We start from the raw sequence: 119,745 nt of genomic DNA on the forward strand, positions 1-119,745 counted from the left end.
GATATAACGGATGAAAGAACATGAGCTACAGCTCATCCTAGCAAAGACAGAGCTTTTCGTCTTCCCTGCCACTTACAATTTCACCCTCCAGCTAGGTTCATCAACAATAAGAAATCTTGGGGTAATCATTTATGTCATATGTAATGCCCAGCTGACCTTCAAAGACTACATTGCAACGACAGCACAACATCAGGAAGATCAGGCCCTTCCTAACTGAGCATGCTGCACAACTTCATGTCTTGGCCCCTTATCATTTCTAGGCTAGACTATTGCAATGCTCTTCTGGACTTCATGTGCAATCCAACCTCTAAAAATGATCCAGAAAGCAGCGGCACGACTAGTCTTCAATGAGCCCAAGAGAGCCCACGTCACACCTCTCTCTGCATCAAGGCTTGCATCAAGTTCAAGACATTGATGGGTCAGCCACAGGCTCTGCACCCTCCTACCTCTGCCCACGGGGTCTACATCCCCTCCAAAAGCCTGAGGTCGGTAGTGAGCGATGCCTCATGGTGCCTTCACTGAGAAGCACAAAATTACTTTCCCGAATGTTTTCGTTCACTTTTCCTGGCTGGTGGAATCATCTTCCAAACCCTCTTCGTAACGCAGAATCCCTGACAATATTCAAGAAACAGCTGAAAACTAATTTCTTCCATCAGCACTTAATGACATCCTGCTTCAAAAAAAGAAACACGTAATGCTTTCACTTTTCCTTAATCTCTCCCTGTAATAGCTTGTACTATTCTAAACGATGTCTGAAACTTTTTATGACCTGCATTTCTCATGTTAATTGCATCTTTATGATGAATCACTTGCTGTTTTCCTCAGTTGTAAGTCACTTTGGATAAAAGCATCTGCTGAATGAATATGAATATAAATAAATGTAATGTAAAATAAAACTTTTAATCTGACATCATGACAGTGCACTTTTTAAAAGTATACTTAAGTGTGTTAAGAAAGAAGTCTTGAAAGTTCAAAGTTGAGTGGTTTTTCAAGAACAGGTTTTCAAACATATTTTTAGTTAAATATTCTGTTTTGCATAGTAGAAGTAAAATGGTTGGTGAATGACGCTTCATGACAATATAAAGCATGCTTTCGATGCGTCACAGTTCTCTCCTCGCAGGCATTGTGCATATCTGTGCAGAAAAAGGCCTCAGGCAGGTATTGTTGCTTTAATGCTTTTTAAATGCGGTTTCACACACAATAGCCTTTTCATGCCCTGCATGAAGATAAAAATACTGTGAGGATGTTTAAAATACCACTTATTTTTTTCTGCTCACATTCCACTCAGCTAATTACATTGACGCTCATTCAAACTCTCTTTAAAAATAGCCCATTGACGTTCAATTGTCGTAACAGACAACTTTCATTCTCTCTGCCCAGCTGTCATTAATACCAGGGCTTTGGATGATAAAAGAGGACACTTGTAAAGGGAAGTTTTTTTTTTAATGCTTAAGGCTACAGCATGCCATCTTAAAGGCTATATACGTTACATAAATACAATGTTGTTAGCACAGATACATTCTCTTAAGTGCATATAAAGATCAAGACATTGTTTTGGAGCAGCCTTTCTAAAAGTAATGTCCCTTTTTCCCAGGCTTTTAACAATGAGGCTGCCTGTGGTGCAAAGCACGATAAAACCCTTCTCGATGTTGTTGAAACTTAATCTGCTCTCCAAGCCAAGTTGAATCAGAAACACGCTCAGACATTGCAACCGCAGAGTGACCCCCTCCTGTGTGCAACCGTCTCACATGACAGAAGGAAAAAGAGGTTTGACCATGTTCACAAGCATGTTGAACAAAGTATTTGTGTAGCAGCATGCTGTTCAGACACAGCTGATATGGCCAGCCAGGCCTCTGTCGGAAAATTTCAGACCTTTTGAAGAATGTGTGACTGTCTTTTATGAAGTGCCACAGTCAGCATGAATCTCTGGCTTTGACGAGCCAAGGTAAATTTAGACATTTATAGATAACCCAGCTTTCAGATTTGAGAAGTGAGCCCTACCCAAGCCTGTTGTCATGTTATTGCTAATTAAAAGTCAACTTGGTTTACTAGAAACCCAATTAACGTCTTCAGTTTAAAAAAACAAAACAAAACTGAAGGATAAAAAAAGTCACTGTGTCATTTAATTCCTTAAAGCTCACACACAAGACCAGTAATATGGTTTAGGAAAGTCAATAGGAACTTTTTCGATTCAATGTTGTTGTTTTGTTTTTTGCCATTCCAAACCTGTATGCATTTCTTTCATTTGTGGAACACACACACACACACACACACACACACACACACACACACACACACACACACACACACACACACACACACACACACATGTTTGTTTTTGTGAAATGTGAGGACATTCCATAGGCGTAATGGTTTTTATACCGTACAAACCGTATTTTCTATCCCCTTACACTGCCCCTGCCCCTAAACCTAGCCCTCACAGAAGACTGTGCAGTTCACTTTCTGTGAAAAAAACCTCATTCTGTGTGATTTATAAGCATTTTGAAAAGTGAGGACATGGGTAACGTCCTCATATTTCACCCTCTTTTTGTAATACCTATGTCATACCCATGTCATTATACACATTTGTGTCCTGATATTTCACGAAAACATGCCCACAGACTGACACACTCATGCATACTTACACTAACACACACACACACACACACACACACACACACACACACACACACACACACACACACACACACACACAGACACACACTCACACACACTCAAACACAAACACTCAAACACACACTCACTTAAACACACACAGACACAGACACAAACACACATACATACACACACACACACACACACACACAAACACACACTCACACACACACACACACACACACACACACACACACACACACACACACACACACTCACACTAACACACACTCAAACACTTATACACACAGACACACACTCACACACACACACACAAACACACACACAGACTGACACACTCATGCATACTTACACTAACACACACACACACACACACACACACACACACACAGACACACACTCACACACACTCAAACACAGACACTCAAACACACACACACACACACACACACACACACAGACACACACTCACACACACTCAAACACTCAAACACACAGACACAAACTCACACACACTCAAACACAAACACTCAAACACACAGACACACACACACACACACACTCACACACACTCAAACACAAACACTCAAACACACACACAGACACACACTCACACACACACACACACTCAAACACAAACACTCACACACACACACACACACACACACACACGTTGGTGCAACTACATTATGAGGACTTTTCATAAGCGTAATGGTTTTTATACCGTACAAACTGTACATTCTATCCCCCTACCCCTACCCCTTTTAATAAAACATTGTTCAGTATGTTTTTAAAGCTATTTTAATTATGAGGACATATGAAATGTGTTCTCGTTGTACGTTTACGTTGTAACACCAGTGTAATACCCATGTCATTATACAAATTTGTGTCCTCATAAATCACATAAACAAGCACACACACACACACACACACATGTCTGGTTCACTATCTTTGTGGGGATTTTCCATAGACGTAATGGTTTTTATACCGTACATACTGTACAATCTATCCCCCTACACTGCCCCTGCCCCTAAACCTACCCATCACAGGAGACATTCTGCATTTTTACATTTTCAAAAAACATAATTTAGTCTGATTTATAAGATGTTTTCTTCATGGGGACCAGCCAAATGTCCCCACAATGTAGGTGATCTCAGGTTTTACTATCCTTGTGGGGACATTTGGTCCCCACAATGTAATATAAACAAACACACACACACACTTTGAAAAATGCTGATAGCCAAACAGTTTTAGTTCCCATTGACTTTCATTGTATTATTTGTCCATACAATGGAAGCCAATGGGACCCAAAACTGTTACCAACATTCTTCAAAATATATTTTTTGTGTGTGTGTGCTCCACAGAAGAAAGACAGTCAAACAGATTTGTAGTTTGGTGGGCTATCTCTTTAATATCAGTTTTACCCACTTCATCAGTTTAATACTACACAGCTGTTTTAAACAAGACTGTCACACAATATGCATATCTATTCTCTAATACGTACATTTATATATTTTCTCTCAAAGTTATCTCTGTTACACCTCTCACCAGAAAGTTGTCCAGTTGATGGATGGATGAAATCCTGTCCTATATCCACAGGTCCCCCTTCCTGAATCCTGCAAACACTATCACATTTCACAAGCACAATTTTAGGATCTCAGCTCAATAAGATGACACTTCAGATTACTGTCAAAAATGGAATGGAAAATTACAGGCATCTACAAGCCGCTATATGCATCTGTGATACAAATTATGATTCTTTGTTTACACATTTAGGGAAGGCCTCAAACACCAACAACTGTATTATATGTACAGATGCAAAGTTCAGAAAATCCTGTTACCCTATGCGTTTTCAGGCATTACCTTTCCTGCACTCACAGTCATGTGAGATTCTTCTCAGCACATTCCTTGAGCTATTAACTATACAGACTGTAAAGTCACATGAACTCTCTTATCCTAATACTCACAGGAAGGGCCTTACGTAATCATGCAGAATAGTACAAAACTCTTGAGTGTACTTCAGAATGGAGTTTTTTTTTTGAGTCTACAGACACAGTCATGTGCCACAGGAATGTTTGATAGGTAAACCCTGTAATAAAGGAACAAATCTCATTAGTTGAATGGTAATCTCTTCTGCAGGCCCTTAAAAATGCACCTATAGACTCATCCTTGTGAGAAACATTGTCTTTTACTATGGCAGTAGTGATCACCAGTAGCCAAACACATTCAGTAATGGGGTCCCATAAACGGCACATTGCACGTGATATGACCCAATGCTCTATATTAAGTCAGATGGAGAAGATGTATTTATCTACTAAGGATATATTGCTTACTTCTTTCATGTGTTTATTTGCATAGTTTGTTCAGTTAATGGATCATTTAGTGTAAAAAAAGAAAGCAGAAAACCATGACTTCTTTTATCTAGTGTCTTTTTATATAGGTTTTTGTGAGTTCAAAAGTCTAAGACATCTCAAAGTATGTATTTTGTGTGTTTGTGTGTGTATAATAAGGGTTAATATTAGCCTAAGTTAAAAAATTGTTTTTATTTTTTGCATTAAATATTAATGCTGATTATTTCGCATGATCATTTATTCATTAATTAAATATATATATATAAATAAATAATGCATTTAATATCCCCCTTTTCACTCGAGTTGCATGAACAAAGCCTGATGATCATGTTGATGCATAGAGAATGAAGCATATATTGTGCCTCAATGGAAGGAAGAACATCTGACCGTCTGCACAAAGGAGTTCACATGCTTTCTTATTTGATTAGTTACTTAAAAACAGCGAAACATTAATGGCCAGTTTCTGCATCAAGACCACTCAACGAACTGCATGCAATAGATTACAGTTTTCAATCTCTAAATGGCTTGTTTTGTGAGTGTTTGATGAACCTTTAATACGCAGTAGCGTTTACCAACATGTAGCGTGCGGGTTTATATTACAGAGGGCTGTGCTTTGGCATTTGCTGTGTCAGTCAGTGGTGTCTGTGTGATATTTAAACCAGGTAAGCGTGCATGTGATGTAGATGTAGCTGGCAGTTGGCCGTGACTGCATTCCTCTACAGCAGCAGGAGATTTTCCACCGGACTTCGGAGCACTCTCACACACACCCACACATTTTGGTCAGATGCTTCAGAATACACACACACAGCATAGAAATACAGTCTGGTTTAAAGAATAATTAACACTGAACAGTGGCTCCAAAATGTATTTTGGACCTAAGCCACCCTTAAAGAGGACCTATATTATGTGTATTAAATTGCCTTTTTTTCTTTTTTTTTAACCCTTTCTGTAGTGTGTAATGTTGCTGTTTGAGCAAGTTACAAAACACAAAGTCCATTCCAAAGGGAGTTATTCTCTGTACCAGTAAGCACTGTTTCTGAACTCCCTGAAACACCTTGATTGTAGTCTTGAGTTTTCTTCTGCTAACATACACGTCAATACTCCACACTTAAATGAATCCCACCCACGACATACAGTCAAACCAAAATGTATTCAGACATTTTCTCACATTATCACAGTTTATTCGCTATAGTTTAGAAAATGGAAATAAAATATGACAAGAACTCAGAGTTAAACTGTGTCAGAACAAATTCATCTTGATAATATCAGATAACTTTGATAGAAAGGCATGTATATTACAGTGGCGTTGTCACAATCCACGCTTGTCCCAGACTCCATTTCCCATGATCCTCCCTGTCTCACACCTGAACTCACTTCCTCATCATCTCTCCTCGGATTCCCTAAACCTGGTCCTCGTCATCTAGCACTCCTTTATATTGAACTCACTCCCTGCACTCCTTTTTCCGTTGTTATATGTTATACTCCATGTATGCGTGTTATGTATGTAGTTGTTGTAATAAACCCGTCCTTGTGGAAGCCCTGGATCTCCTCGTCTCTGCAGCACCACCGTAATAAAACAACAGACCAAACTGGGTCCGTCAAGGCTACCCGAGACTCCTGATCCGGCATGGCCGCCAACGGCTCCTGACCCGCCATGGCCGTCCAAGGCTCCTGACCAGCCATGGCCGTCCAAGGCTCCTGACCCGCCATGGCCACCTGACGTCCTAGTCCCAGTTTGGCAAAAGCCAGATTCAAACCTCAGGTCGAATTGCGTCAAAACTTAGTGTCACGCACCTTACCCCTACACTATCACAACCGAAACACACTGATGGCGTGTTCCCGGGTTTACAGAATGAACCTGCACTTGGATTTGAAAAGTCTTACTGTTACTTGCAGCCTGATGGATGTTAATGCAAGTTTTTAAAAGTCCTTTTTATGGACTTTTGCATAGCTGCTGTTTATAGGTAAATACACTTCATGAACTCACAGGCGCAAGCCGTGCAACATGCATGAGAATGCATGAGACCTGACACCTAATTGCCTAACACAGCTGTCAATCAAACTCATCAAGCATTATGCAAAAACCATAGACTGTAAAAAATATTTTTTTATTTATTTCAGTATTTGAGATGTTATAATAATTTTGTAATTACGTTAAAATAATTTAAACAACTGTTATTTAAGAAATATTATATTTGTATGATAAACTGGGGGGGCCTTGTCATCATAGTGGGCAGGCCTGTGCCCGTCAGGCCCGCCCTCTGGCTACACCCCTGGTATATTACATTATGATTATATTACAATCAACCAATAAGCAGTTCAATTTAAGTACACAATTAGATAATACCAATTTAGGTCAACCAATTACCAAGCTATACTTAATTTTGTTCAGTCTGTGGTGTAAAAGGTTGCATTAGCAATTAAAGACACTTAAGCAAAACATGGTCAAAATAACTTTTTTTCACTGTATGAAGAATTTTTGGGTATAATGTCACAGTTTATTTTATTTTGCTATCCTCACTTACATAAAATTAACTATATGTCATGGAATATAAAGAATGGATCCAAGAGCAGAGGTTGACAGGATAACAACAGTCTTTAATGAGAATATAAACAAGGCAGTCTGTCGTTAAGGCACACAGAACTGGTGAAGCAAACTCAGAAGGCAGCTGAGATGATCCTGTCTTGAAGAGGTGAGAGATCGGGACACCAGTAGAGGTGAAGGCAGTTCTTGAGAATTAATCACAGTCAGGTACAGAGGACCGTGAAGGTACTCTAGCAGCAAATGCAGAACTCAGACAAAAATTAGGCGCAAGGCTGTATCAGACAAACAAGACAAGGTGAGCACTACCAAAGCTAGACCGGTAGAAGTCATCAATCAACGAGCGATCCAGGACGTCCCGGGCTGGAATCCACCGCCTCTCCTCAGGACCGTACCCCTCCCAATCCACCAAAAACTGGTGGCCACACCCCCGGGGACGGATGTCGAGGAGCTTGCGAACTCTATAGATAGAGGCCCCCTCGTCGATAGGAGGAAGGGAGGGACGGGTGGTTGCGCGAATGACGGGTTTAATGCAAGACACATGAAAAACCGGATGAACGCGACGCATCTGACGGGACAGCCTGAGTTTAACAGCGACTGGACTGATAACCTTTACCACGGGAAAGGGCCTAATAAACCGAGGCATGAGCTTACGAGACGACTCTTGAATGGGCAAATTGCGAGTGGAAAGCCACACTTTCTGACCGCAGACATATCCTGGAGATCTAACACGGTGCCGATTGGCGGCTCGACGAGTACGTGCCCTGGAATGACATAATGCAGATTTCACTATCCTCCAGGTTCGCTTACATCTCTGAATGAAAGCTTCGATGGACGGAACCGAGGCCAGAGCCTCTTGCGCCGAAAAAACGGGGGGGTTGATAACCGAGACAACTCTCAAATGGAGACAACCCAGTAGCGGACGACGGAAGGGAATTGTAAGCATATTCGGCCCACGGCAGCTGGTCGCACCAAGAAGCAGGATTCTGTGATGTAAGACTACGCAACATGCGACCAAGAATCTGATTGGTCCTCTCGGCCTGCCCATTAGTCTGCGGATGGAATCCTGACGACAGACTGGGGGAAGCCCCTATCTGACGACAGAATTCCCTCCAGAACTGAGAGGTAAATTGGGGTCCCCTGTCAGACACTACGTCCGAAGGAAGACCATGGATCTTGAACACGTGATTAACCATAATCTGGGCAGTTTCTAGAGCAGATGGTAATTTAGGGAGCGATATAAAATGCGCAGCCTAAGAAAAACGATCCACGACGGTGAGAATGACCGTATTACCAGCGGAAGAAGGCAACCCGGTAACAAAATCCAACGCGATGTGAGACCAGGGACGCGAAGGAATGGGAAGAGGTCTAATAAGACCCGCCGGAGGATGATTGCTATACTTAGTCTGGGCGCAGATAGAACAAGCTGCAACAAAATGCCGGATATCGCGCTCACAAGTAGGCCACCAAAATCTCTGACAAATGGCCCCTAGCGTTCCTCTAACCCCGGGATGCGCAACCAATTTAGACGAATGGCCCCAGCGAAGAACCGTAGGACGAGCGACTTCGGGCACGAATAATGTTCCTTCCGGAGCGCGGGGTGGACTAGGAACGTGCGAGAGAGAACGCTTAACCATCTGTTCCACTCCCCAGACAGCTGCCCCGACCACACATCGCTGAGGCAAAATCCCCTCAATGGTCGTGGCAACCTCTGACGAGTCGAACTGCCGAGAAAGAGTGTCAGGCTTGAGGTTCTTAGAACCAGGTCTAAACGAAATAGAAAAATCAAAGCGGTCAAAAAACAATGCCCAGCGGGCTTGACGGGCGTTAAGGCGTATCGCAGAGCGGATATACTCTAGATTCCGATGATCTGTCCAGACTATGAATGGTACACTGGCTCCTTCAAGCCGGTGTCGCCTCTCACCCAGCGCCAGACGGATCGCCAAGAGTTCTCGGTTGCCAACGTCATAGTTCCGCTCCGCGGGTGAGAGGCGATGAGAGTTGAACACGCACGGATGTACCTTGTCATCCTGGGAAGAGCGTTGTGACAAGATAGCTCCCACCCCAATGTCGGAGGCATCGACCTCGACGATGAACTGACGCCTAGGGTCGGGAGTGATCAAAATGGGCGCAGAGGTAAAAAGGTTCTTAAGTCGGTTAAACGCACCCTCTGCAGCCTCCGACCAAGCGAACCTGGCCTTGGAGGAGGTGAGGGTGGTAAGAGGAGCGGCAACCTGGCTAAAGCCTCGAATAAAGCGCCTATAAAAATGGGCAAATCCCAGAAACCGTTGAAGGGCGACACGGGAATCTGGAACAGGCCAATCGAGCACTGCACGGACCTTGTTAGGGTCCATGCTGATCCCCTCCGTAGAGATCACTGAACCGAGAAACGTAACCGATTGGGCGTGAAAGACGCATTTCTCTGCCTTAACGAATAGGCGGTTCTCTAATAAACGCTGCAGGACACGACGAACGTGTTGAACGTGAACCTGGAGGGATGGCGAGAAAATCAGAATGTCATCCAAGTAAACGAATACAAAAACGTTTAGCATGTCTCGCAAGACATCCAGGTTGCCTCTCCTCTTACCGCCCTCACCTCCTCCATGGCCAGGTTCGCTTGGTCGGAGGCTGCAGAGGGTGCGTTTAACCGACTTAAGAACCTTTTTACCTCCGCGGTCAATAACCAAGGCTTGAAAAACTGCGGGAGCGTTGACCAGCCCGAAAGGAAGGACGCGATATTCAAAGTGCCCAACAGGAGTGTTAAATGCGGTCTTTCACTCGTCCCCCTCCTTGATACGCACCAAATGGTAGGTGTTACGCAAGTCTAATTTGGTGAATATCTTTGCGCCCTGTAGGATCTCAAAGGCTGACGACATAAGAGGCAAGGGATATCGGTTCTTGACTCTTATGTCGTTCAGCCCTTGATAGTCGATACAGGGACGCAAAGAACCATCCTTCTTCTTTACAAAGAAAAACCCCGCACCGGCGGGCGACGAAGAAGGAACAATAATCCCAGTGTCGAGGGACTCTGAGAGATACTTCTCCAGAGCCTCTCGCTCAGGCGCAGAAAGGGAGTACAATCTACCACGAGGAGGCGCAGTGCCGGGGAGAAGCTCGATCCCACAGTCATAAGGGCGGTGAGGCGGCAAGGAAACCGCCTGGGAACGACTGAAAACTGCCCGCAGATCATGGTACTCCTCAGGAACTCCAGACAAATCATCAGGCTCCTCCTGGAAGACAGAAACGGAAGACACGGCAGAAACAGCAGAGACCAGACAATTCACATGACAGGACAAATTCCAACTATGAATAGACCCCTTAACCCAGTCAATCTGAGGATTATGCTGGATAAGCCAGGGATGCCCTAAAACAATGGGGGTATAGGGAGACTGAAAAACATAAAAAGAAATAGTCTCTTGGTGGTTGCCGGAGATGATGAGACTCACCGGAACGGTGATGCAGCGAACCGAAGAGAGCTCTCTGCCGTCCAGGGCAAATACAGTAGTGGAATCAGTTAAGTTGACCAAGGGAATCTTGTGCTCACAAGCCCTCGGCCCCCGAGTCGATAAGGGCAGGACCTGTGGCTGAAGAACCCGCCCAACGGAGAACAGCAGAGATCGTAGTGCGAGATCTGGATGACGAGGAAATGGCAGAAGCGCTCACCAGTACTCCTCTAGGTTGTCGTTCCTCTGAGGAGATGCGCATGCCCCCGACCTGCATGGGCTCAGCCTCAGACTGGTTATGAACGGGAACAGAAGCGGGGGAAGAAACATCGCATGGCTTTGAATAAGAAGAAGGCTCGTTCCACTCACTAGTAGTCGCCAGTGTCCTGAACTCTATAGCGAAATCGGCCACAGACCTTCTGCCCTGACGTAGAACAGCAAGAAGACGTGAAGCCTCACAGCCGAAGACAGATCTATCAAAAACCTTTATCATCTCGTCCTTAAAGAGCCCGTACCGGCTACAGCACGCTGATTTAGCCTCCCAAACAGACATTCCCCACTCGCGTGCATGCCCCATGAGAAGCGAGAGAGCAAATGCAATGCGAGCCTGATCCTCCGCATACGTCTGGGGCTGCAGAGAAAAGACAACCACACATTGTATGAGAAAGGCTCTGCACTCAGTGGGCTCACCGGCATAACAGGGCGGATTGTTGACTCGCGGTTTTGAAGGCAGCTGTCGGTTGAGCGTCACCGCTGGTTCCTGGTGAAAGTGGAGAAAACGGGCTGACATATCTGAAACTTGAGCAGACAGACTCCTAACTGCTTGATGGGCGGCAGCCAACTCCTCCTCATGTCTGCCGAGCATCGCCCCTTGGAACTTGATAGCCGATGGGACGAGCTCCTCCTCTGCTGGATCCATGGTTGGTTGGATCATTCTGTCATGGAATATAAAGAATGGATCCAAGAGCAGAGGTTGACAGGATAACAAAAGTCTTTAATGAGAATATAAACAAGGCAGTCTGTCGTTAAGGCACACAGAACTGGTGAAGCAAACTCAGAAGGCAGCTGAGATGATCCTGTCTTGAAGAGGTGAGAGATCGGGACACCCGTAGAGGTGAAGGCAGTTCTTGAGAATTAATCACAGTCAGGTACAGAGGACCGTGAAGGTACTCTAGCAGCAAATGCAGAACTCAGACAAAACTTAGGCATGAACAAACACTAGATAAAGGGTAAGCACTCAAACAAAAGTGGGAACAGGTGTCATCGCAAGGCAGCGAGGCGCTGATTGCGATGACTAACAGGTGCAGGTAGACAGAGAGAAGATGAGCGTAACGAGCGAGTGAGTAAGTGTGTGTGTGTGTGTGTGTGTGTGTGTGTGTGTGTGTGTGTGTGTGTGTGTGTGTGTGTGTGTGTGTGTGTGTGTGTGTGTGCGCGTGTGTGTGTGTCTGAAACAATCAGGAAGAAGAGTGAGTGAAGAAAAGGATAATGAGAAGCAAAGAGAAAGAACCTGACACATGACACTAGAGTGTCCTGTACCCAATAGTAAAAGATTATATCTGGTCTCTGAATTTTTTTTGGTTTGACTGTATGCAAAAAAAACTTGCTGGTTGAAACTCTTGGTTATGATATGAAGCGTGAAATTTTCGAAACACGCTGAAAGAAAACCTATTAACAAAAATATTACATTATAATAAAATGTTATTACTGAAGATATTCATTTTTAAGTGTCCAAATGTATTTTGGGTTGCTGTACATTCACATTTATACACACAAATCCTCTACACTCATATATAGGCTCTATATCCTTTTAGACCTCCATCTGGACAGTAAAACGGATGGATGAAGTGGCTGCGGAATTACAAATTCTCCGTAAATGGGATTAAACAAGCTTACTACCTCTTCGCTGAGAACCCATTAGATTAATCGTGACACGAAATCTTCATTCAGAAAAACAGAAATTACAATACAAAAGCACCAAAACAATCTATTATACCTTTAGTGTTAAGCGGGCATTATCACAATGTGAATACACTTTCGCACATGTCTTAAAGCTCCTTCCAAAGAATGAATGAAGTGACAAAATGGTATGAATGAACGACAGACAGGAGATCACATGATAGATGTTTTTCCTGAATGAACAAACTGCAGTCAGGGAGATTCAATGGATATAGATAGGAATGTGTCCCATAAGACAGATCGACCACCTAACACATGCAACAAACATCTGGACACCACATGATGACACGTAAAGAAGATTAAATCTCTGACACATTCTAGGAAACGTTATCAGTATTGTACATAAATCCGTTTTGTTCATCTTATTTTGATCAGTTTACAACCTTTTAAAGATTCTTACTTTGTCCTATTATTATTATCCTTATTATGTTTATAACATATTATTATATTTATATTCTTTATAACACTTTTAACAGCTATACATTTTTATCCTTATGGTGAAAACTTTGCATGGATGAAGGATAGGTTTACTAACTGCACTTTACATATTGTTAGGATGGTTGAAATATATGGTTGCCTAGCAACTAGAGGTTAAATTTGCAATATTCAAAACATCAGCTCTGCCACCCCTTTTGAGAAAAACACTTACATTTCTCATGAGAGTGACTGTCCTCACGGAGAACACATTTTAAGGCCTTGAGGACTTCTGTTTATAGTTTACAGAATTTAAATACATTTTTGTATTTTTCAAGTCCATATCATCCTTTTTTATGATACCTTCCAAAACTCACTGTATTCTTCTAATTGCTGTTAGCTATATTTCATTAGATGTAGTAACTATATATTTCATTATGTTTAGTGCAAAAAGGCAAAAAACTAAAATATAATGTCAATTAGCAAAAACAAATAATACTTCATTGCTATTATGACACTCAGTGTTTGTATTTACTCTGCTAAAATAGATGTCTCACTGGGGGAGCAATATGCGGACGTGCATTAGGAGAACCGGCCTGTTGATCCTTTTTCATTTTCTTCTGTTTTTAATACTAATAATAGTTTTGTCACCCGTGGAGTGGTCTTTAGACAGCTGCTGTTGTGAATGCTCCTCACTGCTTGTTTTTAATGGCATGTGCTGTTTCCAAAGTTCATTCTTGACACAACAGGTCAGTCTTTTCCCTTGGTGGTTCAAAGCTGTTTCTGTGTGAACCTGTCAGTTGGAGAGCCCTTGATCAATCCTGTTGAAACCTGAAATCAGTGGTTATGAGGTGGAAGAATGAGATGTTCACAGATGTACATAGTCTGCTTGTACACATTCTCGTGTCATCTCTATGATAACTGCTATCTTAAGTTCATTCATTGATCTTGGTTCATTCAGTGAGATCAGATTTTATAGAGCCAATAAGGTTGTCTGTTGTAGCTTAACACTTTCCCCGCCAGTGTTTTTGAAAAAAGTTGCCAGTCACCGCCAGCATTTCTGATAATTTTCACAAAAGTTTCATGGCCCCCAGAATATTTTGTTGAATGAATATCTGAATATGCAATATATTCTAGCTTCACGCATTCCTTTTTTTTTTTAAATCAACAATAATTTAATAAAAAAGCAACATTTTGAGCAAAAAGCTGAGAAATTCGAGTTTTTGTCAAAGACTACATCTGGATTGGATTCAGAACGATGATCAAAACATAAATGGAGTAGATCGAGTCCATTAACACCCCCAAAGCTTCCCAGTCCTACCACTTCCTGGGTCGACATTTCATTCGGTAACAGTAGGCAGTTTTGATTTATATGCTGCTTAATGTTGATGATCAAGTTATTTAATATGCATCTGTTTACATATGTGGCCTTTTTCTGGCAAAATGAGTTACAATAAGCAATTTTTCATTTATTATTTGTTATTATCACATTCTCTTTTTTAAAAAAAAAAAACCTTCAAAATGATATGATTTGTTGGAACCTGTTTGAAGTCGATAGAGTCCGTAAAGTCAATTTTGAGAAAAATGTTAAAGGTTCCCTTTCGTAAGGGAACTCGTGCTGCGTCAGCTGACGCTACGGGGAACGCCTCCAGCGTGACAGGTGTCTGAACTACTATCGAATCACGGCAATCCTATTGACCGGCGACAGCCTGTGATGTCATCAAGGTGCGACCAGGAAGCATATAAGGGCGCCTTGCCAACATGACACCGCTTTTTCGTCTTCAGGGACTGTTTTGTCTGAATGCTTCGAGTTAAGGTAATCCAAATTAGTGTATTTCTGCCGGGGATCAAGAGCATGCTCATTCAGCTCTTATGGAGCTGTTTGTTTGTTTGTGTATGTGAGCGTTTGTCAATCCGAGATCGCTCCGTTCTCGTCTGGTTCTCTTCCTGAGGGATTTCTTGGATAAAGCTCGCTGAGGCGGTTGACGATACTTATCTGCAAGTCCTATAGAGATGGTGGTGAGATTAATCTTCTCGGTCATCCCGACTGTGTATGCTGAGCCGTTGAATGTTATAAAACGCACTGCAGGTGGGCTGAGGCTGCCATGTTGGTGCGTTGGAGGAGAGATCGCTCGTGTTAGAGTAAACGATTGGTATCTCCCCGTCCATAATAATCGGCTCAGTTGGGCTTTTCATTCCTTCCTGATCTTCCTGTTTAGATCGAGAGGGCATGGAACCCATATTCGGCTTATTCAATGACATCAGCAGTAGGTCGCTGAGTTTGGGAGGATAAGAGAATATGTTTATGTGTCGTCGCCACCGACTGACGGGTGCAATCTCGTATCTGGGTGGGCGAGGACACTGAGAGCTCCAACCCTGCCATCTAATTCTTCAAAATGATGTTTCGAAGCAAACCTATTGGCAGGGCATACACAGCAGCAGGTCAGCCCAGTGCTACTTGTCTCAACATGGCGGTGTTGCAAAGATGCGCACCAGGCAGATCTGCTGAGGATCTCAATCAGGGGATGTTTTTCTGATGCAGTGGTGGTGCACCAGCCGGAGACTGGGTCTGAGGGCCAGCATTGCTGAGGTGCATTCGGCAGTGTCTGAGGACCTGCATACCACTGAGATCCGGGTCCCTGGCAGGCGGGAGGCATCGCCTCGAGGGTGGGGCGCACAGAGGCGGACTCCAGGGGGAAGTAGGAGTTCTATATCACAATCGCAGTAAAAAAAAAAAAAAGAAAGCGTTGATGAAGGGTCTCCTTCTTGAAGTAAGAATTGCATTGACCCTCACTCCTCTACTTCATCTCCTCCCCAGGCGCTTCTTACGTCCGGCCTGGGGTGGGCCCGTGATGATGATATTCTAGGCCCGCCTGGCTGGTCTGTGAGAGCACCCCCTTAGGATGGTGGTCGTATACTAGCTTGATGGCTGGTTTTTTCAAGGTTTGAAGCACCGAAGGAGTGAGTGGTGAGTCCCCCTCGAGAAGGGTGAAACATTACTTACTATGTTTTTCAGGACCCTCTTTCGCTCTCCTGAGAGGGTTTGGGGGATTATGGAACATCACTGGACATCGCAGGGCGGTTTTGGTCGGATGCTCCCCTGCAGCCCGAGCATTGCCAATAGCTGACGCCCTTGCATGATCGGCAAGCCGCTGTATGAAAAAGTAAGACGGCCGCCCCGAAGCAGGTGACGTAAGTTGTTCTCCCCTCGCTTTAGAGGATTTTTAAGCAGTTTGTTCGCTGAGTGCACTGCTATTGGAAATGTGTTTAGGTTCATGTCGGTAGGCAACTGCCCGTGTGACTGCACCGTCACGGAGGCCCTCTAGCTCCTGGGATGGAGCAAGCCCCAGGTGCGGGCGTATGAAGGCCAGCTGGTTGTGAGTAGCCAGCTTGGGCAGTCTGGGCAGCAGACACCAGGACAGGTGGTAGGCATCATCAGGCCTCCTTGCAAGAGAGTCTCGACGTCGCGGCCCGTGTGGGCCTGGGAGGATTTTCTCAGTCGATGTCGACTTCAGCAAAGCTCGTCAAATAGTAGGCCCTCTTTGGCCTCCCTGGGGATGAGTCCCCTCCTATTTGGAGGTAGGCCCTGCCAGGCCTCCCTGAGGGGTAGGCTCCCGTTTTTGGGTCACCTGGCTCAGGTAGTAGGCCACGCCAGGCCTCCCTGAAGAGCTTGCTGTGAGTAGCAGGCCTTGCCCGGTCTCCCCCGAGGGGGTATTCCAGGGCATTAGTCCCTCGACGGCTGGCACGAGCTGCTAGTAGGTGGTAGGCGCTACCAGGCCTCCCTAAGGGCCTGCTGTGGGGTAAGCTAGCTCACTTGACCTCCCCTGAGGCTCCAGTCACTGGATGGCTAGCACGAGTTGCTAGTAGGGAGTAGGCCTCACCTGGCCTCCCCTGAGGGCATGTTCCTGATCACAGTCTGGACAGGTCCAGTCACAGTGTAGAGCTATAGCTAAGCGCACCTATTGTCAGATGGCAGGCCTAATTAAGCCTCCCTGGAGGAACGCCCAAGTACTAGCAGGCGGTAGGCCTCACTGGGCCTCCCTGAGGGCGAGCTCCCAGTTCCCACTCTCTGTGATGGTGAGCATTGAGTGCTAGCAGGTGGTAGGCCTCACTAGGCCTCCCTGGAGGCTAGGACATTCTGCTATCAGGTTGTAGGCTCCGAGCCTCCCTGAGATCATTCCCCGGTCCCCAGTTTCGGTAACGGTGGTAGCATGGGTTTCTAACAGGTGCTGCACGGGCTTCCCTATGGGATTCGCCATTGGGTAGCAGGCTTCAACTTGGCCTCCCCTGAGGGCACGTTCCTGGTCTTCAGTCACTGGACACCTAGCAGTGGATTGCTGTCAGGTAGTACCGGGACCTCAGTCATCTCTGACGGTTCGCACGAATGGCTAGAACAGGTGGTGGGCCTCGCCAGGCCTCCCTGAGGGTGAGCCCCAAACTTGGACGCTCGGTTAGCCGGCTAACGTGCTATCAAGTTGTAGGCCCCCACTAGGCCTCCCTGAGGGGGTTCCAGTTCCAGTCACTGTGACAAACTACCATGGACCGTTAATAGGTCTTACTATCAGGTGGTAGGCCTCGCCAGGCCTCCCTGGAGGCGAGCCCCGGAGTCGGGACGCTCGGACAGCTAGCATGGTCTGCTATCAGGTGGCAGGCTTCCCCAAGCCTCCCTGAAGGAACGAGTCCCGATGGCTATCAGGTGGTAGGCCTCACTAGGCCTCCATGTCAGAGCGAGTCCCAGCTACCTCGAGGGCCAGCGCGAGTGATATCAGGTAGTAGGCACTGTTAGGCCTCCTTGAGGGTAAGCTCCGCTTTGTTTCGGACGCTCGAGCAGTCAGCACAGGTTATCAAGTGGAGGCCCCTTCTGGCCTCCCTGGGGAATGAGTTCCCATGCGGGAACGCATAACTGGCTTTACGCTGACAGCTGGTGGTCACCTGCTATCAGGCTCCGGTTTCTAGCCGGTAGTACCTGAAGGCGGTGTTCATACCCTAGCATGACGAGACGACGCTGCTGCTATGCAGTCCCTACAGGACCAGGGACTTTCATATGTTGCCTACAGCATGGTTACCTACCAGGCAGGCTTATGAGCTCCTCTCAAGTGAGAGTCTTCTGTGAGCTTACGGCCGTTTGGCACTGATCCGTCGGTTGTAGGCCCTCAAGGCCTCCCAGCTAGGATCAGTCCGTAGGCCTGTTCGGCCTCCTGAGCACGTTTTAAAATAAGTGCTTGGTAGATCCTTGGATCGAGCAGCTAAACTCCCCTCGCTGGCAAGGGTTAGAAAGCACTTCGCTGAGCGCTGCTCTCCAGGATAACCCGTCTCTGAGATCCGGCTGGTGGAGGACACTGCCATTTTTTGCAGTACCACAGCAGGATGTCTCTTCGGAGGCGAGTACCAGAGGCTCTGTACTTGACAGACAGGGTTGACCGAACCTATGTGTCCCACATTGAGGTCGCTAGGTCAGGCTTCCCTGGTGGCATTCGGTGGAATTCTTCCCGAATAGCGACTGGCGCAGGTTCCCGCGGGTCCCCTAGCCACGTTCCCTTAAAGGAACCCCTTCTGTCGAATGGGCTGGTTCCAGGCCTTTGAGCGGCCAGGGTAGGACTTCATATGATATGCAAAGGTTCCTTCTCAGGTTTATAGCTCGGGCTTTGACCGTAGGGAGCGCTGTCACTGACAGCCTAATGTGACCAGAGGGGGAGTGGTTCAGGCATTTCAGTTGAATTTGCTTGTCCTGACAGTTGTCACTGCCAGTGGGCATGCACTCCCTTCGGCATGGCGGCGTGGGTATATAGTTCCCCATAGCATCAGCTGACGCAGCGCGAGTTCCCTTTCGAAAGGGAACGTCTACGGTTACGTATATGTAACCTAGGTTCCCTGAGAACAGGGAACGAGACGCTGCGTCGATTTGCCATGCCTCAGGGCTTGCCTGCCAAACAGTCCCTTCAGACAAAAAGCGGTGTCATGTTGGTAAGGCGCCCTTATATACTTCCTGGTCGCACCTTGATTACATCATAGGCTGTCGCCAGTCAATAGGATTGCCGTGATTCGATAGTAGTTCAGACACCTGTCACGCTGGAGGCGTTCCCCGTAGCGTCAGCTGACGCAGCATCTTGTACCCTGTTCTCAAGGAACCTAGGTTACATACGTAACCGGAGACGTTTTTGAAGGTTCCAAAACAAAATTACCTAGAAACCATACCTTAAAATCCCATCGAGTCAAAACCAAATATCTACAATTTCAAGAACAATTTCTGTCAATGGCTAATTCCGTAATTTGACTAAGAACAGCCCAGAGAGGAAGAAAGTGGAAGACTCTCAGCCTCAAACGTCAAACTAATGGGCCTCCCACAGTCCGTTCACTGATTGTATGATGAATATTGCACAACAGAAAATCAGAACAAACTTTCGCAAACTGAAAATTGAAGACTAGAATCACACTGCTTGACAGTTATACAACTTTCAATAGTTACAACGGTTTTTATCAACCCAGGTGCTTCGGAAAAGCATGCTTGTGGTCGAAATTTCTGCAAAATGATATTATGCTGCTTTTAAACTTTTAAAGTGAAACGTGGTGCTAAAAGTGCGTTCAGTTTTATTCGAAACGGTTTTATTACATTGGTTTTTAGTTGTCATTCGTTTCGTGTAGGCCTATCGCAGCAGTTCTGAAATTGAATGTCTGATGGGTGGTAGCTGCTCAATCAAAAATAACGACACATACACTAAACCTAAACGATAGTGTTAACAAAAGCAAACCATGCCATTTTAGCTTCTCCACAGGACTCGTACTTGAGCAATATTGTGCAAGGTGAGCTACTGAGCAAGTTTACTACGTCAGAAAAGCAATACATATGGAGCTGGTTATGTGATTCAAATATCTAAATTTATTATTTTCCAAACATGCACTATGGTAAAAGTGTTTTGAGGTCTTAAAATTGTGCAAGGAATAATACAAAAGATTTATTCACTTAATGTGACATGCTTACTGATTACCAATTATTTGCCTTTGTGATGAATCTCTGCCTTTGAAATTCTGACAGTATCATAAATCGGGGTCACAGTCCTGCAGCGTGACTGCTCTTATGACAACTAACTAATCGAGAAACAACAAGAGCACAGAAATTGATGGTGTGTGTGAGACAGAGATAGACTATCAGATGATACTATATATTAGATGCAATATAAATTATTTATTATAAATGCCTTTTTTCAAGCCACAACTCACTACAGAAACTCTAATGCTCTTTTTATCCAGGCAAATATTACTAAAAATGCCTTTTACTTTCAAGCAGGTCCTGATTATGTGTCCCCCTCTACTGACAAGCTTTGTTTTGTCCAAAAATGTCCATCTGTACTGCAGGTTGGTTAGTAGTTATAATCCGTCTGTTCCAGACAACGACCCCTGCTGTACTTGCTGTAGATGTGTCTGTGTATGAAGGGATTGGCAACCGGAACTAGCAGGCAAATGGAAAGTCCCCTATTCTGGTTACCATGGTTACCGATGGCTCACCTTCTGTCTGATGTGGAAGGTTCCAACAAATGGATTTAGCAGCTGTGACTCGATCCCCACTTAACCTGAATCTCATTTGTGCTCTTGTGCAGAAGGTCGAAAGTCAATTGTGTCTCTGGACTCATTCCTACTGACAACTTAGAAACCATTCACACAGCATGTATTCTTTCATTTAAAAAAAGTGAGTCTTGAGATGCATTTTTAAAAGGTCTTTAAAGGGGCTATTTCTAACATAATCTGGCATCTTAAAAATCAGCACTCTGTCAGATGTAAAAAACACAAAGACATATGACCAAATTTGTTATAATGAAATGTCCCTTTTCTTAAAAATTGCTATTTACTGTACATGATGTTATAAAGAATGAGTGGCACTGAACTTCCACCACCAGGGTGCTGAGAAAACAAGAATATTCTTAATTAACATAAACACAGGTGACGTGGCTGAACTTAGAAACTGAGTAGGATCCAACTGCAGATGATAAGTAAAGAGACAATATAAAACAACACCAGGTAACTCGGAAGCAAAGGACATAAGGAACAAAACTAAGCACACCAACAATGTCCAAAAATGGTCAAGACCTGCCAAAAAATACAAAAAAATACCCACAGGGCTATAGACTAACAAAAACAGGTGAAAACATAGAGCATCTCGCCAAAATCTCTGCATAGATGTATAGCTTTCTCCTTGCGTAACAAAGATTAAAGTTGTATTTCTTGATGCAATTGCAGACTGTGTTAAGTGACAACGGCTTTCCAAAGTACTCCTAAGCCCATATGGCTATATTTACCACAGTAGCATGATGGTTTCTCATGCAATGCCATCTGAGGGCTCGAAGGTCACACACATTCAACAGAGGTTTCCTGACTTGCCCTACACAGACTGAGATTTCTCTGGATTCCCTGAATCTTTTCACAATATTATGTACATGGCGGATGGTAAAAGATATAAATTATATAAAATCTTGCATTGGAAAATGTGATTTAACTGTTTGACAATTCTCTCATGAAATATGGGTGGTGAGCCATGACCCATCTTTTCTTTGAAGAAAGTCAGAACCAAAATACAGGAGACAAGCGAGCACACTCAGAAATGCAGTGTGACACATACAAGACTTCACAATGAGTGGCTGAATAAACAAGGGTAATGACACAGCGATCAAACAATAATGAGTCCAGGCCATGGGTTATGGGAAGTGTAGTTCATGTGTAGTTCAACACGTCACCAGAGAAGAGAAGAGATGGTGCTGCAAGGAGGTACATTTATTTTGATTAAAGATTACAGGGACACATAAGTTAAATATACTGTATATAATGTGCATGGATAAATCATTTATAATAAATAAGGCAATATTCCATAAAAAATAAGAATTGTCATTTTGGAACTCATTTTGGTGACTTTAAAATACTAGTTATGCATTTGAATCAGAAAACAAGCAACAGGTAATGTGTAGCTAGTGTTAAAAAGTCATACACTGAAATGTATCCAGTCAGCTCTTTGAAGTAAGGAGGTTTGCAGCAGGGTGTCTGCAAAATTGTGGGAAAAAAGACCCCCTTCTGGAATCACAATTACGACATGGTCACGCGATGGACTCCTGGTGTTTGTCTGCGCACAGGCTGCCGGACAGAAAGCAATAGCAGCTAGGGCCGTGCTTCGATTGCTATGCTTAATTATAACTTCTTCCACCGTGCATTAATTGTGATGCAGATGTGAGGAGACAGACCGGCAGGGGACTTCACAGAGGCCTGATACAGGTTGTACCGAACAGATACCACCAGACAGCCAAAAGAAGAGGAAGTCTGCATGCTTAAAATGACCATCCGACTTGAAATAAAAGCTGCATTATGACAGGGCTCCAAATAGACGGAAATTGTGAAATAGAATAAACTGTATGCAGAAAATCATAAACAAACTAAATAAGCAAGCCACATATATTATATCATCTAAATCTTTTATAGACATATGCACTATAAACCCAAATAAGTTGGCAAAAATAAAAAAAAATGAGGCAATGGGTCACATCAAAATGTTTAAGTTAGAAAGTTTAAGCAACTAGCAGATTTTTTTTGTACTTGTGTTTTTAAAATGCTCTTAACTTGAAATATTTAAGTAAGCTGACAACTCATATTTTTACATATGGAACTGGTTATGTGATTCAAATATCTAAATATATTATTTTCCAAACATGCGCTATGGTATATTTTGAGATCTTAACATTGTAAAGGAATCGATCATTTACCGGTCGATCTACGTTTCTACTCTCACCTACTCTCACCTATGGTCATGAGCTGTGGGTCATGACCGAAAGGACAAGATCCCACATACAAGCAGCGAAATTAGCTTTCTCCGCAGGGTGGCTGGGCGCTCCCTGAGATAGGGTGAGAAGCTCAGTTACTCGGGAGGAGCTCAGAGTAGAGCCGTTGCTCTGCCACATCAAGAGGAGCCAGCTGAGGTGGCTCTGGCATCTATTTCGGATGCCTCCTGGACGCATAAGTTGGCAAAAATCTAAAAAATTGAGGCAATGGGTCACATCAAAATTTTTAAGTTAGAAATTCAAAGTTTAAGCAACTAGCAGATTTTTGTTTGTACTTTTTTAAAAATATATATTTAAGTAAGCTGAAAACTCATACACTTCACTTAAAATTATAATTTAAAATGAACTTAAATATGTTTAGTAGCCAGTTCCGTGGCCAGAGATCGGGTCGTCGGGGGCCTCGCCTTTCGACTGCCGCCCGATCCTCTATGGACCGGCCCCTTATGATCCCTCCTGCGGGTGGTGAGCCGACAGGAGGGTGGCCCCACGTCGCTCAATCGGGCTGAGCCCGGCCGGGCCCCATGGGCATACGAGCCCCAACCCCGGGCCTGGCTCCAGGGTGGGGCCTCGGCTGCGCCATGCCGGGCGATGTCTCGGTCCTTGGGTTGTTTGCCCACTTCAGGTTGGTGGAGAGTTCCTGCCTCAAATGGAGGAGTTCAAGTATCTTGGGGTCTTGTTCACGAGTGAGAGAAGGATGGAACGGGAGATTGACAGACGGATCGGTGCAGCTTCTGCAGTAATGTGGTCGATGTACCGGTCTGTCGTGGTGAAGGAGCTGAGCTGTAAGGCGAAGCTCTCGATTTACCGGTCGATCTACGCTCCTACTCTAACCTGTGGTCATGAGCTCTGGGTCATGACCGAAAGGACAAGATCCCGGATACAGGCGGCTGAAATTAGCTTTCTACGCAGGATGGCTGGGCGCTCCCTGAGCTCAGAGTAGAGCCATTGCTCCTCCACAGCGAGAGGAGCCAGCTGAGGTGGCTCAGGCATCTATTTCGGATGCCTCCTAGACGCCTTCCCAGGGAGGTGTTCGGGGCACATCCCACCGGGTGGAAACCCAGAGGAAGACCTAGGACACGCTGGAGGGATTATGTGTCCTGTCTGGCCTGGGAACGCCTCGGGGTCCCCCCAGAAGAGCTGGAGGAAGTGGCTAGGGAGAGGGAAGTCTGGGCGTCTCTGCTTAGACTGTTGCCCCCGCCACCTGGCCCCGGATAAGCGGAAGATGTTGATTATGATGATGATGATGATGTTTAGAAGTGGAAACTTGGATAGCTTTAACTAGCTAATTCAATAAATGCTTTACTAATGGCAACAATGCTTTGATAGTATTAGCAGAGCATTGCAATTGTTGAATGAGTACTGCATTCATTGTACTGCAGAACATTCAACATACCTGTTCTCAAATTAAGCTCATGCTTCACTTGTTACCATGATGGTAAACCCCCCAAAACAGAAATAGAAAACCCAGCCCAGTTTCAGTTATATTTAAGTTTGTCTAAATTAAAAGAAATAAGTTCATAAAACTCAAAACAATGAAACAATTCAGATTACGTAAAGTGTGTCAGTTTTGTGAACTCAAAAGAAAAAGAAAGTTCTATATACTCATAAAACTTAAGTTAATTGAACTAATATATTTAATTTAAGTTTACCCTACTCAAACCAATTAATTATTTTGAGCATTAGGGTTTAAGTAGGGATGAAAAAATATAAAACATAAAGAGATTTTGTACAATGAATCATAAGAAGCGGATATTATGAGGTGAATATTAAGAGCAGAGTAATTATAACTGCAGAGGACTCCTGTTCTGAGCTATAATGTTCATCAATTTATTTTGAGCATTAGGGTTTAAGTAGGGATTAAAAAAATATAAAATATAAAGAGATTTTGTATTATACAATGAATCTTAAGAAGCGGATATTATGAGGTGAATATTAAGAGCAAAGTAATTATAACTGCAGAGGACTCCTGTTCTGAGCTATGTTCATCAATGATATGATGACAGCAAATAGAGTCATACTTCATTAACTCTCACAACATTCTGTCCTGAGGAGAAATACTGCAAGAATGTTTGGCAGTCAGTGGGGATTTCCTTTTTTAAGCACCAACGGACAGAACATTCTGATCTGTCTAGCCCAGACACATCCACGTGGAAAAGAAGTGTGCGTAATTGTATTGAATGTGCACTTGTAGTGCACTTCAATTCTTAAAAGTAGATTTTAAAAATATTATTAATTATAATAAAATTAATTAAATAAAAATCCACTTGTACTTTAAGAGAGTACATCTTGTTTGTTAATAATATTTAAATATGTGACATGCATGTTTCAATAGAAATAACATTAAAGTATATTTAAGTTGTTCACAACTATGATTATGAAGTTACATATAAAGTATTTAAGTTCTAATTAAGTGGGTCAAAAAAGCAATCGAAGTTCATCTTATTTAATTTAATATTGGCCTACATTTAAACTACATTTTCAATTGCTAGTAACATACAATTAAGTATCCAAAACATTACATTCAGTTTGCAAGTATATAAATAATTTTTCAAGGTATAGCCTATTATTTCCATAATAAATACTCTTTTAAAAAGACTGCAAAAGTCTTCTTTTTTACAAGGGGTGATGATGACAGTCATGCGGAAAAATCTACTTTTCGCCTGTTGGAACAATGAGTTGGCCTATAGTGTTATTCTGCTGTTGAAACATTAGAATTCCAGTTAAATGTGCAGAGAAAGACACAACTATAGGTTTAATTAGGCTATTTAAAGGTTGATTCCTTTCAAAAAGTGTAAATCTGACCAACCTGATAGAGACATTGCCTAAACCAATGGCATGAGTTTGGGGTGGCACATTCTTTTTTTACTGACCAATGGAAGATGGCGAAATGTTTCAGAAGTTACATAAAGGTCCTTTAAAATGTATTTAAATGACCTCTGTTGATAAAAATCTGCCTCATAATATGCAGAACTAATATGGTACTATAAGGATATGTTCTTGAATAATCAAAGAATGACCTAGCACTGTCCACTTAACTTCCATGTCATGTCTGAGAACCCCAGACGGTCAGTTCACCCTGGAAGTGCACACATGCTGTGTCATGGCACTGTGTCATGTGATAATTCCATTATATGAGGATCGGGCCACCACAAATAACCTGGATTTATCCAGTCAGCTGACCTACAGATGGGGAGGAGGCTGGAGGGAAGACTATGAGCCTTAAAAAGATACGAATGGATCGATGGAGCAATGACGCTAAGGAGTGGAAATATGCTGGCTTTAAAAAGATGGAAGGAAGGAAGGATAAGGCCACTGATACTGTCACTCTTCAGCTGAACATCCAGCAGCCGTGGCGGTACATAAGACCTGAGTCATCAGGCCACTAGCAGAAGGACTGGAGTGGGCATTACTGTGTGACTAACAAGCCGGAGAGATGACACTGCAAATACAACTCCTCCATGACGCCATTTATTCCATCCAGTGATCACCTTTAGTATAAAATATTAACACAGGCAAGAGTACTTCAAATCTTAAAACGATTAATTCACTTTAAAATGAAAATTACCTCATGATTTACTCACCCTCAAGCCATGTATATTACTTTCTTCTTTCTGATGAACACAATCAGAGTTACATTAAGACTCTTCCATGCTTTATAATGGCAGTGAACGGGGCCCATGAGTTTGAAGCTCAAAAAAGCGCATCCATCCGTAATAAACATACTCCACATGGCTTAATAAAGGCCTTCTGAAGCAGATCGATACTCAACTTACGAAAAAAGCTTAACTGGCGCGATGTATGATGTCAGATGTAGTGTAATCGCTTTGAACTGAGAGAGGCATTACACTTTCATTGTGAATACTCAAGTTGAATACGGAAGTATGTCTGGTGGAAGCTAGATATTTTATAAAGTTTTAAATATGGATATTTTTCCTACACAAACCCATCAGGGCCATGTAGAGTACATTTATGACGGATGGATGTGCTTTTTTGAGCTTCAAACTCGTGAGCCCCTTTCACTGCCATTATAAAGCTTGGAAGCGTCAGGATATTTATTAATATAACTCCGATTGTGTTCATCAGAAAGAAGAAAGTCATATACACCTATGTCTTGAGGGTGAGTAAATCATGGGGTAATTTTAATTTTAAAGGGGTGATGAATTGAGAAATCAACTTTCCCTTGAGCCTTTGATATATAAAAGTTCATCGTGATATAAGAATATCATGTATGTTTCGAGAGCTGAAAACTTCCTTGTTAGTCAAAGAAAAGTTTTTATTGACACCAGGCCCAGAAAACACTCAATCTCAGAATATGTCGACCCTTGACGTCATCGTATGCTGAAACACCGCCTCAACAGATAAATACGTACACCTGATTCTGTAGCCCCGCCCACTGACTGGTGGAGCTAAACGGATCGCGCAACCGAGCAATAAACATAGCGAAGACAGCAAGATATTGCGCTGTGTCTGGTTGTGGAAGATCACAGTCGCGGCATAAGCTTCCTTCAGATTTTAATATTGGAAATGTGTGGTTGAACTTTATTTTTAATGAATATCCAGCTCATGTGGGGAAGACATTGCACTTATGTTCATTTAACCACAGATTCGTTTGTAAACAAGAGACTGGATTTGCAGACAGGATGAGATTACATGAATGAATGAAGCAACACACTAATGTGAGTAAAAAATTTTTTTATATGTTACAGATCAAATACAATGTTACATTGTGTACATGTCTAACTAAGCATAACTTACCACTGTCACAGGCCTCACAAAGCCCAACGTCCCGGGGCTATGTGTTTTCCAGACAGACTACCAATACATATAATCTTAAATGGTGAAATAACATTCCTTTCATGATGTGTGTTGTTCACTCTCTTGACTTGATATTTGACGGAAAAATACAATCGCGAAAGTTTTGATCATGCAGTCTGCAACGTTGGCGCGATCACCGATATACACCGATCGGGCGGGCCAAGTAATATAAAATAACATTCATATTTCCATTTTTTTTTTTTTTTCAGAAACGCTTTACTCTGACTGCAGTGTAAACTGACTACAAGTGTCATAGCAGCTGCCAAGTGAACACACAGAGTACCGTCATAACCTAATTTTCAACACACTCAAATGTATCTAATATGATAAACAGAACTGCATAACCTCATACTCATGACCAAAAAAGCGGAAGTGGTGCCGGCAACTGTGGCATAATAAAAGTCCCCCTGCTGGCAAGGCGTGTGTTGCGTTCATCTTATTAACAATCACTCCAGCTACCTTGCTCAGTTCCCACAACACTCGGTCCTGCTCTGCTTCATACTACAGTAACATTGATAATCACATCCAAAGCCAGCAGCCATATCACCCTGTAGCCAGAGACTGGTTTCCCACTGAAGCTAAGCAGGGCTGAGCCTGGTTAGTACCTGGATGGGAGACCAAATTGGGAAAACTAGGTAGCTGCTGGTAGAGGTGTTAGTGAGGCCAACAGGGGGCGCTCACCCTGTGGTCTGTGTGGGTCCTAACGCCCCAGTATAGTGATGGGGACACTATACTGTAACAAGCACCGTCCTTCGGATGAGGCGTTAAACCGAGGTCCTGACTCTCTGCGGTCATTAAAAATCCCAGGATGTCCTTTGATAAAGAGTAGGGGTGTAACCCCGGCATCCTGGCCAAAAAAATGTGCCCATTGGCCCCTGTCCATCATGGCCTCCTAATCATCCCCATATATATATATGATTGGTATCATCCCTCAGTCTCCTCTCCACCAATCAGCTGGTGTGTGGTGGGCATACTGGCGCAATATGGCTGCCGTCGCATCATCCAGGTGGATGCTGCACATTGGTGGTGGTTGAGGAGATTCCCCCCTTCTATGTAAAAGCGCTTTGAGTGAGTGCCTAGAAAAGCGCTATATAAATGTAATTAATTATTATTATTATTATTATTATCCATGAACATGATTTCTGCCCGAGTCCTATCCGATTCTTTTCCACTAGCTGTGAGGTGAAGATTGGCGTCATCAAACTACACCTTTGTTTTGAATAGCCGACCTCTAGCAGACAGAAAAGCTACATAGGCACCTTTAATATAAATCTAAACTATATGATATTTTTATTTAATTGCAGTGAACATGCAATGAAGTGTCTATTAAATTACATTCAGTTCAAACAAAAGAATACTATTCTTAAGTATATTATTTCTGCAATAAGTACTTTTTTAAACACATGCTAAAGTGAACCATTTTCCTACAGGTGTAGTTCACCTAAAAAGAAAAATTCTGAATTCAGAAATTCTGTCATAATTTCATAATTTCTTCTGTGGATTATAAAAGAAGATATTTTCAAATGTCTGTGATTTTAGTTTAAACAAGGAAAGCCTGTAATGGTTTTGTCCATTGTATTGACAACACCAGTATAAGTATTTTAAAAAAAAAAAAATGTTTCTCTTGTTTTCTAAGCCCACAGAACCACAAAAAAACAAAAACCTACAGCTGTGAAAGACTGTGTAAAACAAACCACACCATACTATGAGACCTGTGTTGTTGTTTTGGTATCATTTAATCTAATATACTGATAAGGTCAGCTGACTGGAATTTTATGAACCCTGATTATACATCAATAAGACCTTAAACCGTTGATCTGTGTGTTTCAAAATCTTCCCAATGTTCTCCTGTTACACAGGCAGCTGTGTACACGACTATCACTTGATCATCCCTCCCTGTGCTGGAGTCTGCGGTCTCTCGGGGTATTCAGTGGAAAATTTACATTCAGGTCAATGTGTCCCAGGTGTTATATTGAAGCAAATGGAAAGCTTGAAAGCTTATTCAAACAAAGTTGTGTGCACGTTGGGCCACAAATGTTCAACCGAAGATGTATCAATGTATTAAATGCTATTTCCCTGAATGTTCTGTACTGTCTTGTTTCATTTTCACTGAGTGATGTAGCAGTATGTTTTATACACAATACATTGTAATTCAGTGAAAGTCCTTCTATGAATCACCTTTCCCTAAATCAGTGTGTATATTTGCCCTCTTGCCCTTCATGCTGCTTAACACAGTCTTCCTCCCGCATCTTCCGCTGATGAGAGGTTGCAACACTCACACAAAGGCATCATTCACTGCCCTGCTTACGTAAATCCACGCTAAAGCAACTGCATTTATTCTCAGGGGTAAACACGACATTCTCTGAGGCTATGAATCTCAGTGTAAACATCTCATTCTCAACCAGAGTACCGGTTGTACATCATATAACCTGCAGAATTAAACCATTTGGTTCTAAGAAACTGACGTCTGACCCTCAGGGCAAGAGCTGCTGTCAGCGTTCTGTTTGTGATGTGCGTCACTGTGCTGCATTATGGCATTGTTAAACAGTGCACTTTACCCAGAATTCCTTTAGAGAGATTACTCTTAATGGCTGGCAGAGGGAGACAGCTGTCATCTGGCCAGACAGGTCTTATCCAAGAACTATTTGAATGCTTCTTTCTTTTTCTTTTTGTCTATAACTGGCTCATAAAGACATTTGTAGAAGTGCTTAGAGCATCTTCTAAGCAGACGTACACACTTGCTACTTGACGTACGTTTACAAGGCAGAGATCTGAAACCATTCAGCTGCGCATAATTTTATCATTTGCGATTTATAAATTCCACATCTGGAAGAGAGATGTACGTTCGTTCTCTGAATCACACGTACGCACATCGATCGTAAGATCAAATGACAGTTTCTAAGTAACATTTTATAAATGAAGTCCCAGGTCTGTTTTGATAAGGTCAAGTGAGGTCAAGGATAGCAGAGGGACACACAAGGCTAAATGCAAATAAAAAAGTTAAATTAATTACCATGTAACTTTTTTTAATACTATTTTAAGTTGGCATCAGAGTGCTGGCAGAACATACTGACTAACTTAACTCACTGACGAAATTGTTGTGATGGGGTTTTTTGTGCATTACAGAAAATATATATTTTAAAAATGCATCACAATAAACATTAATGTCCTTTGAAGTTGCCTTTATTTATAGAAAGCAAACTAAATATTAGTTTACTAAACATTGACTAACAAAAAAAAAAAAATTTTATCTTAAGGGAAAATTCTACTTTCATATCATAGTTAATTTAGTTTGTTTATGGTGAAAATAAGTTGTAAAAAGCCAAAACAATTATTATATTGACCTACATTAAGTAATATGTTGGCTTAGTATGTCTAAAGAAAATATATTTAAATATATGGTCATCTTTTTATTTTATATGAACTTTATATGTTTTATGTGTTTTTCTGTTTCTTATTCATATTAAATAAAAATGTATGGTTTGAACTATAAATATAATTTGAGAAAAATTTAAAATTGTCCATATGATTATATTTTTAAAGGTTTTAATATATATGTAAATGTATGTATGTATGTATGTATGTATGTATGTCAAGAGTCATGTGTCAGGTTCTTGCTTGCCAATAGGCTGGTATACACCTTTGATGTTATGCATTTAAGATGGTCTGTTTTCATATTGTATATGTTTGCATGTACAGTCTGCACATTGTTAGTCCTATACAAAAATAAATCAGCTTTGATATTAAAGATATTAAAATCAGTTTATTTTGTTTGGGTTGCCAATCAATGGCCAATGTAAAATCTGCGGAAGCAAAACCAGTTGAAAACTAATGTAATGACTTCAAATATCATAGACCATCACAACAACTTTGGACCACAATGTTGTGACAAAAACAGCTGGCACATTCATTTTTTTGCCAAAAAACTAATTTGCCCAAACATTAATTTAGAATGAGATTTTGCTCAAGCAGACATGGCACCAAAGCGATTAAATGAGGACAGAAAAGTGAAAGTCTGTAAGCAGCACAGAGGAGTTAGCTGGTCCATCTGCACAAGAGCCTCATTTAATGACACAACACTGATGTCTGTTTCTTGGCTCAGTGTGCCATCCCATTTTAGCTGTGTTGGCACAGAGCTGTGTGGCTCTCTGTGTTGTCTGATTAAAGCCCCATGTGTCAAACTGAAACTCTTCCTCATGTTTCAGATTCAAAATCACTGGTTCATTGTGCCGCTGTCATTAACACAACAAATGAAGGGTAGCCTACATTTGAATGCTTTTGTAGAATGACTGGACAAACAGCACAGTCAGAAGGCACATATTTCTCCTCTAGTATGGGCAATGCTGCTTGACCAGCAGGAATATTGACCCAACAGCTTTGGTTTCATGTTATATTATTACTTTGTATGACCCCAATGAACTTTGTATGTCCCCAATAAAGCTAATAGAACTAGATGTTTCAATCCCTTTAGTAGGAAACTCTTGACAGTAGCAGACAGTGTGGAGCGGTGAAAAGAAGGGTAAGGTATGTCATTGGGGTCATCATGTGGGCACCCTGCTTCATCAACTTTTCGTTGATTGAAGCCCACAACTTAAGATTTAAAACGTCTCCAGTTTTCCTGTCAAATCAGCATACATTAAAAGTAAACACACTTGCTCAATTGTACAGCATATGAAAATGAAAGCATCATGAACTAAGTCAAACTTACTGTGCAAATTAAGTCATGTTAACAGTGGTAAATGGAAAGTGTATGCCACATTATTAAATGATCTCAGAGTAAAATGTTTATATAACAGAATTTAAATAATATTCTGTCCTCTCCTCTGTGCTTTTCGGTGTTGATGGCAGTAACGCACCAAAAACTTAGGCCACCATTGTATTAATTGTCTCGAATATAATGCACAGTGCATAAAATCTTAAAATAAGTTATGATGGTCTTTTATTCTTTTAAAAATTCTATTATTATGACGTACATCCAAGTGAAACTGCTTCTCGAACAAGAACAAATTTAGAGCTTCGCCTGAATGTGTCCATCGGCAACAATTAGAAAAGGAGGCCTATCTTTTTTCTATGCAAAGTATAATTTACACACATATATATTTATATATGTGAAATGTGACTCTGACATTTTAGCTAACTTTGTGAGACTGTAGAGTTATTGAGATCAGGCTCTTGATCGTGACACTTAACCCTAAGCATTTCCCACAGGGCCAACGGCATTGTCATTCCAGTTAGTGTATAATAATAAGCTTTTTTATAAAATATATTTAAAAAAAAAATGTAAATGCTATTACAAATAACGACCATGCAGCCAGCGACAGAAACTCCGGTCTTATACTATTGGTTTACTGTCCTGTGAGACGTCAGCATGATTAATATCATTATGCCGCCCTCTAGTGTTAGAGATGGAAACAGCAGGATTTTCCATTACACTATTTTCAAATTTGTTTATGTTTGTAATGTTGTCTCTTGGTACAGTTCTGGCAAAGGATCAAAACATGTTATCGTTTTAATCGACACCACTGGAAACTGCATCAAATGAGAGCACTGTGTGAATATTACCTAATGTAGTCTTAAGAAATCTTAGCCTAAGCTACTCTGCTTCTTTTTTTCTTTTTTTTTCAAAAGAAATGGTCTATAAGATATTAATGCTACTCAACTGTAACTTGAAATCATTCAAAAGCTGACCAAGGAATAAACTAAAGCTGACAATATGATTAACTGAATTGTCATCGACATGACATGAACAGAGAGCAGCTGATAGCCTATACCATTATGTCTGGACAATGCAGCCAGATTATAAAATACCTATGTGTAAGCAAAAATTACTATAATTTGGTAGGTTAATGTGTTAATTATTAGTAATTGAAACTAATATGAGCTAGTTTAATAAATTATTTATGAAACCTTTGCAAACTTTCTTGAAATCTCTGAATAAAAATAATTTTATTTGTATTATTAACCAGTTAACCACCAGATCCTCCTGTCAACTCTCATGAAGATGGGCATCTCAGGAACTGCTCTCCAGTGGTTCAAGTCTTACCTCTCGGGTAGGTCCTTCAGGGTGTCATGGAGAGGTGAAGTGTCTAAGTCACATCATCTAGCTACTGGAGTTCCCCAGGGCTCAGTGCTTGGACCACTTCTCTTCTCCATGTACATGTCATCACTGGGATCTGTCATTCAAAAACATGGCTTTTATCACTGCTATGCCGACGACACTCAACTCTACTTCTCATTTCAACCAGATGATCCCACGGTTGGTGTTCGTATCGCTGCCTGTCTAACAGACATTTCTGCCTGGATGAAGGAACATCACCTGCAACTCAACCTTGCAAAGACAGAACTGCTTGTGGTCTCAGCCAACCCAGCACTTCACCACAATCTCTCCATTCAGCTAGGATCATCAACCATAACTCCGTACAGGACAGCCAGGAACCTTCGAGTTGTGATTGATGATCAGCTAAAATTCACTAACCACATCACTGCAACCCGGTCCTGCAGATTTGCGTTATACAACATTAGGAAGATTAGACCCTTCCTATCAGAGCAGGCCACACAACTCCTGGTCCAAGCTCTTGTTCTCTCCAGACTGGACTACTGTAATGCTCTTCTAGCTGGCCTTCCAGCATGCACTATCAAACCCTTGCAACTGATCCAGAACGCAGCGACGAGGGTGGTCTTTAACAAGCCGAAGAGAGCACACGTCACGCCTCTCTTCATCAGTCTATAGTCTGCACTGGCTACCAATAGCCGCTCGCATCAAATTCAAGGCACTGGTGCTCGCCTTCAAAGCAAACACTGGCTCTGCACCAATATACCTAAACTCGCTCGTTCAGACTTACACATCCTCCAGGAGCTTACGTTCTGCCAGTGAACGACGCCTTGTGGTGCCAAACCAAAGAGGCATGAAATCGCTCTCACGGACCTTTTCCTGGACTGCCCCCACCTGGTGGAATGACCTGCCTATCTCAATTCGTGCGGCCGAGTCTGTAGCCATTTTCAAAATACATCTAAAGACACATCTCTTCCAGCAGCACCTGACCAATCAAGAACAGCACTTATCATTCTATTCATTTTCTGTCTAATTTATTTATTTTTTTGAATAAAAAAAAACTTCTGTCCTGTGTGTTCTGTGCTAGATTAACTCAGACTTGTTACAGCACTTGCATACTGTTGCCCTTGACTGTTCTAGTTGCTTCTATTGCTCTCATTTGTAAGTCGCTTTGGATAAAAGCGTCTGCTAAATGACTAAATGTAAATGTATTATATACGTGCGTCGTTCATGTTATACAGTGACTTTTCTATCTATATGATTTACTTACTCATATTTTCTATAAAATGAGTCACATATTTATAAGAAATGTCTTAAATTATAAATTTAGGTCTTCTTTATCACTTAAACAGATATAATAGACATTAAAATACTATTTTGTATTTTACACACCTTTTTATTGATATATGCATTGAATTTTATCATATCCTCAGTGCAAATAAATTTAAATAAACTTCCACAAGAACTATAAACCATGAAATTATAAAAAATCTTTATCAGATTTTTTTTTAATCATTTTTAATCTTTAAAAAACCTAACAGGGTGGAAATTCTAATAGAATAAATTGTATTTAGTGTATATTGCAAATTCTATATACACATATATGCATATTTACATTATATATATATATATATATATATATATATATATATATATATATATATATATATATATATATATATATATATATATATATATATATATATATATATATATATATATATATATATATATATATATATATATAACAAAGTTATACAGGTGCACATTACTGATGGCGAACCATGCAGGACAATGACGGAAAACTCATCCACTGTTGTCCACCCTGTTATGCTCCGTTCCACCTTGTTAGGCGAGTCATTTTTAAATAATAATTTGACAGCAACGTTAAATGTTTTGCATACTTATGTTTTATTTTGGGAGGTGAGGCTCATTAACAGCATATACAATATATGTTTTTGAACACTTTTTTTTATTATTTACGATCCTGTTGGCAAAAAAGTACCTGTTCTTAATAATCAAGACATTCTATTCATCAATAATAGTTGTGTTATTGTTTCAAGAATAAAACAAAAAATACCATGATGGCATAAGGGACATATACTATCCAAGAAAAGCTTGATATTGTTTAACATTTACATTATTAACATTTTGTGATAACTATGTATATGCCTCTAACAGGGTTGAACACCTTCACGGCCAGTGTCTGAACAATGAATCTACTTATAATTATTTTATTTTTTTTAGACACTGAGCTTGGCCAATTTGTATTCCTAATAATTAAACATGTGAACATTTTGGTAGAATGCTAAAAACATGAAAATCATGTACTTTTTTCCCCAAAATTTATGAAGCCAAAATGTTACCGCATACCAGGAATTACCTTTAACCCTTGTGTGGTGTTCATATTTTGTTATTCAGCCAGTGTTCGTGGGTCTGGTGGACCCGCTGCATTTTTGGTTTTTAATTCAACACAATCAAAAATGTTATGTTAACATACTCTACAGATGTTTACTTCATCCCAATTACAAGAAATATAAACAGCATATATGGTTAATATTTTCTCTTTACCTTTGTTAGATCACATTTAAGAATTGCAACCTTGTGTGGGAACGGCAGGGGTAGAAACAAAACTCACTCTTGCACTCTCTCACACTTACACACACACACACACACACACACACACACACACTCATGCACCCACACACACAAACACACCCATAACACACACACACACACACACACACACACACACACACACACACACACACACACACACACACACACACACACACACACACACACACACACACACACACACACACACACACACACACACACACACAAACACACACACAAACACACACACACACACACACACACACACACACACACACACACACTCTCACTCACTCACTCACTTGGATATGTGGTGTATGGTTACTCTCCATAGGCATAATGGTTTTTCTAATGTACAAACTGTATAATCTATACCCCTACACTAACCCTACCCCTAAACCTACCAATCACAGAAAACTTTTTGGCATTTTTTGAATTTCAAAAACCCCATTTAGTATGTTTTAGTAAGAGGACACAGATGTCGTCATAAACCATGTTTATGTTGTAATACCCATGTCATTATACACATTTGTGTCCTCATAAACCATATACATGAACATACACACACTAACAGCAAACCTGGCAGGAGGAGGACAGAGTAAAGGTACACAGGACCTACAATTTCCACACTTTTATTAGCCCCGGGTCCAGTGGACCCGAACATCCTGTGTGTAATATAAATGTGTAGGGGGGGTATACAGTGTGTGGTCATTGAAAATGTGTTCTGATACATTCCTCACAGAAAATGAGCCAAGGCCAATGAGTCTCAATTTGAAAAAATAATTAATCGTATCATTTTTCTTTTGATAAAAAATGAAAACGGGTCCAAAAGGCCCGAACACCATACAAGGGTTAAAAAAACTCTTGTTCACCAGTCTAATCAACATAATTCAGAATAACTAAATAAAATAAACAACTTGCGAGAGGATCAATATTGCTCAACTTTACAGCATATGAAAATGAAAGCATAATGAATTTCAGAAAAAAAATTAGGAAGTCAAACAGTGTATAAAGTCGTTTTAACAATGGTCCAGGACAATGAAAAGTGTATGCCACATTATTAAATGATCTCAGAATAACAGGTTTATATAACAGAATTTAAATGCGTTACTAATATTTTATCCTTTCTTCGGTGTTGTTCAGAGCTCCAGTTGGTGGCAGTAACGCACCAAAAACCTGCCAGTGGGCCGTCATAAAACCTCAGAAGAAGAAGAAGAAGATACGACCAACTGATGTGATTTCCGAATTTCTCTTTCTTTAGCTTGAGGACCGTCGTAGGAGCAGCAGCTTCTTCTTTGTCGTCTCTTTTAAGGTTAGGTTTGTTAGAACATACATCTAACAACAGATTGTTTATTGTTCTTCTTAATATACTTTTTAATGTGTAGGCCTACCTAAAGTATAATGTTGTTGACGTAAGTTACATTATTGTAAAGAGTGGTTTTATGCATGTTGTATGTAACGTAATTAAGTTAACTATTTTTGTTTGCTAGTTGCAACCTTTTAGGTTGTAGTAGCAGTTTTATTTATTTTTTCCTAAACTTAACTGGGTGGTTTTAAATGCGTTTGGACAGTTAGTGTCCACGTGTTATAGGAAATTCTTCTGAAGTCGTGATTTACGAGCTTATCTCATTCAAATTTTGACTTGAGAGGGCATTCGTGTCCAATTTATTAACTAGGAAACTAGTAACGTTAAATTGTTTAGTTTAGCTCGCGAAGGCAGCATTAAAACACGTGGTCACGAGTCCGTCCACGTGTAGATACGAGTTCAAATGTTTATTAGTTTAAATCTATTTCAACGTGTACACTTCTCTGCATTTAGAGGTAACGTTATGCAATTATTGTGAAGCATAAAGCCTTTAGATGGAAATGTGGAGGGTTGTAGTGCAGGCTGATCAGCGAGGTTGAGTCTGAACTTGTGACTCTGTCCTTTCCTGAATGTCTGCTAGATGGACATGGGGTGGTTTGAGGCTGTGCTGTTTACCCCATACAGCATGGTTATAGAAACCCCAGACAAGCCATGTGTCCAACATGTGCTTGAGGGTCTCAACCTGCATGTTTTTTTTGTTAAATGTAACTTACTGAAATCATCTTTCTCTTATAGGATTTAGACTCCTTGAAGTCTAAATATGTATTGGCCATGAGTTTGAAGCCACCTAAGAGATGTTTATCACAGCTGCTGTAAAAAGTAAGTCTTGTTAAAACACAATTCAGACATTCAGGGTTCCCACTCTTCCTGGAAAATTGATGACACAATTTTCAGTCATGGAAAATTAGAGAATGTCCTGGAAAATCGTGTTGTTGTCCTGGAAAACAAGCTTGCATATCATAATGTATGATTAAGAGCTCATTAAAAAACTGTTTTTATAATCAAGTCATGGCAATAAACCGTACGCCTTTTAAAGACTTGGAGCAATATTTGTCATGATCCTTGTCTTTTATTCCTGTTGTAGTAATTTAATAGCTGAAAAAGAGTGGGAACCCTGATATTTCAATGCAACAGTTTATACTGTTTTAGTACGTTCTCTGTAAAAGTCATTGCAGGCTGTTCAGCGAGGTTGAGTCATTGTGACTCTTGCCTTTCCTGTAAAGTCTGCTAGAGAGATTTGAGGTGGTTTGAGGCCTGCTGTGTTGCCCTTCCCAGCATGGTTATATAATCTTCAAACATTTTATACTAGTTGTCTATAGTCTTGTGGTGAGAAATAATTGTGCTTCATGTGAATAATATTCTTATTTCTTTTACAGGGAGAAGCCCCTGCGTTGCTGAGGTGTTGATCACATTTTGAGTAAGGAAAGATTAATGACTGTAGTGAATATTACATACTGGATTGCCGTTTAACATTATTATTTTTTTTGTGGAATGTATTGTTGCAGGGCTCTAGACTCATTCTTCCTAGTGGTCGCTCTGGTGGGACTAACTTTCTCAGTTGGTCTCACCGACTTACAATTTGGTCGCACCCTTTAATAAAAAAAATTTTATTATAAAGACCTTGCAAGATTAATTGTTCCCTTGATTTCTATATGCTGGTTTGGCATTGATGCAAAGATTGACATGACAGACTATAAGCTTGATATTTGCAAAATATTTTAATCTGCACATTGCTTCCAACCAGCATAAATTTAAAAGAGAACATAACTAAAATATTATCACACATAACACGTATAAAAGTATTATTGCCATGGGTGTTATTTTATTAAAGTAATATTTTGATGACGCGTCATGCCCTTCACGTGACCTATTGCAGCCACAAGTGCTGTATGGCAGATCTGCCTTTAGTTTTTTTTTATTCAAAATATTCACAAACTTGCTGGCTATGTCATCAACTACCTGATATTCCGATACTCAAATACATGTGAACGTGTTTTGTTGTTGAAAAATATGATCATGTAAGTTGACCTATAATGCGTGATGGGCGTTGCCATGTTAGTTTGCACTGCAATTCAGAGAATCGGATCTGTCAGATTTACAACACATCAATTCATGCACTTCTCCTGAAATGCATGAAAGTGGGAGAGAAATTGAGTAAACTTCTTAGTTACTTACAAAATGTGTATCTGATATGAAATATATCACGTCGTTCATGGATTATTGCCCCTTCCATAGACATAACTGTATTTTACAACCGATAACTGTATTGTTTTGCTAGAACTTGTATATTTAAATGTGTCTCTTGCTCAGCGCCAGCCAAAGCGCAAAAGCATTGTGCACTCACACTAGGGATGTGACGGTGAGAATTTTCCCACCGGTTAATCGACATTTGACAAAGCCAGTATCACCGGCAGGGGCTTTTAAAGGGCTAATTCTTAACTGAAACTAAATTGCGCATGGCCGCTCAAGTGCAGAAAAGCAAAGTTGATCTTCCATAGGAATGATTTGAAAACGCGCCAGTGGACACTCACTGTGAATGACAGTGCGGCCGTGCACATTACTTTCGGTTTTAGAATTGGTGCCAGTTCGGGGGCAGGTTGCTTGAATGGTGGGTTCATTAGCCTATTATTATTATTATTATTAATGGAAAAACACAACAACAAAACAGTACAATGACAAACTCGCTTAAATAGGCGCCTTTACGTTAAGCTTTAAAAAAAAAGCTTCCACAATCATATCACTAGCTCCTCACTCCTGAATGAAATCTGAGTCTAAAACTAAATGATTTTATTACTTTAAAAAGTCATGTAACCGGCAACACTGACTATCGCAGCAAGCCTCGCACCAATGCACCATGTGAAATTTTTACTTGCACATTATCAAAAAATTATAGCATTTGTGACCAATTTGGTCAAAGTCTAGAGCCCTGTGTTGGTTCAAATATTGAGGAATGTTCTATTCAAGAGGATTTTGATTTGGATGTAAACTGTTTTGTGATGAGTGTATTCAACTAAATAAAGAGGCTTTTTTAAAAAGAGCAATCATTGTCGGTCCGTTTTTGTTCAGTAGCATAAGAATAGTCGCATGTATAACTGGTTGACTGTATATTATAAGGTCATGAACATGCATACAAAGTTTCAACATGCAGATCCAAAATAAAGGGGGGTTGGGGGGTGGTATTACAGCTCAGACAACATATTATACTTGCATGTTTATAACTTTTAGCAGTGGTTTCCTGTAAAATTACAATTAGTGTAAATGCGTTACTTTGTGTAAAACAAATGCCAAAGTGATGCATGTCTCCAGAAAGTAGAGACTCTACGCTTTCAAATGGTACCACATGAGGACAGAGCTCCTCCACAGACATTTAAAATTGAAACCTGTCATTCGGGACCCTGTACCGGGTCCGCTGAACCGAGTTGGCATTTTAGCACTTCCGGTTCCATCGTCCTGAAGTAAACACTTTTTCTTTTGTGCATGGGTCACTACAGTGGACAGCTATTCAAAAAGCATGAGCATTGTCTTGCATATGCATGGGTTTTGATGGCATAGTTGCACATCAACTTCTACAGTGGACCCATGTGCATCATCCTATACATTGCCACCAAGTGGCAAGTTGTTGTATGTCCATTTTTTTTCCCCCTCCAACCTAAGATGGCCAATGGCCACTCAGAAATGCCAAGTTGCTCTAGAATATCCATCCATTCCTTCTATCCTAGCAGACTCTTGCGGGTAAAAAAAAATAAAAATGATGTAGAATCAAGCAATATCTAATTGTCCTATCACGGTTACATTTTTCCAAATATTGATTTTTATATTGGGAGGAGGTGTCCCCACCTTCCCGTGGGCCCACCACTCACGGGAGGGACCGTAAGGGGCCGGTGCGGAGAAGATCGGGCGGCAGTCGAAGGCAGGAGCCTAGACAACCCGATCCCTGGACACGGAAACTGGCTCTTGGGACATGGAATGTCACCTCACTGGCGGGGAAGGAGCCTGAGATTGTGCGTGAGGTTGAGAGGTTCCGACTAGAGATAGTCGGAATCACCTCTACGCACGGCTTGGGCTCTGGAACCACACTCCTCGAGAGAGGATGGACTCTTCACCACTCTGGAGTTGCCCATGGTGAGAGGCGGCGGGCTGGTGTGGGTTTGCTTATAGCCCCCCAGCTCTGCCGCCATGTGTTGGAGTTTACCCCGGTGAACGAGAGGGTCGTTTCCCTGCGGCTTCGGCTCAGGGATGGGTCTCTCACTGTTGTTTGTGCCTACGGGCCGAACGGCAGTGCAGAGTACCCAGCCTTTTTGGTGTCCCTGGGAGGGGTGCTGGAAAGTGCTCCGACTGGGGACTCCGTCGTTCTACTGGGGGACTTCAACGCCCACGTGGGCAATGACAGTGACACCTGGAGGGGCGTGATTGGGAGGAACGGCCCCCCTGATCTGAACCCGAGTGGTGTTCAGTTATTGGACTTCTGTGCTAGTCACGGTTTGTCCATAACGAACACCATGTTCAGGCATAAGAGTGTCCATCAGTGCACATGGCACCAGGACACTCTAGGTCGTAGGTCAATGATCGACTTTGTGGTCGTTTCATCTGACCTGCGGCCGTATGTCTTGGACACTCGGGTGAAGAGAGGGGCGGAGCTGTCAACTGATCACCACCTGGTGGTGAGTTGGATCCGATGGCGGGGGAGGAAGCTGGACAGACCCGGTAGACCCAAGCGTACTGTAAGGGTCTGCTGGGAACGTTTGGCCGAGCCCCCTGTCAGAGAGATCTTCAACTCCCACCTCCGGCAGAACTTCGACCGGATCCCGAGGGAGGCTGGAGATATTGAGTCCGAATGGACCATGTTCTCCACCTCCATTGTCAAAGCTGCCGCTCGGAGCTGTGGCCGTAAGGTCTCCGGTGCATGTCGAGGCGGCAATCCCCGAACTCGGTGGTGGACACCGGAAGTAAGGGATGCCGTCAAGCTGAAGAAGGAGTCCTATCGGGCTTGGTTGGCTTGTGGGACTCCTGAGGCAGCTGACATGTACCGGCAGGCTAAACGGACTGCAGCCCGGGTGGTTGTGGAGGCAAAAACTCGGGCCTGGGAGGAGTTCGGTGAGGCCATGGAAAAGGACTATCGGCTGGCCTCGAAGAGATTCTGGCAAACCGTCCGGCGCCTCAGGAGGGGGAAGCAGTGCCCTACCAACGCTGTTTACAGTGGCGATGGGCAGCTGTTGACCTCAACTGGGGATATCGTCGGACGGTGGAAGGAATACTTTGAGGATCTCCTCAATCCCGCCATCACGCCTTCCATTGAGGAAGCAGAGGCTGGGGGCTCAGAGGAGGACTCGTCCATCACCCGGGCTGAAGTCACCGAGGTGGTCAAGAAACTCCTCGGTGGCAAGGCACCGGGGGTGGATGAGATCCGCCCTGAGTACCTCAAGTCTCTGGATGTTGTGGGGCTGTCTTGGCTGACACGCCTCTGCAACATCGCGTGGCGGTCGGGGACAGTGCCTCTGGGATGGCAGACCGGGGTGGTGGTCCCTCTTTTTAAGAAGGGGGACCGGAGGGTGTGTTCCAACTACAGGGGGATCACACTTCTCAGCCTCCCCGGGAAAGTCTATGCCAGGGTACTGGAGAGGAGAATACGGCCGATAGTAGAACCTCGGATTCAGGAGGAACAGTCTGGTTTTCGTCCGGGCCGTGGTACACTGGACCAGCTCTATACCCTCTACAGGGTGCTGGAGGGTTCATGGGAGTTTGCCCAACCAGTCCACATGTGTTTTGTGGATTTGGAGAAGGCATTCGACTGTGTCCCTCGCGGCATCCTGTGGAGGGTGCTCGGGGAGTATGGGGTCCGGGGTCCTTTGCTAAGGGCTGTCCGGTCCCTGTACGACCAAAGCAGGAGTTTGGTCCGCATTGCCGGCAGTAAGTCAGACTTGTTCCCGGTGCATGTTGGACTCCGGCAGGGCTGCCCTTTGTCGCCGGTTCTGTTCATAATTTTTATGGACAGAATTTCTAGGCGCAGCCAGGGGCCGGAGGGTGTCAGGTTTGGGGACCATGCGGTTTCGTCTCTGCTCTTTGCGGATGACGTTGTCGTGTTGGCCCCTTCTAACCAGGACCTTCAGCATGCACTGGGACGGTTTGCAGCCGAGTGTGAAGCGGCTGGGATGAGGATCAGCACCTCCAAATCCGAGGCCATGGTCCTCAGTCGGAAAAGGGTGGTTTGCCCTCTTCAGGTTGGTGGAGAGTTCCTGCCTCAAGTGGAGGAGTTCAAGTATCTAGGGGTCTTGTTCACGAGTGAGGGGAGGATGGAACGGGAGATTGACAAACGGATCGGTGCAGCTTCTGCAGTAATGCGGTCGATGTACCGGTCTGTTGTGGTGAAGAAAGAGCTAAGCCGTAAGGCGAAGCTCTCGATTTACCGGTCAATCTACGTTCCTACTCTCACCTATGGTCATGAGCTTTGGGTCATGACCGAAAGGACAAGATCCCGGATACAGGCGGCCGAAATGAGTTTTCTCCGCAGGGTGGCTGGGCGCTCCCTTAGAGATAGGGTGAGGAGCTCAGTCACTCGGGAGGAACTCGGAGTAGAGCCGCTGCTCCTCCACATCGAGAGGGGTCAGTTGAGGTGGCTCGGGCATCTGTTCCGGATGCCTCCTGAGCGCCTTCCCGGGAAGGTGTTTCGGGCATGTCCAACCGGGAGGAGGCCCCGGGGAAGACCTAGGACACGCTGGAGGGACTATGTCTTCCGGCTGGCTTGGGAACGCCTCGGTGTCCCCCCGGAAGAGCTGGAGGAAGTGTCTAGGGAGAGGGAAGTCTGGGCATCTCTGCTTAGACTGCTGCCCCCGCGACCCGGCCCTGGATAAAGCGGAAGAAGATGGATATTGGGAGGAAATTCTGATTAATCATCTGTCCACTATAGTGGACATCATGCATTAATAGATATATTTCAGCTACAATTCATACCATTACTGTGACTATTGTTTTTGACACTGAAATACTTAATCTGCAGTAACTTTTTTTTGACTGTAAATAAATGTATTTGTTTTATTAGAATGTAATTTGCATTAACATCAAAAAAGTAATGTGATTACATAATGCACGGTACTTGTAATGCATTACTTTACTCGTAACATCAAAACGTAATCAGAGGAGAGCTGTGGTAGAAATGTGTCCATCTTGAACATAATCAGAATGATCAACTAATAAGGGTATATCAGCACACTCCGGTACATTGAAGGGAGCATCTGAGTTGGGTTTCCACAGTTGATGGGTTATAGAGATCTCTGATGGAATCACATCCTCATGTTCTGATATCAAAGGTACGTGAAGTTCAACTTGTGTTAAGTTCAATTGCCTTTGCAATATTTCACATCTATATTTTTGTATATATACTTTATACATGATTTTTATAAAATTTTATTGATTGGTTTATTAAATACACACTATATTGCTGTTACTGTATGTTTTATACAGTATCTCTTTAGTTTAAACCACAGTCATTTAAATCAATATACGGGATATGCTGTTTTTCTTTCACTCTAAACAAAGTGCACCTGCTCAAAGCTGCACTTGTTTTGCAGCTTCCCTTGCGTATCTATAACGCTTTTCCGTTTCGGAGCTCCCCACAGCAGTTACAAAAAAAAAATCGTACTCAATTTCAGATTACACACATATGAATTTGTCTCCACGGGTGTAATGCAGCTGGTGGTCAGTGTAGTTTGATTCACAAACTTGAAAGGTTAGTGAATCAAATCACATATCTATATGCCGCCTTTATAGATAACTAGCCGCCAAAAGCGTAGTCCGACAACTATGATTTAATATTCACTTAATTTGACCAAATAAATAAAAAAAGAACTAAAATTTCATTAGCCAACATTACAGTGCACTGGATACAGTGCAGCAGTTTTTCTAATAGAAAAGAGTACATATTATGTTATCCTAAAAAGAGACCATAGGCCTTCTCATCAAAGGCCTTTTCTCCGGGATCAAATGGGTATTCTGACGTTACGTAATTGTCATTGATTTAACCGCCAAAACTTTTTCAGGTTGCTTGTGGCGGAGTTCCTTAATTCTAGTCAGGCCCGGTTCTACGGGGGTGCAAGAGGGTGCTAAGCACCCTCAGTTCATACTGTAATAATATTGGCCAAACAGATTTGGCAGATATGCAAATTTGTGTCCGAGCTCTTTACAGCATGTTTTTGCAGTGGTGAGTAATGTAGCCAATCTCAGATAGTTGTTGATCTTCTGAATGCGATCAGAATCTCACTGCTCAAAACGGCAGAGTTTTTAGGCTATTCAGTGCTGAGTTAATGCAGGCTTGCGAAACCTCTCATTAACAACCAAAGTCAAGACATGATGTAAGTAAGAGATTTATTGTTGACAACTTCATTTTTATAACGGAACTTTGTGAGATCGCGATGAACTGACCAAGCAACAGCATTTTAGTGATCGTAGCGATCTTGGCACACTTTCGAGGCTACAGTCTATAACACAGACAATTTGTTGCAAAATATTTCTAAAATTCCAATTATTGGTAAAAGTGATGACTTGTAAATAAATAATCATACATTTCTCACTGTACACTGCTATGGTGGAGCCGTTGCTTAGCCTATCTGCACTTTACTAGAGCACCCTCAATAAATTCAGAAGCACCCTCAGTGATTTGATTCTGTAACCGGGCCTGATTCTAGAAGTGGCCCGTCTGTGACAAAAAGAACTTGGGCCGAAGGTGCCTAGTTTCAAATCGGTTCTTTGTCTTTCGACACCTAAAGCACCAGCTCTGAACCAGGAAAAGTCATTTAGTAGCACCAAAACATTGCTGGTCTAGAAGTAAAAACCACTTGTGTCAGGGACTGGGGGCGGCGTTACCGTGACCAACAAGACAAACACAAACTAGTGACCGCCATTTTTAAAATAGCAGCTAATAGCGGCTCGATTGTAATCTCCGTCTATACAAATTACGGCGAGCTGCACAAATGCATTGGATTCACTGTGTTTTGATGCCGATGTAGGATCGTAAAGCCATGTGCATCAATAGTAACGCAATGTTCGCAATGTTTTTTACTTCTGGCCACTGCATTTAAGGTTTCAAAATTAATAAAAGTTGTGTTCATCTGTGATAATTATCTGGACAAAATATGTAAGTAGCCTATAAACTTTTGTTGATCACAGAGCTTGTTTTTTGCGATAGCAAAAGCCTATATGGGAACATCCCATTTGGAGCAAACTTCACACGTCCTTTCCCAGCCAACATTTAGGCCTATATGGGTATGAAATGGGCCCCATATAGGATTGTCCACGGGATCCATAATGGCTCCATGTTAATTGTCCAGATGGATTTCATATAGGATGGCACTTGGCACTAGGTGGGACCCAAGTGGGGAACATGCAGAAGACCCATTTTGGTCCCAGCTTTAGAAAAATAGCGTAACAAGTGGAGGAAAATGGGCAAAATCCACAGAATAAGAGAGAACATTTTTGTTGTACCTTCGTATATCAGAATCGTAATGCAAAAAATACGGTCTTCATTTTTGTAGAATTCTGTCGTTGAAGACACCCTTTGAAGCTAAACGCAGAGGTTTATGTTGCACAGACTGGACTGATGAAACCTGAAATGATTGACTATTAAAGCATGAATTTGATGTAAACAATAAGTCTACATAATATTCACGTATGCAGTTCATAGGGAACGTACATATAGCAGTTACAGCATGAAATAATATTTAAACCTATAACATTTTTATCTCACAATTCTTGACTTTTTCTTGCATTTACGTGTTTCTATCTCCCAGTTCAGACTCTATAACTCGCAATTGTGAGTTTATATCACAATTATGAGGGGAAAAGAATTGCAGAATATAAACTTGCAAGACTGAGGAAAAAAACTGAATAACAAGTATATCATATAATTCTGTTTATCCTTCTAAGAATTGTGAGATATAAACTCGGATTTGTGAGAAAAAAGTCATAATTGTGAGATTTAAACTGGAAATGAACTTTTTTAGTCTTATATTCCAGGTCTTGGACAGATTGCTAATGCAGAACTGTAATTTTCTGCAACCAGGTAGGCTCCGCCCACACACAACGTCATCGAGGGATGCTAACTGCTGGTTGGCCTACAAAGTGATGTCATGTTTGTTGCACCACTATATTAAAAACATTAAACTGTACATTTGTGAGATCAATGAGTGAGTTAATCTATTTTCTTTTAATAAGTCGAAATAAAAAAAAATCTACTTTATTTAAATAGAAGGAGAATAGAGAAAAATGTCCTTACTGAAACAATCAGAGATCATTTAAGGAGTTGATCTTAAATCTATTTTTAAGTGCGCGCTAGTGGCACGCCCCCTTTTTCCGAGAGCACTGAGCAGTTTCACTTTCACTCAAGAACGAGGACGGCCGAATCTTATCCTGGCGAACGTATTTATATCTATATGATCAGCCACAGGTACGGGTTTGTTCATTTCTAAGTATAAAATAGTTCACAATTTGCTGTACATTTATTGTTAAATTGCATTGCCTTCCCTGCTCCTGATGTGATGTTGGAACGCCAGTTGTAAAACAAGTTTTCCATGTTTGATGCTCCCCTGAGAAAGCCACAAAGGTATACAACAACATTTTGTTTCAGTTATCTTGGGAGTTGTATTTTGTGAGTAGGCCTACGCATAATCTGAGAAGCAACAGCGCTTTTTAGATTCAGTTGCATGTAGTAACTTACAACAACATTCTGCTAGGGCTAGGCAAACAATCTCGCACTCTTTTAGCAAGCCGTCAACTAAGTGAGTGAAGTAAGTGAACGATGACCTGGGGTAAATGTTTTACATTTTTCACGCAATTTACTGCCGTTTTATTATTATTATTTATTATAAATTTTCTTCTTTAAATTACTGTACAATTGTGTTTTTTGTCTTATATGTATTTACGTATTCATATGTTTAGTGTATTTGTTGCCATTCATGATGTTTGTTCTTTTTTTGTTTGTTTCCTTTTTTCACCCTATGACAAGGAGTTGTGGCTTTCAAGTTCAGGCATAGCATTCAAGCCCTTATTTAAAATTTTTGAGCAGATTTCGTCTTCCAGGTGTAGACAGGGTGTGATTCAGCCAAACATTTTTCTTGTGAGATATACACCGATCAGGCATAACATTATGACCAGGTGATGTGAATAACACTGATTATCTCTTCATGACGGCACCTGTTAGTGGGTGGGATATATCAGGCAGCAAGTGAACATTTTGTCCTAAAAATTTGATGTGTTAGAAGGTGGAAAAGGATTTTAGAGCGAGTTTGACAAGGGCTAAATTGTGATGGCTAGACGACTGGGTCAGAGCATCTCCATAACTGCAGCTCTTGTGGGGTGTTCCCAGTCTGCAGTGGTCAGTATCTATCAAAAGTGGTCCAAGGAAGGAACAGTGGTGAAAACACATACCACCTACCTAAGCATTGTTGCAGACCATGTACACCTTTCATGGAAACAGTATTCCCTGGTGGCTTTGGCCTCTTTCAGGATAATGCGCCCTGCCACAAAAAAAAAATAAAAAATGGTTCAGTTGATTTGAGAAGCACGAGTTTGAGGTGTTGACTTGACCTCCAAATTCCCCAGATCTCAATCCAATCGAGCATCTGTGGGATGTGCTGACAAACAAGTCTGACCCATAGAGGCCCCACCTCGCAACTTACAGGACTTAAATGATCTGCTGCTAACATCTTGGTGCCAGATACCACAACACACCTTCAGGGGTCTAGTGGAGTCCATGCCTCGATGGGTCAGGGCTGTTTTGGCAGCAAAAGGGGGACCAACACAACATTAGGAAGGTGGTCATAATTGGTTATGCCTGATCTGTGTGTATGTAAGCTGCATAAACAACAAGAAGTTTGTTCCAAAAACGCATATTGGCACTAGAAAGAAACATATTGCTTCCTTTTTTGTTGTAATAACTTATAATTTGTAACTTCCTCCCCCACTATTTATTGTTTTAGTTTTAAGATGGCCATGAAGGAAATGGTTATTGAAGTGAATGGGCTCCCTGACAACTACCACAAAAATACAATGATTGACAAATTAACCATGCACTTTCTGAGACGCAGTAACAAAGGAGGAGATGTTTTAATAGTGATTTATCCCACTTCCAACAAAGGCCAGGCTTACGTAGTCTTTGAATCAGCCGAAGGTATACTTTGCCTTGATATTTTGTTCTCTGCGTTTCTTTAAATTTAATGTAAAATTCCACGGCTAACATACTTTTTTTCATTTAATGTCTTAGTACCAGGAGTCTTGCAACACACTCATGTTTTGATTGTGGAGAGTCAGTTTTACCCACTGGACATAAAAAAGGTGCATAATCCTCAGGTAAGACACTTCATTGGTAATCCACACTTAATTTAATATACAGCATTCCTCCAATAATCCAGTCACCGCAAATTCCATATCATCGCCATTCTCCTAACATCTTCGTGTCATTTGAATATTTATGCACAAGCTAAATAAATAACACCCCAGTAGTGTGGCATGGCAAAGATATTTCCTTAACATGTTTATGTTTATATTTTCTCAGCTGGACATGCCAGCCGAAGCATTCCTTGATATGAACCTGTTCTCCAGTCCCAGCAAAATCCAAGAACTTCTTCATAGCCATGGCTTTCAGGTGTCAAGGATCAGCTCAGGACAGTGGCATTTGCAGGGTTCCTTTCTCAAGCTAAAACTCATTTATTCAAAACTCGTGCAGTTTCTGGCTCAAGAAACCTACCCTCAAAGAGGAACACCTTCGCGTTACACTAATGGGTACTCCTCTGACTCTCTCTCCAGAGCTGAAAAAACTGACTCCAGTGACTATGAATCCAGATCCAATTTCACATCGAGGCCCAGTCATAACATCGGCAACTCAGTGTATGCTGAAGGCAGAAGCACATCTTCCGGAATAACCTCCAGATCCCCAGAGTCCCAATACAGACCGGCATTCTTGCAGAGTTCCTCTCTACTCGATGGAAGCTCTAGCACAGAAAGTCCCTTTAGCAGTCCCTCCAGGACCTCTGAGGATTCCCGCATAAGCCCCCAGCGGCGGAATCCCTCGTCTCCCAGGCAAACTGAGATGTCCATCCCGGTGGATCCAGATGTGTGGGAATACATAATGCACTTTAAGGCTGATTTAATAACTAAAATAAAATCAGATCACCACACTCATATTAATCATAAAGATGAATCAGGGGTTGTTATGGTTGAACTCTCAGGAGGAAACTGTAAGGAAGCAGATAAAGAATTGTCTGAATTGATGCATGAAATCACTGCATCTCTACGCACACAAGAAATCAACCTGAATGAATGTGACCCAAGTCTGAGGAGACAAATTGTCCAGAAAGCTTACTCATTCCAAAAGATCTACAACATTTTAATTCGACAGGAAAAAAACATTGTTAAAGTGGTGGGGTCATCAAAAGACAGCTATGAAGCAAAGCAAAGGCTTCTTGGATTGGAGGTTGACATTGCACTGCCTAAACGCATGGAGAAGAACATATTGCGACGCAGCAGCTCTTTGCCAAGACAAAAAGCAAGTGTCAGAATGGAGAAGCTAGACATGGATCCGATTCCTGGTGCTGTGTCCGCTACTACTGTTAGTAGCTCCTCTGCCTCACATTCCCAAACGGACTATCAATCGCAGCGAGAGGTTCAACAGGAAAGAGGTCGGCAGCCTTCTAAATCCGCCGCACAACGCCGGTCACAGAGCGGCTCTCGATTACAACACAGAAATCAAAAAAGAGAAAACCAAGAACCATCAACGTATGCTCAGCAGGATTTGACACCCTCTAGTGTAGTTAAGACATCTAAACAAGGGACAATTCCTAAACTAAGAGCTGCTCTTACGCCGGATATATTAAAAAACCATTTTAAAAAACCAAAGTCACCATTTTCAAAATGACTGAATCCATTAAAATCAGTAATTCTGCACATGAAGCCTTCATTGAAAAACACACTTTAAGACTTTTTAGAGTGAAATTGGTCAGACACTTTGATGCTGTTTTAAGAAAGCGATGGGATTGCTCTGTACTGATGGTTCTATTTCTAATCACATGTAAATTTTCATAAATATTCTGGGTTCAGTATGAAAATAACAGCACTTGTGTCATAATGTTGACTATCATAAAAATTAATTTTCACTTATTTTCTTTAAAAAACGGTAACACTTTACTTTAAGCTCTTATTTATAATGCATTATAAAGGTATTCATGATGTATGTTATAATGCATTATTTCTTTTCATAAACAATTGTAACCAAAGTTAAAATGCGTAATACTATTTGCAGATTCTGAAATTGGTTTGTCGTGTGTTTTAATGCATTATTCTTTCTACAAGTCTGTTTAGTGAATATATAATGTATTATAACTGTGAGTTCAATTATTCATGAGACCATACAATGCATTATAAGGTGCATTACAAGGCATAAATGCTTTTAGAATGTATTATAAACAAAGGTTTTAAGTAAAGAGTTACCAAAAATGTTTCGGGTTACTTTGAGGCACTTACAATGGAAGTGAATGAGGCTCACTATTTCCATATAGCCACAAGACATAAACAAAACATTACTAATGTTTAATGTGTATATCATTTCAGTGCATAAGCTTTACATATATCTTTTAAACCTTCCAAAAAGGGGTAGATTCACCTTCATTTTAAGTGCCCCATGCTGTAATATATATATATATATGTACAGTCAAACCAAAAATTATTCAGACGCCAGATATAATTTTTTACTAGTGGGTGCAGGACACTAGCCAGGATTGCAAAATAAAGTAAACTGTGGCATATTATACCCGACAATTGCTCATGCAGTGGACTACCAGTAAACTATAGCGAATAAACTGATATTGTGAGAAAACGTTGAAGGTGTCTGAACAAATTTTGGTTTGACTTTATATATTTATTTTATTTATTTATAAGAAAACTATTTTGATGGGATGACTCCCTTTTGGTAGTCAACATTATTCCACAAACTCCCTTGAAATATTATAAATTGTATTCTAAACTCTAAAATGTACTCTCTCAAAATCTCACAGATTTCTTTGTAATTATTGTCTCACATGTGATCAGAAAAATTAGCACATATAACTTCCAGTATTTCCTGTCTTGCATTAGATTATATGTATGTATACACGTCTTAAATATTTGCAGTATTTCCATTCTATATTCAGTTTCATTACCATGGAGACTAAATGAGGAAGTGTCTTTTTTCTGCATTCTACAGGAAGTGAGGCAGGTCCTGTGGTTGACTTATAGGGGCTGAGCGCCTCCCTGTCAGGGGAAAAAAAACGAAACACGAACTCAGGCTCTTATCTTAAAAAGTTAGAATGTAAGAAATACACTAATGTGTTCCTAAGTCTTTATGATTTATAAAGCACATTTTTCAATTTAGCTGATTTTATATTGTATTAATTCAGAATGTGTATTTTAAAAGTATTTCTATCAAATGTTTTCAGTTTCAGTTTTCGTTTTTTGTCATACAAAAATCCCCCTTATGTTTTTTTCTTTACCTGTGGTCTGCTGTTTTAGTAATTATGATTCATTGGTTGTCAATATTCTTTTTTGGGGCATTGAAATGATTATTTTTAGGTATTAATGTAATGTTGACAAATAGGGATCTGTATTAAATTATCTGTGAAGTTTAATAGATTAATTATTTAGACAACTGACTCATCTCATTCTCTGACTTCCACTGTTCTCAAACTATTTTAATTGCGTTAACATTCTTTACAATAAACTGAATTACTCAGCATCACCTATATATTCTTTTATTATTGTTTATAATTGTTTAATGTACAAAAGTAGAATAAACAGATTTAGGTTGCACAGACAGGGCTTAGACTAAGCCAGGATTAATCATTATGGCCCGGTTTCACAGACAGGGCTTAGACTAAGCCAGGATTAGGCCTTAGTTCAATTAGGACATTTAAGTAACTTTTATAAACGTGCCCAAGAAAAAAACATTGCTGGTGTGCATCTTGAGACAAAACAATGCCACTGACATATTAAGATTTGTCAGTGCAAGATTCTTTGAGTTAAAATAGCTCAAACATGCATTTTAGTCTAGGATTAGCTTAAGCATTGTCTGTGAAACCGGGGGTATAAATGTGCCTTAGAAAAAAAAACATTACTGGTGTGCATCTTGAGACAAAACAATGCCACTGACATATTTTAACCCTCTGGGGTACTTTGGGTCAAAAATGACCCGAAGAGTTTTATAATTTTTAAAAAAAAAATCATAGCTTCATCGGAATGGTCCGAAACTTGGTGACTTTATTGGTACTTGGTATATGAACACTCAACAACAATTTGGGACAGGATTTGAAAAGTCTAAGTGGTCGTAAAAAAAAATAGTCACACTCAGGACCTTCAGGTCAAAAATGAACCCCATAGGAAATGAATGGGAAATTGGCAAACATATGATAATACAGTTTTTTTGTGCATACAATCTACAAATCAGCCAGGTGAAGGGGTGAATCTATAAAACATCGAGAGTGCAAAACAGATTAAAAAAACTCACACACACACACCCTAACCGAGGCCTAGGCTTGACTCTAAAATGAAATACAGCTGTAATAAAAAAAAAGAGTTTTATATATATATATTTATATATATATATATATATATATATATATATATATATATATATATATATATATATATATATATATATATATACACACAATTTTTTAATTATATTCAATGGGAAAAAATGGGTCATAATTATTGCATAAATATTAATTATAAATCATAAAATTATCTCAAAACACCAAAAAAAGAAAAGAAAAAGTATTATTGAACAAAAATATATTTAATTGATTTTACTCAAATCTTTTTTATCTTAATCCCGCCCTCCGGGTCATTTTTGACCTAAAGGTCCCGAGCGTGACCCATAAATGAAGTACCCCAGAGGGTTAAGACATGTCAGTGTAAGTTGCTTTCAGTTAAAACAGCTCAAACATGCATTTCAGACTCGGACTAGCTAAAGCCTCGTCTGTGAAACCGGGGGATAATTACATAACATTTTGGCTGCAGAGCAATTCAAATGCTCTCCAATGTCCTACCTTTTAGATTCTACAGTGCTATGGTTGCCAATTATACACTACCATAGACCTTTTAGTATTACTTGGCTTTAATAGCATGCAATTTGTAATACAGTGACAACATGTTAATTTGGATTGTTTCACTGCTGATTGGTATCACAACTGCACCCGGCATCCCTTTATTTCTGCATAAGCGGCATACTGTGTATCCTTTCCTGTCTGACTGTCATGTTTGGTCCTGTTGTTTATAGTTGTGAGTAGGTTTTGCAAGAATGGACCAGATACTAGATTAGAGTGTGTGGGCAGCTAAACTCAGACTATGTGCAAGATTAGTTCTTGACAGTAGTCTATGATCAACACTCTCCCATGATTGCAGGACCAGAGGAAGAGGGTGGGCTTTCGGAAATGCCATTCATTATCTCATTAGATACTGATCTATATGAAGATGTGAAAAAGACTTGTGTTTAAAGATAGTTCCTTCTCCCACACGAACAAAAATACACGCATACATAGGCAGATGAGATCTTGAACAGGATGACATGCTGAAGCCTGCAAACCGCAGTTGTCACTGACTTCACTTAGCACAGTCTCAGATCATGCAAAGACCAAAACTTAGGCCACACCCACTCCACATTTGTCTTCTCTACCGGCTTCGAGAGGACGACAGTCAATGCTCGGTTTCTGTGACTTTCTCATCACCTTCCACTTTTCTCTCCATCCATTTGTCCTTCAGATAGACCTCTGCAGGGATGGCGGAGCTGGAAGGCTTGGAGTTCGGAAAGTCAGACTTTGTGCTTCTAGACGAGGTCACTATGGAGCAGTTTATGGAAAATTTGAAGTTAAGGTAAGAGTTACAGTTTACAGTTTAAGTGGTGGTGTGTAAAGACTCTCAATGGACATTATAGCCTATAGTACAAAGAACCTGACAAGACAAGAGTAAACAAGGCATTCAAGGTTACTTGGTGTTAACAGAGTGTTTTATGCTTCAACTCATTTTTGGAGCTGTGATAAAGTCATTTGTGTATGTAGAACTTGGCCTTTAAGTCTGTTTCACTCTCACAAGTGAGTATTTGAAGTCTTGTTTTATGGTTTTAGTGTCTTTTTGAATTTGACCACTCCCTTCTTGGTAGAAAAAAAAGATGTGACAGGAAAATGACAGAATTTTAGAAGAAAAAAGTGGCTAGGAAAGAATGTGTCATATTTGTCATACTTTTGACTTTCCCGCTCATACTTGAAGATATAATTTTAAGTTTGCTGACGTCAACAGCTTAAGAGACAAAAAATACATCTTATCATGTCTTACAACAGCTGATCATGACCAGCCAGTCGAATCTTAGCAGTTCTGATGATGAAACCAAAAGTTTCTACTTCTCCTTTCCTTTAACATGCAGCACTTGCTCCAAAGCCCCGGATCTGTGATGTCATTGGTTAAACTGGGTAGAGTCAGATGACCTTTTCACAAGACTCTTTATGAGTGTGGTGTTAAAATCTGTTTGCTTACTTGTTTTTTCTGTCACATATTCGTATGTCTCTGAAACACTAGGGGGGAAAAAATCTTATCCATGTTGTGCTTTTAATTAGCTTTATGACCAGGCCTCATGTGACTGTACCACAAAATCACACATCAAAATAAAAATAAGTTCATAATGTGTGGAGGAAAGGCATCCTTTAAATTGAATCCTTGGATATTATTACTTATGTCTTAACTTTTTGAATGATGTGTTGAATATGCTTGTTTTGTATAAAGATTTTACAAGCTATAGGCTAATGACCAATGCATTTTAACCATGGACAGATATCTATGTGCTTTAGCTGATATCCTTGCTTAACCACAATTACACTGTATTTTTTGTTTAAAATTTAGAAAGTAAGTCATCTTGAGCTCCATTGCACTTCCTGTTCTCACTTCCCAGCCCTGTATCACTTCCTGCTGAAAATGGGCGTGCATGACATTGAGAAAGATACTGTGGCAAATGATACCTAGTTTGACATCAAGTTATGACGCAACTTCCTACTTGTTTAAATTTAAATTAATCACCAGGGGAATTGTATTATGGTGTTTGATATCAAAGTGAAGAAGGTTATAAAATGAGAGGTGGTTTATGATAATATGCTATGTTAATGTTGTTAATCACAGTAATTTTATATAACTGCAATAATTGTGCAGTTTAAATTTCAATCACATTTTGCCATCCAAATAAGGGAAATGTTGGTGCTTAAAGAAGTGCCATCAAATAGCATAATCTGAGAGGAGTAAAGAATTATGTTATAATTATATTATATTAATTATATTATATGTTTCCCAGCATAATTTAGTATAATTTTTATTATTATATTATATATGATTCCACGTAATAAATAATGTATTAGGCTTTTACACTGTAAGGGACATTTGCTTATGTATGTTTTTTCTTTAACCTCTCGGTATGATTTATGATTAATTGAATCCCACAACACCTTACAGTAATACTCAACGCATTCATCGTTTGTTCTTTAATTTGTCTGTTCGGACACCAGGAACTAAACCAAACCATCACATATGATGAAAACAATGAGTCTTGTTAAAGCTATTTTTGACTGTTACTTGACACATGCATATTTTCACAGTATTGCTTGTTGTTTTCAGGTTTGAGAAGGGCCGTATCTACACTTTCATTGGAGAAGTAGTGGTGTCAGTCAATCCGTACAAACAGTTAGATATCTATGGGAAGGAGGTCATCGAGAACTACAGGGGCAGAGAACTGTATGAGAATCCACCTCACCTGTATGCTGTCGCAGATGCCGCTTATAAAGCCATGAAGAGACGAGCCAAAGACACATGCATTGTGATTTCAGGTACAGTAGCTACTAAACACACTCACTGCTGAATAAAACAACAGAGACAGGTGATATGAACATTCCTCCAAAACACAGGACAGATGTCATTCATCCTTTTCAAAATGTCAGAATGATCAAAATAGATAAACAGGAGAAAATAGAGCTAGTCAAGCCCAACAAAATGCACAGTGAAAATATCTAATAATTTTCTGATAATATTTAACCCTATAAAGCCTAGACTTAGCCTCAGACATCACGCCCACGGACCGTTGGCTGAATGTCTGATGCATATGGCACACTTATCTGGAAACACTTCAGGAGTTTCAAAGTCGTCATCTGATTGGTTGAATTCTACAGGATATCTGCGAGACGTGTGTGTGTTGCGTTCTTTAACGGTCCGCCTGGAAACAAATGCCGTGACTCCAAACTCCCTCGTGGAAGATGAGGTCCTGTTTACAACTGTGACAGTGAGCGCTTACCAGGATCGACTAAACGCTGGATTTTCAAAAATATGTGAAGTTTGCGGCTTCATTTTTGCATTTTTCACGCCCATAAACATGAAGCGGAACAAAACAAACTGTGATTGGTTGCGTTACATGTCAGTCAAACGTCCTCTCGGGTGGTCCTTGACTAATGAAAGCTGCGATAGAGTCCAGACCATCTGCCGTCATTCTGAAGGTCTGGCTATGCAAGACTATATAAAGCCTAACATATGAAATAACCCTGCTGAAAAAATCCAGCATTGCTGGTCACCAGCAAAAGATATGAATTGAATGCTGGGACCAGCATGCGATGATGGTTGCTGGTTTGCTGGTCACCAGCATGGGAAGCAGTAGTGCTGGTGGTGGACCAGCTACAAGAGTTGTCACAACCACCAGCTGGAGTGCCCATGATCTCCACCTGGGGACACTCCTTCCATCTGCTTTATTTCACCATGAACTACACTTCCCATAACCGATTGCCTGGACTAATCATGTTCTGATTATTTCCACCTGTGTTTTATCATCTCCTTTACTCTTGCATATCTTGTATTTTGTTAAACTGCATTTCTGATCATTACCCTGGTTTCATATATCTTTTTTTTAATTATTATTCTCTGTTCGTTTCCTGGATTACCCTTTCGCCTGTGTTTTCTGCCCTGTTGCTCATTTGAATCGTTTGTCCATGTGTTTGACCTTTTAAAAAACTGATGTATATGCATATTAATCAAGTAAAGTTAATAAAGTTTATAAACAAATTAATAAAAGACCTGAAAGGGGACGTTTTCACAATTATCCTAAAAGGCCTTTTACTTACTAAAAAAGATTTTTTTTTTCATTCATCATGTTGATAATTTAAAGTCCTTGGAAATTTGCATATCAAATATGATACAGTATGCTTTACAGAGGTAAATTATGCTTTTTTAAATTATGACTAACAACTAGGTTTTAAAAGTATTTGCCTACTAAACAATATCCTACTTTGTAGCTATAAAGACAACTAGATGGGCTTATTTTTAGGTTGATACTATTGTATTGTTGCTTTCATTTCGTCCATACTTCCATGCTGCTTAAGTACACCACTGTTATGACCAGCAGTTATACTGTGTGATGAACCATTGCACAATCAGAGAGTTTGTCCCGTTTGCCTCTGAATAAAACTGGTAAACAAAGACTGTATGGATTAGATTGTTTCATACAAATCTCCTTGTGTTTCAGGTGAGAGTGGAGCAGGCAAGACTGAGGCAAGCAAGTACATAATGCAGTATATTGCAGCTATCACCAACCCTAGCCAGAGGGCAGAGGTTGAGAGGTCAGTTTGCTGGAGAGATTGACAGCTAGTGCTCTGGGGTGAGTTTCCCGAAGCAAACTATGGTCGCGTGTTCTATCATTACCAACACAATTCAACAAAACTTGCGATCATAGTTGGAAAAGGATACTTTTGGGAAACACACCCCAGAACGGGTTTTGCATTTAACTCTTTCCCCACCATTGACGGAAATTTCCATCATTTATGAGACTGTTTTCCCACCATTGATGGAAATTTCCAGTTTTCCGTGTTTTCACTGCTATATGGTAGGTGGCGCTATTACACATCTTTTGAAAGAGTACTGAATCTCCTGAACAAAACACGGGTGAAGAAGAAGCAGAAACAAGTGATATCATATGTAAGCAGATGCATATGTAAAATAACGCGATCACCAACGTTAAGCAGCATATAAATCAAAACTGCCAAATGTTACTGAATGGAATGTCGACCCAGGACGAACTATAGGACTGTGCAACATTAGGGGTTTTGATGGACTCGATCTACTCCATCTATGTTTTGATTATCGTTCTGAATCCAATCTGAATGTAGTCTTTGACAAAACACGTTTTCTCAGCTTTTTGCTCAAAATGTTGCTTTTTTTTTAATGAAACTTACCCACATTCAAGTGTTGATAAAAAAATAATGCATTAAGCTAGAATAATACTTTTTTGTTTGTTTGTTTGTTTTATATTGCATGTTCAGATATTCATGCAACAAAATATTCTAGGGGTCATGAAACTTTTGTGAAAATTATCAAAAAACTCTGGCGGGGAAAGAGTAAATAACATAAAATAATTGTATTTTTATTACCCTATTCAGATTTGTATGACTGATTATTTGTAGAGATAATTGGTTTTCAAATGTACAGACTATTTTGTAAAGTAAAAACAAAAAACATTTCTTATTATTGTAGTAGCTTATTCTATGTGCATTTTTTTTTTTAAAAACACGCAGACTTGTTTATACATCAATGATTTTTGCATTTTTCCGTATTTCCATCCCACCACAGTGTGAAGAACGTGCTCCTGAAATCCAACTGTGTGTTAGAGGCCTTTGGAAATGCAAAGACCAACCGCAATGACAACTCCAGCCGCTTCGGGAAATACATGGACATCAACTTCAACTTTAACGGAGACCCCACAGGAGGACACATCAACAACTATCTGCTGGAGAAAGTAAGAACACATCAGTATCACATCAGTACAGAGTAATCATGAACATGACATCTAAATATGGAACTTGATATTGACACTTAAAATAATAAAAATAAATACATTATTAATTTTGAATGAGGTGATTTTATATATGTAAAAAATCAGCTAGGACTTGCAAATATTCAAGTGTTTTTACTAAACATGCAGGGCTGTGTTATAATGTGTATATTATTGTTTACCTTCGCCTGGTTTATTCATCCCATTATAATTCGCCCCATGCGCCAACTCAGTTAATTTAAAAGTACGGAAGTTGCGATAGTCTTTTCTTCCCTATTCTGCCGTGCAAAGGCAAAAGACCTTAACTTCAATTTTGGTCAAAAGTTAGTTATTGCCATTTTTGGAACAATGGACATCAGTTTTATCATGTGGAAAAATATCTTGAGTCAATTTTGTTCTTTTTTGCTAATAATAGGATGTTGTTTTTGCCATAACTTCCAAACGCAGAGGGAAAGCAAAGGCAGAAACCCTTAACATCAGTTACAGTCTTTTAGCTTTGTTTTCCGCTGCACTCCACAATGCTGGAATTCAGTTACGCTTGAGTTAAGGCACTCTGCCTTTGTTTTACCAACGTTAAGATTTTTGGCGCACTGAAGTTACGGTGTTATAACTATATGTAATTTAAGCACTTTTGCCACACCCATTAACTTAAATAAAGTGAAAATAAATATAATAGGTTTTTCTGGAGCTCCTTGGTGGTCAGAAACCTCAATGAGGTTGAAGAATATGGATAAATTAAGCCCCTCTGTGGACTGATTTCTGGACTCTTGTGATTCTCTCTCTCTCTCTCTCTCTCTCTCTCTCTCTCTCTCTCTCTCTGTCACAAACACACACAACCAAAATAAATCAACATTTTTCATTTTATTCACCTCTTAACATTCTTTCGTTTCATTTTCTTGTTAATTTAATACATTTCTTAAAATCAGTTTGTTAGACTCACTTCTTTGTAAACTGTCATAAACTGACTATATCAAGACAATCAATCCTAATCACATCAAATTTTTGAGCGAGAACTGTAGTCTGTACTTGCATGTGGTAGTAAATACATTTTCCATTCTGTCCAGGAAAATGTATTAATACAGAGTTTTTTCATTAATTCTGGAAAACATACACACAATGTCATCAGATATAAGCATATTCCTATACGTTTTGTCAGAAAAGGGTGAATGGTATTTGAGAAAGGACGTGTACATATTACTGGCATAGCCAAATCAAACCTTTCAAATGTAAGAAATATTTGTGGAAGGTTACTTTATTAACCTCTTAAAGTGTTATTTTACTTAAATTAAGTACAATGATAAAGTTTTAAAATGATCCAGTACAGTTGTAGCCTTCTCATTATTTTTTATTTTGTAATATTCTATTAATGTAATATTAAGCCTTACTAGACAGAACTCTCTAAATGTTATTTTAAGGCTATCATTGTTATCATAGAAATGTTTGTATAGAGTGATAAAGTCAAAATTATCAATAAATTAGAAGTTAAGGTATTTTGCCTTTGTATGACCCATTATTGTTTTGCAGATAATGCAAAGGCAGAATACAGTAACTTCCGAATAAGGGTCAAAGGTCAAATTTGAGCTCAATTTTTTTTAATGTAGATAAATATATTAATTATGACAACTACTTGGCAAATTGTCAGTGTCCTACCAGTCATACAATTGGCTGGACAACAAAAAAACTTTAAAGTCATTTTTCTCAGTTTCACACTCTGGTGAGTTAAGGTCTTTTGCCTTTGTAGGGCAGAATTGTGATGCATATCTGAGTGAAATGGCTTCTCGAATAAGAAAAAATATAGGACGGGACTTGATTTTAACCATTGAGAATTGATTGGATTGTTGAATGTTGGTGATTTGCTATTGCTGTGATCTCATGAAGTTTAAAAAAAAATAATGATGTGCATGAATAAATCATTTATAATAAGGTAGCAGCTATTTGCACTGTGTAAACACAGGCTATTTTCTTTGTCCTATTTATATTATTTACTATGAGATACTATTGCAGATACTATTTACATCTCAGTGTACCGTAATATATTATAAAACGGTATGCAATAATAACATATTCAGTGTAACATTCCCAAAATAACATATCAAAATAAAACTGCTTAGTTTATGTGCTATTTATATTAAAAGTGCATACTCTTTTTGGTCTTTTGAGGGTTGTAACACAAATATAATGCTGCATTTACAAAAAATAAATAAAGATGATTTCAAAATGAAGATGCTGAAACGTGATATAACCCCTTTAATAAGTGTTTTCTATCATATTATGTGTTCAACTGATGTCACTCTGAAAGGCTTTGTATTTTTTGAGAGTATTAGTGTAGAATTGCGGGTGATCAATACTGTTTAATACAGAAAAAGAAACATACAAATGTTCTGTATTTACAGTCAAGAGTTGTTCAACAGCAGGGGGGAGAGAGAAACTTCCACTCATTTTATCAGGTGAGGTCTTGACATCTTTGTCTGAGGTCTTCGGCCAGGATATGGTAAATGAGATTATGATTTTATTGACTATGATTTTAAGCTGTAAGAGCTGTGTTTAAATGTTTAACAGACTTGCAGACCAACATAATCTGTGTCTTAAATGTTTATGGAGTAAACGCGATGTGTGATGATATGGGTGTTAGGGTGATGTGTGGCACCTGGGCACACCAAATTTCCTAAGGGATGAATAAAACTGAACTGAACTGAAAATATGTGATGTGTTTATGCAGGTGTTACGGGGAGGGTCTGATGATTTGCTGAAGTCCTTGTATCTGCAGAGAGATCCTGCAGAATATACCTACACCAGTCAAGGAGCCTCTGTCACACTTGTACGTATTATCCTATGTGTATACTCATTTATAAACAGATAACCACTTCACATAGCATTCTGCTCTTAGTAGCAGAGTTTTTAGCCGTTTTTAACTGTATACCCATGAATTACTATTGTGAAATGTACCATACACTGTTTTTATGCATCTAAGTCTCTCTCTTTTTCTGTCTCTTTGTTTTTCCAAATCGTCTTCACAGGCGTCCAATAATGACTCCTTATGTCACAAAGCTGTGATGGCAGCACTAAAAGTGATTGGCTTCACTGCCGAAGAGATCAGCTCTATCTACAAGATCCTCAGTACCATCCTGCACCTGGTCAGTCCCACACTGCATGCTGTGGAAGATTGTTTTCGCTGTTTTCTGATTGTAGTTTAATTTGCAGTAGTAAGTCAGTTTAAAATAGTGCTTAACCTTTTTGCTCCCTGTTGTCAAAAACTATATTTGAAGGCCAAATATAGTAAAATAATAAAATAAAATAACTATAAATAGCTAATTATCATAATTCCAATTACTGAATGCTGAGTGTTTTTCATTTTTTATTGCCAGTTAATTTACATGACTTTTCTAGTTTGTGATTACAGGGTTTTTATCATTTCACTGTATAAAAAAACAAGAGAAAAATACTTGCTGCCTTAAATTTTTAAGTACAATCAACTTGGCTGTGTAAGTCATTTCAACTTAAATTACATTAAACTGTACATAAAGAATAAATGTTTAAAATGAGTTGAAGTTAATGTAAAAACAAATATTGTCATGACTTATTGATCATGTCATTTTTACAGTGTTTTCACTCAAAAATAATGATTTGTATTACTTATACTTCTGCTATACAGATAAATAGACAGACAGACAGACAGAGATAGAAAGACAGACAGACAGACAGACAGACAGACCGACCGACCGACCGACCGACCGATCGATAGAGACAGACAGACAGACAGACAGACAGACAGACAGACAGACAGACAGACAGACAGACAGACAGACAGACAGACAGACAGACAGATAGATTGATAGATAGATAGATAGATAGATAGATAGATAGATAGATAGATAGATAGATAGATAGATAGATAGATAGATAGATAGATAGATAGATAGATAGATAGATAGATAGATAGATAGATAGATAGATAGATAGATAGATAGATAGATAGATAGATAGATAGATAGATAGATAGAACTGAGAACCACTGGTTTAAAGGCCTTGCAATGTTATTGTTTCAGGGTAACCTTCAGTTTACTAGTGATGGTGAACATGTCGTACTTGTCGGAGAAGACACAGTGAAGCAGATTTCTGAGTTGACGTCCACAGAGCCTGAGAATACCATAAAAACACTTCTGTACCGCACAGTGGCTACTGGGGGTGGTGAGGTCATCGAAAAGGGACACAACGAGCAGGAAGCTAATAATGGAAGAGACGCTTTTGCCAAGGTATTGTACCCTTTCCTGCAAAAAGGGTTTCCATCATCTAATTATTTGTAAATGATAAAAATCATTAAAAATCTATTTTTCCTTCATCATTTGAAATATACCAGTTATAACTTGCAGAACGTAAAAGTCCATCCCCATTTGAAAGACCATATTGCAGCAGAAACAGCTCATTTAAATATGTCTTTGTTGTTCATATAATATGTTGTCATTCTGACATGGTTTTCATTTGTAGGCTTTATATGAGAGATTATTTGGATGGATAGTGGGTCGTATCAATGCTGTGATTGAAGTGAAGGACTACAATCCTGCCCTGCATGGCAAAAACACTGTTATAGGTGTGCTGGACATTTATGGCTTTGAGATCTTTGACAACAACAGGTCAGTATCATTTATGCATTGTGTAGTTATTAACCGTATAAAGCCTACTGTATCATATTTGATACACAAATTTCTAAGGCCTCTAAATTATCAGCATCATCAAAATTTCCCGAAAAATCTTAGCCTAGAAATCTAGACGCACCCTAGCGGCAGAAAATTTATTTTGCCACGAGTGTAGTCTAGCAACTCTCGGTAAACCTGAGAGCTGGAAAAACCAAACTCTGGTCAGGCCAATCACAGCGTGTGTAGAGTCGGTGGGTGGGCTTAACATAATGACGACACGTCACGGCAGAGTTGCGGCAGTTCCGCGTGCTACTCGTACACACAGAAGCTGGCGAACAGTGGTCTTTTGAATCGACTTTGGCCGCGACTCTGGAAGACTTGGAGTTAAGCTTTTATTTGAGAAAAGAACAAAGAACGGCACTGAAGTCATTCTTAAGAAAAGAAGATGTGTTCGCCGACCGGATACGGCGAAAGTTTATCAACTAACGTTAGCTCGGCTTCACCTTCTTCTTTGCTCTGGTTGGTTGTGGCGGTCATGGCGCTATCAAATTGCATGCAGAGGGAATTTGAAAGACAACCGTTTATCCCGCCCCTCGGATTGAGCCCTGTCAATGGTGTGTTTCAAGACCCAACATCTTGATGTGGGTCTGGCTTGTCAGGCTAGAAAAATCTGCTTCTGTTGTCTTATTTTTAAGAAAGTAAAACGCATTTTAGTAATCTAAAAAACCTTTCGATTGTTGTCTTTTTGCTGTGAAATCTTAACTGATTTTTATAAATCAAACATAAGAATAACTTATATTGTTAGTAATATATTTCAAGATGAATACTTACTGGAATGAAGCAACTCAGGTTTACTTGATTATCCATACATAATTTTTTAGACAAATAATGTTAAAATATGGGAGTTGGATATGATACATCAGGCTTTTGAGGAATGTTTATTTGTACATTTCTCAATTATCATTGTATTGCATTGGATTATGTTTTGCCCCCCACAATTCAAGTTACAGAGCTTTGATCATAAAACTAAGCATTTAAATATAATCTTACTAAAACAATTATATGCATTTTAAGTTAGTAATCTGTCATGCTGTTGCTGTTATAAAAATCTTATTGATTTTTTTTTTTACTGCTTGAGTATGAGCCATAAAAGCCTGATGAATCAAATATGGTACTCAACAAAAATCACATATGTAAATCAATTTGTTTAAGAATTAAAAAAAAAAAAAAAAGTCTAATGGTTCGATTAACCATTAAATTTTTTTTATATAACCTGACTGTTATTTACAGTTTTTCTCAGTCGCTTTGGTACATTTCTCAGATCAGAATTGAAATTCTCAAAACTACCTGTTCAATCTTCACATCATTGTGTCACTTGTGCACATCAAAAAAGCAGTTTCTCATTTCTTTGAACAAGTTGCAAATGCTTTGGTACATCCATGCAAATGATTATGTACAATTCTCAGCTGTTTCCTACATTATCAATTGCTTACGTCATGTTGATCAAAATGTTTTATAATGGGTCTCTGTTGAATAGTCTCACCCCCCACAACAATTAGCCATTAGTTCATAGCATAAGTCTTTACATGCAAAATGGTTGAACAAGTTGTCATATGTCAAGCATATTTCTATACATTTCCATTAGACGTTCACATTTCTACTTGTCTTTTTTTTCTTTTTTTTTCTTTGTGCTATGCAGTGCTGTCTTTTCCTTTTTGTATCACAATGATATGGTCTGTCAACAAATTACAGTACAAACAGTAAAAGCATAAATGTGAATCTTGTCCAGTCTCTTGCAATCAAACTCCCACATACACTAAGGTGTAACCTACAATTTACAATAATTGTCATCAAAACTTTAGCCATATTTACATCAGAACATCCCTCCAGTGTATACACGGTTATATTGACAACTAAGCAATTTGACCGTCTTATCCGTACACAATGACACAAGGACTTGTCATTCTGATGGCACTGACATGTTCATTGACACAGATATTTACTTTTGAGAGATGAACTAAGGATTTTGAGCAAGAGACTGGCTTTTGCAGGTAATCCATGGTGTTTTGCTATTTGTACGAATTGTTTTGAGAAATGCACTTACCATTTTGCAAATGTCGAGGATGATTCGAGAAATGTCCCAAAGCGACCAATAGGATCCAGCTGCAGCCCCGCAGCACACCAGTCTATCCATACATGTAATTTTCTTTTGATAAATATAAGCTGTTTTCACATGGATTTTGATCGGATCGATGTCTACAATATTTAACAACAATACTTTTAAATAAAGTCACTTTTCTGTTCATATAATATGCATGTTATGATGTACAATGATCAACATTTTAAAACATAGCCTATTGATCATGCTTTATACTTCATGAAAACAGGCTAAAACTATACACAGTTTTTATTTAAAAAATATTAATAAATGTATAACATGTTGTAAAGTGTTTCTCATTTGACAATAGATATATTAGTATTATTTTGTAGTAACCATTTAATACTAGCTAGGCCTTAAAGTGAAACATGTGTTTCTCTGAAAGAAAACAAATAGGCCATATATAAAATATTTCTAGATTCAGATTCAATATTCGTTCACCACCACATGTATCATGACAGAAATATCACACACAACTCAATATAATCTCCTTCATGCTTCTGTTCACATCTCACTGGCTTAAATGCATGTTTCTCTTGCATGAAAAGTAACTTTAAAATCCATATGAAAACGACGTGTATGGGTAGCGCCGCTCACTTCCGGTTCTGTGGATGGTGTTCTGAAACTGGTGTTCTGAAACTGGTGTGCTGCGGGGCTGCAGCTGGATATGTCTCAAAGCGACAGAGAAAAACTGTAATATGCAAGGCTTTACAGGGTTAAAGGTGCACTATACTTTTCCGTCCGCTAGAGGTCGCCTATACAAAACAAATGCGGCAAGTTTGAGCTTAGAATCTTGGGACACGTGGTATTCACCTCACTGCCGGTGGAAAAGAATCGGGACAGGACTCGGGCTGAAATCATGTTCATGGGTGCGATTATTAATGTTACTGTAGTATGAAGCAGGGCAGGACCGAGTGGTGTGGGAGCTGAGCAAGGTAGCTGAAGCGATTGTTAATAATAAGAAGAACGCTACACATGCCTCACCTTTTTTACAGTATATGCTCGCGAACAGCGGGACTTTTATTATGCCACAGTCGCCGGCGCCATTTCCTCTTTCCGGTCAGAGTATGAGGTAACGCAGCTCTGTTTATCATATAGGATACATTTTGAGTGTGTTGAAAATTATATTATGGCGTTACACTGTGCGTTCGCTTGGCGGCTGCTATGACACTTGTTGCACACTGCAGTCAGAGTAAAGCATTTCTGCAAAATAAAACCGGAAACCGAAGATAACGCAGATATGACGCAATTGACAGGTGACTTCCTCACACGTCCTGGTTCCTTGGCAATTTTTTCACAATTTACAAATAGTTGGAAACCTTTAAGAATATTGTAATTTCTCAACTGAACAAAATATATAACACTGGCCTAGTGGTTTTTGGATATTTTTCTGCAAAAATGTTACATATTGCAGCTTTAATAATGCTTTGCATTAAAATTCTACAAATTGTACCTTTTTGAGTGGTTTTAGTGATTTTTTTTTCTTATCCATTTCATGGCCGCAGCTTTGAGCAGTTTTGCATTAACTACTGCAACGAGAAGCTACAGCAGCTCTTCATTGAGCTTATTCTACGACAGGAGCAGGACGAGTATCAGAGAGAGGGTATCACATGGCAACATGTGAGCATAATGCACAACAATAAGACATATTGAACCTAAAATATCATCCATGCACATTTTCTTTAAATTGATCTTTTGTATTCTCTCAGATTGAATACTTTAACAATCAGATCATAGTGGACTTAGTGGAGCAGCCTCATAAGGGGATCATCTCGGTCCTGGATGAAGCCTGTCTCACTGCAGGGAAAGTCACAGATACCGTCTGCCTGGACAGTATGAACAAAAAGCTGGGCCAGCATCCTCACTACACGTCCCGGAAAGTAAGCACTCAGGACAGTCATCCATTCCTTCTTGCCTCAGCAATCCTCTATCACATCACATAAGCATACAGTTTTTGGTCTGTCATGAATTTATGGAACAAAACTGCAACCTCATTTAACCAGACTTAGTTACCTGGCTTGAACTGCACTGCTGCAGCAGGAACTGCAGTTCCGCATCAGGGTCAGAAGGGGGCAGTACGCTTTCACAATACATGCACATAGAAACAAAAACACATGGAGTTTGATACCTGTTGATGCCATGAAACTCAGACAAGTCTTTTCTCTCAGCTTTGTCCTGCAGACAAGACCATGGAGTTCAATCGAGATTTCCGTATCCGACACTACGCGGGAGACGTTACGTAAGTGTTTTAAAGTCCTTTATATGACAAGTGCAGATGATGCTTGAAATACTACTAATATTTCACTTAAGTAGCTGTGACAACAGCTTTCTCAAGCAATCTTTCAGAAATGGTGTGTATTGTGAAGAACACATAAAAGCTACAGTCCGTTCTTAAAGACAAAATGTGAATTCACAACACATTTACTTACATAATGTGACAGAAACAAACAAAATATTCAGATGTAAAAAAGGACAGGGCTTGATCTTATCCATCTGAATTTGATTGGAAATTAAATGAAGTGGGATATGATTTTGTTAGTTAATATTACCTGTAAGTGTCCACAAGGCACACATCAATAAAGAAAGAAAGAAAAATAATTACCACAATTAAATCTACTAGCCTACTTGCTCTGTTACCAGTGAAATATGAAACTGATTTTTTTTTTTTTACAGCAGAATGCTATCACAGAGAACGTTTATCTGTGGAAATGTCTTGGGCCTCATTTATAAAACACCATACGATCGGATTTGATTTTTAAATTCCATTTATACTCCAGTAAAAGTGGGGAACAAATTGGGATTTATAAAGGCAGAAACTGATGTGGAAATGTACACCATCTGAAGATGTGTAAAAACATTTAGGTGCTCATATACCAGTATTTAGATTAATTCTTAATTAAACTTTGTTTATGCAACTGTAAAGATAAATAAGCAATCACAATATGCATTAATATAATTAAATTCACAAATGAGCAACATTTTAACTGCTTTGTGATAATTACATTACTGAAACGAATTCATTTCCTAAAAATAATCATTATAATATATGCCCACACACACACGTACAGACACTGGGCCATGCCTACCGCACATTTTTCCAACAGCACGCTTGGGTTTCCTTGCATGATTATGAGTGTCGTACTTCCTCTGAACCGTAAAAGTATTTTTGTGAGTATTCGGTTGGTGGAGTTGATGTGCTTGTACACATTGCGCTTGGATTTAAGATGAACTGTGATATATAAAGAGGGATGCATTCAGGAATATTTTTGTGTGCATATGGATGTTTTATAAATCATTTATAGGAACATTTTGTATGTTCACATTTAGGCACATCTTTATAAATGAGGCCCCAGTTTCATCTGGTCCCCCAACAAAACAAAGGCACTTTTTCACCCCCATAAAAATAAAAGATAAGTCTCAAATCTGAAATGCTCCGCACGGACACTATACCTAAAAAACGTATGTAGGACTTGAAAACCTCCCATTGTAAATTGACCTTTGAGCAATTTTGATGATTAAATTTGGACTTAAATGTCTATATGTTCGTATTCCTTTGAAATGCGCTATAGATCAGAAACTGTAGATCAGTTTTTGGTCTAAAGAACTAGAACCATCCTGAGCTGAGATAATAAGGTTTCCGTAAGCGTACGTAAATTTGTTGTTGGTCATGACAGAAGCTTGTATGGTAAAAGTATTTACCAAGTATTTTAAAACTATTAAAAGTAAATTTTAAATAGAAACTTAGTCGTTTTGCAATCATTCAACGAAAACGAAAACTAAAAAAGTCTATTTTGGTATTATGAATGCTTCTGAATGAATTAACAAGCCTAGGATGTAACCAGTTCAGTACAACCTCTGAGTTGTCATCTTGTAATTATGTAAAATTCAACATGATATGGCCTGGGACACATTACCTTCAACATGACATAGCTATTTATAGCTGTGGGTCTGAAGGTGAAGTTTCTTTAAAGGTTGGAGGATGCAATTTTATAAATATACGAAATTGCTGCTTGTGCTGATGTCTGTAGTTTGCTGTACCTCAGCAAAGGCTGTGTCCTCATTTAGAAAATAGCAAGACCTTTTCTCATTGAGGAAAGGGGAGCAGAGAGAAACTACTGGAGGGCTTAGCTCCCGAAATAGATGACACATTTTTCACTTCGGTTTCCTTTTCGTTCCTTAATGAGCACGTGCTCAAGTGTAACTGCGGACGTAACTGATTAAAGCTAAATTGTCTTGGAAGTGAAGCTTCATAATGCATCTCTACATTTTACTTTCATGTTGAAACTGTTCTCAAATCGGTTTCTCGTGAATTTGAGGGAGTGAAAGCAGGTAGAAGAAAGCCAAGGAGCGAAATGTAAATTCAGTGTTTGTTTCTTTGGCGACTAGTCTGAGAAATGGGATGAACTGTGTCGGCAGTCACATGTCACATGCTTGATGATTGGGTCAAAAGTGCAGAGGACTCGGCTCTTAGTAGTGAATGGCACTATTATGACAACCCTGCAGTTAAACCACCGAGCACGCTCACATTTCTGTGACAATTACTTTGGATCTGTCTGAGAATGCATTGGCAACACAGATCTCCTAGATGGATGCCTGTCTCTCTCTCTCTCTCTCTCTCTCTCTCTCTCTCTCTCTCTCTCTCTCTCTCTCTCTCTCTCTCTCTCTCTCACAAGCAGACACCCACACTAGGAAGTTCCCTTAGGATGAAGACTGTCAGAACTAGGATGTCAACCCCTCAGTCACACTTACAAAATAAAATCTGTGAGATCCCTTAGGCTCAGCTGTGTCAGTAATGGAGGGAGGTCTCGCTAAATATACACACTGACCAACCCCTTATCAGACCTCCTCAAACCATGACCCATTTCCCTAAGCTTCTGTCTCTCTCTTTCCCCCTCGCTGTCTGTTCGTCTTTTTTCTTCTTTTTTTTTCGCTTCCACTATATCTCTCCTTTTATGTAGTCTCCTTTTTGGCTCTATCCAGAATGTTTCTGCAGTACAGTGTTAAAAAATGCTAACATGATAACTGGGCGCCACTCACATGCAATGTGATGTCATGTGACAACAATGTAGCATATAGTATTTTAGAGACATTTGTTGCTGCGTAATGCATACTAGTAGGGGAAGTAGCGACAAATATTTTCTTCAGTATTGTGAGATACATCGGAGTGTAACAGATAAAAAAAATATATGTATATATTGTGCAGGTTCTGTGCATCAGTTGATTGGATTTTGAGATGCGGGCATGGCACTCAGAAGTGGCGGGATTTAAGAGGACTAATGCTGCTTTCATGTGCTATATTAATTTATAGTGAATACAAGTTTCCTAGTTCCTAAAAATTGGACATGAATGTCCTCTCAAGTCGTATTTGCCTCTGGGAAATTCAGGAATAATTTTGATAACAAAGTTCCCGAGATGGGCGAGCCACAATCTTTAAACATGGCAGAGGGGAGCTACATCGTCTTGTCTTTAAAGTAGTGCATATTTAATATTGTAAAATATTGTGTTGGTCCCCCTTTTGCTGTCAAAACAGCCCTGACCCATCGAGGCATGGCCTCCACTAGACCCCCGATGGTGTGCTGTAGTATCTGGCACCAAGATGTTAGCAGCAGATCCTTTAAGTTCTGTAAGTTGTGAGGTGGGGCCTCCATGGATCAGATTTTTTTTTTCTTCAGCGCATCCCACAGATGCTCAATTGGATTGAGATCTGGGGAATTTGGAGGCCAAGTCAATACCTCAAACTGGCGCTTTCTGCGGTGGACTGGGGTCAGCATGGGGTCATGCGGCTTTACAACCCCATACGCAACAAACTGTGATTCATTGTGTATTCTGACACCTTTCTATCAGAACCAGGATTAACTTGAGCAATTTGAGCTACAGTAGATTTGTCTGTTTGATCGGTGTACACAGGCCTGTCTTCGCTCCCAACGTGCATCAATAAGCCTTGGCCGCCCATGACCCTGTCGCCGGTTCACCACCGTTCCTTCCTTGGACCACTTTTGATAGATATTGACCACTTCAGACCGGGAACACCCCACAAGAGCTGCAGTTATGGAGATGCTCTGACCCAGTCGTCTAGCCATAACAATTTGGCCCTTGTCAAACTCGCTCAAATGCTTACACTTGCCCATTTTTCCTGCTTCTAACACATCAAATTTGAGGACAAATTGTTCACTTGCTGCCTAATATATCCCACCCACTAACAGGTGCCGTGATGAAGAGATAATCAGTGTTATTTACTGTCAGTGGCATATTGCATGTATTATATACAGCAAAAATAGCCGGTATTTGACCGTGTTATAGCGTGGTGCATGTTTATATGGTTGTCAATGAATGGGACAGTAAATAAGATTTTCCCAATTAATAGGCAAAAATAAACCTGGTGTCCCCCATGGTTCCTGTTCTTTCTGACAACAAAGCACTTTAAATGCAACAAGCTCGTAATCTCGACTTCAGAAGTGGGAAGTAGGACATTTCTGATAACATGTCAAGGCAGCATAAATTATTGGATAAGTCCTGCATTTGCATTCACCAGAGGAACAGTTTCACCAGAAGGTCAATTTATAACATTAATTAAACATTACGAGTAAAAAAAAGAAGAAGAAACATATATGCACATGGATGAATTGTTCACATGAACTATTACATGCGTTTAAAAAATAGCTTGTTTTCATTCCATGTCGACATTACTCATCATGAGTTATTAGCATGTAGTTAGCTAGTATTCTATGTACATACTTCCTCTTTCTCATCTATCATTCATTCCACGAACTCATCTCACATTTATCATATGACTATTTCACACTTTATAATAAGCAGCATCATACCTCGCCATACAGGCGCTGAGAAAGAAGCAGATGCATTTTTAAGGCAGTATTATTAGCTGCTATCAAAATAACTTCCTCTAAAACACTGCGACTTTGAGAATTCTCAGTATTTGACTTGGTTTGTATGTCATAAGCACAGATTGGCTTCCGGCTTGCTGTTTTACCCTCACTCTCGCCCTGTTTTCTGGAATTCGCACGGGCTACCGCAGAAGGGCCATAGGGCAGCATCTGTCCTCCCAGAACTGCTTTTACCCCAGTGATATTGCTATTCCACAGCCATGTGGCCATGCACATGTTTGACTGTGAGTGTGAATACATGTGAGGGTGTTTGGAAATGTGTAAGCAAATAATTTGCGCTTGCATGTATTAAGCTGTGTTGTTTCTTAAGTGAATTAACACGTGTCTATGTACGTGGGTCTGACTGTTGGTGTAGCACATCTGCGCTTGCTAATCCGGTCCACAGAGCTGTATGGACTCAGACCTGGCCAGCAGACGCAATACTTCCTCTCAAGCATTTCACACCTTACGTAACCAACAAATCACACTAAACAGCAAATTCTTTTGTTTGTTGTTTCTGTTTTCTTGGCACATTCACACATATTTAGGATTTTTGAAATGGTGTTCTTGGTATTTATGGTCCAAGTTTCTTGGAGGACTATGTACACTTTTATTCAGCGAGGATTTGATCAAAAGTAACAGTAAAGACATTTATATTGTTACACATGATTTTTATTTCAAATAAATGGTGTTTGTTTAAACGTTCTATTTATCAAAGAATCTTGAAAAAAATGTATGACTGTTTCCACAAAAATATTAAGCTGTTTTCAACATTGATAATAATAAGACATTTTTATTCAGGAGCAAATCAGCATATTAGAATGATTTTGAAGGATCATGTGACACTGAAGACTGGAATAATGGCTGCTGAAAATCAGCTTTGCCATCACAGGAATACATTACATTTTAATATATATTCAGTAGCACTTTATTTTACAGTCCTGTTCCGCATACATACCATGTACTTATTATAGAAATTACAATAACTGAGTTATAACTAGATACTAACCCTAAACCTAACCTTAACCCTTGTAGTTACTAGGGATGCACCGATACCAGTATCGGTATCAGGCCGATACCAAGCTCATGTACTTGTACTCGTAAAAATACCCCCAATACCAAAAACCAATACCTCACGTGATGTAACTGACATAATTTTCCATGCACAGAGACACCGGCGGCAGCAGCAGACACAATGTCAGCCTCAGGGGTGTGGAAATGCTCCAAAATTAATGACAACAACCCACACATTGCGAACTGCAGGCTTTGTTCTGCATTAATATCAAGAGGAGGTACGAAACCCAGTTCATATAATACAAGTAACCTGATAAAACATCTGAAATTAAAACAAATTTGCCAATAGCAGTAGCAGCATTCGGCAACAAACGCTGCAGCAAACCCTTGCAAGAGATAACCCAAGAGCTTTAAAAATAACCGAGGTGCTTACCCAATTCATTATTCTTAATGATCAACCTCTGTCAATAATACTTTTTTCATTCGAGTAATAATAAAGAAGCTGTCCTACATTAATTAGTATTAGTATTGGTATCGGCGAGTACCAGAAAAAAAATGGTATCGGTTCATCCCTAGTAGTTACCTTATATTACCAGTAGGCATGCAGCCTTAAAATAATCATAAGCAATTTCTTACTTTAATTTCAACTTTAGCATCTTATAGACACCAAACTTTTAAAGGGTAGTGTAGCAAGGAATGCAAATAAGGTTATCATTCAGCATCATACTGTATACCTAAGTACCATTGTATCAGCATCTGATGCCATCATTGTACCATGGTACTTCCACAGTACTTTTTTGAAAGGGTAATTGAGCTGGTAATTGCATTGCCATTTGTCCTTCATAATATTTAATTGACCAAATATATATCTGAATTGCTTTCTGTTTTAAATCCAGGGTGCAGTTTGTCACGCATTTTAGTTGAGATTGAGAACGCTTCAGTATTTTTGCATTTGGCATAAAAAATGTAATCGTGCCGTGTCCTGCTCAACCTTCACCTCCACATCATTTACTGCCCTGTGTCTACTCGCCTGTCTATAATTGCAAAAAAGCCAAATCAGTCTTTTAATTATCTTTTAAGTCTTCTGAAACATTTTGTTCATGTCATGCTGTTAAGATAATGGTCCACGTGTAGATTTATCTGCATGCTGTGTGAGTCATCTGTACCTGTGTGAATTGAGTCATGTATGAAGGACTGTTCATTGAGTGCTTCAACCGCTGAGTCAATCAATTAACGTAATTTCCCTTTCTAGGTCAAGCCTTGTACTGATTTCTCATCCACTTTCCTCTCAGGTACTCAGTTGAGGGTTTTCTTGATAAGAACAAGGACCCGCTTTTCCAAGATTTCAAGCGACTGATGTACAACAGGTTTGAGGACTTTGAACTTTCTTTCAATTAGATAATCAATGTACCCATAAAAGAACATTGTATTCTCAGTTATGCCTCTTTCATGTCATTCAAAATCCATATGACTTTTTGCTAGTTTCAGCTCGACGCAGTTATCATTTTCACATCCAACGCCACGTTGTTTGAATAGCAGATGCACTCGCGCCCATCTGTTCGCCCCTTGGGCGTGCTAGTCTGAAAACATATTGTTGGCGCGTTGCTAAAACTGAAAATATGCATCTATAGGCGGGTGCACAACGCCACGCTTATTCACTCTGCTTATTGCACGCAGGACACAAATATTTTAAATAATACAAATAAAAGGATTCCTCTCTGGAGAAGCGTTAAGTCATTCCGGTCACAAATTCCACCATGTAAATAGCAAATCCACCATGGTGCAAGCGCAACTGGCTTTTAAAGGGAATGGGAAATGAGACTCTGATTGGTTTATTGCATGTTACGCACAAAACACACCCATGACTCCTTAAGAGACTAGGTACAGCCTTTTTGGACCTTTTAGTACAACCAAAAGTGGATTCAGACATGCCCTAGGGTGCACCTGCACCATTCGCTTCAAACCATGCGCTCAGATTGCTAAAATAGGGCCCTATGAGTCCTTCATCACTCATAATGATGTGATAAAATGTAAATCTTTAAAATAATGCATTAAGACTTTGTGTGTTCAAGCATTTATTTTTAATATTCTTCTTCATATTTGTTTTGTTCTAAATTCTTTTTCACTAGCGCGTTCTTGCTGCTTTTTTCCTCTTTATCGCATTATTTATGACCCTCTTTTCTAAACCTTTTCTTGTAGCTCTGACCCCATCCTCAAAGAAATGTGGCCTGATGGGAAAATGAGTATTACAGAGGTGACCAAACGGCCTCTAACTGCAGCTACACTCTTCAAAAACTCTATTATTGCTCTAGTGGACAAACTGGCCTGTAAGGTAAGAAATTATTATTGTAAATGTCACAAAGTGACCCTGAAAAAAACATTTGGACACTTTAGCAACATTAAAAAGTGTATAAATGCCATCGCATTAAATCAAATGTCAAACCAGGTGGCATCTGCACACAAGTGGAGAAAACTGGAGCTTTTCTCCAAACTGATTTCACTTTCTGAGCCATTATTACACTGACTTTTAAGCAACTAATCTCAGAGTATTTTAATGGATGTATGAAGTTCAGGTGTGTTTCTTTTAAATAAATGCATTTTGTATGATAATTATCAATTATCAATCAGTTTATAAGTAAAAAAGATGGGGTCACTGTCTTTAGATTCCACTTTTCATTCATCTTTTTTTATCATAATCCATGGCAATTATTTTTTATGCACATTCTTATTTTAGGATTTCAGTTAATTTATACAACATTTCTAAGTCAGCTTAGCCCATTGTGATTGTAGTTTTAAAATCTAATCACAAATGTGGTACATTTTGTCTGCAAGAGCATATGTTTCTGTAGAAATAAGCATGAATTTAATCTAGGCTTAATCTACACAACTACCGTTTAATACTCTTTGCTGTGAAAAAATGAAATAGAGGTCTCTCAGAATAGCTCAGGTAATCTCTTATGTAGACATGTTTAAAAAATGCAATCTCTCTAATGGAGACTGTCTGTATTTGATAAAACAGTTAACAGCAGAGGAACACCTGTTAAATCCTGCTTTAGTTTGGATGGCTCTCCTCTCCTCTCCTCTCCTCTCCTCTCCTCTCCTCTCCTCTCCTCTCCTCTCCTCTCCTCTCCTCTCCTCTCCTCTCCTCTCCTCTCCTCTCCTCTCCTCTCCTCTCCTCTCCTCTCCTCTCCTCACCTCTCCTCTCCTCTCCTCTGCCAGGCTGCCCATGTGTGTGCGTACACGTGTGCTTGCGTGGTAAAGTGGGACTGCATTCTGGGCAGCTTCTGTTTTTTTAGGTCACATTAAAGGACTGGCTGCCCTCCCTCTGGTCCTGTGGGGACACCTGTACCTCATCTGACCATTCACCCCATCCATCCTGTCTTCACATGCTCTCTAAACTGTAAAAAAAAAAAAGATGTGCAGTTATTACCTCAAAGAGCTGTTTCTGCCTGATGTGAACCTTAAAATTACTTTAGTGCTCAATGTAGTCAGCTTGATGTAGCCATTTACCAAGATAATCTATATGTTATCCTATGAAAGACATTTTAGCCTACATACTCAAATAATCTCCCTGAATCACTCGAAAAACCACATCATAACAGATGATTAGATTCAATTCAGCAAGAGAAAACAGCCTGACATAGACTGGATGGATGAATGAATGCACGGATGGATGAATGAATGGATATATGGATAGATGGAAGGGCAGACAAACAGACAAACAGAGACAGATCACATGAAGTTCACATGAAAAACTCACAGTTCTAGGAATTGATGTAATCACTGTAACACTGTGCAGTCTTGATGAAGTGAGCTTTATGCTTCCAGGAAAGGTCAGGGAGAAAAGGTCCCTTTGATTCTTTTTTTTGTCTCTTCACACAGCAAATTGAGGTGTAAGCATAATGATACTTTATATTGTTGCTGCAGTTGGCTTTCTGTTATTATAACTTCAAACCATAATCATAAGCTTTCAGATTGCCTTCATTAAATCTTTGTTATTGGCCACTAAGCTAAACTTATTAGTCAGCGGTAGTTCAATAGCGTACCTTTGAGGCTTTTGTTAAATAGTTTAATTTAGCAATTTCTGCTAAAGAAATGAAATGAAATTGGTCTTACAGGAGCCCTACTATGTGCGCTGTGTAAAGCCAAATGAGGTGAAGTCCCCCTTGTTGTTTGATGACGGACGCTGCCAGCACCAAGTGGCGTACCTGGGACTGCTGGAGAATGTCCGTGTGCGGCGAGCTGGATTTGCCTACAGACAGCCTTATGCACGCTTTCTGCAGAGGTGAGAAGTCGCATGTACTACTTTTTTTATGAACTAAAATTCACTAGTGCTGAAAACCTCAAACATTTTGATTCCAAGCGGTCTAATTGTCCAAAACAATATTCAATGGCTCCCATGTAGAATAAGATATTTCGGGTATTTCTGATGTAATGACAAAGCTGCTTGTTTTCAAACTTTTATTTTACGGAGTGGTTATAGAATTAAATAAAATGTAATATAATAAATATAATAACTACCTATACTACCTATAACTACCTATAAATACCTTGCACTTCTGGAGACTCCAGGTAGGTTGCAGCTTTGGAAAATGGTGGCGCTGGAGACTAAAGGGTTCCTGATGGTTTCACCCTTAATTTTTCACCTTAATTCTTAATTCTTTTGCAGTTACACCGGTCGGTCGGTTTACACCGATCAACATTTCTATCCACTTGGGGACAATATTCAGGCTAGGGGAACTCATATTAATGTTGAAAAACCTCATAAAATGAAAATTTCATGCCATGGGACCTTTAACAATGTCTTTACTACCTTTCTGGGTCTTGAAAGGTGTCGTTGTATTGCTGTCTATGGAGGGGTCAGAGAGCTCTCCGATTTTGTCCACTCTCAATATGCGCTAACACCTCTCAGCAGTAGTCATTTTCAAATGTGTCAACACCACATGGAACTTGAACTTGTTTCAAAATCTATTTTGGGAAATGTTTCACCCTTGAGGTCAGATGGCGCCGCCGTGCTCGGTCGCCGTTCAGGTCGCTCCGCTAAGACTTTGCTTTTATTTATTATTCTACTCTCTTTTACTCTCTATTTTTTCCAACGGATCATCTGCTTTGATCTGTTACGACAGCAAAACACTTCTGGAAATTGGTTACCGCTACACTGACCTGTTTCAGGACACTTTCTCCAATCTTCCATCTGAGATTCGCCGGGACGCCGAGTTGAACAATGGCCACTCGAGTCGACGGCGAAGATTCAAAAAACACCGCGGGAAACGCGCTGGGATCCGCAACAGACTGAGAAAAAGAGCATTCAGTCCTCCTCTCCCGAGCATTTTGCTCGCAAATGTCCAATCCTTGGAGAATAAGATGGACGATCTTAGAGCCAGGATAAGTTTTCAACGGGACATGAGAGACTGCAACATCTATTGTCTGTCCGAAACATGGCTCACGCCAGCGGTCCCGGATACAGCCGTGACGCCGTCCGAGAACTTCTCTGTTTTTCGGATGGACAGAACAGCCGAGGCCGGGAAATCTAAAGGCGGTGGAGTGTGTTTCATGATAAACAAGAAATGGTGCGATCCTAGGAACATCTCCATTCTTTCGCGATCCTGCTCGCCTCACTTGGAACATTTAACTCTCATGTGCCGGCCTTTCTACCTGCCGAGGGAGTTTTCCTCGGTCATCGCTACTGCCGTTTATATTCCACCACAAGCAGACACGGGGCTGGCTTTATCTGCCCTCCATGATGTGACCAGCGGCTTCATAAACAAACACCCCGACGCTGCTTTCATCGTCGCGGGTGATTTTAACAAAGCAAACCTAAAGAAAGTATTGCCAAACTTTCACCAGCATGTCTCCTGTCCCACACGAGGAGCAAACACACTGGATCATTGCTACTCTCCGTTTAAGAACGCCTACAAAGCTCGTTCACAGCCAGCTTTTGGCAAATCGGACCATGCCGCCATTTTCCTCACACCGGAATATAAACAAAGGCTCGTTCAAGAGCCCCCGGTGAGGAGGGAAGTCAAACGCTGGTCATCCCATTCAGAGATCACGCTACAGGCAGCTCTTGATGACGTCGACTGGGACATGTTCCGCGCGAGTTCTGAAGACGTCAGCGAGTTCACAGAAGTGGCGCTCTGCTTTATTAACACACTGACAGAGCAAGCCACACAAACATTAACTATAACGTCCTTCCCTAATCAGAAACCGTGGGTGGACAGTTCAATTCGCACTGCAGTAAACTCGCGCACCACCGCTTACAATGCCGGTCTCCTAACGGGGGATATGAGGGAGTACAAAGCTTCATGTTACGCCCTCCGGCGCGCCGTTAAAGCCGCTAAACTCCGCTATAAAGACCGAGTGGAATCTCATTTCCAACTCAACGACTCCCGGCGGATGTGGCAGGGACTGAGAACCATCTGTGCTTTTGGAACTAAATCCTCTGCAGAGGTGAGAGCTGATCCGTTACTGGTGAACGAGTTAAACTCTTTCTACGCTCGCTTTGATGGTAATCGCGGCAGCGCGACTCCGGCGAGTGACGCGTCAGAGAGAGTCCCTCAGAGCAGCAACGGTCACGTGATCTCTGTCTCGGAGGACGAGGTTCGGAGGGCACTCAAACGTGTGGATGTCAGGAAAGCTGCTGGGCCGGATGGTATTTCAGGTCGTGTTCTGCGGTCCTGTGCTGATCAGCTCGCAGGGCTCTTTACATCCATATTCAACGAGTCCCTTGCTACATCTGTTGTCCCCACCTCCTTCAAACGATCCTCCATCATCCCTGTACCTAAGATCAGTAAACCCTCTTGCCTAAATGACTATCGTCCAGTGGCTCTCACATCTTTAGTCATGAAGGTCTTTGAGAGACTCATTAAAAACAACATTTGCTCCTCCATTCCTGACACTTTGGACCCTCTTCAGTTTGCCTATCGTCCCAATAGATCGACTGAAGATGCCATTTCTCACGTCCTTCACTCCTGCCTCACTCACATCGACAGCAAAAGTGGGAACTATGTCAGGTTGCTATTTATTGACTATAGCTCAGCCTTTAACACCATAGTTCCCATTAAGCTAACACACAAACTCCTGGATCTAGGCCTGAATTCTTCTCTCTGCCTCTGGATTGAAGATTTCCTCACTGGCAGACCCCAGGCGGTGAGAGTAGGCCAGTTCACCTCCACCTCCATCACCCTGAGTGTTGGAGCTCCACAGGGCTGTGTGCTGAGTCCCCTGCTCTACTCTCTCTACACCCATGACTGTTTGTCCACACACAGCTCCACCTCGATCATCAAGTTTGCTGATGATACTGTTGTCCTGGGTCTCATCTCCAACAACAATGAGACGGCATACTTGGACGAAGTGGAGCAACTGACATCATGGTGCCAGGACAACTGTCTCTCTCTGAATGTTAACAAGACCAAAGAACTGATTGTGGACTTCAGGAAGAGACAGCATCGGTCATACTCCCCTCTCATGATCAGCGGGACACCGGTAGAGAGAGTGAGCAGCTTCAAATACCTGGGTGTGAACATCTCCGAGGATCTGACCTGGACTACACACATCCAGACACAGGTGAAAAAAGCCAGGCAAAGACTGTACCACCTGCGCCAGCTGAGGAAATTCAGGGTTTCACCAGCCATCCTGAAAACTTTCTATCGAGGGGCGATAGAAAGTGTCCTGACTCAGTGCATCACAGCGTGGTACGGGAACAGCACCAGTCATGATGGCAAAGCCCTGCAAAGAGTGGTGCGCTTATCCGAGCGCATCTCAGGCTCAGCTCTCCCGTCTCTGCAGGACATCTACACCAAACGCTGCAGAGGTAGAGCTACCAAAATCATCAGAGACATTAATCACCCTGCAAACTCTCACTTCACCCTGCTGCCATCTGGTAAGCGCTTCCGTAGCCTGATGGCAAAGACTGAAAGACTCAGGAGGAGTTTCTTCCCCCAGGCCATCAGACTCCTGAACTCAGTCACGTGACTTCACTTCACCCCCGCACACACATAAACATCCAGTTTAAACATTAACATCCACATACTGCCATTGCACTGCACTTTACTTTCCTATTGTTACTGCGTAACACCTGTAATAAACCTTGCACATTATACTTCTTTATATATACATATATATATATTTTATGTTAACCACTTATTTTTAAGTCTACAGTTTATCTCACTTATCATATCCACATATTTTTTATATTTTTATTTATCTTATTTCCTATTTTTATCTTTTACTTGATTTATTTATAATTCTACTTATGTTAATACTTTTTATTCTAATTTTATTCTATTTCTATTTTAATTTCTTGTAACTGTTATTTGCACTGTCCATGGAGCGGACCTGTTTACATTTCACTGCCAGTTGTATATTGTGTATATAACTGTGTATGTGACAAATAAAACTCTTGAATCTTGATCTTGATCTTGATCTTGTTAATAGGTGTCTTTTCTCCGCCACATGTTTTTGTCTGACCCTGCTGACCCAACGAGCATTTCACTGTCCAATGGTCATGCCTTAACTGCAATGTCTAGTATTGCATTAGTATTGCATCCTTCTCATGGGCATTTAATAATTTTTGACTTTTCAGTCTGAGTTAAATCTCTTTTTTGGCTCAATTTATCTGTAAAAGAAAACATGCCTAATAATTCTGCACACCTGAATATAAGGTGTTTTTCATTTCCAGCCTTCATGAACAATTATATATCACTTATACATTATTAAATACTAAATTAATAGTAGATATTAGGATTACTGTGGTTTGGAGTTGGTCAAATGTGCCTGGAAAAAAAATATGATCAGAAAATCAACGTGCCTAATAATTCTGCACTCCCTGTATATATATATCGAATTAAGAATTTACTAATTTGTTCACTTGTTTTAGTTCAATCATGGCTGCGAAAATTCGTTCCGAAGGCTCCCTAAAGCTCAGCGATAATACACACTGTAAAGACAGTAATGATGTCGTCGATTTTACCATATCAATCAGAGCGTGAGTCCGATAATGAAACATTGGAAGAACTAGTTATTCAACCCGAACCTTCATCACAAGGACGATTTGAGCAGAATGTTTCCCAGTGATTCGCTACTCAGTTTGACGTCCATTATGAGATGTTGCAACTGTAATTCCTCACCATCACCATCAACATTAACAAGTGTATGTCCATCAACAAACCGATGTGTACATTTCTACTTTATTGCTGTGCGCATATGGGAACTGTAAATAAAGGCGCATATGTTAACCAAGCACTAACGTGAATGACTGATGTAACTTAAATGTTTGTAAAACAAATCTTGCTCCATCCTCTATCTTTACTCAAAGTAAGAACGACAGACAATCTGCATTAATAGAAAGGGAATTTAGGGAATAGTGGTCCACAGCTTTAGCACTTTCGACTTTACAACTTTGCAGAACATTCACAAACAGAAATGCATTCTGGGATTGACTTATCCAAATATATATATATATATATATATATATACTGTATATATATATATTATTGTTTGTATTATTATTTTTTAACTATTTATTTAATTCATCAAGGAATGTGTTGCATTAAAATGATCAAAAGTGACAGTAAAGTATTTATTTATAATATAACATTTTTTATATCATATAATGTACTTATTGAATGCAAGCTTGTTTCCAACGTTGAGAAACATCTATATTATACACTGCATGAAAAGGCATATTCAAAAAAACTTAATAGGGGCACTTTAACTTGGCCTGGTCCTACCAGACTCTCGTACATTTAATTTGTACAGAGAGTCTGGCCACTCTCTATTGACAAGCGTTAACTTCCTTGAAGGCGGGTACTCTGTTGAAGTTTAAAACTATTAGATCTGTCCAGAGCCACTCTGGATCTGCCATAACCAATCGCTAACGTTTGGTCGTGACATATGTCATCTCAAACTAGCGCACGACATCAACGTCATCGTTCTCAGCCACTCCCTCTGTTTGCTGATTGGACCGGTTAAAACTTGGCCGGAGAAAACCAGAGAATATACCGCAATCCCAGACGGAGTACTGAAGGAAAGTTTAAATTGAGTGAAAGTACGTAGGAGGGCGGAGCCAGGCTAATTTTAACTTAAACAAAGGAATGAATTTGTATAACCTGGCCACTATTTAGTAAATAGACTAGGGAACAAATTATTATACTTTTTACGAGTCATGTGAATTATTAATTTGTGGCCACAATATACATATTATTTTATTCAGGGATCCATAAATACAAAACATTCACTGAAATAAAATAAAAATGTTTTAAATGATATAATAAAAAAAATGTAATGCTAATTTAGTGGTCTAGTTGGTGAACTAAATTAAATGAGTAGTTCAATAAAGATTGACTAAACAGTGGTGCCATTTAGCATGTGCTATTTCATAAAATCTTATTCACTTTGGACCTGCAGTCCAAAATGCTTAAAGTACAAATAAATGATTTCAGTAATTCTTTATTAGTAAATTATGACTGCCATCTTTGTGCTTAGGTACAAGATGACCTGTGAATACACATGGCCCAATCACCTGATGAGCACTGATCAGGAGGCTGTGGAGGCCATTGTGAACCAACATGGCTTTGAGGATGATGTAGCGTACGGCCACACCAAGCTATTCGTGAGAACGCCTCGCACACTCTTCACACTGGAGCAAGAGAGAGCTGCACTCATCCCCATTTTAGTGCTGTTCTTACAGAAGGTGACAGACACTCTCTTCACTTATCTTTATCTGTCAGTTTCCTAGGGCACTTTAGGTCTCTGTCTATCAGTGTTGTTTATTGTTGCTCCTGAGACTTTACCTCTTCTGCTTCCTGTCTTTCTCTTCCTTTTCCTCTTTCATTTCTTTATCTTACTTTCTGTAGCTGTCTCACTTAATCATTTCTGACTTACTCACTTTTTCATGCGTGTTTAGAGGTGGCAAGAAAGCAGAGTGGGATCATAACACCTAGACAGTAGATCCCTCTGCAACTCCACTTCAGTTTTGAACATAAATCTATATTTGCATTCTTGTCTACATGTTTTATTTACATGATTTATAGAAATCCATTCTCATTTTTCAATGCAGATGTAAATAAAAATATATCTGCATGTATGTAAAGCAATGTTTATTTAAAAAAATTTAACCAGTATTTATATGTATGCGATATTCATATTGTTTTAAATTTGCTTTGGATGATTAGTCTGGGCTCATACATGAGGATATGGATGTAAATTTAGGTCTGCTCATTATTTCTAGGTTTTCCCACTCATTCATCCAGTGTGTAGGCTGTATGTGACTCTGATAACAGTAATTATGTTAATGTTTGTGATTGGTGGATTATTCTTGTTGCATTCAATTATTTATCTGCAGTGCGAGTTGCCCTGATTTCACTTCTGTCCCACTTAATGCTGCCTGACTTAAACTAAATTAACTAGAAAAAAACATAGTCCAAACTCAGCAGGGAAACTCAGTCCTGCATAGCAGATGAGACGACCCAGCAGCTGCCATGTTTCTGTCCACCTGACCCTTTGCCACTCACTAAATCATTCGATCATTTACTCTGTGTACTCACTCATTCATTCAAGTGCTTATTGTAGTGTGAGGCGATTACCTGAATGAAGAACTTAATGAATAAACAGATATTTTTCTCGCTTACTCTACCATGCATCTCATTGCATCTAATCATATCTTTTATAGTTGTTCATTTCTGTCAAACTGAAATACTCTCCCACCCAATTTGCATTCTTTTCCCCCCTTTATTTTTCTTCCGAATGCTAAACTGTACAACAGATATTCTATCCAAAAGGTGCATATTTTATATATATATATATATATATTTACAGTTTATTCACTATAGTTTAGAAAATGGTAGTAAAATATGACAAGAACTCAGAGTTAAACTGTGTCAGAACAAATTCATCTTGATAATGTCAGATAATGGATTACAATCAACCAATCAGCTGTTAAATTCAAGTACACAATTAGATAATACCAATTTAGGTCAAGGAATTACCAAGCAATGCTTAATTTTGTTTAGTCTGTGGTGTAAAAGGTCGCATTAGCAATTAAAGAAAAAACACTTAAGCAAAACATGGTCAGGTCAAAGTGGTCACTTTATATCACGCAATTCTGACTTTATCACTCGCAATTGCGAGTTTATATCTCGCAATTCTGAAAGAAAAAAAGCCTGAATTGTGAGATAAAAAGTCTCAATTATCTTTAAAACTCATTTTATTCTGTGGCGGGAATAAGCTTCCATCTTGTGATGTAAGAGATTGTGTGTAAAGATTGTGCCCATGATGCCTTTAGGTTTTGATTTCAGAACAGAGCATGTTTCACCCGTGTTATAGTCACATCACAGTTTACAATGTTTGGTGTCTTCAGAGGGTTTCCCTCACATTCAACCTGTATTTGTGTCTTTCTGCAGGTGTGGAGAGGTGCATTAGCACGTATGCGCTGTAGGAAAATTAGGGCGATCTATACCATAATGGCACATTATAAATGCTATAAGGTGAAGGCTCACTTCTGGGAAGTGGAGAGACGTTTTGCCAATGTTCGAAACATGGCTGACTATGGGAAGAGTGTGGAGTGGCCGACACCACCTGCGGCCCTGGTGCAGTTCCACAGAATCACACAACACCTCTACCGCCGGTATTACCACAAATTCCATCTTCTTGATGTTTTCATGTCTTTTTCTTTATTGTTTGGCTTTCCTCTCATGCTTTCACTGCCTCTCTCTTAGATGGTGGGCAAGGCAGCTGATCAAAAACATCCCTCCGTCTGACATGGCGGAGGTGAGGGCTAAAGTAGCTGCTCTGTCAGCCCTGAGTGGGGAGAGAGTGGACTGGGGCTACAGCCGTGCCTGGGAGAGAGACTACTTGGCCAATGTGAGTTTTACATTAGGTTACTCATTTAAAACCTTCGCTTTGCATAATATGCAGGATTTTTTACATTGATTAAGCTTATTAAAGTTTTCAGTTTAATTAAGCCTTAAGCCCAGTGGTATATCACTTAACTCCAGGAATCTTTGACGATCTTAAAGGAATAGTTCACCCACAAATGAAAATGTATTTACCCTCAAAACAAACCTGTATGACTTTCCTTCTTCTGTGGAACAGAAAATATGCTTAAAAGCATGTTCACGCCACTCTTTTCCATTTAACAAAAGTGAGCTCAAAGCTCCAAAAAAAAGCTCCACACAGATTTCAAAAAGCTGTCACAACTGTGCTACTTTCTAAATCTTCTAAAGACATATGATATCTCTCTGTGAGAAACAGACTGATGTTGTTATTCGCAAAAATCGAATTAATGTTCATGTATTTTCAAACATGAAGAAAATCTGTTTGACCGAAATTTGTCAATTTATTTTTGCTCAAATACAGTTACTTTTTACATTCACATTTAATTCAAAATTTAATTTAAAGCTGTTTTAAATATGTTCTCTATTGTTGCATTGTATAGAGCCCCACACATGACATGCACAAAAAAAACATTTGTGGCTAGAAAATAAGATTTTGTTCCCTTTCAGGCCCGGTTTCATTAATTAGTTTCCATTGGTTTAGTTCAATAGAGGCCATGATGTACTAACTAGTTTTAATGAAGTTAATTTAGTTTACCTAGCTTTAATGTTGTTAAATCATGACCAAGATTTGGCAATCGTGGCAACGAGAGAACAAATTATTACCACAGTTTACCTAAAACAAGAGAACTAATTAATACGTCCTGGGAACACATTCCTTTTTGTGGCCACTTGTTTGTTCCTGCGATTTTCATTAAAAGCCTGCATGAGCATCATGACATAGGGTACTTTTCATAAAACTATAAGCCCATCATTAAGCCCCACATTATTTTGTTTAAACCAATCTCTATTTGAAACGGTTAACACCATGCACATGACTGTTGGTGACAAAAACAACTGAGGCCAACAGATCTCATCTACTGCTTGTTAGCAGGATAATTAAACATTACCCTATAGTGACCCTGTGTGTTTGTCTCCAGCCTTATGATTTTAAATTGCTGTCCATTACACAGATCAACCTGTTAGACTGATGCAGTTTCATATGCGTCTTTAGCAAATGGTCTGATGATGTTAAATTTAGCTGTTGTTTTTGGGAGTGAGACGTCTCCTGCTATAGCTGAGGAGGTAACAGACATCCACGAGGCCATCCTCATCCCCTGATTTCATGGCTGAAAAAGAGACTCGGCATATTGATGCTTATAATGCTCGTTTGGTGCTGGTCTAACTGCTTCACCAACCAAACTGGGGTGCGTTTCTCACACAACGACGTAACTCACTGCTTAACCACCAAAGTACAAGTACCCTCCCTTTAAAATCACTAAGGCTGTCAATCTCTAAAGTTCAAAATCACTGAATTCTGCACTTTACATTAGTTAACATGAACTATCAATGAACAATACTTCTACGGCAGTTATTAATACTAGTTCATGTTAATCTCAGCATTTATTAATACATTTTTAAGATAATGTTAACAACTTCAGGTAATGTACTGAACTAAAATGAACATGCATTAAACTAACATTAGCAAAGGTTACTAAATGCTGTAAAAATATAGGTAACACTTTAGTTTAGAGTCCAATTCTCACTATTAACTAGTTGTTGAATAGTAGTAACAATTGAAATAGACTGCACCAACTGAAACCTGGTTTAAAGTCAATGGCGCAAATGTATTTATTGTTGTTATTTAAAGAGCGCGTTAGTAATATGCATGAGCATGAGATTCATTGTGATTTCTGTATTTCATAACACATCTTTTTATAGCTCACAAGATGCATGCTGAATGCTCGCTCCTGTCGTCACAGTGTATATCGGATACGACAGATGAGCTTTCAAAGACCTTTGAAGTTGTCAGATCATCTAAATGAGTCAAAAGCTTATTCATGAAGCACAGTTGAGAATCTGTTGTTGCAGATAAGGTGTCATATCTGTTTGACGCATTATTCGAGTGGGCTGATGATGATGGCAGTTTTTTTAAATCCGACATAGACTGATTTGAATTGCCATCAAGGAAACCATGGAAGCATACGTGTGCATGTTTGTGTTGATTGTGTGACTAAGCTTCTCAGAATTTTGTGTCATAATTCCAGTAATGTGTCTCTCCACTGCAGGCAAAGGACTCTCCTTTGACAAGCACCAACTTTGTCCGCATCACTAAAGAGCTGAAGAACAAAGACCAGTTCGCCCAGGTCCTCTTTTCATGCTCTGTCAGGATGGTAGGCTTTTTAAAATTCAATTTCACTGTTATCAAATGACAAAACATGTGCATTTGTGTTGCCAAAGCATTTGCAGAGAATTGTGCGTAAAAGTAATAATGTGTGTCTTAATAATGTAAAATAACAGTGCAAAAGAAGTAAAAAAGCAGTATTAACTAATAGAACAATAACAATAGTGTGAACTGTGATTTATTAGGTGGCCTTAACTACTATGTACTAACATTTAAATTAATCATTTGATACAATGCACTTATTGTGTTCATTCATGTTTTTACATTGTACTTACATTTTAAAAATGACCTGCATGTAATTACATCTGTAATTAATTTCTGTAGTTGCATTTTTAATTACACTGTTGACACTTCCCTTACACCTAACCCTACCCTTAAACTTACCCATACCACCTCACCTCCCTAACTTTACCCGTATCCCACCTCAATATCAGCAAAGGTGTTTTGCAATACAATATGAACACAATAATACACTGTACTTATTTTTTTATGTAAGTACATAGTAGCCAAGGCCACCTAATACAGAGTGGGGCCGAAATAAGTAAGGGATAATGTAACTTTACCTACATACAGCTGGTTGTTATAGCAGAATAAACATAGAGAGTTGCTAGCATCAGCAAGTTCAAACTAGACATACCATTTATTAAACAGTATTCCACCACATAAATAATTATGATAATTATGAGGATAAGAGATATTGAATTGAGATTAAACTGTTTTAAATTCGTACCTTTAAAATGTATTTGATAATTTATCCATTACAGTGTACAAAACAGTCGTCGCAAAATGGCAGCAGCTGCAACTGTATGAAATCACAGTCCGCGATGACATAATTAAATAATTGTACACTAAATATTGATTTGCGTTTTCATATTTTATTAGCTCACCAAACGCAAAACTTCCAGGTGGATAATACGTTCCTAGCAAGCGTAAAGCAACATCTTCAGTGATAGTTACCCAGATGAGCCTGTGTTATCAGTTTTTACCGATTGTTATCGGGGAATAACATACCACTGGATGGCGAGATTGACACAGTATTCCACTGTGTCGTGCAATAAAGTAAAATAACAATAGTGTGTTGGGAGTAAACAATGATATTAAAGGGATAGTTCACCCCAAAACAAAATTTTTATGTTTATCTGCTTACCCCCAAGGCATCCAAGATGTAGATGTCTTTGTTTCTTCAGTAGAACACAAATGAAGATTTTTAACTCCAACCGTTGCAGTGTGATAGTCGTATAATGCACGTATAATGATATTTTAGAGTATGAGAGCTATGAGAGTAGGGCTGCAACGATGCGTCGACGTCATCGATGATTTCACACTGCACGCGGTAGAGAGCAGGAGACGCGCACGTCCATTGGGCTTTCTCACTGCCAGTGATCGTCTCGCGCGGCTGAACCGTGGCGTGTGTATTGCAAATACAGACGAATATTGTCCATTCGGTCACATTTTCCGGTGTTCTTCTCCGACCCCAGTACGTCTCGTGCTTTTATTTATAATGGGCAGCATATATCTGCTTTAAATGCGACCGGGTTCCCCTCTGTCCCAAACACATATTCATAATAACATGCTGTATATAGGTAGTTTACATGAGTAAAGTAACATTAAAGTTAAGATATGCCTCTAGTTTTAATCATTTAAATGTGTCTTTGAACTTCTGGCAGCTTTAGTCGTTGTTTATGCACTTGTATCTCTTCAAAATAGACGACTAGTTATACATTAACACTATGCTGAAAGCTCCTGTATGTGAACCTTTTGCAGATAAATACAAGTGCATTTTCGTTTACTATAGACACAAATCAATAAGTAAATCATACTCAACTATTATAGTAAACAACTTTTCCTAATTAGGCCTACTCTGTATACATTTTATGATGAATAGTATCATTAGTTATACATAATGTTTAAAATGCTTCTTGTGTTCATATATTTCATTATAAAATGGCTTAAGTACACTACCCTTCCTGAAATACAATTAATTTAGTCATCATTCATTGATTTCAAGTTAAAATAATATACAAATTCACTACCCTCTTTGAAATACAATAATCGGGAAAAAAGAATCATCAGTTGATTCTGGAAAAATAATCGTTAGATTAGTCGACTAATCGAAAAATAATCGTTAGATTAGTCGACAGAAAAAATAATCGTTAGTTGCAGCTCTACATGAGAGAAAAACACATAGACATACCAATCCTTATTAAACCATGCGGCTCGTGGCGCCCCATTGATGTCTTAAGACACGAAACGATTGGTTTCTGCAAGAAACCGAACAGTATTTATGTTATTTTTTTACCTCTTATCAGACGAATGTCATCTAGTTTTCCCAGCTCCATAACTTCCGGCAAATAAGGTCAAAATACTAGCGCGATCAAAGATACGTAGATGCCTCATTCGACCGATCCGCGCAGGCACTAATGAGGATTCTATGTATATATCTATGATTGCGCCTGTATTTTGCATGTATTTTGACCTTATTCGCCAGAAGTGATGGCGCGGGGACGGCTGATGCAGATCCATAGAAAAAAATGAAATATATTTTTAAATATGGATATTTTTACACAAATGCATCGATTCGCTTCAGAAGGCCTTTATTAACACCCCGGAGCCGCGTGGAGCATGTTATTTGATGGACAGATGTATTTTTTTTATGGACTTCACAAACAGAGCAACTATTACTGCTCTTATAATGCCTGGATTAACATTTTTAATATAACTCAGATATTATTCGTCTGAAAGAAGAATGTCATATATACCTCGGATGACATGAGGTGAGTAAATCATTTGGCCAATTTTCATTTTTGGGTGAACTATCCCTTTAAGAATTAAAATAAAATGGCCTAAAATAACCAAACAGAGTAAACAAGCAATATTAACAAATGAAATTACAATACTGTGAATGGAGTAAACAAACAATATTAGCAGATACAATAATAGTGTGAATGGAATAAACAAGCAATATTAGCAAATAAAATAAAAATAGTGTGAATGGAGCAAACAAAAAATATTTTAAACAGGGCAGTGTTCAAATAAAATAAAATAAAATAAAATAACAATGGTTAAATTGGGGTGAAAACAAGATATATTAGCAAATCAAGTAAAATAACAGTAGTGTCAATGGAATACTATCAATATTAGCAAATTATATGACAATGGTGCAAAAGGAATAAAAACAATTTCAAAAATAAAATAAGAGTGTGAATGGAGTAAATAAGTACAATAAACATGTTACAAGGTAAACATGACAAACATGTTTTTCTCTCACTATCTCTGTCTTTCTTTCTCCCACACACACTCCCTCTTTCACCAGACTCCAAATCACCAAGTCTCATCCACTTTCTCATTTTCTCACACATGAGCTCCTTTGAACATAGAACAACGTGGAGATCACAAGCACAGCAGAGTTCTCAGTGTTTGACTGCCTTGAGCAAAGACTGTAAAATACACGCTCTATCATAGCGCTGCAGCTATGGATCTCGCTGCCAGTGGTCCGGTTTATCTTTCCTTCCCAGCGAAACTCAACCACACCACAAATCCAATTTCACAGGCTATTTTTAAAGGCATGGACATGCAGTACAATAGTAGAGTAGTACATAAACCTACCAACAATGCTAATGCCAAATTGCACATTCATTTGAGTAAGCCCTAAATATTGTTGTTACATCGAGTTTACCCCAAATCTGATTTTTTTCTCTCTCCTGATATCTCTTTTCTCCAGCTCAACTGGTTCAACAACACAAAGGACAGAGCTCTACTCATCACTGACAAGCATATTTACAGACTGGAGCCCAAAAAACACTTTAAAGTGCAAAAGCGAATACCTCTGGATTCAGTAAGTATTTCACGCACATGGTCACCCACAATTTTCATGCATGCAGAAATGCGTAAAGTATAACAGCAATGAACTGAAATGAAGCCCCCAAAAGAAAGCAGACACGTCTTGGTATCTATAATCGTCTGGGTTTGTTTTTGTTTTATGCAACCGTGCAATGTGGGTCAATGCATCTGTCTGCTGCAGTCACGCTTTCTCTTTGGGTTTTGCCTTCTGTCTTTAGATTGTGGATTTTTGTTTACAACTACAACTACTGGTCATCACTAATACATTATATGAACGGTCATGATGTCAGATGGTTTAACAGGGTCATTCGCAAACTTCTGTCTGCGTCTGAGGGAATTCTGTGATCGGTGTGTGAGGTGTCTGACCTACATTCTGTCTACATTCTCAGATGCAATACAGTGAGAGAGGGATTTGATCACACACTGCAGCACTGCAGTCTGAGCTCCCCTTCACAATCACATAGACTCAGACACACACATTAAACCTGCAATTTTATCCATATCTGTATGTTTTACACGTCTCTAGCGGAAGCAGGACCAGACCTCTCAGAGAGATAGAGAGAAAGGATTGGGCAGTTCAGCAAGAACTGCAGAATAAGCTGCAGTATAATACTGAATCATGCCAATTATGCACACATACTCTTTGACACATAATTTTCATGTCACAGCTGTTATTGTGATATTCACAGATTTGAATATCCAAAAAATAACACCAGAAAAAAAGAATATTGAGTCAAAATTGCGGTTTGTGTACTCAAATTTTTTTTTAATAAATATGTCTATACAGGTTTTTTATTATTATTAAAAGGGGGGGTCTAATGCAATTCAGTGCATTCTGACTTATTTATACTGTTAAAGAGTTGATTTCTCATGCTAAACATGGCCAAAATTTCATTAAAAAAACAGATTTTGACGGATGACAGAGTATTTCTGTCATAAAAACCATTATGCCTATGGAATGTCCTCACTTAGATAGCAAAACAAACGTGTGTGTGTGTATGTGTGTGTCCGTGTCTCCGCCCACTGCACGTCTGCACGAGCTTGGCTGTTTTATTTCAGTTTATGCTTATTTTATAAATGAAAATGATATTAATAACCTTAATATATTAAGGACATTAATAACCCTGATGCTACCACAATGTGTGCTTTAATACAATTTAAATAATTTAAATACAATTTAAATAATGAGACTATGGAGTGGACTATGTGCTTAATTGTCATGAAAATAATTGTCACAATTCAAAAGAAATTTTTGCGGTCCAAAAATAGGCTTCGGTTTTGTTAAACAAAATATATTTCTTTCTTTTGATTTTGGACTGCAATGTGACAGACATGTCCTGACAGGCTTTATGAGATTTTCTCTATTATAATCTCACAGCCCTGCACCTAATGGCTCACCATCCAAATGCATATTATGAACTTTCCCAACCCTCTCCGGTCAAGCCAGACCACACTGGGTGGGTTCAGGCAGTCCCAGACAAGGATATTGTTTTGTGACAGCCCAGTACATTGTGGTTTTAATCTCATTTCACCATAGACTGACGCACAAGGACTCTGCACGGCACAGGGGCTGATTGTGCCGGTTTATATTCTAGAGCAGCAGACACAGACAAGGCAACCTTACGCCCTGTTCACACTTATAGTAATAACTATAACTATATTAGTCTCTGCACCAATGAACAATAACACTCTGTTTATTATAAGCCTGTCATCTGTCTCTATAAATGCTTGAGCGCTTAAAGTTGGGTGGATTCTGATTGGCTGTCAATATTTTTATAGTTTTTGTAGAATAATTAAAGTATATTCTCACAGAATAAGAATGAAACTATAGTATAGTCAAAGTTGCTGTTATCGTTAGAGTTACCATCTTTGGTGTGAATGGGCCTTTACACATCTTATGTTTTTTTTTATGAATTTGTCCACATATTCAGTCATTTTCAACGATATACTGTATATATTTTATTATTTGTGTCTGTACAGCTGGAATACCATATTGGCCAGTGTCCAGGGCCAGATCTATTCATTTTTATAACTTTTCATACCTATTTTATCACAGTAATCTCTTATATTCTTTATTTCCACATTTCTTACTGTCTGAAAGTGACTTTTTTGTGTAGTTTCTGTGTGGGTGTGTGTTTGATTGGAACACAGTGTAGTGTTTTCTGGCCCACCCTCATTTCTCAAAATCTCAGACAGCAAGGTCAGCTGCATGTACCACAGGGCACAAAGTGATTTAACCTGTGTGTGTTGGTGTGTATACGCACATGTTTGTGTGTGCTAGTGTGTGTTCATCCGAGTGGCAGTAAAGAGGCTTAGCGCTGCCTGATCACTCTCTTCCTTTCAGGCACAGCGGTGACGCACCTACTGCCGTTGATGAACGCTAGCCCTAAATGAACCCTATGCACACACATACATGCAAACACACCTTGAAATATGTTTGGGTGGGAAATATTGAAGGAAATATTGAACGGCTTTAAATAACCAGTAGGATTTAGTTCATTTACAGCCTCACCAAAAAAACACAAAAAATAGTTTCTATTCTCAGAGTCATGCATGCGTACCAGCCAGGCACACACAGAGTTTTCTGACGCACAACTTCAATTGGTCACACTTTTTGAGTAATTGAAACAATCAAGTCATTCATTCACGATTATTTCCAGCATATTACTCATTCTCAAGGTTACTGAGTCAATCATGTGCTGAAGCACAGGAAGTGATTGTGTTTTGAATGAGCTTTTTACTCTGAGATTGCAAAGGCAAAGGTTGACTAAATGCCAGTAGTTGGTGGACAAATAGATCTTTTGGACACAGGAAATATGGATTTATTGGGCACAAATACTTTGATTTAATTGTGCACGAACACATGCTATGCAATGTGTTAACATCTTTTCATGCGTTTGTGTTGCTGTTTACACTCTCTTCAAACCCACAGGTGGTTGGTGTAAGCTTAACAAGTGGCAATGACCAGATGGTGGCGCTACATACTGCCTCTCAGGATGACTTTCTAGTGCACCTGCAGAGGGGTCAACTGAACCCAAATCAAGACCGCATTGGGGAGTTGGTGGGCGCCCTTACAGACCACTTTACACGGTAAGAGTCCATGCCAGTAATCTCCACCTTGCACATTTTGCAAGTGATGTGCAAGTCTTTCTGCAAGCATTATTATTACATTGCTTATTCTTGGTGTTTAGGATTTACACAACCCTTAGAATTAGGGCCAAATCTAAATCAAATATAAAAATATATTTAAATAAAAATGTATTTAAAACTACATTAACAATGCAATTCATACAGACAGATTCTCAAATATACAACTTCTATGATGAACATGTTTTTAATTTCGGAATTCAATTTCAAAGAATACAAAGTCTAAAATGGTGATACTAAAACTCTTTATTTTCATAAAGAAAAAGCATTAAAATAATGACATTTTTGAGAAGAAACCTTATATATATATAAAAGTGTAATAATATAAAAATTGACTAAGTGTGCATACTTGTACACATAATATTCAAAATGAAGTAAGGAATATATTTTACTTGTTGGTTAAACCACATGACATTTGTAGACATTTGCTGAAAACTAAAGAAAACACATCCAAATAGAAAAAAACATCAGCAAATTAAGAACATTTTATCATCAGTTTGACAACACTTTTGTGCTGCAAATACTCACAACGCAACCAAATACAGAAATGCGGAAAAAACGTGGAAATACAACAAGTGTGTGTGTGTATGTTCTTGTATAAATAGTTTATGAGGATACAAATGTGTATAATGACATGGATATTACAACGTAAACATGGTCCTTCCCGTCCTGATAAACCAAATAGCTTAAAAAAAACCATACTTTTGTTTTTGTTAGTTTTTTTTTGTTTTTTCAAAAAATGCCAAATGTTTCCTGTGATTGGTAGGTTTAGGGGTGGGGGGAATAAAATATAGTTTGTACAGTATAAAAACCATTACGTCTATGAAGAGTCCCCATAAACCACAAATACGTGTGTGTGTGTGTGTGTGTGTGTGTGTGTGTGTGTGTGTGTGTGTGTGTGTGTGTGTGTGTGTGTGGCAGGTGTGGGGTGTGTGTAAGTCAGTGGGTGTCTGCAATCACTGCTCCTGCACGTCTGCTTTAAACCCATTGTACTGCCATCTGCGAGTCAATGCAGGGGTCATGCCCCATTTACGACATCATCAAAAGGAGACGTCAGAGGGGCCTGTGGAAGTGTGGAGGAAGGCAAATAGTGTGTGAGCATGTGTGCGTGGGGGTGGGCGGGAGAACAGATGACAACACACACACGTGCGTTTCATTCTATCCCCATTCGCCAAGACCACAGCGGAGATGCAGTACGACTTTCATTGCTTTAAAAAATATGTTGGATTTTTCCATTTTCATAAAGGTCATAAGGATAAGGAGAATGTTAAGACAAGATAATGAACATTTTAAAGTATATGTGAGGTTTCAGTTGAACAGATGTAAAAATAACCTTTCGCCTGCCCTGAACAGAAGGTGGCCGTAATTTTGCCAAGTAGGTCATGTTCCTGGATCAGCATGTCTTGTTGCTCAACATTCCTCCAAACTAGCACGGTCCAACCCAATGTATAACCAGATAAAAAAAATATATTATTCAAATAATTAGTGGTAAAGTGCATCTGTTTAAAAGGACCCAATAGCATTGACATTGTGTCTTCACTGTAAAATAATTTTTTTAATAATTTTTTGTTAATTTTATGGTATAAAAAGAAAAACATGCTGGCTGCTTTGGTTGTCAGAGATTCACTGTAAAAAATACAGAGACAATATTTCAAGTATTACAGAATGGCATATTGGTGCCCGTATATTTTACAGCTTGTAACTGTTTTTATAAAGTGAAATAATGTTATAATCTATCTGAACTACCAAACTCTGATTTGCACCTTAAAATGTATTGATAAACACCATAATAATACAGGTGGTACAATAGAAAACCTCATGATGAACAACACAACAAAACACACAAAGACAAAACACCATCAGGGTACACGACACTAAAATAATGCAATTAACATTCACTAAAAACTGAAAATGTAACACCAAAGAATCTAATTTACATTACAGATGACAAAAATCAGTACTGTTTTTAAAATAACATTCATGTAATGTCATGCATGGACTTCTGGGAATGTCCTTTCACAGTAAATTAAATGACAATTCATAGCTTTTACTTAAAACAACACATTTTACAGTAAGATTACATTTCATGCACATCACCATTTACATATTTTATTCCATATTTCTTGTTTTTCACTACATATATGGTAAGGTAATTTACACTAAACCAATTAATAGGTTTCTACTGTAGTCTTTTTCTGTAAAATTACAAACATTTTTAAAGTAAAATTGTATAATGGCTTTTATTGTTGTAAAGCATTTCAGACCAACATAAAATTGTAAAATGTAAAATGGCAGGAAGGTAAATATTTACCTTCAACAGTACCCCACAGACTACTTAATAACCATTATACAATATTTAATGTATTAAATATGAATTGAAATTAAAATTAATGGAGTGTTGGAGAAATCTCAGATGATTTGTCACAAAGTGACAATAAACTTGCTTCGTGATTGACAGGATTAGATGAACATGCTCCTCATGAGTAAAACTCCATTTTAAGAGAACAGACAAATTTGCTAAACCTTTTGGATTAATATAGGCAAGTTGGCACATGTCTTGAAATATGTATGAACTTTAGAAAAGCTTCAAAAAGTATTTAACCAAAACTTTTAATCAGCTGTTCTAAGGGGGATTTTTTGTGGATGTATGAAGTCAAGTTCACACAAGTGTCCTATCTGAGTAACCACAGGTGTAGAGAATCACATTAACTATAAACATCATCCACTCAATGACTTTTATATAATTTCTTTCATGTGTCATTTTAAAAGAAATGTTATTCAGGCACATAACAGCCTTCTTCTAATTTTTTTTCATTCTGATCAAACCTCTCCTATGATCTGGGATATAGTTTGTAAATATTTAATGATTTTACATTCCACGTTCTACTTTGCATGCATGTTGAGAGTTCTTGTCTGCATCTCAATTTAAACAGTGATTCATTTCTGTTATGATGCCTCTCATTAAACTCTGTGACCTTTCTTCTGGGTCATGCACCCTCATCTGACTTAAGCATTAAGCAGTCAACATTATGACTGTGCCATGTGTGTTTGTTTGTGGAAAGGCAACGCCAGCCTGTGTGTGTGTGTGTGTAGGGTAGTTTAAACCCCACTCTGGCCATCTGCTGAGACAGCTGTATGTGTGTGTGTGTGTGTGTGTGTGTGTGTGTGTTGGTGACGGTTTGGCCAAAGGCAGTGTTGGGTTAGATCTTAGGAGCTTTTTGTAGCTCTTGCGTATGAGACTGTGAGAGCTTCTGGAGCCAAAGGGGTTAGCAGAGATTGTTTGTCATCTTAACTATCCTCCAAAAATTACCAGTTGTGAATTTTCTTTAACCTAAATAGATCATCTTTAACAAGCAGTATAGTAGGGTTACAGAAATGGTGACCAGAAATTGAAGTGTTAGTATGATCAGATGATGATGGCTGCTTTTGTCATATAATCTCGGCTAGAGGAGATCATAAATATTATAATTATAAAAAGTTGTTGACTGATCGTTTTTCAACAGCGGGGTTTGGTACTAATAAAGTTGACATGAACTGGAAGCTGCTATAGACCCTGCAGCAGGGGGCGTGGTGTGGGGAGGGGAGTCAGCGTGGAAATGCATGGTGTTAACCCTACGTAAAATCACTTCTGCCACTCGACAGAGCAAGATAGATAGAGAAACTGAGCCGTATTGGGTCGGATTGTCCAGACAGTATCTGTGACTGGACCAACGACCCAACAGAATGGCCAGAGGTGTCATCATCTCGTCAAAATGCAGGCTGCTCCCCCAAAAATTACCAAGTCAACAGTAATAGAGTCCAAGTCAACACCTCAAACTCGTTGTTGTGCTCCTCAAACCATTCCTGAACCATTTTTGCTTTGTGGCAGGGTGCATTATCTTGCTGAAATACCGTTTCCATGAAAGGGTGTACATGGTCTGCAACAATGCTTAGGTAGGTGGTACGTGTGAAAAAAAACATGGTTTCCCAGCAGAAACCCAAGGTTTCCCAGCAGAACATTGCCCAGAGCATCACACTGCCTCCGCCAGCTTGCATTCTTCCCATAGTGTATCCTGGGGCCATGTGTTCCCCAGGTAAGCGACACTCACGTACCCGGCCATCCTCGTGATGTTCAAGAAAACGTGATTCATCAGACCAGGCCACCTTCTTCCATTGCTCCGTGGTCCAGTTCTGATGCTCACATGCCCACTGTTGCCGCTTTTGGTAATGGAAAGGGATCAGTATGGGCACCCTGACTGTTCTTCGACTATGTAGACCCATACACAACAAACTGTGATGCACTGCGACACCTTTCTATCAGAACCAGCATTAACTTCTTGAGCAATTTGAGCTACAGTAGATTGTCTGTTTGATCCAAACACATGGGCCAGCCTTCGCTCCCAACGTGCATCAATGAGCCTTGGCCGCCCATGACCCTGTCGCCAGTTCACCACTGTTCCTTCCTTGGACAACTTTGATAGATACTGACCACTGCAGACCAGGAACACCCCATAAAAGCTACTCTGATCTTTGGAGATGCTCTGACCCAGTCGTCTAGCCATCACAATTTGGCCCTTATCAAACTCACTCAAATCCTTACGCTTGCCCATTTTTCCTGCTTCTAACACATCAACTTTGAGGACAAAATGTTCACTTGCTGCCCAATATATCCCACCCACTAACTGGTGCTGTGATGAAGAGATAATCAGTGTTATTCATTTCACCTGTCATAATGTTATGTATGATCGGTGTATATCCAAGTGAAACGAACGCTTCTCGTACAAGAAAAAAATATAGGGCGTGACTTGATTTTAAAATCAATTGCACATTCATATAAATCCTTTTAATTATGGTAATAATTGCCATGGTAATAACATTATAATAATAATGACAGTTATTTCTTTAAATATTATGGAGCATTGGTAACTCCAGCACTTCACAGTTTAGATGTTTTCCTAATCAAACACACCTGGGGCCGGTTGCATAAACTGCTTAGACTAGTCTTAAAAATTAGTCGTCTATTTTTTTCTTCAATACTGTTCTTAACTTTTTAAAGTCAGTTACATAAAAAGTTAGATTGGTCTAATTTGAATCAGAAAAGTCAGACTAATAAGTAAATGACGAATTGCTAGTGTGTCAAATTAGTTCTGAAGACAGTCTAAATATAATAGCTAAGTTTATGCAACTTGATTCAACTCATCAGCTTGTTGGTAAAGAGAAAAGGCAGCGCTAAAGGCTTAAAAGCTTATCCCAGTTTTAATCAATTCAGTCTAAATGCAAATTATGGAAAAAATAATGATTTTCCATTGGCGGGTCAATGTGACTTTCATTAGATACATGTATGTAACATAAGAAAACTTTCATATTTTACCAGAACTGTTTCATTATTTTATGCATCTACTGAATATCAAGACAATGATATATACAGTTAAACGTCCTCTTTTCTCCTCATTTCATCATGTGAACTTGCTGTTGATTACAGTACGGTTAATTAAGGGTGATGTGTGTTAAAACTTACTCCCCTAATACTTCTGTTTGTTGACTATAACAATGACACATCACACTAGTAGACTAATGGAAGTAAGATTTTTTTGTTTTTGAAAGAAATCTCTTATGCTCACCAAGGGTATACATTTATTTGATCAAGAATACAGTAAATACCATAATATTGTCCAATATTTTTACATAATGTCATTTTTACAGTGTAATTATATATTTAATTGTGTAACAGTGTAATATTAATTAACTATATGTACTTACTATAGGGTTAGGGTAGGATTAGGGTTTGGTTGAGGGTTAGTTGCATGTACATTATGTATAATTTACTGTTGTTGTTGTTATTATTATGGTAAGTACATGTAACATATGTAACAAGGACACTTTAAAATAAAGTGTCACCAATAAAGCTTTTATTTTAAAATATAATTTGTTCCTATGTTGGGAAAGCTGAATTTTCAGCATCATTACTCCAGTCTTGAGTGTCATGATTCTTCAAAAATCATTCTAATATGATGATTTTCTGCTCAAGAAAGATTTCTTATTATTATCAATGCTGAAAACAGCCTAATATTTTTGTCATTTGTGTCTGTTATCTGTGATACATTTTTAGGATTCGTTGATAAATAAGCTCAAAAGAACAGCATTTATTTGAAATACAAATCTTTTGTAACATTGTAATGTCTTCACTATCACTTTTGATCAAGTTGACATCCATGCTGAATAAAAGTATTAATAAAAAAAAAAAATCTTACTGACCCCAAACTTTTGATTGTTGGTGTAGATGAACTGTCTTCTAAACACCATTTGTTCTATGTGTTGTATGTGCTTGAGTATGTTAAGCAGCACTGTGAATGGAAGTGTGTGTTTGTGCCACTCCGCAGGGCTAACTGAGATTGTTTGTGTTTGTGTCATCTGCAGACATTATGACCAGAATAATCAGCTCTATTGTTGCCATGCGTGACATCATCCCAGTTGGGTGTCTGTGTGTGTGTTGCTCTCCCATAGGAAGGAAGAGCTTGTTGCGTAATCCTCCACTGGTGTGATGCTGTGTATCAATAAGGGAACTATCTTCTCAAGCTGAGTTGATGAGCAGCTTATCTCATCCTTCATTCCCAAGATGTGCATTTAGTGTCACAGAGGCTTAATCTGGCTAGAAGTAATCTATGTGATGAACTATATGATTATATAACCGTTACACAAGGTGTTGCTGCATTAATTAAGTCTTGATTTGTTATTCCAGAATAAATTCCATCCTCAAGTTTAGCTAATAGGTTTTAAAATCCATCAATGTAGTACTATAATTCACATAATAACAAAGCATTGCACTTAATGTTGATGAGAGAGTCAGTAGGGCAGCAATAGTTTGAGTGGATTTAAAGGGATAATTGATCTAAAAATGAAAATGGCCATTATTAACGCACTCTCATGTCGTTCTGAACCTGTATGTCTTCCATTTAACATTGTAATGTTGCTTTTTTCATACAATGAAGCATACAGTGACTAGGAGTTGTCAAACTTTAAAAGGGAGTGAGAAGTCAATGTGACTTGTACACTACTGTAAGCCATATGATACGTTTTATATAAGGAACAGACTCAAATTTAAGTAATTCATTATTCACTGAAAACTAGGGCAGCATGATTTGAAAATCTAATGATTTTTATGATAAGAAATACTATTGTCATTTAAGTTTGTTGTCTTTGTTTCTAGGGCAGCAAAATTTGGCTAAAATAATTATTAATAAGAAATAAATAAATAAAAATAAAAATATTATTTTTAAATAAAACCGAAATATTACTATTGTAATAAAATAATGCAGTGAGCCCTTGGAGCTTGTATTTTATTGATACGTGCTTCTCATTACAAGTTTGGGAAGATTGTTAGTGCATGTTGCATTCCCCGAGGCATGTTAAAGCAACCCAAACCAGCATTTACTGTGAACCGAGCTGCTCCGAGACACTGTAAACACCAGAGGTGTTACATCCACCACCTGGAGTGTCCTTGATTTCTACCAGAGGGCACTCCTTTCGTCTTGGTTATCATGTCCCACAACCTATTAGCCGCACTCATTATGCCTGATTACTTCCAATTTGCATACTAGAACTACAAACACAAGTAAAAAATGTTAAAAAACTACAGACATAGAGGATGTGCGAGTCTGGTAGTTATGTAGAGAGGTTAAGATAAGGGGCCCTATTTTAACGATCTGAAACGCAAGTGTCAAAGCGCGAAGCGCAAGTAACTTTGTGGGCGGGTCTCGGCGCTGTTGCTATTTTCCCGGCGGGATAAATGGCTCTTGCGCCCGGCGCAAATCTAAAATGGGTTGGTCTGAAGTAGCTTCATTATTCATAGGTGTGGTTTTGGCGTAACGTGAATAAACCAATCAGAGCGTCATCCAACATTCCCTGTAAAAGCAGGTGCGCAAGTTCCATTATGGATTGCTATTATTATGGCGTATTTACCAGGCGCACGCCAGGAGCGGTTCACAGCCGAGGAGACTGATGTTCTTGTAAGAGCAGTGAAAGACAGAGAAGTTGTGTTGTATGGGGATGGGAGAAACCCACCCAAAATAGCGTCGGTTAAACAGGCGTGGGAGGAAATAGCCACAATTGTTTCATCAGCTGGCATCCCCAGGACGTCGCACCAGTGCCGCAAGCGCTACAATGACATCAGAAGACGGGGAAAGTCCAAGCTTGCCAGCATCAATCAGGCACGCCGTGTAACGGGAGGTGGATCTGCCTCTACTCAGGACCTGACGCCAGCAGAGGACATCGCTGCGTCCACCCTCACCAATTTTTTTTCCTGGTTCTTGACGGACAAACCAATTTGTTAGATGTCCTTATATACATATACGTCTTGCCAGAAGTTGCCACTATTGGGCAAACAGGTCTCCTTAATTATTAGACTACAATTAGCCTGAATAATTTGTAAGCTAGATTTATGCCTATTTTTTCACATCTTCGTGGCACACCACAATGATTTCCGTCATCTCATGTGTTAATATTTTTTAGTGTAACAATTTATGATTTGCAAAAATAACTGTTGCATCTGTGTAGATTACATGAGCAAAGTGTATGCGCGTTGTGCACGCTATACATTATGGTCAAGCATGCGCCCTTAAAATAGCATAATGAACAACGCGCAGCGCGCCACTGACTTTAGACTAGGTTTTTTCTGGTCAGTGGCGCAATTGTTTAATGGAACAGCAAAATAGCACCAGGGATTGTTTGCGCCGGAACACGCCTCCTTTTTTGCGCTGAACCGCCCAGGTAGCGCAAGTTCATTCACTAGTTTAGCGACGTGCTTCTGTGGAGGGAAAAGCGCGCTTTGCGCGGGTGCAAAATAGGAATGACACATGCGTCGGTGTACAAAGTCAATTGCGCTGGGTGCAAGATAGGGCCCAAAGGGGGTCGAGTGAATAATTATCCGAATCTAAACTGACTAAAAGATATTTATTCAACATTATCTATCCACATTGTATTTCATCTGCAGCAGCATTGTGAACGTTTGTAATGATACGTTTGGCCGTTACCTTTTAAATGCATCATTATATTCAAATTGCAAACACATGAGGGGAGTCTTCGCATGAACAACTACTGGCAGATCAACGTACTACAACCATAGACTGTAAAAAAATATGGACGTAGTGTCCGTGACGTCACCCATAGGATTCTGAAGAGCAGTTTTGAAGCGTAAAGTTGGGACGAGCTGGCCGTTGCCATCTTGGCAGCGCGTCATCGCGCTTCACTCACAGATAACAGAAAATGGGCAAAAAGGCGGGATGTGGGTGGAGCTGAGGTGACTCGATGACTAACAGATAGCAGATAAATGGCTATCCACCTGTCACTCAAAGTGGCCACACCCTTAATTATGCTGAACTTTAAGGCTTTATATAATGTAAACGAATGAGTTATAAAAAAAATTCACCCCCCTCACAGTTGTCATGAAGGGCAAAATTAGCTATATAGACCAAAACCACAATTTGTACCAGGCTGTAAACATGTTTTTTTTCTGCTGTAAAGTTGGGCATTTTAACATGGGGCTCAATGAGATTCTGCTCCCTTTTGGAGCCTGTCCCTAGTGGCCAGTCGATGAATTGCAGTTTAAGTCACTTCCGTATTGGCTTCAAGAGAAACTGGAGGAGGTTGCCGCTTGGCTACAACATTTCTCTCCGAAAAGGAAATTAAATTAGCTTGAATGTGGAGGATTTTAACTGCGACAAGATGATTTACAGGCCAGTTTACAGTGACAGGATCCACGTAACTAAGCGACAGAGTTTAGTTTAGTTCCTTGCCTACTCTTCTGCAACACTCAAAAGTATGTACTTTTTCTTCACAAAAAGAGTACATACTTTTAGCGCGTAGTATAAGCAGGCGAGCTGTGATGCAAAACCTGTGTTTTTTGTCACTCATTGTGAAGTCTTGTTTGTGTCACACTGCAATTCTGAGCAGTTTGTAGAAGGGGGGGGCATTCCCTTGTTAATGGTTTTGACTCTTGCCAGGTTATTTGGATTACCCTGTCTGCCTGTGTTTTCCTGCCTGTTGCCTATTTGGATTGTTTGCCTGTGTTTTGACCTATTGTAGTGTTTAATGGATTACTATTCTAGATTACCCTAATAAATGACTGCATTTGGATCCTCAACCCAAAGTCGTTGAGCTGTTCGTGTGTAAATGAACACAGTGCCACGCTTCACTCTGAAACACACAGCGCATATTTTTTTTAGGTAAATTGCAGATTTTTCATTTTAATAATCGCACTAAGCTATATTGCGATTTCCGTTTTATTTTGAATCATGCAGGCATTCTGAAAACCTTCCTCTTTTCCAGAACTCATTCCATTCTCATTTATGCATATTCACATCTCAAGATTTTTTCCTCCAGGTCTGACGTCAATAACACCAAATGAATGTCTCATAATGCAACAAGTATGAATATGTAAAAGTACATATGACATTTGTGAGCCTCAAGGGGTGCAAATTTTCAGTGAATAATGATTTAAAATCCAATCTGTTCCTCACATAAAGTCAAATAATGGAGTGAATTTTACCTTTAATTCTTTTTTGTTGATAATGATGTTGTCATTTATCACATAGAGGATCAGCACACGTTTTGGCCCAGCAGTTTAGCCTGAATTCCCCCTCACTCACACTCAGTAAAACAGCCTGTTCTTCCACACCTCTGTGGGACGCAGATGCTGCTGTTACCCCGACGATAGTTGCCAAGCAGCTGAGGAAGTGCTAATTAGGATTGCAGGAGAGATGATGGGGAGTAGTGGAGATGGAGGAGTGTGTGTATGTAATTGTGTATGTGGCTGAGTGTGTTTTAAGTGGGCTTCAATCTGTGGACTCGTAATGGTCCCTCCTGGTGTCTTATGGCTGCTGTGGTTTGTTATAGGGCCCAGAAGGCTTTTAGTTTGTGCATACAAAGAGCTGCATTACAGAAAAAAACACAAGCTGTTTTGCGCTCAATATTGGCGTAAGAAGTAGAATTGTATGCAGTAGATTTGTAACTATGTATTGTCATAATTACTGTAGATTTCAGGTTGTAATTGACTAGGATAGTTTAACAAAAAGTGAATATTTTAACATTGTCGATTAGCATAGACTACCATTCAAACACTTGGGCTCAATAAGATTTATTTTTACATCAATTTAATGCACCTTTGTTGAATAAAAGCATTAATTTATCAAAATTGACCGTAAATACATTTACATTGTTGCAAAAAAAATCAATTTCAAATCATTGTTCTTTTGAACTTTCTATTCAAAAAAAGTATCACGGTTTCCACAAAAAATATTAAGCAGCACAACTGTTTTCAACATTGATAAAAATAAGATGTGTCTTTTGCGCACCATTCAGCATATTAGAATGATTTCTGAAGGATCATGTGACTGAAGATTGGAGTAATGACGCTGGCAATTCATCTTCATCACAGGAATAATTTATATTTTATAATGCATTAAAATAGAAAAATAATGATTATATGATAGTAGTTTCCCATTATTCAACAAGCGTCATTCGATTTATTCAATTAGTCTACAAACTGAAAAGAGGAGCAAAATTTAACATAAAAAATGTGGTTTTGTTTTGCTTTAATCTAAGATTTGGGCTCAAACTAGCCTGATATTTTCCTTCGTTTCAGTTCTTTAAAACCTGTAATTATTTCAGGTCCTTACATTCTCTCGCTATCAGTCATATCTGCCCCTGTAGTCTTTTTGTCTATCTTCCACCTTTTGTCTCTCTGAAAGAGTTTGTCACTTCTGTCTCGTTGACAGATGTGCATTCTCAGCTCCTGTCCTAAGAGCCTTTGCCTTTGGGAAAAATGTCTGACAGTTTGAGAGAGGGCGAAGGAAGTGATGTTGTGTTATGGATGAATGCCTGAGGTGAGAATGATTTTAGAAGCAAGGAAGATGCAGAAGTTTGTTTAGTTCAGGATGAAACTGAATGGAAGTGGCAGAGCCGGGAAAGGTGGAAGAGAGTTTCCACTGACCTCAGATGCCTTAGTGTTATTAATAAACCATGAAAGTGATAGTAGAAACCTTAAAATACAAAAGTGCAAAGTCACGGTGAGCCTTCACCAACAAGCATTTTTGTATATTAATTTTATTATATTTGCACTACTGTTCAAAAGTTTGGCATTGGTAAGATTTTTCAATGTTTTTGAAAGTCTCTGCTTATGAGGCTGCATTTATTTGATTATAAATTCAGTAAAAACAGTAAAATATTATTGTGATTTAAAATAATGTTTTTCTATTTGAATATATTTTAAAACGTAATGTATTCCTGTAATGGCAAAGCTGAGTTTTTGTGGAAACCGTGATACTTTTTTAGGGATTCTTTAAAAAAAATAAAGTTCAAACAGTATTTAATTGAAATATTGAAAAATCTATTTAATGTGCCTTGCTGAAAAAAAAGGGTTCATTTCGATATTCACTGTTCAAATCACTAATCATTATGAGCAATAGTAAAAGTGATGAACAAAAAAGCAATTATCTGCTTCCTATAAAACACATAAACCAAGTGATGTGACTCTCACATCTAACAGCTTTTATGTTTGTGGAAAAATTACCATCATAATCTTTTTTTCTCTTTTTATTCTCATATACGGAATATTTCTCACATGAAGCCACCATATGAGGAAGAATACATTGAACCTTTCCAACGCACAAATAATAATGAAAAAAAGGTTCTTTAGATTATTGAATCTAAGGCATAGCTGCAAAAAAACTCATTTTGGAGCCTTTATTTTTAAAAGTGTAAGGGACAAAAACATATTGCTAACAAAAATAATGCAAAATTTAACATTGTATCTTCATTGGAACATTGTTACTTTGCTACATTGCTTTTGCTGGTGATGTACTCAACAGGCCATTAGGAGGAGACTGCAAACAAACGCACACAGTCAGAGCCCATGGGGGTCCAAACTCATGGTGTGATGGTAAACAAAAAGTATGCGCAGTGACAGTCGAGCCCTGGGGACGCAGACTGCCGTGGTTGCTTGTGTATTCTTGAGTTGGTTTCCACTCTTAGGGACGGGCTTGCAGGAGTAACGGATCTGGAAATGACTAGAATGTGTAAAATGTGTTTTTCAGGCATGGCCCAAAACAGAGTTGTCAATGATTCACTATAATGGACATGGAGATGTACAGTCACATGTGACAGAAACGCTGAATAAAAAAAGAAGGTTCACATGGAGGAAGGAAGGCAGGGCACACAAGAACCATACGGAGTTGCTGCTGCGTCCCAGTTCTGTCGTATGGTTTCCATGGCAATAAATAATGCAGCCCAACTGCATCATCTTCTCATCGGTTGGGACGTCATGTCCCTGGAAAAACAGGTCAACTCAATCTGCACCTTTTCGGAAAACCTACACCTCCCAAAGTTTTTAGAGGAATTCCAAAAAAGTGCTGCACCATGTACCCAACTGGTCTAAGCCAATAGTAACCGACTCGCTCAGGAATATAGTTCACCTAAACATTTTAATTCTGTCATCATTTACTACCACAATCCAATATGTTGTTTTTTGTTTACATAAAAGTAGAAATTTTAGGTTTTGGTTGTCTGGACTTTCAATGGAATGACAGAAACCTCTATGGTATCATTAAAAATATCTTAATTTGTGTTTCAAAGATTAACCAAAGTATTTTGGGCTTCGAACGACATGAAGGTGAGTAAAATCTGACAGAATTGAGAACCCTCAAGTCATCCTAGGTGTATATGACATTCTTCTTTCAGACAAATAAAATCGGAGTAATATTAGAGTTATATGAAGAATGTTTGTAACAAAGCAGCGAGAGCAACCATTGACTACCATAGTATTTTTTTTCCCTACTATGGTAGTCAATGGTTGCTCTCTCTGCTTTGTTACAAACATTCTTCTAAATATCTTCTTTTGTGTTCAGCAGAACAAAGAAACTCATACAGGTTTGGAACAACTTGAGGGTGAGTAAATGATGACAGAATTTTCATTTTTGGGTGAACTATCCCTTTAATAAAGGCCTTCTGAGGCGAAGTGGTGCATTTGTGTAAGAAAAATATCCATATTTAAAACTTTATAGACTAAAATAACTAGCTTTCGGTGGTACGCAAGTGAAAGAGTAAAAAGTTATGGTGAAAGAGTAACCCTTGAACCCTTGATGCATGAATATTAACAAACGCAGAAGCGCAGAGGATAGAGCAAAACAAAACACCGGTCATGAGTTAGAAGTCTAAAACGAGATTTTTTTAAAGAGAAATGGCGGAGGATTTCGATAAGAGAAGAGGCGGGAAGCTTATTTTAGTCTATAGTTTTAAATATGGATATTTTTTTTACACAAACGAGCCACTTCGCTTCAGAAGGCCTTTATTAACCCCCCGGAGCCATGTGGAGCAGTTATATGATGAATAGATGCACTTGTATGAACTTCAAAGATGACCCAACAATTCACTGCCATTATAAAGCTTGGAAGAGCCAGGACATTTTTAATATAACTCATATACACCTAGGATGACTTGAGGGAGTAAATCATGGGCTAATTTTCATTTTTGGGTGAACTAACCCTTTTAATAATGGCGCAAATGCCAGTAAATTGACTATCGCAAAACACATTAGTAAATCACGTTGCTTGATTTATTTAAATACGCTCCTCCCATTTTTGGGGTGGGGGTAAACTGTTCCTTTAATTTACATCTTAACATAGATCCATAGGATGTCCTCCAGTTCCATGTTTCACTGACCTTCTTTTGGTGAGTTGGTGAATCAGCAGGTCAGTGGGTTGATGGGTGTGTGCGGACCATGGCTTTGAGCCCTAATGGGAACAGCTGAGTGGAAAGGGAACAAGAGAAGTGAGAAGTTGCATGACCCACAACCAGCTTTTTTCATGGCAGACTGCCGTCCACCTGTTGGGAGGGCTTAATGAGGAAAGTTTGATTTGGTTCTCTGCATGGTTTGCGGTGGGTAGGAAAGAGAAAACCTGGCAAAAAGGAAAGAGACCATCTGATTCTGCTCCATGCTTTAGTAGGTGCCAACCAGGAATAAAAAATACCAAAAACGAATATAATCAATTTTTAAAGGAAGCATGTAAGGGAAAATTTGATTTTTCTTTTTTTACTTTTAAGCTTCATTTTGCATGTAAGCTGCATAAGGAGTTATTCAAAAACCATCAACTGTTTTCAATATTGATATTAAAATGATTTCTGAAGGATCATGTGACACTAAAGACTGAAGTAATTGCTTCTGAAAATTCAGCTTTTGCACAATATTTCAGTTTTTTGATCAAATAAATGCAGCCTTGGTGAGCATAAGAGACTCCTTTTAAAACATTAAAACATTTTACCAACTCTAAAATTCTGAACGTAATGTATTTCAGCTGTGACCAAATTCACAATATATCATGGACTTTCCTTCCTTATTGATTAGGCTAGTAAAATAACTTCAAATTATTCATCATCATTGAAGTATTCATCAAATTGAACAACATTTCAAACTACACCAGTACACATAGGATATCAGAGGTCATTTACTTATAGAAGTCTTAAAGGTACAATATCAAAACAGCCTGTTTAATTCTAAGATCAGACAGAGGGTTCAACATGGGTGCAGAAAAAACATGAAGTTATAAGTGGAATTGGAAAGTAAGTGGGGGAAAAATGTAATGCTACAAAAGTGTCTAATATGGCCCCTTAATAATTTGCTATATTAAATTGATGTGCATTTATGTACCATTTCATTTGTGTTTCATAGATGTATAAAAGATGTATCAAATGTATCAAAGTCTGTATAAAAGAGACTTTGGGCCCTATCATGCACCTCGCGCAATGCGACGTCAGGTGCGATCCAAGAGTTTTTTGCTAGTTTCAGCCTGACGCAGTTATCATTTTCATGTCTAGCACCACGTTGTTTAACCCTCTAGAGTCGGCCGGCGCGATCGGCTCTCTTTTTTTCTTATCAGTGCCATAAAGAGACTCAAATGACTCGTTTTTTATTATTCAGGCAAGTGTTATACATCATTATAATCTCTTAAGTTTTTATTTATTTTTTGTGTACAGTCACAATAATAACAAAATGTTTTGCTTTTTGCAAAATAAAGAAAACAAACATGATGCGCGATCTGTAGCCTCTCTCTCAAAAACATTCATTGAGATCTTCAGAAAAGGACCTCTAGCTTAGTGAATACTTGTCTCACAAACACGAGACATATGTCTAAAGAAACGCTGAAATATCAGGTTTTAAACAATGTAAACCAAATCGAAAACAAATATGCTGCGCTTATGTAATCTGGTTGAAAAGTGATAGATGTCTTTCGCGAGCCTTCATTATCCACTAATGCGGCCACGCCCACGGAGCACGCGCTCTTTCAGATTCAAATACTGACGATCCATGCGTCAACGCCCACACATCAACTCATACAAACACATCAAGTGAAGCGCTGTAACTTGAATTCAGTTTTATCGTTTTGAGACGCGTTGAGCTTTCTCCTCATGAAAATCTGTTCATTTCTTAAAGCAACGGATTCAGGGTTGATTGTAAGGTAGGCCACCTTGTTTAAATAGCAAATGCACTCGTGCCCATCTGTTCGCCCATGGGCGTGCTGGTCTGAAAACGAGGCATGTTAAGGCGTATTGTTGGCACGTTGCTATTTTGAGGCAGCTGAAAACGACTGCGCCATTGACTTTAGACGCAGTCGTTTTCAGGGTTTTTTTTGTGTTATTTAAAGGGCGCGTTAATAATATAATCCTATAGGCGGCTGCACAACACACGAACACTCTGCTTATTACACACACAGGGACGCGCAACAGCACACAAACATTTTTAAATATTAAAAATAAAAGGATTCCTCTCTGGAGAAGCGTTCAGTCAATCCGCTCTCAAATTCCGGCATGTAAATAGCGAATCTGCCATGGTACAAGGGCAACTGGCTTTTAAAGGGAAGGGGAGATACGTCTCGGATTGGTTTATTGCACATTACGCCCAAAACACACCCATTACTCATTAAGAGACTAAAGCTGGGTGCACACTGTGCGATTTATAATAGTCCTTTACTTTGTTCCTTGTCAGACTGTACGAACATGATCCCCGCTGTAAGCCATGTCACACTGTAAGATCTAAGTTGTCATTAATGTCAGACTGTACGATAGTCAAGGCGTGCTAAAAACGGACGCACGCAAGAAAACTTGTCTGGAGTTTTATATCATCAATCAATGACACATTCAGTGACAATGAGCAGCATACACGCGGGATTGAAATGGTGGCTACAAAGAAATCTCTAGCACTCATTTTGGTCTTAGTTTGTCTTGAAAAATGAAGATAATTTGACGTTTGTCCTTGGAGAAGTAACTGTAGGATTGTGTGCCAAATCTTCTGACACTGCCAGAGTTTCGTCTGAGGTACAATTTGATCGCAGCGGTCATTAATCGGCTGCCGGTGAACATGTCAAACTAACGATCAAAGACTTTCAGATTTTAGCCTAGGATCAGAGGAATCTTTTAGGATTTGCAAAATTTGTCTCAGACGGCCAAATCGTGGCCAAAATCGCACAGTGTGCACCTGCCTTTAGTACAACCCTTTTGGACCATTTTTTCCATCGTTAAACTAGCAAAAGTGGATTCCAGTGCACCTGCACCATGCTCTTGATACCATGCGCTCAGATCGTTAAAATAGGGCCCTTTGTGGGCCATAGTTGTCTTTTCACTCTGAGAGTTGGTGATCATTTTTAAATACTCTGAGGAAGCGAGAGGACTATGCATTTAGGGAACAGGGACAGGATCAGACAGCGGAGGTGTCCCTTTTCATCTGTTCTGTCCTACATAGAACATTATTTTTGACTCCATCAAATGGGACTTTTTGAGCCCCACTTTACTGCCTCCGAACCACTTATATAATAGGCTGATAAATCCTAGATGTGCTTAAAACAATGTTTTATGTGTAATTAGCTACAATACATATACTTTAGTTTTTCTTTTCTTTTTTATGTATTGTATACATAATTGTTTGTCATTTTGTCATAGTGCATAATAAGTTAGCTCTACAATCAAAAACGAAGCAGCATGGTTTAAAAAAATGAATTAAAATTGTACCCCTGACCCAAAGCATTACATATGACAATTCAATTTTAAACTGTTACATACACTACCATTCAAAAGTTTGGGGTTTGTAAGATTTTTAACCAATGTTTTTGCCTCTTATGTTCACCAATGCTGCATTTATTTGGTAGCTTTTGCTATCACTTTTGATTTGTTTAATAACAGTGTTTCTATCATGACAACTCTCAGAGTGTTTGGCATGGTAATGGGTATGACTATGTTGATATGTTTGGTTATGGTGGAATTGATCTACTACACTGCTGCTGCTACTTTAGGTTATTGCTGCAACAGGACATTGTACAGGACTTGTACATGAATTGCCCGTAGCAGATCTATACAGGTGGAGCTGGGGAAGGTGGAGGGTTTCTGAAAGCATGCTGCACAACAGCAGCCAGCTCATTGCCTACTGATACAGGAGTGATTTCAAGCAGATTTATTTAAAATCTTATCTAATCTAATCTTAGAGCAATAGCCTTAACAAGCACCACTAATTGAGCAGAGCCCATTTTATTAAGGCATCTGGAGTGATGAGTTGGTTTATTGTTTTATGTGGCAGGATTGTCTCAGGACTCTGTACCGCTGTGTAACATATAACACTCAACCCATAATAAAGCTCCTACATTGGATTCTCATCATGAACCACTAAAAATCAACCAGAAACACAACTGACAAGAGTGCAAAGCTTTGCCTGCTTTTTATAGGCCAAAGGGAGCTGTGAGAGCTGTCGCAAGCTATTTTGTGGATGTATCCAGCAGTATTGTCTAGATTCAAGTGTAATTATGTCATGTCATCTGTTTATTCCAGAGTGAAGAACACTCCTCTGCCAGTGAAAGTGTGCACCTCAGCAGTCCAGGTACATATGGGCGGCAAACCTAAGAGTATCAACGTAGAGGCCAAACCCGGCCAGTCCATCGCAGACTTCAAGAAGAGTCGAACAGGATTCACCTTACTGCTGCCCCATCAGTAAAGCCAAGGCTTCTCAGGACATGACATAAAACAGTATTTACCCATTCAGTCAGAGATGGGGCCATAACTTCCAGAGATGCCCCATCGTATAAAACCGGATTCGATAGTTTAGTAGGCCTATATAAGTGGAAGAGAATGTCTTATTTTCTCACCATTTTAAGCAATGCACTTTTTTGTTTTAATAGAGTGCTGCAGTGACATATATCCAATAGGATTTTTTCCATTGGCTTTTGAATTTTGGAAAATAAGGTCTGTGACCAAAGGTTTATGATTCTTGCTCATTTTGTTCATCATGATGATCTTTGTCTATTAACACAAGCTTTATGAATTTTGAAGCCTAAATGCAACCGGTAGAAGAAAAAGCTAAATGTAGGGTATAAATGAACTACACTGCGTTGCATGACTTCAACGTCAACACCTTTTAGTCTTTGAGTTAAAATAGTTTGCCCGAACATGATTGTGAACACAACCAGGCTGTGAAAGCGGACTAGTGAGTAAATGAGTTCATCTGTTCGGCTAATGATGTTTAATGTTCCCGACAATCTCTGTAGTCCCATTTAGACACCTGTTAGATGCTAAGTGTCTAAATGGGACTACAGAGATAGACAAGGGGGATTAGTGTGATCTATTTTATGTCGTAGAATAAAACGTGAACATTTCTTGAGCTTGTGTTCACCACAGACCTCGTTTCTGGCATTTAACCAAAAACCCATTTAAAACTCCATTGACTTCAGGATGATAGAACCTGAAAAGCTAACTTGTTTGCAGTTTTGGCCGTCTCTGTGGCACTCTATAGTCCTTTGTGTTAAACAGAATAAACATCTAAGTTAGTTAGTGTTAGTGTGTAGATCATGTGGTTGAAAAGACAATACGTGGCATAAATGATTGTGCTGATCCCTGTTATTCTGCCGTCCCTCCTCTTTTTTTAATTTTTGCACATGAATTAGCCATAAAGTGTTGTGTCATATTTTTTTTAATTGTGGTGGATCATGTAATAATGTTATTTTACTATTTATGTACATTTCAGAGGGAACGTTCTATTGATATGCCCTTTGCACTTTTCTTAACATATGCAGATTATATTTTTACGTTTATTCTGATGTTATTTTTTTCTCAGGCCACATATTTGTGTGTGTGTGTGTGTGTGTGTGTGTGTGTGTGTGTGTGTGTGTGTGTGTGTGTGTGTGTGTGTGTGTGTGTGTGTGTGTGTGTGTGTGTGTGTGTGTGTGTGTGTGTGTGTGTGTGTGTGTGTGTGTGTGTGTGTGTGTGTGTGTGTGTGTGTGTGTGTGTGTGTGTGTGTGTGTGTGTGTGTGTGTGTGTGTGGACTGGTAATCCCTACGTTATGGGGACATGCTGGTCCCCATGAGGAAAACATCTTTTAAATCAGACTATGTGATGTTTTTTGAAAATGTAAAAATGCAGAATGTCTCCTGTGATGGGTAGGTTTAGGGGTAGGGTCAGTGTAGGGGGATAGAATATACAGTTTATACAGTATAAAAACCATTACGCCTATGGAAAGTCCCCATAAAACATGAAAACCCAACGTGTGTGTGTGTGTGTGTGTGTGTGTGTGTGTGTGTGTGTGTGTGTGTGTGTGTGTGTGTGTGTGTGTGTGTGTGTGTGTGTGTGTGTACCTCGGCACTGAAGATTCTCAATAGTGACAGGTTGTCTTACTGTCACTCTGTTTTCTATTTCCTGCTTTCCACTCCCCTGCTGCGAGCATCTTTCATCCATTCTGACACCTTTGTGTTTTCATTTTGTGTCTTTGTGATTTGACTTTTTATTTTTTGTCTTTGTGAGATTTTTTTTTTTGCTACTTTGCACACGTCTGTCTTTTGACACTGAACTCTGTTTCTTTCTCAATGTGTCATGAGCATCACTGGTTATTGAATGTCTAGATTTTTTTTTCACTCAGTCAGTTTACTTTTTGGGTATTTGACATGAAACATCAAGCAACGACATTCTGTTCTACTTCTAAAATTATTTCAATGAACAGTTTTCTATGTAATTATTATGCATGCCTTGAAAAATGATTGAATTAAAGTAAGCTTTTAAGTGAATTGCAAGACCATTTAACTCGAGTTGTAAAATAAGAAAAAGAAATGGTGAAAGATGCATTTTAACCTATGAAGTCTACGGACATTTTATCTACAGTATTTGTGCATGATTTTTAGCTGGTTTCTATACTGCCAGTGTATTTTCAGTGAGAAGCTCTTATATACACTCCAAAGCCTGATGTCAAAGAACTTCAACAAGAATTTTTCTAGGAAAACTAGAGGATCCAATGGGATCCAATGATCAATACACCGATGTAAAGTTCTTGATGAAAGTATGTGGTTATGCCACTCCAAAGAACCACTGAAGAACTCTTAAGAGTGTAGAAAATTACCCAAAACCAGTGTCAATCAGGAACTATCAAAGTCTGAAAATAAAGCGAAGGGTCTTAGAAGCTTTTTTTTAGGTCAGTAAGCTCTGCACCAAAGCCATTCTGTGACCAAGTTTGTTTTCCTCGATCTCATTAGTCATGTTTCTAGAGCAAATCGAGTCACAGGCAAAAAATAACTATTCCCCCGGCAACAACACCCGCCTTCATCCCCACCACATGGCAGTTTCTCTGATAGCTAATATGAATCAGGTTTGAAGCTGACTGGGTCACCGGATTCATCTGGCACGTGGGGGCTTGTTTTTGAAGTTTGTCACCGTGACCTAGTGCATGCTTTTCATTCACAAATGTGAATGTAAGCAACAGAATTTCATGGAAAATACCACATCCTTTGTAGATAGCTTATTTCTTCTATATAGGCCCGCCCCCCATATTTTTTTGTGTTTTAAGTGTAATTTATTATGTTAAAAAGGCCATATTATGCAGTTTTACAATGTTTTGATTTTGTTTTGGGGTCTACTAGAACAGGTTTTATGCTTGAATGTTCAAAAATGCTTGAATGTTTAGTTCCTTCCTGTCTCTATGACGCCCCTCCTTCTGAA

At 39.6% G+C, this 119,745-nt stretch overlaps 2 protein-coding genes and 1 long non-coding RNA gene across 5 annotated transcripts; all 3 read left to right on the top strand.

Moving 5' to 3' along the window:
• The first annotated feature begins 37,787 nt into the window (after positions 1–37,787).
• LOC307133658 lies at positions 37,788–41,040 on the top strand. The gene is made up of 3 exons (XR_013817475.1): positions 37,788–37,956; positions 38,746–38,829; positions 39,387–41,040. It is a non-coding gene; the product is annotated as an uncharacterized lncRNA (long non-coding RNA).
• A 7,315-nt stretch (positions 41,041–48,355) lies between these two features.
• On the top strand, positions 48,356–53,760 carry rbm43 (RNA binding motif protein 43). 3 transcript variants are annotated; one of them, XM_079829620.1, is made up of 5 exons: positions 48,356–48,445; positions 48,552–48,601; positions 49,977–50,167; positions 50,261–50,346; positions 50,552–53,760. In XM_079829620.1, the coding sequence occupies exons 2-5, from the start codon at positions 48,570–48,572 to the stop codon at positions 51,908–51,910; spliced, it is 1,668 nt and encodes a 555-aa protein (XP_079685746.1). In that variant the 5' UTR covers positions 48,356–48,445; positions 48,552–48,569; the 3' UTR covers positions 51,911–53,760. The 3 variants fall into 3 exon arrangements, with proteins under 3 accessions (XP_079685746.1, XP_079685745.1, XP_079685747.1); XM_079829619.1 differs by having other exon boundaries at positions 48,363–48,601; XM_079829621.1 differs by lacking the exon at positions 48,552–48,601 and having other exon boundaries at positions 48,369–48,445.
• A 1,957-nt stretch (positions 53,761–55,717) lies between these two features.
• On the top strand, positions 55,718–117,878 carry myo1g (myosin IG). The gene is made up of 22 exons (XM_079828774.1): positions 55,718–55,896; positions 57,679–57,887; positions 59,567–59,660; positions 60,667–60,832; positions 63,262–63,315; positions 63,588–63,686; positions 63,886–64,002; positions 64,915–65,121; positions 65,354–65,499; positions 69,166–69,280; positions 69,370–69,540; positions 69,829–69,899; positions 76,848–76,922; positions 77,755–77,887; positions 79,674–79,840; positions 86,041–86,248; positions 87,957–88,180; positions 88,272–88,416; positions 90,656–90,760; positions 94,493–94,606; positions 97,544–97,701; positions 116,599–117,878. Exons 1-22 carry the CDS (start codon positions 55,802–55,804, stop codon positions 116,759–116,761), a joined length of 3,036 nt encoding a protein of 1,011 aa, XP_079684900.1. The 5' UTR covers positions 55,718–55,801; the 3' UTR covers positions 116,762–117,878.
• Positions 117,879–119,745: the final 1,867 nt, after the last annotated feature.

This window comes from Gobio gobio, assembly GCF_949357685.1.
Source record: "Gobio gobio genome assembly, chromosome: 11".
Taxonomy (NCBI): domain Eukaryota; kingdom Metazoa; phylum Chordata; class Actinopteri; order Cypriniformes; family Gobionidae; genus Gobio; species Gobio gobio.

What these genes read in the sequence shown, in the direction of transcription:
- rbm43 (XM_079829620.1), top strand. Translation starts at nt 48,570, where the DNA reads ATGTTTGATGCTCCCCTGAGAAAGCCACAAAG. An exon ending in CCCCTGAGAAAGCCACAAAG is followed by an intron (nt 48,602 to 49,976) that starts GTATACAACAAC and finishes TTATTGTTTTAG; the next exon opens with TTTTAAGATGGCCATGAAGG. An exon ending in AAAAGGTGCATAATCCTCAG is followed by an intron (nt 50,347 to 50,551) that starts GTAAGACACTTC and finishes ATATTTTCTCAG; the next exon opens with CTGGACATGCCAGCCGAAGC.
- myo1g (XM_079828774.1), top strand. Translation starts at nt 55,802, where the DNA reads ATGGCGGAGCTGGAAGGCTTGGAGTTCGGAAAGTCAGACTTTGTGCTT. An exon ending in GAGATCTTTGACAACAACAG is followed by an intron (nt 65,500 to 69,165) that starts GTCAGTATCATT and finishes TCATGGCCGCAG; the next exon opens with CTTTGAGCAGTTTTGCATTA. An exon ending in AAGCGACTGATGTACAACAG is followed by an intron (nt 76,923 to 77,754) that starts GTTTGAGGACTT and finishes CTTTTCTTGTAG; the next exon opens with CTCTGACCCCATCCTCAAAG.